Source organism: Primulina tabacum, chromosome 5, assembly GCF_025594145.1.
Source record: "Primulina tabacum isolate GXHZ01 chromosome 5, ASM2559414v2, whole genome shotgun sequence".
Lineage (NCBI taxonomy): Eukaryota > Viridiplantae > Streptophyta > Magnoliopsida > Lamiales > Gesneriaceae > Primulina > Primulina tabacum.
In genome coordinates, this window is record NC_134554.1 from 41,603,944 (window position 1) to 41,729,821 (window position 125,878).

The 125,878-nt window shown below is 34.2% G+C and overlaps 3 protein-coding genes, 1 long non-coding RNA gene and 1 pseudogene across 24 annotated transcripts; 1 reads left to right on the plus strand and 4 right to left on the minus strand.

Moving 5' to 3' along the window:
• Positions 1–14,091: 14,091 nt before the first annotated feature.
• Positions 14,092–14,606, plus strand: LOC142547740 (uncharacterized). Its single transcript, XR_012820726.1, has 2 exons — positions 14,092–14,477; positions 14,512–14,606. It is a non-coding gene; the product is annotated as an uncharacterized LOC142547740 (long non-coding RNA).
• Positions 14,607–16,920: 2,314 nt separating this feature from the next.
• Positions 16,921–43,288, minus strand: LOC142544487 (serine/threonine-protein kinase ATM-like; annotated as a pseudogene).
• A 19,547-nt stretch (positions 43,289–62,835) lies between these two features.
• On the minus strand, positions 62,836–77,956 carry LOC142547731 (serine/threonine-protein kinase ATM-like). 10 transcript variants are annotated; one of them, XR_012820724.1, is made up of 17 exons: positions 77,355–77,956; positions 76,242–76,835; positions 76,078–76,142; positions 75,807–75,971; positions 75,252–75,377; positions 74,986–75,113; positions 74,445–74,601; positions 74,198–74,244; positions 74,051–74,114; positions 73,893–73,967; positions 73,697–73,816; positions 67,700–67,841; positions 67,455–67,553; positions 67,295–67,341; positions 66,459–66,670; positions 63,884–63,954; positions 62,836–62,905 (listed from the first exon to the last, which is right to left on the minus strand). XR_012820724.1 is itself a non-coding variant. In XM_075656151.1 (13 exons), the coding sequence occupies exons 2-13, from the start codon at positions 76,771–76,773 to the stop codon at positions 67,794–67,796; spliced, it is 1,611 nt and encodes a 536-aa protein (XP_075512266.1). In that variant the 5' UTR covers positions 76,774–76,835; positions 77,355–77,956; the 3' UTR covers positions 67,713–67,793. The 10 variants fall into 10 exon arrangements, 9 of the variants coding, with proteins under 9 accessions (XP_075512266.1, XP_075512264.1, XP_075512263.1 ...); XM_075656151.1 differs by lacking the exons at positions 62,836–62,905; positions 63,884–63,954; positions 66,459–66,670; positions 67,295–67,341; positions 67,455–67,553 and adding an exon at positions 73,166–73,351 and having other exon boundaries at positions 67,713–67,841; positions 75,807–75,869; XM_075656149.1 differs by lacking the exons at positions 62,836–62,905; positions 63,884–63,954; positions 66,459–66,670; positions 67,295–67,341; positions 67,455–67,553 and adding an exon at positions 73,166–73,351 and having other exon boundaries at positions 67,713–67,841; positions 74,451–74,601.
• Positions 77,957–78,079: 123 nt separating this feature from the next.
• On the minus strand, positions 78,080–85,879 carry LOC142547736 (serine/threonine-protein kinase ATM-like). 3 transcript variants are annotated; one of them, XM_075656165.1, is made up of 8 exons: positions 85,589–85,879; positions 84,773–84,929; positions 84,581–84,694; positions 84,391–84,463; positions 83,273–83,376; positions 81,324–81,388; positions 78,425–78,473; positions 78,080–78,167 (listed from the first exon to the last, which is right to left on the minus strand). In XM_075656165.1, exons 3-8 carry the CDS (start codon positions 84,628–84,630, stop codon positions 78,095–78,097), a joined length of 414 nt encoding a protein of 137 aa, XP_075512280.1. In that variant the 5' UTR covers positions 84,631–84,694; positions 84,773–84,929; positions 85,589–85,879; the 3' UTR covers positions 78,080–78,094. The 3 variants fall into 3 exon arrangements, with proteins under 3 accessions (XP_075512280.1, XP_075512282.1, XP_075512281.1); XM_075656167.1 differs by lacking the exons at positions 78,080–78,167; positions 78,425–78,473 and adding exons at positions 81,949–82,033; positions 82,913–83,010 and having other exon boundaries at positions 81,055–81,388; positions 84,581–84,691; XM_075656166.1 differs by lacking the exons at positions 78,080–78,167; positions 78,425–78,473; positions 81,324–81,388 and adding exons at positions 81,487–82,033; positions 82,913–83,010 and having other exon boundaries at positions 84,581–84,691.
• A 16,928-nt stretch (positions 85,880–102,807) lies between these two features.
• LOC142547741 (serine/threonine-protein kinase ATM-like) lies at positions 102,808–121,496 on the minus strand. Of its 10 annotated transcripts, XM_075656178.1 has the most exons (23): positions 121,229–121,496; positions 120,674–120,745; positions 120,203–120,342; positions 119,769–119,955; positions 118,500–118,564; positions 118,229–118,291; positions 118,053–118,084; positions 117,676–117,801; positions 117,410–117,537; positions 116,616–116,658; positions 116,470–116,532; positions 116,312–116,386; positions 116,116–116,235; positions 115,588–115,770; positions 109,805–109,903; positions 109,646–109,692; positions 109,121–109,172; positions 108,812–109,021; positions 106,238–106,308; positions 105,194–105,263; positions 104,467–104,581; positions 104,233–104,355; positions 102,808–103,207 (listed from the first exon to the last, which is right to left on the minus strand). In XM_075656178.1, the coding sequence occupies exons 4-18, from the start codon at positions 119,810–119,812 to the stop codon at positions 108,851–108,853; spliced, it is 1,311 nt and encodes a 436-aa protein (XP_075512293.1). In that variant the 5' UTR covers positions 119,813–119,955; positions 120,203–120,342; positions 120,674–120,745; positions 121,229–121,496; the 3' UTR covers positions 102,808–103,207; positions 104,233–104,355; positions 104,467–104,581; positions 105,194–105,263; positions 106,238–106,308; positions 108,812–108,850. The 10 variants fall into 10 exon arrangements, with proteins under 10 accessions (XP_075512293.1, XP_075512295.1, XP_075512288.1 ...); XM_075656175.1 differs by lacking the exons at positions 108,812–109,021; positions 109,121–109,172; positions 118,053–118,084 and adding exons at positions 107,591–107,645; positions 118,662–119,255 and having other exon boundaries at positions 102,816–103,207; positions 121,229–121,491; XM_075656173.1 differs by lacking the exons at positions 106,238–106,308; positions 108,812–109,021; positions 109,121–109,172; positions 118,053–118,084 and adding an exon at positions 118,662–119,255 and having other exon boundaries at positions 102,813–103,207; positions 104,492–104,581; positions 121,229–121,490.
• Between the last annotated feature and the right edge of the window lie 4,382 nt (positions 121,497–125,878).

Genomic DNA, 125,878 nt, shown 5'->3' on the forward strand with positions numbered 1-125,878 from the left:
ATGCTTAATTTGTCTCTTTTGGAGGAAGAGATTAGGCAAGGAGAGGTTATCATACATAAATTTCTTGATGAACTAATTGTTTCATTGGTTCAATTGAATCCAAATGTCCTTGAGGATCAATTGAAATTTATTCACGAATTGAGTGAAAAAAAATGTGAAATGGCCGAAAGAAAGAGTGAACAAAAGAGTGAGATGGCCATAGAAAATAAGAAAGAGAGAAAAGATGAAAAAGAAAAAGAGGCCAAAGATAAAGAAAAGAAAATTGAATTAAAGGCCTAAAAGAATGAAAAGAGTGAGGTTGAGCGTTATTTATTATTGCATAAACCATTTCATGTACCTTTGTACAAAGTGGTTTATTCTCATTGTGATGATATAGCCGGTTCAATCCCGAGCATTGTTACTTCATCTTTGCAGGAATCTGATGAAGTCATGATGAGGAGGCGAGACAGTGTTATTGCTGTGAGAATGCAATGGGATGATCCATATGATGTCAAGAGAAATCACCTTGAGGTAAGGGTAGTTACCACTGCAACGACTGGGAGGTATGATTTGCTTCCTTACCTTAATTTTGTGTCGTTTTGTTTTCAAGAATGTGTAGAGCGAGTTGCAAAGTTGGTGGTTAAGGGGTCGGATGTAAATTTATCCTTATTCCTTGATTGTTATGAATTTGAGACCATGGATGAATTGCATGTACCTACTCTGAATTTTGAACGTCTCACGATTTACAAAGTTGATGGGGTTTGTTTACTACAAGGGTTTATATACATTAGACTTAGATTTTGTGATAAGATAAGATATTGCATTGACAGTACATGTGACATGTCCTATTTCCATGATTTATATTTGATTGGTGATGGTTGTGAAGATTACATGGATAGTATATTTAGGGTGTTCTATTTGCATGATTTATGCTTGTTTGATGGTTTTGAGAGGTGCAAGGATGAACATGATTATTTCTTTATTCATGATGAATACCTATTTAAAGAAAATAAATTTCTCATCCTACATCCATTGCATGAGTTGTTGCTTGATATTGAGGCACATGACATGTGTTTAATTGGTAGCCATGAAGTAACTAGAGCCATAGATATGAGGCATGAATTTTTACTATGGTTGCATATGAGGAGGTATATTGAGTGGAATTGTGAAACATGCATTGCACGTAAGAATTTTTATGATCATAATGAATACAATTTTAAGGAGGATAAATTGTTAATTCTAAATTCATTGCATGAGTTACGTGCTGGTGATGCATATAGTGGTGTCTTTATCTTTGATAAAATGCATGATTATATGTGTTGGTTGCATATGAAGAGGTATGTTAAGAGGTGTAGTGAAGGGTGCATTGGATATGGGGAAAGGGCATCTAACCTAGATTCTTATATGTTGCATCAATTATTTCTTATTTCTAGTGAGCTATGGTCGTACACGTGTATGGATATTATTTTGGTGTTGACTAGGTCTAAGAAGGGGAGAAATCTGATCTTTGTAATAGTTAATGATATCTTATCATTTGGTGTCACTCGTCAATTGGTGTATGTTGAGGTTGTTACATTGACAGTGAAGGCAACCATGGAGTTAGGGCTCAAAGCATTGAAGGAGCACGTGGGCAATAGCACCTACAAACTTGAACCTGAAGGTAAGCATGTTGGTCATATAAATTTTGTTATTACTAACTTGCTTCGTTTTTGCGTAGGTAGACAAGATTTGAGGACAAATCTTTTTGAAGAAGGGGAGTATGATACGAATATGACCGGGTGTTACGTGCTAATGGTTGAAAGGAGATTTAAGATGCGTTGTTGCCTCGGACTTTCAAGCTTGATTGTGATTAAAGATGATGAATCAAGCATATTCAAGCAAGTGGTGGAGTTCAACAAAGAATATAACGAAGGACCTATAACGAGGGGACGTAGCAAGAAGTTTAAAGAAGCACTTCAAGGATTCATGGTGAGCTACCAAGGAAGTTCAACAAATGAGTGTCTAAATTAGAGGAGTTTGGGGAACATGGACACAATAATGGAAGTGTTTGGAATGTCATTCAAGTGATAAAAGACCATGAGAACAGCAGCACGCGGGCACTCGCGCCAGAAGCGGCGCACCCGCGCGCGCATGTGCGCATGAACCGGCGCGGCCGCGCGTCCCGCGCGTGCCACAGCGCGTGATTCGGCGTTGCCGCGTGCACCAGGCTGGGGAATGCAGTATATAGCACGCCACCGCGCGAGATCATGCGTAGCCGCGCGCCCTGCCGTGTAGAAATTGTTCACAACTTTCTTTATGACTTTTTACACTACTTTTTATGGTTTTTGTTGATTATTTAAGCCTTGTAATAGACCATGAACGAGATAATTCAGACATATATCAAATATCTTGAGGATTTCTCTCAAATTTGCAAGGCATTTTGCTTTGTTCTTCACAAAATCAAACTTATCAAAGATTGCATCTTTGTGGCGTTTGTCAATTGTTTTCGCACGGATTGTCAAAATAAGTTCTTTGAAGGTTCGTATGAAATTCGATTGTTATTATCGTTGATATTTGTTGCTAAGTGTTAATCGCTTAGAGGTGAATATCACAAATCGTTGCTTGTTTCAAAAGATCAGGACAACCTAATTGATCCTTGTTCGTTATTGAATTGAGGGCGCGATTCTAATTAATCGTGTTTGCTTCTCATTCGTACGAGGATTCGTATCAGAAACTGTTTTCCGATTGTGCATTAATAAAATACCCTTCGTGCAAACTTGAACAAAATAAAACTTATTATTATTGTAATATAAAGATAAAAATAATAGGACATATATAAATGACTCACCATTACTAATAATTAATTGACATTTAGAGCCTTATTGTAATGTATCTATATACCTATAAATCTATATCTATCTATATACCTATAAAAGTATGGATCATGAGCAAAGTTTTTGTATTGTGATTTTACTATTATACTTATAAAAGTATAAAAAAAATAACAAATTTTCTACTATCCGCCTAAATTGTGTGTTTTTAGATTAATTGCATGGAAATTTTCTACACATATTTTGGGAAATCTATGCATTAAAAATGAATAACTGTTTGATAATAAAAATATATTTTTTATCTATATACCTACAAAAGTGTAGATAACTGGTCATGTTTTTCAATTGTCAAAAGATAAAAATGACATTCTCATCAATACAAATCCAAAGATTCAATAAAGATGTATTTGTAAATTTCTAATTGTTGTAAGTGTAAAAATAAAATATCAAAATTTTTTATTTATTCCACCTAATATATAATTAATAGTCTGACAAATGCTAATGAATTATCACTATAATATACATTGATTGTAATAATTTATATCACTTCGAGAATAAAATGTAACTCCTATATTAATTTTCTCAAATATTCCATCTTTATACTAACTTTAAATATTAATTTATCCTTTTAATTTTCTTTCTACATGTTATTTTATGATTTTAATGCAATTTTGTAATTATGTTTTAGTGTAGTTTCTAATTAAGTAATAAACTATCGTTATAGTATCACAAGAAGATATAAGAACAAAATAATTATATATGCAATAGTATAATAACATGATAAGTATAAAATAATATAATAATATGAAATTTAATACTAATGTATTTTATGTTTTTTTAACTAAGAATTGAAAGTAAAAAATTTAATAAATTTTTTAGTAGAGTTTATATCACTAATTAAGAATGTTAATATACTAATAATATCATAAAATATGAATCAGATAGAAAAATTAAGAGAATTAGCTATAATAAAAAATTTCAATATTTTAGTAGCATTTTTTTAAAAAAAAATTATATATCAGACAAAGTCTTTAGTGAAATCATTCCCACAGAGGAAGAAAGGGTGAAGTATGAGTGTTTTTATCCGAACATCCATAAAATTCCCTTGTATTTACTTTTCACAAGTTTTACATTTCAAACTATATCTTGTTGTTTAGATTGCCAATAGGTTGAAAATATCATTAGAAATATTGAACCGTCGTCCACACTTTTCACGTGGTTCATATTTCTAACCGTTTGAGAAAATCTTTCAGCCGCCTAAGAATGATTGAAAACAAATTTTAGAAGCAAATATTTTTTAAAGAGTTTATCCACCTCATCTAAATTATTTCTTGATCCCAACAATATACAATCACTAAACACATACAAATACATAATATATATATATATATATATATATAAATTTGTAATCGATGGCTTAATGAAAAATATAAAGTATATACTTTTTTAAAAATTATTCATTAACTAATGTATATGAAAATTAATTTATCTATGATATATAAATCTAAAGCAAAATGTAAAAAAGTTATATAGGAGGTTAAATAATATTTAAATTGAATATTATATGTTATATTTTATTATCAATATTATTATTTCATTAGTTTTGATATATTTTGATAAGTTAGTCACAAATATTTTAAATTGATAATTATTTGTCCTTAGTGTGCTTCACTTATATAAATTATGATTTATGCATTTATAAAATCCTTAATTTGGTTGATTTTTAGGTTATTATACCTTATACGTGGTGCTTAGATATATATTTTTTCAAAATTTGTTTCAGTTCAATTTGTTCTATATATTATGCTCATTATAATTTATTATATAACATAAAATCAACGGTTTGAATTTTAATTTGAGAAACAATTTTGAATGTAAGGTATATAAGTTTTCAATTAATTTATTCGTCTAATATGACAAAATATTAAACCAATATAAATAAAAAAATGATTCAAATTATTTGTTAAAAAATCAAATTTTAATTTTTATTAAATAATTAATATTTACGTGCATCGCACGTGCTTCTTGCTAGTGATCTTAAAAGTATGAACTTAAACATAGCATGTCCAAGCATAACGTGTCCATAACATATCTCGTCATATCAACATATATGTGTTCATTTTATTTATTTGAATTCAGATCATTAGTTGTGACTTTCGTATCAGCTCTAGTCGATGGATCCATCTAGGTATAACCGCGGTATCCGGTGACGGGGACATCGAAGACAATATTACCCATCCACTGAGCATTGGCCTTGCATGTTCGTGTTCGTGTTAGTCACAACCAACTCACATCCTTCAAAAACATGTCATTGTATTCATCACTTATAAAATCATTCATATACGTAAAACACCTCAAAAACACATTTATAACCAATGCCTTAAGAAGTAATATTTTGTTTTGTGTAATATTTCTGTTAATGTTTGTTATTTATTTCAGATATTAACATCGTCCGTTCATTTTATTACAAATTCCGTATAACCATGTTTGAGAAGGTAATTTAAGTAATTTATTAATATTTATTGGTATTATTTATATTATGTTAATGTAATTATAATTTTATTCACTAGCATTATACGAATACGTATAATTTTGTTAAATAGTATATTTTTAATATTAATCATGATATAAATATAATAATAGAGAAATTAGAAAAATAATAAAAGTAACATGATTGACTTCGTGGTTACAATGACGAACTTTCGACTCGGATTTTGTTGCATAACATTTTGAATTTCACTGTAATACAAACAATGATTTGCATAATAGTCTAATTTTATCAATAGTTGTGATAATCAACTTAACATGCCTTCATAAATATATGGATAAGGTAGAATGAAAAGCATCAAATGTCCATCCTCGATTTTCCACCATCATTTAAAAATATGACAGTTGAAACGACTCGTGCTACTAAAATAGTGCTAGAATTTTATTTTTTTTGCAAGCTAATTTTGAAAATGCTCTTACACATACATGCGAATGAAAACAGTCTACTATGAGTATTAAAAATTTATTCAATCACTGAATAAAAATAACAGCAGTTAAATAAATCCTAAATATCATCAAATTCCTAGACTACTATTTGAAAAGAACTCAAACGCAACAATCAAAGCTTGTCGTATCATCAACATATAAAAAGATATAAAATGTAAAAAAAAAAAAACAGTGTTCATCCATGACCCATAAACATATAGTGCGGAAATATGCAAGGTCCTCGAGTCATCGTGCGCACTCCCAGCTTCGCTTACTCAGTGTTGGGCGCCTCCAGTCTCAAACTCATCGTACTCACCTGCATCATTCACACCTAGTGAGTCTAAGGACTCAACACACCTGAATCGTTATAGCAAGTATATATACATAACATACAACAATGAAAAGTACTGTAATTAAAATACATTTCATGATTTTAAAAGTATGAACTTAAACATACAATGTCCAAGCATAATGTTTCCATAACATATCTCATCATATCAACATATACGTGTTTATTTTCTTTATTTGAATTTAGATCATTAGTTGTGACTTTCGTATCAGCTCTAGTCGATGGATCCATCTACGTATAACCGCGGTACCCGATGGCGGGGACATCAGCGAGAATATTACCCATCCACTGAGCCTTGGCCTTACATGTTCGTTTTTGTGTTAGTCACAACCAACTCTCATCCTTCAAAAACATGTCATTGTATTCATCACTTATAAAATCATGCATATACGTAAATTTTTTTAAAATCAAGCATGCAACGTATATTTTGTATTTTAATAAAAATTTATGCTCGTAATAACATATACATTTTTAAACATGCAACTTTAGTGTTTAAGGTGCTGCCATGACTGCTAACTTGACCCGAGTAAAAAATGACAAGTTTGCCCCGGTAAACCCTAATTGACTGTTTTACTTTTCGACCCGAAGCCAACCAAACTTATTAAAACACCTCAAAACACATTTATAACCATTTCCTAGATGTAAGCTCGAGCGCATGCATCAATTTCTATAATTCGTTTTAAAACTTGGATCGAAAACCCGGTTTTAACCCGAACTCAATCAATCCTAAACCATAGTTCGAAGACTCCTAATCAAACTCTGTATGATCTAATTTAAATGTCAATAACCTCACTCATATCGACATATCAACACCCAAACGAGTCATAAGCGCTAAAACAACTACCCCATCTACAATGGGCTTGCGCCTAGGCGCTGACATTGTGGCGCTGCGGTGCTTGATTAGCGCCTAGGTGCCCGGCATCAGCGCTGCAGCAGTCCCAGCCACGAAGATCAGGTGTTGCGGCGCCGCGGCGTTGGCCCTATAGATCAAAAATCCTAAACAACATTTGAAGCCAACCTCTACCCCATGTTCAACTAGCCCGGACCAGGCTCGAACCAACCCTTCCTAGCCCACCTTAAGACCCTCTTGGATCGACCTAGCCGTGGTCCATAGCCCCATGCATGTTGCGCTCAGCCCTTCGCACAACCTAGCTGTCCCAAGCCCTAAATCAAGGTAACCTGATCGCACCATCACCAAACCGACTCACGGTCTGATCCTAACAGCTAAACACTATAATTCAGACGTGTTTGAGTCCCCTACCTCCACATCCAGTCAGCCTCTTCAACCAAGAAACAAAAACGTTAGAATCAATTCATACAAATCAGTTTCCTCTACGAACATGCATTCAAAACTCACATAAAACATTAGAACGATAATAAAACATGCACGTTCAATCAAAAACTTGTGTTATGGTGTGAAAGACGAGAAAATAGAGGTATCGGTCGTGCCTTTGCGATTAAACGCTCGAAAAATAATGAAAGCGAGGCGAGAGATGGACACTGGAGAGACGTGACAACGTTTCTTAAGTAAATTCTTGAGGAATACGATCACTCCTACTGCTGGAACTCATGGAGGCTGCTGGGAAAATGGGGAGGGGTGGCCGAGAGAGGTGAGGGTGGGAATATGGTTTTTGGGGTAGGTTTAATTAAAATATTGAGTGCTAATGCACCCTTAATTAAAATAATTAGGAGGAGTAGAAGTTTATGCCCAAAATATTTTAAAATAGACCCATTTACACACTCGTAAAATATTTCGTTTAGGTACGTTTTTGAAAATGTAGTATGAACTCTCAAAAGTCCTCCAACTAGCCAAAATTTTGCGTGTCGGATTACAATATGACCCGGAGAGTAAAAATATCCCACCAAGCCCCATTTTCGAAAATCTCACTTAATTACACCATATACAAAATAATTAAAAAAATTTATTTAAAAAATATTTTTCCTCAATTATCCCCGGTCTCCGTTTCTCGTTCGAGCGTGAAATACTACTAAAAGCCCTAATACATGAAGCCTTAATAAACCATGAAATAAAACACATATACATGCAATAATCATGCATTTAAAACTTTAAAATAATTAAACACATATTTTAGTAAAACCATATATTGCATGCAGTCAGGTATGTAGTTCGAATTTTCTAGACCTTACAACGGTATTTCTTCAATTACTTCCATTTGCCATTTTTTTGTAAACTTACCATTGCATCATTATGAAATGTGTGAGAAAATGGTATAATATTTGTCTTCTTAAAAAAAATATTTATGTAATACAAGGTTAAATTTAAAAAAATAATAATATAGTAGTTAAAAATATTTATATAATTATTAATATTATATATAATGATCAATCAAACCTGATACTCCATGTAGCCGACCCGATCCAGATCTGACCCGAGCACTCATATCGCACATCATTTACTTAAATGATATAAATAATGGGCGTATTATTGATACAATTAGGGCCTGGGCTCGGGCCAGAATTTTGCGTGAACTCCAAACTGTCATCTACTTGGTCAGCTTATAAATGATCAGGGCAGACCAGTCGAGCAACATGATAAATTTTATCGAGTAAAGTCCCAAATAATTATGGTGGTGAATACATAGTACTGATCTAAATATCAGATAATTTGTAACAAAAATACTTCGGACGCCCTTTACTTTATGTTAGTTTGTGCAAATCCGAAGCTGACCGTCATCTGACTCGTGCTGAACCAGTTTGAAGTACCGGGTTTACCAGACCTATCCCGATATGCTATATATTTCATGACAATTTAGTATTATGTTTGAAGAAATCGTTCTTTGTATATAAATAACATGCTCGAGTTAAATATAATATAATATATCTAATATAATACGTGAAGTGTGACAATATACAAATATAAGTGAATGTGCTTAATTCGATCTCAAACCAACTGCAAATAATAGCTCCAAATTGTTAATGTAACATGAAATCCCACTTTATCTATCATATTATCATATGATAATTCGTTTTTTATTATAATTACAATGGTGTGATTTGTTTTTATTTAACTTAGTATCAAATTTACGCTTATATCTTATTAAGAGATGTGTATGTCAGTTGTCACTATACTGCTAGTATAACATCTACTGCTTAAAATAAATGCTTAAATATTTTTTTAAAAAACTTTTTTTCGGAAATACACGAACACATGCATGCAAAAAAACAGTCAATCGGGCATTTTAAAAAGTCTCCCAAACACTAAATAAAAATAACAGCAGCTAATTAAATTTTAAAATGAAATCAATCTTCTAGTCTACTGTTTTAAAAGAACTCAACGTCTGTCAAAATCATCCACGTAAAAAGATGTCTCGTTTAATTTGAGTAAGCTTGCCTCCTGGTTTTAAAGTTTTTATTACTATTTTATTTAAAAAACTCGATCTTATTTCCTTCATTTTTTAATAATATATTCTTGCAGTTCTGACAGTCGATTGATTTTTTATTTGACTTGTGTTTAGTCTTGAGTTTGAGATTTGGGGCTTTTTTTAAAATTAATATTAATTAAAAACTATTTAATAAAATATTGAATGAGATGTTTGTAAAAATAGTGCAATCCGTTGAAATTTATAGCAGATTCTAAATTTTAAAAAAAATTAAAGAAAAAGCGGTTGTCACGAATTCTTTATTTGACTTGTGTTTAGTCTTGAGTTTGAGGTTTGGGGCTTTTTTATAGAATAATATTAATTTAAAAATTTTATTTATTAAAATATTGTAAAAATGAGATATTTGTAAAAATAGTGCAATTCGTAGAAATTTATAGCGGATTCTAAATTTTTTTAAAAAAAATTGAAGAAAAAGAGCCTGTCAGGGATTCTAGGGAATCCGTCACTCTTCCTCTTTAAATTGCGCGCATTTTCTTCGTTTCATCAGCCCAAAATGCTTCCTTTCTCCGATTCATTCTTGCAAAATGTTTCTTTCCTTCGATTCATTTGCGTAAAATCCTTCTTTTCTCCTTCGGCCTTGTATTAATATTATTTGTTGATTTTGTCATCCATTCCATTCGAAGAGGTGTTAAGAGGTAATGTTTAATTTCATTGATAATATTATAATTATATATTAAGAAGTAATATTTTGTTTTGTGTAAATTTCCGTTAATGTTTGTCATTTATTTTAGATATTAACATTGTCCGTTGATTTTATTATAAATTCCGTATAACCACGTTTGAGAAGGTAATTTAAGCGATTTATTATTATTATTTTATTTGTATTATTTATATTGTATTAATGTATTTATAATTTTGTTCACTAGCATTATACGAATAAGTATGATTTTGTTAAATAGTATATTTTTTATATTAATCACGATATAAATATAATAATGTGGATATTAAAAAAATAATAAATATAATTTTGTGATTTTTGAAAATATTTCAAGGTTATTATTTTTGCGTAGTCGGAACACAACCGGAAACAAGAATTTCTTAACAGCCTTCAAGTATTTTGCGCAAAGAAGTCGAGGAAATGCAAAGAAGTCGGAGGAATTGCACAAAGAAGTCGGAGGAACTGCACACAATTTAAATGATGGTAGTCATGGATTCCTAGAACCCGTGACTGCATGTCACGGATTTAGAATCCATGACAATCTGGCACGGATTCTACGCCTCTGTTTCCTTTATTTTTTAAAAAAATATTAAGAATCCTATAAAATTTTCTATGGATTGCATTATTTTTACAAGACTCGCACTTTTGCAATATTTTGCTAAATAGTTTTTAAATTAATATTATTTTTTAAAAAAAGCCCTTGAGATTTTAGGGTACGAGGATGGATCATGTGCTTTTTACTTTTTTTCTTTAAAATAACTTTTTGTTGTTTATTTTGACAATATATATTAATTCACAAAAACTTACGTGAAATGGTTTTATAGGTCAATTGTGTGAGCTTGATCTACAACTCGATCCATTTCATTTTAAAAAAATTAATTTTTATAATACAAGTATTGTATTCCACATTAATTAGTATGAACCAGGTTAATACGTCTCATGGAAATATATGTAATATCTTCTCAAGTGATACATAATGTTAATTTTTATCCTTAACTCGTAAATCACATGCAATGGAGGATAGCTTGGCTCGTTGTTTAATTGTCTCGAGACTGGGAAAGCCTAAGTAAATTTCATAAAAGTTGGGTTTTTAAAAAATGGTAGAAAATGGATGGTGGTTGATATGTGTGATTTTTACGTGCTTTATTACATTAGTTTGTGTGTGTTTGCATTGTGCATGCGTACATTTCGTTTACATTTTGTTCATTTTAGAGTAAACATTTGCATGTGATCGGGTCTCACTTGGATGTGACGAATTTGCAGGAAAAATGGCCAGAAAAACGGAACTCGGAGCCAAGTGCTAAGCCAACAAGATTGTGTACAGAAAGGTTGGCGCCCGAGCGGTAATTTTCTACCGCTCGGGCGCGAGAAATCGGATACTCCAGGCATTCTACAGAGAGTGTGGCGCTCGAGCGGTACTTTTCTACCGCCCGAGCGCCACCTAATTTTGGCAAGATTTCTTGTCCGATCTTTTACCTTATTTTGGAGAAGGGAAGATATGGAAAGGAGGGAGGCACGAATTAGGGATTATTCAGACATAATTTTAGCAGCCACCACAAGTGGAAGAGAGCACTTTGCGCTTGGATTGAAGATTTGAAGTTTTCCGGGCGCCGTTCTTCGCGTTTTTCGTCAATTCTCGTATTTCTAATTTGGTTTTCATCTTTTAAACTTTGTTTTGTTCATTTTCAATCATGAATTTTAGTAGCTAAACCTTAATATTTGTTGGGATTTAAGGGGAGCCTACCCCAAACTTTGATTTGAATTAATTTTTATTCGATTGTTGCGTAATTCTTGATTATACTATTGTTTTTCTTCGTGTTGTTAGAGCGTAGCTAACTTTAACAACGTTTTTATATTGCGAGTGAGTTCGAGAGAATAACTTGTGATAGGAACGAGTAGTATAATCCGTGGATCTACAATTTACATAGACATATGAAATTGGATACGCGCCGATAGTCATAGTCCTTAGGGTCGAAAACTAGGGGATTTCATAAATCGACATGCGATTCACTCTTGATAAATAATTAAAGACATTTAATTACTTCATTGAGTCGAATTAGTTTGGCATAGCTCGAGAGAGTGTGTTCAATTGTAAAGAAAATCCTGTCGGAAGCATATAATCACTATCGAACGAATTAATTAATTAACGAGGGGAAGGTGAACCGAAATTCCCAACAAATTCATTTCTCACTGAATTTTACTCAACATTTTAGATATTAATTCTCATTCATTACTTATTAAAGCATTTTATTTACATCTTTCTTTGAGCATAGTAGTATTAATTACTCAATCAAATTTTCGTTGCTAAAGATCTCATAACTGAAAAGAATAATTGTTAAATACAGTCCTCAGTGGAACGATACTCGTACTCACTTACATTATATTATTACTTGACATCGTGCACTTGCGATTAATTTTCGAGCTTACAAAACCATATTTTTATTGGGGATTTTACTGTGCAAGTTTTGCTCGATCAAGTTTTTGGCGCCGTTGCTGGGGATTGAAATTGACAAATTTTTCTTTTTGTTATTTTCTTTAGTTAATTTAAATTTTTTTTATTATTTATTTTATTTTATTCCTGCGTGATCTACCATTTTCTATTTTCTTTTTGCAGGAAATTTTCTTGTGCGATACTTTGAGATGTTTCATCGAAAAGTATTCACAAGATTTGCCCAACAACGCGGAGAGCCTTTTTACGCAGCATGGGAGAGATTCGAATATTTAGCAAACAATGTCCTGTATCATGATTTTTCTAACTATTCTCTTCTTAAATTTTTCCTTAATGGTTTGGATGCAGTAACACGAAGATGGGTGATCGACGAAGCACTAACAACAGGCAGTCCACTATTTTGCCGAGATGATGAGGAAATGATACTTTTGTTGGGTGATATGGCGGACTTTGACTACCATAGGTATTGGGGTCTTTTGCCACAGTGTTGGAGTCATCAATACACACAAGATCATTACCCAGAGTTTATAGACCAGCCATTCGAGTTTCAAAATGATGAGAAAGATAGCCATGAACTGATCACGACTCAACTAGAAGATACCATGAATAGGTATGTGGCACTGACTGAGGCAGCTATGGAAAATCAAATTAATTCTCTGCGCAACCTTGAGGAGCAAATAGAAAATATCAAGAAATCCATCTTTCAGAGTCGCCGAGAACAAGAAGTGAAGCGAGATACTCAACCGGTGATCGATCCGGTTTGGTTTGATGATGATGACTCAAACAACCAAGATAGTGAGAATGATGTGGATAAGACTGAAAATCTAGAGTTGTTTGAGCCTTCGCTGGTATGTGAGCCTCAGTCGGAAGATATTTTTGAAGAATTTTCTGATAAAGGAGTGCCGACACTGTTTTTCTCATCTCATGCCGATTATTCAGAGTTGTGTGTTGTTGAGGTGATGAGCTTAATGTGTCTATATCTAGCCAGACTTGAGGACATATGGAATCCAGACCCAGATGTGGTATCATATGACACTTACTTTGGGCATCAGCCGCTCTTTGATAAGGGCTTCTGAGGGTCAAGCCGACGACTAGAAATCAGGCGCTACTTGGGAGGCAACCCAAGCGTTTTGTATTTTAGTTATTTATTTTAATTTTAGTTGTTGCATTGAGTCTTGTTTCTTTGTGATTTGATTTTGCTCAATTTCTTTTGTGCAGGGTGAGCATATTGGAGACGTGGAAGATTGATGGCCTCAAGGGCTCATACAGTAGGAAAAGATTAATATCCAACTGCAACTACTACATTATAATCAACCAGTGGAGTTTTTATTTTTATTTTTTATTTTTTATTTTTTTATTTTTTTTGTATGCATGCATTTAGTTGTGGGTGTTTGGTCGATTTTTTTCTCTTTTCTTATGTGTCGTTTAATGAATTGGGGACAATGCATGACTTTAGTATGAGGGGGTTTAGTTATTTGGTATTATAAAAAAAATTAAAAAATAAAAAAATTAGATGATGACATTTGGCCAATGATGAATGCGAACTGATGATAGTCATACTCATTGATCTTGATTTTTCCGTAGTTTTAGACACCCCTGTTGTCGAAACATGAAATTTTTGCATGAATGTTGAATATTTTTAAACACATGTAACTAGTGAATTGTGTGAATAGTAGTGAAATTTTGAATTTTTGTGGGGAATTTGAGAAACATGATGTGTCGGTTGAACTTGAGTGCATGTCTGTGAAATAAATTACTAACCAGTGGCAAAATAATGAATTAGGCAATTTTTTTTGTTATGGATTTGAATATGGAGTACATAGTGAAAATTGTGCACTTAAAAAAAAAACAAAAAAAGGTTTCTTGTAAAAAGGAACTATTTAAAAAAGGAGATGTAAGGTGAGGGGGAGCCAAATAAAGGAATGAAATCCTATTCCTGGGCTAAAAAGTTGGAGATGTAAGGAGACGAGGAATGTCAGATGAAAAATCTGACAAGTGCATAATGAAAATGAACTGTGTACTCCCAAGCTATTTAATCAATTGACATTACTCTAGAAATAATCTCCTTAATCCGAATGTGCAAATATGAAATCCTAATAAGTTGCGCTTACTGGTTGGTAATAAGTGGAAACTGATGCATGAGAGTGAACTTGCACTAATATGTAGATCGAGTTATCTTGCAAATTTTGAGAATGAATCTACTGGAAATACATGAGACTGGAAACAACATTGCTAAGCCAACAAGATTGTGTACAGAAAGGTTGGCGCCCGAGCGGTAATTTTCTACCGCTCGGGCGCGAGAAGTCGGATACTCCAGGCATTCTACAGAGAGTGTGGCGCTCGAGCGGTACCTTTGTACCGCCCGAGCGCCACCTAATTTTGGCAAGATTTCTTGTCCGATCTTTTACCTTATTTTGGAGAAGGGAAGATATGGAAAGGAGGGAGGCACGAATTAGGGATTATTCAGACATAATTTTAGCAGCCACCACAAGTGGAAGAGAGCACTTTGCGCTTGGATTGAAGATTTGAAGTTTTCCGGGCGTCGTTCTTCGCGTTTTTCGTCAATTCTCGTATTTCTAATTTGGTTTTCATCTTTTAAACTTTGTTTTGTTCATTTTCAATCATGAATTTTAGTAGCTAAACCTTAATATTTGTTGGGATTTAAGGGGAGCCTACCCCAAACTTTGATTTGAATTAATTTTTATTCGATTGTTGCGTAATTCTTGATTATACTATTGTTTTTCTTCGTGTTGTTAGAGCGTAGCTAACTTTAACAACGTTTTTATATTGCGAGTGAGTTCGAGAGAATAACTTGTGATAGGAACGAGTAGTATAATCCGTGGATCTACAATTTACATAGACATATGAAATTGGATACGCGCCGATAGTCATAGTCCTTAGGGTCGAAAACTAGGAGATTTCATAAATCGACATGCGATTCACTCTTGATAAATAATTAAAGACATTTAATTACTTCATTGAGTCGAATTAGTTTGGCATAGCTCGAGAGAGTGTGTTCAAGTGTAAAGAAAATCCTATCGGAAGCATATAATCACTATCGAACGAATTAATTAATTAACGAGGGGTAGGTGAACCGAAATTCCCAACAAATTCATTTCTCACTGAATTTTACTCAACATTTTAGATATTAATTCTCATTCATTACTTATTAAAGCATTTTATTTACATCTTTCTTTGAGCATAGTAGTATTAATTACTCAATCAAATTTTCGTTGCTAAAGATCTCATAACTGAAAAGAATAATTGTTAAATACAGTCCTCAGTGGAACGATACTCGTACTCACTTACATTATACTATTACTTGACATCGTGCACTTGCGATTAATTTTCGAGCTTACAAAACCATATTTTTATTGGGGATTTTACTGTGCAAGTTTTGCTCGATCAGTTGTTATCCAAGTAAGTGCTTAATTATCTAAAATAAATTGATGTACATTATGTTATATATGTTACTTGTGGAATTTTATTATGAATACCCGTTACAATTCCATCCAAAGAAAAAAGTTTATTCAAATTGAAGATAATATAAGAATGTCTCCAATCAACTATGTCACATGAAAGATTGAACGGATTTGGTATGTTATCGATTGAGAAAAAATATTTGAACATGTAGAGTATGAAAATTTTATCAATATTTGTGCGGCCAAAACTGCAGTACATGTAATATTTAAGTGATTATTTAAACAAAATTGTAAAATTTATTTCATTATATTACACAAGTTTTTAATGTGTTCTATATTATTTGATTGTTTGATCTTTTAATTATATTCTCTTTGACACATGTATTGTTTTACAAAAAAACGCATTAATAAAAAAATCACATTTTATCGTCTTATGAGCCCATTTTTTCAATTTGTATCAAACCTATAAAATATCATATATGTCCTTGCTCAAGGGTGGCAAGATGTCAGCAACATGATTGGCTTCATGGTTACAATGACGAACTTTTGACTCGTAGTTTGTTTCATAACATTTTGAATTTCAGTGTAATATAAACAGTGATTTGCAGAATAGTCTAATTTTATAAATAATTATGATAATCAACATAACATGCCTTCATAAATATGGATAAGGTTGAATGAAAAGCATCAAATGACCATCCCCGACTTGCCACCATCGTTTAAAAATATGACGGTTGAAACGACTCGTGCTACTAAAATACTGCTAGGAAAAAAAATTTCAAGCTAATTTTGAAAATGCTCACACACATGCATGCGAATGAAAACAGTCCACCATGCGTATTAAAAAGTTATTCAATTACTGAATAAAAATAACTGCAATTAAATAAATATTAAATATCATCAATATCATTATCACTATTCAAGAATTATACATTATCACACCTTTGAGGAGGGATATTTAATCACACAAATAACATAAATAATGAGGGCTTTCAATTATAATCAAGGGCCTCCATTCTAAATTAAAAATGAACCAAACATGAGATAATAAATGATTATTTAATAATCATTCCCTTATCATGACTACCAAACATAGCCCAAGCGTATTGTCCCAAAGTTGGGGTCACAAGTATTTGATCAGAAGGTGGCAATTTATTTTTAAATTCAAATTTGAATAGGGTCCTGAACCCATATGCCCCAATTTAGCAAGCAGACAAATCTTTATTTTTTTTGATGTTTCAGAATATCTTTAGAATGTAATGCTTATATTTTTATCACATTAATCCAATCATAAATCAATATTCAAAGCACAAATGCAGGTTGTCTAGCACCTCTACCTTCGAGCTTTCCTGTTTTTGAGGAACAACAGAAGACTTTCTTTCCGTTACATGACACAGTCGAAGCTCATTTAGAGCATGCAAGAATATCTGAATTGATTTGATCGAGGCATTGGACTCGATAAATATATTTTCATGCACCTGTATAAAATGAGAGAATAACTTACAAATCAACAAAGATCAAGATTTGTTTTTTGGTTATATGCAATTATTCCTCTAATAGATCTTAATAAAATTATGAATAACCTTTAAACTGAACAAATTTATCTTCTTACGCAAATTATTGAACAAAAATTTGTCATGATATGCCGATATAATTTCCAATTACAAGAATAAGCAAGCAATCTCAATTCAAATTTCAAAACAAACAACAATGCACAACTAGCAAAGCAAGCAACTAGGTCAATGCATATCAGTCAGTAATGCAGGAAGTGCCTTACCCTCAGAGGTCATATTGATCAATCAGTCAATTCTTTGATACACTGGTCATATATTTAAAATGCTCATGCAATTGCTACTACTCTAAATCTGGAAACCAAAACACGCAACCCAAAATATTTCACCTGGAGGAGTTGATTTCAAATACATCCATTTCCATTCCAAAAGCACCAACAATTCTGAACTTCGTTTTAACATACCAAGACATTCTTGAGCGTATAAAGGAAATTAAGACAACTCTTCTGGAAATCAAATTACATAAAATATGCTCCCCGTTTATGTTTGCAATGCCAAGGCTAATCATTTTTTACATTCAGTATCAAGCTCCTAGAGACTCAAACTTACCTTTATGGGGTTTGATACTTATTAGCCTCTCACGTGATCCGCTCTTTTCAATTATTTTAGTTGAAATGACAAGTAAAAAAGACACATCATAAAAAATACCAGAGAACTTGGGAAAGAAAGGTACGCATGGCAACTAAAATAAAAAACGTAAGTGGGAAAATGAGGCGTTTAAGAAACCCTTATGCTACAAGGAACAATCATGCCTTTGGTGGACACCTTCCCACAATAAAGCAAGCAGGAAAGAAATCTAGTGAATGTATTTTTCTCAAACACTGTTTGTATTAAGTTGTTGAGAACAAATGATACCATGATGTAAAGACCGGTGTGCATAAAACAGAGTAAGTAACCTTCAAAGAGATTAGTTTGCAAGATCCACATCTAAATCCATTCTCCCAGCAACATTGACAATGACATATGGGAACAGAAATTCTGCAACTTCTGATTTAACCAGCACAATGTCTTGACATAATCTGAAGCAACCAGTAAAATAGATCAGCCGCATGATTGATTTACGGAAAATTCCAATGGAAAAAAATAGTAAAGCAGGAATTGAGCAACTATCTCAAATACTAGTATAAAACCTTAAAATGAGATCGTTGCAATAACCTATAACTGCATATACAAGTGGACAGATCCACGCTTCAAATGTTTTATCCAAAGTTGTCCACATTTGAATCCTCGATAGAAATTGATTCAGCTGAAAAATTAGGAAATAAAATCAGGATGTAAGTAAGAGAATATCTGTGTTGTCTGTCTAAGTGTATGCATGCCTTCACTAAATTTCTTCGAGGTCATTCGAATTTCAGTTCATACATGAAAGGTTCAACCCATGCTTCAGCTAGAAAAAATTGTTGAGACTACTTTTTATTAGTCGAATTGGTGGTCACATTTACTCTATTGCTAGTTGTTACTACTCACCAGTGTCATCATGAGATGTACACAGAAAAGGCATTGCCTTCCCAGCAGGCATAAATACAGACCTAGACAATCGGGGATCCATGTCACTTCCATATCCATTGCTATTGCTAAGGTTTCCTCTCTTTATCAGTTTATGTTCTATGAAATTTATATGGACCCAGGAAACTCCTAAATTTCCACCAGAAGTTTGTTACAAAGTTTCTGTAATGAATTTATTTAAAAAAAAAAAACGAGTACAGCTGGTTAAAAGTATCACCCAGCAGCAAGATTTGCTTAATGTGCTAGCATAGAGATGAAGGAAAAACACATGGCACTTTGCCACTAGTGATATTTTTGAAGGAGAAATCTCACGGAGAAAATATGAGCTAACGATCTTTCTCGGTAACAACTTACCTGTAAACTTTCTTTGTAGATTAGAAATAAGTCTCTGCATAAGCTCCAAATTAACACCTTTTGAGTGGACCTAGAATGATTATATATTGGAAAACATAATTAAATCTATTTATCACAAAAAATGCACAAACAGCGAAATTGTTAAGTTTAGACGTATTGCGGTGGCAGCACGTGTCTACAACATTTGGAATGCACGCAATCGATATATTTTTTAAGAAGAAATGCCGTGTCCCAAGGATATCATTAGGAAAATCAAGATCCTTATCCTTTGATGTTTGCCAATATGGATACAGACTCTCGATTATATTAATTATTTTTTCCTATGATGTGTGTGGATATGATCATCTTTGCTTGTAGGTATGCCCCGTGTAGTTGGTAATGGTATCGTTGGTTCTATTGGTTCAATATTTGCCATCTCCTCGGGATGCATAGTGTATATGAACAAAACAATTTTTTTAACTTATTTTAATGGATGTTATTCATTAAAAAAAAAAGAAGAAGAGAAACTCGAAGCATTAAAAAACACACTTTTGGAGAAAATATTTATTAAAAATGAGATATCACCACAATTTCAGTCACTCAGGTATATTAGGCCGCTTGAACATTTGTCGATGACCGTCTCAGAAAAATATGAAGTATTCTTTATGTTAAATCAAAAGTCAAGCCCACTTTAGCAGCTACAAAATATTTAGCATGACATAAAGGTACATATTTAAAGCAACAAGATGAAATATCTAAACAATTGCTTTTGCACTTCATAACTTTGTGATTGATATAATTAATAAAAACAATATATTATATGAAAGAAAGTCTTTCATTTAATTATACTGACAAAATATCATTTGCTCAAAAGACGTAATGCAATCATTCAGTCGTGACCACCATAAAGATGCCAAACTTTTTTTTAGTTCAAATAAATCGACCTTTCCAAGACAATGAGACATTATTCCTAATCGATCAGCAAAAGACAAGGTCATAGGAAAAAGAGCACATAAATCATAAATATAAAGCATAAAATATAATGGAAAGTCTGAAATACATTCTAACCTCTCAAAGGAATGCAGTTGCATCAAAGCCCGTTGACCATTTTCAGTTGAAAGAAACCCTGAGCAAATAACACTAAAATTGAAGTTCTGGACAAGTCCCTTAACAACTAGAAATCAAACAAACACAAAGCCTCAATGAACACAATCATATTGAGTTTATGAAAAAAGATTAATTTTTTAATAAGACACGATATTTTATTAAATACAAAGGCTTTTAATTAACATAAGCAGACTAGTGATCCACTCACGACAAAAAACTAAACAAGACTCTGATCATCTCAACAATACACAAAAGTCCAATCTCTCAATAAATCTCTTCACTGGCCTCTTCAATGTTGTCAATAAGTCTTATATTCCCCTCAAAGCACACAGACCAACATATGTCATGTACCACACCACTCTCCAAATAATTTTGCCCTCTTGCCAAGAAGATGTCCAAGATCCGTAGTAAATAAATCTTGTGTTGATCTCGGCACCACCCAAACCAATCTCAATTCTTCCAAAGCTCTAGCCCACAAACCACTTGATGAGGAGTTTATGAAAAAAGATAAGTTCTGGAGCATAAACTTTTGATACATTCTGGAGAATAACTTTTGTTTAATTGGATTCATCCGATTGTGGATCGATCGATTCTCATATGCTTCGATCATGTTAGGACCTTGATCAGTTTAGATAAAACATTATTAAAAAACACATTATGACCTCGATCAATTCTCAGGAGAGAATCTGTAGACTATTCACTAATATCTCCAGCCAAATTAATTTACAGCTTCCTTGTCTAAGTCCTGTAAAAAATGCTTATGCACTGCTATGTGGCCCCCCAAGGCTTCTTCTTCTTTCCCCAAAAGTACGACTTATCATCTTCAAAGAACCCAAGGACTCTCCTCTGTCACTCAGTCATTACTCTGAACCCAAATCAAATCAACTGTTAGAACCTATCAAATGATCCCTCATCTCCTTCAATTATTCAGACTGAGCCCATTGATTCATTGACAAGCTACCAAGTCATGTACAAAACATCCTTTATTAAAATTTGTTTCTTACGAAAAGATTTCTTTTTTTATTGTTTTCACTTCAAAAGTGTCCAATGCAGAAAATCTAAAAAACGTATGTGAAGCTCTTAAAATTCCAAAGTTGAAAGATGCATTGCTTGAGGAGACAGCACTTGGAATACAGTGACACTACCAAGTGAAAACAACCTTTAATTGTACATGGATTTTCATGATAAGACACGACAATGGCCGTTCATTGGAGAGATATGAGGAGTGACTTGTAGTCAAAGGTTTCACACAAACTCATGGTGTAGATCACTTTGAGACCTTTGCACCAATTGTAAAACTTACCACGATGTTGCTCCTTTTGCTAATGGCAGCCAACTTGGATTGGCCTCTTCAACAACTTCATGTAAAGAATGTATCTCTTAATGGCGATCAAGAATAAAAAGTAAACTAAAGCGTTCAAACTAGAAAAAACTCTATATAGGCTTATATAGTATCCGAGAGCTTCGTCTGAAAAATTCACTCGGTTTGTAGAGTAGCACGGATATCAGCAAGGACGGACTTATTGTACATAATGGCAAAATTCCAGTGTTAATTACATACATATTTGTTCATCTCTCGTCCCACTTGACCCAATATTTTTATGCAATGCTTCCAGACTGCAAGAATATTTGATAAACAAGATTTTGTAACTATCTCTAGATAGAAGTAGTTAATTTCTCTCCTAAACATCCTCTAATGAAGCAAAAGAACGATGCTACCAATTTAGAAAATCTTAAAACATGTAATTAAGGAAAAAAACCAACCGCACTCACTGTGACTAAGAAGTTGTGTCAATTATACTCTTCACTAAATTGTTTAAGCCAAAGAAATATTACATTTACAGAACAAAATAAAAAGAGAAATAAGATGTTGTGTTTATACCATATTTCACCATATTGTTTCAGCAGTAGAAATATTATGAAACAAAAAAATGTGAACTGGGAGAGTAAAGGACATACCTGCAGAGAAGTAATCTTGGAGGGACATAGTGAGGTATCTTTACAAACTGTAGAGATTAAAAACACTCTTATAACAAAGTAAGATATGAATGAAGAACACAAACGGCTTGAACATTATGGTCCAGTGGCAATAAACATGAGGCAGGTAGCACTTGCTTACATTCAGTAAGTGAACCCTCGGTGAGTAGGTTTGACGTATTTTCTGGTGGAGGTCTTGTATTTCATTAAATATATCGAAATCAGGGAATGCCACTAGTTCCTGATTGAAGATATTGACCAACAATAATGATCAATTGCCATTAAAAGCTGTGAAAGTGATTGTGGTAAAGAAATAGTTTACAGCATTAAAATTTTACGTGTATATTCTGAAATCTATCATTGCAATCAAGGATACATAGATCATACTTTTATGTATTCAACCATAGATGAATCAGCACCAATGGTAAGTTTTTGGAGAAGTAATACAGCTCGGGATGATGTAGTTACGGATAGCTTCTTATTAGATCCACAAGGGATGCAACATGCGACCAACTCTGACACTAAAAAACTATCAAGTGAAACAACTAAGTCAGCATAAATCATAAAACATTATCAGCAAAAATATAATATAAAACATTAAATGAACAAAAGAGATTAAAATATGTTGTTGCCTGAAGTAGTTCACCAAGCACTCTGATAGTCTCCCCTGATGGGTAATCTCTTGATATATTGAGCAGCGTAGAAATTATACAACAACATTGATCAAGTAAACAGTCGCAACCAATGAATTGACCAATCAAATTCAGAAGGTAACTGTTCAGAAAAGTAACAGAAAATTAACACCAACCATCGCAAGATCACATGATATAAGAAGCCCCTTGAGAGTTCATGTAACTTGAAGATGTTGTCGAAAAAGATTTTGGCGACTGAAACTGCGGTGTAAGGATGGGCTAAGCCAATGAAGTGACCATATTTAGAAAAGCGATCGACAACCACGAAAATTACAGTCTTCCCTTGTGAGGTAGGCAACCCTTCAATGAAATCCATTGAGATGTCGGCCCAAATGTGGTAAGGGATGGGCAGAGGTTGTAGGAGTCCAGCTGGCTTCATTGCTTCCGTTTTGTTGTGTTGGCATGTGGAACAATTGGACACTACTGCTTGGACTTGACGTTTCATCCCTGGCCAATAAAAATCTCGCCCTATGCGGTGGATAGTGCGCTGGTAGCCTTCATGACAGCCTTCATGTACTATTGCAATAATAGGGGCAGTTAATGGTGATTGTGGAGGAAGGTAGATTTTGGATTTAAACAATAAAATGTCGTTTTTAACTTCCCATGGTCCGAAAGCCTCTCCATCGTGAACCTCTCGAATTTTGCGTTGTACTTCTGGTGTATTAGAGTGTGCTTCTCTGATGGCTGCAAGAAAATCCCACTGTGGTTTCGAAATGGCCATCAAACAGCCGTCCTCCTCGCCTAGGCGTGAAAGTGCGTCCGCCACGACATTTGATTTTCCTGCCCGATATTCTACCTTAAAGTCATAACCCATTAATTTGCTTATCCCTTGTTGTTGTGGAGAGGTTGAAATACGTTGTTCGAGCAAAAATTCGAGACTATAATGATCCGTACGAACGATGAAGGAGTTTCCCCAAAAGTAAGAGTGCCAGTGACGCACGGCTTTGATGAGTCCAATGAGTTCCTTTTCATAGGCGGGTAGTTTCCTATGGCGGAGGGCGACAATGGGGCGCCCTTGCTGTTGAAGTACAGCCCCTATTCCTGTTTCTGATGCATCACACTCCACGATGAAAGGTATGGAAAAATCGGAAAGAGCAAGGATGGGTGTAGAAGTGAGCACTTTCTTCAATGTTTCAAAGGCATGCAGGCTATCAGCTGTCCATGAAAAGCCTTGTTTTGCAGCATATTGGTTAAGGGGGCAGCAATAACTCCATAGTTTTGCAGAAATTTGCGGTAGTACCCTGTTAGTCCGAGGAAGCCCCGGAGTGCCTTTAGAGTCATGGGTTGTGGCCAGTGTTGAATGGTTGTTATTTTATTTTCATCCACACTCACCCCCTTCCGTGAAACCACATGTCCTAAGTAAGCAACCTGTTTTTGAGCAAAGTAACATTTGAATTTCTTAAGGAATAAGTGCTGTTGTTGCAGGATTGTGAAGACATTACGAAGATGGAAAATGTGATCTTCTCAGGTTGTGCTGTAAACGAGGATGTCATCAACGAAAACCAAAACAAATTTCCGTAAAATGCCGCCGAAAATTGAATTCATTAAAGCTTGAAAAGTAGAAGGCGCATTAGTGAGGCCAAAAGGCATCACCATAAACTCAAAGTGGCCGTGGTGGGTGCGAAAGACCGTCATGTAGATGCTACCGGGGTCCATCAAAATTTGATGGTAGCCGGATCGCAAGTCTAATTTTGAAAAATATTCAGCGCCGTGTAATTCCTCTAATAATTCGTCGACCACCGCAATGGGGAACTTGTCCTTTACTGTTTTTGCATTCAAGGCACGATAGTCGATACAAAAGCGCCAAGTGTCATCTGATTTTTTGACAAACAATACTGATGAGGAGAAAGGGGATGAGCTAGGTCTAATAATCCCTCTTTGTAGCATCTCATCACATTGCTTCTCAATTTCATCTTTCTGCATATGAGGGTATCGATAAGGTCTAACAAGAATGGGGTTGGTACCTTGTTCCAGTAGGATTTTATGGCTGAATCCTCTTGAGGGTGGGAGTCCTTGAGGTTCCTCGAACAGGCTGTTGTAGGTTTACAAAAGGTGTTGTAGCTGTGTAAGGGGTGCCTCCTCTAGTATAGTTGCCGAGAGGTTTCGGTGTGACGGAATGTAGGATGGGTCTCCGTGCCACGTAACCAGCATGCCTTCTCTTACAAATTGCATCTGCATTTTTTCAAAATCCCACGTGATACTTCATAAAGAGCGGAGCCAATTTACTCCCATGACAGCGCCAAATTCTCCTAGTGTGAGGACGTAAAAATCAACATGGAAGATATGATTTTCCAGTTGAATCTGAACAGCCGAACACATCCCTGAACATGGTAGACTCTTCCCATTTGCGACCTTCACAGATATGTCTCCTTGTTGCGATATTTCAAGGTTCAATTGTGAGATCAAATTGGAGTATAAGAAACAGTGCGTGCTGCCGGAATCAATAAGGACACGGAGAGGTATCGATTGGATGTACCCTATTATTTGCATAGTCTGGGCGTTACTGATTCCCGTGATGGCGTGAAGAGAGATGCCTGGATCGTCTGGATTAATCGTGTCAACTTCATCTTCTGGGTCGCTGTTCTGACCACTTCTAGACGAAACAACCGTTTGCAACGATGTCCTGGAACGAACAGTTCATCACAGTTAAAGCACAACCCTCTTGAGCGTCGTTCCTCCATCTCTGATCTGCTCAATTGCCTCGTGATCGATGGTCGTGTGTTTGTTGGGATGTTACGTCTTTTTGGATAATTGGGTTCTTGTCGTAGGCTTCCCGTGCGTCTTTCGTACAAATGGGCAAGGCCTATAGCAGTTGTTAAATCTTTTGGGTGGTGAATGTCTACCTCAATCGCGATGTGTTCTTGTAGGCCGCTAATGAAAATTTCCACTTCTTGCTCGCTTGTGAGGGAGGAAGCTCGTGCAAAAAGTTGTTCAAATTGACGTTGGTATTCTCCCACCGTGCCTATTTGTCGCAATTTCGATAGTTCTCCCAGTTTGTTGGTGCGAATCGGTGGTCCGAACCTCACGTGGCAGTACTGTGCGAAAAACTCCCATGTAAGATCGGGTCGATCTCGCTCAAGTTTTTTAAGAACCACAGTTGAGCGTCTCCTTCCAGATGAAAAGACGCAAGCCCCACACGCTGATCTTCGGGTGTGCGTTGATGGCGAAAAAAATGTTCACATCGGCTTATCCAACTAATGGGGTCGGTTGACCCATCATATGTCCGGAAATCCATCCTGGAATATTTGGGAATGAATTGATTCAGGTTCCCCAACTCATTGGCTTTGCGCTGATCTCTTGCCTGTGAATCAGATGCTCCGTTGCTATCCTCACTGTCCTTGCTTGTTTTTGACACTTGAGCAGCCAATTCTTCAAGCCTTTTGTGTAGATCTTGCTGGCTGCGTTCTTGTTCATCTTGTCTGCGTGCTTGGTCTTCTCTTTCGGATTTGAACAGGTTGAAGAGGGTCGTAAGTTGCTGTTGGATTGCTTGCAAATCGCCCATAACTACTGGCTCTGATACCAACTTGTAATGAGCACGGGTAAAGGATCGGGTTATGGGTCGGTGAAGAGGTTGATCGTTTAACTCTGAGATTTTGTTTGTGGCTTTTTCTACCTTGTCTACCTATTTTTTTGGATGTTCGAGGCTCGTTTGAGAGAACCTCGCGATCTCAATATTAGCTATATTTTTTTGAGAAAAGCCGAATGTTTATTTCTTTCATCAGCAACCCTTTAAATACTATAAGCATTAAACTGGCATCCAAGAAATATGCCCATTATTCCCCTATCTAAGCTCGAGCTTCTAGCACTTATTAAAGGAAAGTAAATAAAAATCCAATCAATCTCACTCCTTATTTTCTAAACTTTCCATGAGTAAACCTTTGATATAGCACATCCTTGATTTTTGCTGCTCGATTCTTGTTTGAGTTGGGCTGGGCCCCATGGATTGAGTCCCTGACAGTGTTAATATTAAATTAAATGATCATTCTAAAGCCTCTGCAATGGCTATCAATAAAAATAATACAGGGCCAACACTCGTCCTTGCACCAACTGCAATAGCCCTAAATACTCAATCGATATTTTCTGGGAGAAAGATGGCTATCCATATCAATACAAACAAGGAGAGAAAATGCACCTACTACTTGGATGCGATGAGAAAGTTACAATCTGAATTTGATCATGTTTTCCAAGTAACAACGAAGCTATTCGCACTAGTTTTTTTAAAAAAGAAACGATATTATATTATCAAAAGATATTAATTACAAAAAACAGACCAAAGGTCCATGCATAGTAAGGTAAGACTCGTACTACGAGTCAACGTAATACTATACTTCAATTCTTATACAAGTCTGAGACCGAGAACGATTTAACCTCCACATTCTTAGAGATCCAACTTGAAACCCTAAACTTAATCTTGTCCCAACATTCTTCTAAAGAATTCTAAATCTTCAAAAATCATCTTGTTCTTTTCTAGTTCAAGGTGTGAATTATCCACTTATGCTGAGAAACATCACACACAGTTCAAACTAGGTTTCAAAAAAACTCCAATTTTTGGCGGGTCAAGCATAAAAAATGAACTTTTTAATTGAATGCAAATTATACCATTGATTTACAAAACGCTTTCATAAATTAGAATTAAAATTGCTTTTTGAGACTTGATACATACGTGTAACAGACAAAGATTTTATTCAGATTAGTTCATTTTTACCACAATTTAGTATAAAAGAAAAATATTTCAAAGAAACACAATTACAACATTAACTTCATGCAAAAAGTATCAAATAGAATGCAGCTGATTTTCAACATGAGATGTTAAAAGTTAAAACTAAAGTTGTAGGCAGTAAGTGAAAGTACCACTTTCTTGTTAATGAGTTCATCCCTTTCATGTTCAGAGATATGAACGATAAGTAAAATAGAAGTTTCCAGCACTCTTGATCCCCTCTCCCACCCAGCTTTCTTACTGCAATGCATTGCCATACAGACAGAAAAGATATGCACAAAGTGACTCTTAACTAAAGCTGCACAAGGCTGGCAAGCAACCTGGGAAAAAGAACAATAATAAAAACCAGCATATATAGTTCAAGATATTCAATAGCAAAAATGTCATCTTATGATCCTGACATGGATATTATCAATTCGCAAAGATCAATCCACATCGAGTGAACACGACATACAACTACCCTATGCTAAAATCGTTTACTCGAGGTACTATCATTTTTAACATTAATTAGATCAAACACCTCACCACATTAAGAAAACATAGAAGACATCTAAACCAAAATAACTTGGACAAAGATTTAATACAAATCTAAAAATAATATTAATGTTCAAAAAGTTAAATGAAGCTACAACATTCTTAGAGGAAATGAATGCAAGGCTAGCTACCTTAGCAACCCATTTTAAGCTGTTAGCATCTTCCTGCAAGATCAAAGCCGGAAGCAGCCACGGACAACAATATTTTATGAAGTTCATAGGTTCCAAATTCGACGCAAAAATGCCTCTTGCCTGCAAATCCAATCAGATTAACTGTCTAGTTTTCTATTTACATGCTAAACACCTCGAATGCAAAATATGACATTACCTCAACAAGTGCAACTAAGCTTACACCACAAGCAACCCAATTAAAAAGAATTGGCCCCATAAGCTCCTCCAAGAACTTCAAAAATGTTGAAAGCACAAAATAATTTGTAAAGTTGGTATCATGTAATTAAATTAATCAATCAGAAATGTATTTATCACCTTTGTCCTGTTTGTATAGCATGTTTCCTTAGATAAACTGCCAAGCACAGCACTGACTAGTTCTCTGAACAAAGATGGATATTTGGAAAATTAAGCCGAGGTCAAATGCAACATAAAGGCGTGGCTACTTTACTTTTCCACTCTTACCTTTGGGAGGGATCGATAGAAGCAACAACATATATAATAAAAACTGCCTATATGTAAAATTCGAAAATCAAAACGCTAAAAGTAATTTATCGACAATTCATTGAATAAATTTTGAAGCGGCATCAATCATCATTTTAAGCTGGTTCGTGGGAATAGTTTGAAAATTTTGAGTTGGCAATACAAGATGCATGAGAGTTATGACAATTAGTGGGAATAGTGTTCGCGAGAACTAAATATTTTTGGTACCTCTAACTCTATTTTTCTCACCATGCAGTACAAGATGCATAAGAGTTACGACAATTGTTTCCATAATCGGACGAGGTTGAGGACCCAGCAGACAAAACTTCCTGTGCTCGAACTATTTTCTCCCCAGAGGAAGTAACCAATTTCCTTCCAAAATTTGAACTGCAGTGACATTTTCCAGAACGATGTTATTTTAGAAGCAAAAGGAAGAGTAGTCATATCAGAAACCACATTGTACACGAGCAAATCCTAAATGAATTGATACACTAATTAAACCACACAAGGCTACTTTAGACTTGTACAAAATGGAGAAAAGCCTAAAACATTAGCCCACGCATAAAATATAGTATGGAACGTCCAATCTTAAAATGTGCAACGGCATCAAGAAACTTATAAGTAGAGCAAGTATTAGAAAGTGTGGTTAAGCAAACAAGATTATAAATGGACCTCACCCATGTCAATGGCCGTTTAGAATAACACTTGAGCTGCAATAAATTTGATAAATTATCATAGCTACTGGAAATATGTCTATCTCAAGCCAATTACCAAACATCTTGGAAGAGTTCAAAGTGACCGTCCCATGTCTGGAAAAGGACGCCAATCCGACGAGCTAGGCAAAGCCTAACTCGATAATCAGGATCTCGGAGCAGCATAAATAGCTTGTCGATAACTAACTGTATAAGAATGAATAAAAGAATGACAACCTAAGTGAGGGACTAAAGATTAATTACTGAGAAAAAGAAAATCAAGATAAATAAACCAGCTGCACATTTTCTCAACTAAAAATCATGATGCGGATAAAGATTAATCACCTGAGCAAGTTGTGGTCTGAGCAATACAAAATTGCATAAACAGTTAACAAGCTTCGCACGATAATACTAGTCGAAGAGACTATTATCAAAGACTTTAGTCACCAAATCTCCGAGAGAAGTCAAGCACTGAAAGTCAATAGGCTAATTTAGAAAAAAGAAAACAATTTTTCTGACAAGTATTACCATGAGAAAGCTTTAAATATGACTATTTCTCAAGTAATTCCGCACACTAAATTTCTTCACATGGTTTGTCCTCGTTGATCTGAAACCTAATTTCTCGCGACCTAACTTCTAGTTAACTATGCTTCAATTGTATCTTTTTTACTTCAACTTTTATTTTAACACTGAATAATTTGTACAAATTAAACATTAACTTACAATTGCATTCGTCAAGACTGTTCTGACAAAAGCTAAAAATGACATGTATAAAGTCAGCAAAATCAAGTAAGAAACAAAAATATTGACACTAACAACTCGAACTCACATCCCACTTGCCATCAATAATTTACCAATAAAACATCCAAGCATGCTTAGAGACATATCACAACTATCACACCTCTTCGGACTCCCTTTTCGTAAAGGAAGATGCAACAATATTCTGAGTTCCAACCCCATTTGACAGCAACAGGCTTGCCACCAAACAACAGATGCCATCTAGTATGTAGGAACACGGGAATTTAAGATTTTCATATGAATTTACTGCATCAGTCATAGACGCAACCTGCAGAGGGGAAATCAAATAGAGACCGGGTAGTTTTAGAATAATCAAATGGTGTCACCAAATTGCTTGCATTGAAATGACAGAGACGACAAAAAGAGCACAATACCAAATCCTATATATGTCTGCAGGAAGACCAGTGAGGATGCCGACTGAGAATGCATAGAAAGTTTTCTAAAACCTACTCAAATACGAAACAGAAATAAATTACTTGTGTGCATGATAGCTATAAAGCAAATGCCAAGAAAAACATGGAACGTAAAGGTATGAGACTAAGATACTTGTGGTCGTTCTCTTTTTCCCTAAGATTGAACATGATTTCCCACGTCAACAATGATAAAATTGGGAAAAAACTTGAAATGATTGACAGGAAATTCAATTTCTGATTCACTAAAGAAACGGAAAACCCAGTTGTCTGACTACCGTCAATACCTAACCTTTCTACATCAATAGACCCACCGTTCATATCCATCTCCACATCCAAAATCAATTTTTCCCTGCTATTTAGCGGCAAAGGATCATGAATGGAGTGGGCGTCTGATAAGTCGGGGAAGTCTGGCTTTGCTTGAGAATTCCTTCTGCACTCTGAACATCCTTCATACAATTTTGCATTCAGAAGATTGAACAATTCCAAAATTAAATCAAGAACTTGCAATATTTTTCTCTTGGCAATTGCAAAGAAAAGGCGAGCTAGTGAAACTTTTAAAAGAAGTCGCAGTCGAGTCAATGTTATTAATGATGGAGTTCCACTCCAAACATCCAGACAAACCATCATTGTAATATTTCTCCACAATTGAAATGGCATGATTTAGATATCCTAACAACGATTCACCCAATTTAGAAAAGATATGAGGAATTTCTCAGATCCTGAGAGTGAAAGAAAAAACGTGAAACACTCTGAGAATACAACAGAATATTGAAAACCATATCCATACAAATTTATAGTCGTTTGAGAAAAATGAAGGAAATAATAAAATATGCAAACTAGTGCTAAAGAGAAACGTGTCAATAAATTTATCACAAAAACATTATATTTGACGAAACAAATGACTAAGATCAGATTGAAACAAAAAGCCTATAAATTGTTAGTGAAAGCCAAAAAAATATTTGAATGAATAAAATCGGCATCCCCAATCAAGTGATTGAGAAAATATCGACCTTCTAATCAAACCAGAACAAGAGTGTGATAGGTAACCATGCAGGCAATGAACAATGTCACACCGTCATGTGCAGGTTTGTCTCAAGCCCCAATTACTTGGAGCTTATTAAAAGTTTACAGAGGAGCATACAACACAGTTCAAAAGCTTTTAAGTGAAGTCATGGGACATATAAAAGGACTACTGCCGCAACGGAGAATGGGAAGGATCAATGAAAGTGAATATTGACCTTGTTGAATACGAGCAGAACATGAAATTAGCTAAGAGAGCGCATGTGTAGATAACTTCTGAGAGCAGCATTTTGTCAATTTCTACTTCCTTTATGCATTCAAGAACGTGATTTTCCATTTCATGAAGCAGCTGATCTCTTAGATTCAGTGGCAATCGTACATTTTGGCAGTAATTGGACAAATTCACCTACAAATTTATCATAACTGACAGTGAAAATCCATCAGTTATTAAAATTTCAAAAGTAGCAAAAAATAGAAGAATGTGACACCGGCTCCTTCCAATAAATTGAAAACACGTGAAAACACCCTTTTAAAATGTAATCCATTCAAATTGAATTCAAAAGCTAAAATAAAGAAAAGCTGTTAAGATGAAGGAAAATCTTTTTTGGATCCCAAGAATTTCATTCAAACTAACAAATTTGCAGGCTTAGATACATGAGGAAGAATAACTAACACAGTCATCCAGTATGACATATAGCAACGGGAAACAAGCACAAAATAACAAGCTTTGCATCTCAGGGAATGACGCAAAAATCAAATTCACCATTTTATTCGCAGTTTATGATAATGGGATGGCAACCCTTTCCTTTGCACATACTTTGTGAAATTATTAAAGCACCAATCAATTATTACCAAGTCTATAAACATGGCCATAAATATTAAGAGTAAGAAATTCCAACTTCCAAAACTACAAATTTGGAACCGCAACAAGATGCCTACCTGTATGCTTCTCATGGTCATCATACATTCATACTCTTGACTATATCAACAGTAGAGTGAGCACCATTAGATATTTTCCAACCACCATAACAGCTTTGAAATAACAAAAGAAATCAAAAGAAAAATACAACGTAAACTTTAATAGCCATGTTTCAACACAGTTGAGTTATTCTGTTTTGAGTTGTTGATGAGAAAAGACTCTCATATATGCTTCTACACAGCAGAGTTGTTATGTTTCGGGTTGGATATAAGAGAAGAAACTAAGAGAGAAATATCAAATACACACGTTTGAAAAGAACTCTTGCAGTTATTATAGGAATACAAAAATGAGAGGTATAATGGGTTCTTACCAGCGAGGTTCTCTTGGAGAAGTAGCATGAGATGAAGCACAAAGAAGACCTGAAGTATATTTCCCAACATCAAGACACTGGATAGAATCATCGGAAAAGAATTACGACAGCTAAAGGAAATTTATACTCTTGCATTCTGAACTCTGAATCAAAGATTAATTTTCATATTCTGAGAGAACATACAGCAAGTTACTTTGACATAATCACACACGGCACACCAATAAAATATGGTGGAAAACTAATCTCAAACACAAATCTTTTGTAGGGGATCCATACACAACAATTTCAAGCCAGTGAATTGAATACTGGTTGTGCAAGGGTTTTATTTTCACCAAAACTGCACTTAACTAGAATTTTCCCCTTAAAACAAAAGTTTGCATGATAACACGAATATCTGATCACATAAAAGCATTCTAAAACTTGACCCCGGAAGAAAGGAAGTATTCAACTAAATTGCATTCGTGCATCAGCCATCTCATGACAAGTCTAGAAAAATCTACTTCTTTACAACCCCACAGTTTGCATTCTTATTTTAAAAAAGGCAGTGAGAAACACTTCCTCTTAAACATAAGCGAAAATCAAATCGTTATTAGTTTATCGCTCAAACATACTATAAAGTAACTCCACATACCATGGTATTCTAATGGCGACAATGGAATCTAAACCTTACAAGTTTCGTAATTATAAAATAAAAATTGCTATTGTACATAAGGATGCAGTTGATGGTAACTCCATAATTTAAATCCTTATGACTGTATAGTAACTTAAATGTCAACAAACAAATACTACATTGCTGCCAGAAAGGAAAAAAAAAAGTAACATCCATATAAGACCAACAATTCCGTCCTAATGTTTACTATAAACTGCACTTCACTAATTATTGAATTTAAGTGCTTGATAATACATAAAAAAAAGAACTGATGTTTTAAACATTAAAGACTCAACTCTTTGAAACAGCACCACTGAGAACAATTGTTGTCTGGTAAGAACCAACAATTCTAACAATTCGATTAGATTAAGGTAAGCAACAATTGTCACCAACTAATTCTACCCAAGATATTAATGAAGAAAAAATAAATAAGGCAATAGTAAAAAATATGAGAAAATATGATCTTACAAATTCCATCGAAGATATCATGGAAATCAAATAACTATTTAAGGTGTTCAGAATTATTAGACCATCACGGAGGAGATAAAATGGATATATAAGGTGATTATTCCGTAAAATATTTACCTAACAATATTAAAAGCAAAATAAAATGAAAATTTAAAAAAGTAGCATATAGGAAGGACGATAGTAAGGCTTCTATAATCCCATGTCACACAAGCTATTAGGAGTTGCAATTTATTTTGAAAGGTGTATGCACTTAATACACTAGTCTGGCAAGTTGTCCTCACTTACTCCGCTTAAGAGACAACATATGATTAATATTTGGTTAGTGCTGATATAATATAACCAGTGTTCACATTTAAGATATATATTAAGGTGAATTAAATGCTGTCAAGAATTATGAAATATGCCTTTGGCTTGACATGATATATGCCATGTTAGAATAATTCATTTTTTATAAACTGGAGTGGCTCATGCATCTAATAGACAGACCTTTAGGGTTGTTTCTCATTGGACTCCACTCCTACATCCTTTTAATTTGTAGTTTCGTCCCAATGGCGAGAAATATCGACATCAGAATTCTAGATTGAACATGTTCTCTTTTTCACGTCGAATGATTGTCTGATAATTCCGGACAGAGATGAACTTCAAATCCTTGTGAGTTATTATTTCTCAACCAATTATACCTCTATTGTACACAAACTTTAAAAGGTATGCTAATGTATGCCAATTTTACACCAAGTACTATGCATTCAAATAATCTCCCGTTTCATATTTTCTCTTGGGCATCGGAGGATTTTTGCCGAAATATGGCTGGTGACCCTAAAGCATCATTTTGCATGACATATTTTAGTGGCAACCTAGGTCATATATTCTTCGTTGGACCCAAATAGCGAAAACTTTAGCATCTCAAGAGAAATTAATTGCATTAGAAATTACAAGTAGCTAGAGGTTTCCAAAAAAGCTGGACGAACCATCTCACAGTACCACGGGTCATATTCAAGAGAGTAAAAGAACAAAAATATATATAACATGTATCTCCCCGGAACAAAGAAAGAATATCAAACAACTATTCATTGGATTTTAGGGTAAAAATGAGATCGACAATGACATACAATGAAAGATTTATACTCTAAAGCAACACGAAAGACAAAAAGTTTACAAAGGTGAATCACTCACGTTGAAAGTGTGCGTTTAAATAGCCGAAGATCCCATATCTCGAGAGGAACAAGATATGAATCTTTTGTATCCTGGGTAAATGCCAAGCAAAGAAGTTATTATACTGAAATCATGGAGAAGCAAGCATTTTACTAGCAAAGAAACAATCAAATCAAAATAAGAGAAGCAAAATGTTATCTATAATCTTACGCTCAACATTATGCTACAAAGCAGCATAAAAGCAGCATCCACCTGCAAAGACGAGAGCACAACTAACCCTGTAATACTGAATTTAGAGCTTGAAAAGTTTCTTTCAGAATTGTATAAATACTTGAACACCCAATCATAATTACAAATAGAAGAACATTATACGATAATGGAAACAGGAATAAACTGGTGTTAAGACAGTGTTAAGCCATCCTAACTTAAGTGCATGAGATTGAGATTTCATGAGAGGGAATCTAACCGTACCTACTTTTTCCTACAATATGAAATGCAAAGTAGATGAATTGTACTTAACAATTCACCATAAGAGGAAAGGAAGCATTTCAAAGATCTATCTACACCATGCCTCGATGGGAATTTTACACAAATGGATGCTTACAATTGAGGTGAGATTGCAAAATGTTGGCAAACACCGCATAAGGCAGTTCCATATCACACGCCAACCTGCAGAATTTTTACAAAAATAAAACCAAAATATGCACAAGGATTAAAAGAAAAAAGAATATCAAGCAGGTTCCTGATTAGACATCCTACAAACGCGATACCTCATATAATGGTCCAGAAAGTTCATGGAGTTTATTTTCATTATCCTTAGTAAGCCCCAGACGCCAACCAAACACAAACAATTTAATCAGAGCCATTTTTCTTCAAAAAGGACGTTGATAGAAAGAGGCAGACAAAAATTATTAATAAGAGTAAGAGATAGGGAAAGGAAAGGGAGAGAAGTAGGAAGGTAAGATGTTCGCAATAACTGATGAGCAAGAATCGAGTCCATCTCACAATATATGATTGATATTGGCCATGATAAAGAAAAGCGAACAAAGAAACCTAGACTGCATCTTTCCCCACATATGATACAACCAAAGCTTGCATTAAAAACTATCCTTCTTAATTAGCATATGACTATAAATGACAAGTCCAAGGAACAAAATTATTTCAAGAAACCAGGAGGGCACACTGAATAAAACTATATCTTTTCCTCCATACATATAATATGATATACCTCATTCAAGGGAAAAGCTAGCTTCTGCGATGATTTCTCATTTGGAGCAGCAAAAAACATCGATAAAGAAAGTCTAAGCAGACTCCTTCAAATAAAATAAAAAACTGGTGAGAAGAATCTTAAGAAGACTCATTCAAATGAAATACAAAATTGGTCAGAAGTTAAAATGAATAACAAAGAGTGTTGAGACAAGATTAAACTTAGGGTTCCATGCTGGATTACAAATAATGTGGAGTTTAAAATGTTTTCGCTGTCAGATTTGTTTAGGGACTGGAATCTCATATTGTGTTAATATGATTCCAGTTCTTACTTTGTTATGCGATGACCTCTGGTCTCCTTTTTGTAGAAAAAAAGAAACTAGAAGGCATTTCTGCACATAAGAAATAAGTTATATCACATAAAAAGTAAGATATCATAGTGTTTGTTTAAGCATCAAATTATTACAGTTGCAAACCATATCACACTGATTTCTTAGGCTCAATTATACAGAGTGAAATGAAGTTTTTGCGTGTAAAGGAACAACTTACTGCAACGTCCAGAACAGATCGTCATAAGAATGCTCTAAAGTTGCGTTAATAATTCTGCAATCGAGAACAAGCGAATTCCGGAAATCAAAATTTGACTGCGGACTCCAGAAAGGGCAAATGTGATATCAGAAGTATGAAAAACAGAAACATTAGAAACAAGTCTGAATGGCGATATCACTTGAGTAAGCAAACTGATGAATTAACATATGTACTGAAAAGCAAAAGGAAAAAGAGAATCTACAAAGCACATGACCAAACCAACAAAGATAAGAGAATTGTGCCCCTGCAAGACCCTAACAAGAAAAAAAATAATTCCCTACTGGTACCAAAAGAATAAGTTCGAAATGAAGGCAAAAAGCAAAACAGACAACAGCTCTCCTCTCCCTCAACGAAGAGGTATAGATATTAACCAGATTAAAATATCAAGAAAATGTGAATGCATCTCCAGCACACAGGAAGGAGACAAATAGACTACAGGAGCACAAATTTTTTGTCCCCGGAGGATGAAATATAAACCAGTCAATAAAGCTACAGGTAACAGTCAAGATTTCACAATAAAATCAATGAATTTTACCTTTCAAAGTTTGCAGATATGCTGTCAAACAAAACAATAAGTGATCTTTACGGATGCGAGTAGAATAATTGCGGATGCGACAAACAAGTGCAGCATGCCTGCCACGAATATTAGCTCGTTTTAACTCAAGATGGTGGATAATAAGTAGCAACATGAATGCAAATGTGAACACTAGAAAAACAAATTTGGAAATTATTGAAAAATATTGTGTCGGATTTGCCATTGAATGTGTGATCCATGAACAAGGAAAAAACATGATATCACACCATCCACCAGCCCAAAGGATACTGTTAAGTATTGAGATATTTGATGTTTATATTTTTTTATTCACTCAAAAGAACAAGTTCTGTTGAAACCTACCATGGCCATTTGCCCTCCACGACTCTCTCTTTTATCAGGACAACCACATGCTCCCTCCGGGATCGTTTTTCAGTAACTGGGCTTTTATATGTATTAGCGCACAGCTGGAAAGTGAACATTGCCTTGTAACCTTTGACCATAAATATGGAAAACTGTTTTTCTCAAGATTGAAATAAAGAGGAATACTTCAAGTCATACCAAATACATGGAAGCAACTAAAAGGATCTCAAACTATTTCAAAAAGTAAAAGAATTAGAAATCGAATTTTGATTCAATAAAATCACACTTAATATTTACTTATGTTCTCTCAGTTTATTTACTTATGTTCTCTCAGTTGTCCTTCCCTCTCATTATGTTTTAAAATTTTTGCATCATATCACAGCTGAAAAGCCTTCAACAGTTTTATACCGTATTTATTTCTGCTCAATATGATATAATTGTAATTCTACATATTGATATCCAAAATTCTATTAAGCCCTTTTAGTTCATTTAAAAGCTTAAATTCATGTTAATTGTTGAATCAAAAATGGGGTCAGAACTCAATTTTTCATTTGATAGAATCTAACTTGGTATCGTCAATATTGAAATCAATTTGTAATTTGATTTAAGTGGTTTACTCCATCATTAATATCCCAAGATATCCTCTTACGAGCATGAAGTGGCGACAATTGTATAAATCAAGAAGAAAAAAATTAAGTTGTGGCACGTCGTTTATGGCGACAACACTTATGACCAGACTTTTCACTTTTTTTCTGTTGTTTTTCCCATCTTCCTATTATTCAAAATTTAACAGAGTAATCTGCTACAAGTTTAGCGACAACGGAACATAAAATAAGGTTGAAAATAACCACCAGAAGATAAAACAGAGCCCACAACCCAATGAAATACAACACAAATATGTAATGGAGTATCAACTTTAAAAGGCACAACAATTAAGTTGCTGCAATAAGTACCCGGCAAAACACAAGGGCAGCAAGCTCCGCCACCTTGAACTGCGAGCTTGTCATAATCCCACATTTTTCACCCCTAATTGAGTCACTCAAAATAATAATAATAATAAATAAATAAATAAAATACAAACAAGAACAGAGAAGTAGCATTTCATAAACCCACCAAAAATTAAGCACGTTGTAATTCTAACCAGGGTGAGTGCTGGAAGTACTCATTTGATCAAGCTCCTTGCTCATCACATCCACAAGTTCTAGTAAAATAGAACCGTCATCCACACCTCTAGTTAATCTTACTTGCAATTTTGCATAGCAAATAAGAGAATCCTACTAATGAAGGACAAATTAGAAGTACTACAGACATTTAACTTTAAATCAAAACCATCAATTTAGTACGGCTCAAGACACCTTTAGACTTCGATCATGTCATCATGAGTAGCAAACCAGTACCGAAACACGAAATGATTTACTGCTTGATGAATTTCCAGGGATTTGCCACCTATATTTGGTCCATCCTTTAACAAATATGTATTGATGCACTCCACAAGCTTGCGAGAAATTTTTCCCTCATCCCTAACATGCAAAAAGAACAAAATTATAAAGTTGACGATTATTGCAATAAAATAACTATAAGAAATCTGTGTAAGGTGGAACCGGAATACAAAAATATCGATGTGTTACCTTACATGAGAAAAAATTCCAACAAAACCCAAAATAATGTTATCTCGAAGATCATCAGGAATGTCTCCAGGAGGGTTCTCAATAAGTGAATGAAGTGTCAAGGTGAAGCGGAAAACCTCTTCTTTGGGGTTTATTTGACCAAAATTTTCTGTGCTAAGGCTTTTTTCCACCTTTTCCATGTACAGAAGTACAAGATCTGTCCATATTGAAAACCGATATGCAGATGAAATTCACACAGTCATATAGATAGTGTATTAGCCAAGTTACTGGAGGTACACTCACTGGAGTAAACTCGTTTCCGCATGTGAAACCGATAATATGTAACTTCCAAAAGATAGCGAAGGATACACCATATTCAGATTGGAAACTTGGAACATCTTTGAGGACATCCCACACATGATTGAAAAGTGATTTAGCCACATGTAGAAGAAGATTTTTTTTTGCCTGAAAAAAAGAAGAAATCAAATGAAACAGAAAAAACTACATCAATGATAAATCTTACATTGATGACCTATAACTACTTTTCTTTGATACAGAAACATGTGGATCCCCCCTCGCCAATCTGCAGGTCTTAATAATTCTCTCTTAAACAAGAATCTGGATACCATTTTTTATCTTTAAATTTTCGGATAGATGTTGATCTTTGGATGAATTTATTCAATCTCACCTAACAGATGCTTCTCTTGTTATTCATAAAAAACCTGATCTGATCTACAGGCCAATTAATGAATTTCATTCAATCTCAACCATCAGATTCTTATGTTGTTATCCATAAGAAATCTGATTTATCTTCTGGTCGTTGGATGATTTTCATTCCATCTCAAGCATTAGTTTTTAATTTTGTTATCTATATTCAATCTACAATATCATATCTTGTCATTTCACGATAACTCACACATGAGACAAATTACAATATAATCCTCTCTAGAGCATTTATATATTTTTTATTTTTATTTCATTATATGATATAACCCAACAGCATTTCTGTATACTGTTTTATCATTTTGTGTATCTTCTTATTTAATATCAACATTCAATCTATAAACAGCATTTCAGATCATTTAAAAAAAAACTCAACTATGGAGCAAATTTATAACACAATCCCCTCCCTGTTACTTCCTGTATTGTGCTTCTGCGGATATCTTATCCGCCTCCCCATTCTCAGATTTCCTATTTTAATATAATTATGTTATATATTAATAAATAAAATAACATACTCCCCTCCAGGCAGTTTTGTTCATGAGAGACATTCCGAGCATTTTAGTGTTTTCATTCATTATTTGCAAAATTAATCAATAGCTTTGAATTCACAAAATACATTTTATGAATTACAAAGAAGACAAAGACCTGCATCATTTCTATCTCAATCTCTAAAAATCATACTACACAATCTAAGGTATAAACCAATCTCAATATCAATTTTGGACAGATTATATTCCATGTAATTGGTAAATTCAGAAGATGCATCTGACAAATTAAAAATCTTGATAAGGTGGAGCATTGGAACAAGATATGTTGAGTATTTGTTAATCAAAAATTTAAAATATTTCATGTCCGTTATACAGTAAATTCAAGCAAAAGAATTATTAACACAATATAATACTCATAAGAAATTAATTAAGTTTAACCGTGTGCGGCCTCTTTTGAAAGATAAAGGAGAAATTTGAAGGCTGCGTCAACCCCTTTAGTGCAACATTTCAAAAAGATAATAATAACTAGATACAAAAGCAAAGGACTCCTTCACTTAAGTGTCATCTAGATTGTGTTCTTTTTCACTAAATTTAAGTGATGAAAATGTTGGTGGTAATTCAACACAAGACCTTTCGAAGTGAGGAGGATAATGTTTTTACACATGATTGACAAGATGAAATGAGAACAGACCTTTACGACAAGTTCAAGCCGGCCGACAAGCAACATCACTCTTGGAAGACTTTTCTACGATAAAGTCACAGATAGTTGAGTACATCAAAATTCATTCAAATTAAAAAGGTATCTAAGCTATTCACCACACGAAATTCTGCGAACAAACACAACATTATCAGATAGCTTTCATGTTCCATATGAAACAAAAACTTCAAACACTAACCTGAACACCCATCATCCTAGGCTCGTTGCACAATAATTCGAAGATTCTTCGCAAAAATTGACTTCGTAATCTCTTCTTGCTGGATGAGATCTCGGAAGATGCACGTTGCATTAAAATTTTGACAAGAAAAGGCCAAGTCTCAGCTGCACAAAAAAGTAGTAAGCAACTGCACACCATCAATTCATCCAAAACAATAAAAATAAAACGAAATCTTTCAGGTGGTTAAACATAGATGGTTATATATGCTTACAATGTGGAACTTCGTTAGGCTTAAGCACTGAAGTTTTATCAGACAAATATCTAGTAAATCCAATGGATCTATCGGTTTCTAACCATGTATTCAACAACTTAACCCCTTCCTGTATTCATAAACCAAAAGATAAAAAACATTAATACACTACATGAGCAAAATATTATCCACGAAAAAAATATCTCAGAATATTAATCACATTGAAGAGGCGGATATGAAATTCCCTAAACTTAATTACGGAAAAAGCCAATTATAAGTATTTCCAATAATTCTCGCAAAGATTCGAAGTTCACAACACATGTAGAGAATGAGACTCCCTGCTTGAATAATTCAAAATCAAATAAAAGAAAGTAAATTATCTTTATGTTTATCGACTGGCCCATTTCAGGGGGAAAATAAATTAATAAAACAAGGTAATGACCCGTCAAACTTTACAAAATAATACAAAGAAAAGGAAAAAAAGTTTCCTTCATTTTTAAATAGATACACAAAAGGAATGGCAATGAGCTCTACATATTGTTCAATGCCTATTAAACAATAGGACTCAATGCCATCCTAAGATAAGAAATATGAATCGGAAATGTTTCAGCAAAACAAACGAACTGTGTGAAACTATACAAGTATGAATTCTACTTATTGCTGGATCCTATTAAACAAAATCATTGAAAATTATGTAAAAAGATGATTTCATATACAAGAAACTCAAACTCGTTACCCTCCAAGAAACTGAACAGACACGCCAGTAAAAGTCTATCTTCTTGATTACTTCTCGAGCTTTGTCCTTGTCGGATGATAGCTTGGAGACGATCTCTTGAATGTCTCTGGAAGTGAGTTTCAAGGCCATTTTTAGCGTATCCAATAGGGTTTCTTTAGAGAGAAAAGGCGGGAGAATCAGGAGATGGATCGGGGAGGAAGAACTCTGTTACGGGGTATTTGATAACTCAACAATGGGAGCGGAGGGGAGCGGGGCCAATTCAGATATGGAAACCGACAAAACGCGTTTTTTTATTTTTCAGCCGTTAACATTGCAATCTCACATTTGGTAACTTTCAGACGCTCCTCTCGGGATATATTTAAAATATAAATTTTAGGTAATAATTTATAAACATAGTTTGCACCGTTTTTAATTTATTTTACAAAAATAATTTTGCACAATGTTTTATATTTGAAATAACTTGATAAACTTATTAATTACATATATAGACACATACAATGTAATATCTCAAAATGCAAAATTTTTATTTTTAAATTTTACATATTTTTAAAAGTGACAATTATATAAATTTATTAAATTAACAAAACAAGAAGAAGAAAAAAACATGTCTCATTTAATTTGAGTAGGCTTGCGTTTGTTTTAAAGTTTTTATTACTATTTTAATTAAAAAAACTCGATCTTCTTTCTTTCATTTTTTAATAATATATTCTTGCAGTTATGACAGTCGATTGATTTTCTATTTGACTTGTGTTTATTCTTGAGTTTGAGTTTTGGGGCTTTTTCAAAAAATTAATATTAATTAAAAACTATTTAATAAAATATTGTAAAAATGAGATGGTTGTAAAAATAGTGCCTTCCGTAGAAATTTATAGCGGATTCTAAATCCATGACAGCCTGTCACGGATTCCCAATTTGACTTGTGTTTAGTCTTGAGTTTGAGTTTTGAGGTTTTTTAAAAAGTAATATTAATTAAAAAAACTATTTAGTAAAATATTGTAAAAATTAGATATTTGCAAAAATATTGCAATCCATAGAAATTTATAGTGGATTTTAAATTTTTTTAAAAAATGAAGAAAAAGAGTCAGTCACGGATTCTAGGGAATCCGTCACTCTTCCTCTTTAAATTGCGCGCATTTTCTCCGTTTCATCTGCCCAAAATGCTTCCTTTCCCCGGTTCATTCTCGCAAAATGTTTCTTTCCTCCGATTCATTTGCGTAAAATCCTTCTTTTCTCCTTCGGCCTTGTATTAATATTATTTGTTGATTTTGTCATTCATTTCATTCGAAGAGGTGTGAAGAGGTAATGTTTAATTTCGTTGATAATATTATAATTATATATTAAGAAATAATATTTTGTTTTGTGTAAATTTCTATTAATGTTTTTCATTTATTTCAGATATTAATATCGTCCGTTGATTTTATTACAAATTCCATATAACCGTGTTTGAGAAGTTAATTTAATCGATTTATTAATATTTTATTTGTATTATTTATATTGTATTTATAATTTTATTCAATAGCATTATACGAATAAGTATAATTTTGTTAAATAGTATATTTTTAATATTAATCACATATAGATATAATAATGGGGATATAAAAAAATAATGAATATAATTATGTGCTTTTTGAAAATATTTCAAGGTTATTATTTTGCGTAGTCGGAACACAACCGGAAACAAGAATTTCTTAACAGCCTTCAAGTATTTTCAGCAAAGAAGTCGAGGAAATGCAAAGAAGTCGGAGGAATTGCATAAAGAAGTCGGAAGAATTGCTCACAATTTAAATGATGGTAGTCACGGATTCCTAGAACCCGTGAATGCGTGTCACGGATTCAGAATCAATGATAGTCTGTCACGGATTCTACGCCTTTGTTTCCTTTATTTTTTTTAAAAAAAATTAAGAATCCTGTAAATTTTCTACGGATTGCATTATTTTTACAAGACTCACACCTTCGCAATATTTTGCTAAATAGTTTTAAAATTAATATTATTTTTTTAAAAAAAAGCCCTTGAGTTTTGTAAGATACGAGGATGGATCATGTGCTTTTTACTTTTTTCTTTAAAATAACTTTTCGTTGTTTATTTCGACAATATATATTAATTCACAAAAACTTACGTGAAACGGTCTTATAGGTCAATTGTGTGAGCTTGATCTACAACTCGATCCATTTCATTTAAAAAATTTAATTTTTATAATGAAAGTATTGTATTCCACTTTAGTATGAATCGGGTTAATACGTCTCATGGAAAATTATATCGGGTTAATACGTCTCATGGAAAATTATATGTGATATCTTTTCAAGTGATACATACTGTTAATTTTTCTCCTTAACTCGTAAATCACGTGCAATGGAGGATAGCTTGGCTTGTTGTTTAATTGTCTTGAGAATGGGAAAGCCAAAGTAAATTTCATAAAAGTTGGGTTTTTAAAAAATGGTAGAAAATGGATGGTTGTTATCCAAGTAAGTGCTTAATTATCTAAAATAAATTGATGTACATTATGTTATATATGTTACTTGTGGAATTTTATTATGAATACCCGTTACAATTCCATCCAAAGAAAAAAGTGTATTCAAATTGAGGATATATAAGAATGTCTCCAATCAACTATGTCACGTGAAAGATTGAACGGATTTGCTATGTTATCGATTGAGAAAAAATATTTGAACATGTAGAGCATGAAAATTTTATCAATATTTGTGCGACCAAAAACTGTAGTTCATATAATATTTAAGTGATTATTTAAACAAAATTGTAAAATTTATTTCATTATATTACACAAGTTTTGAATGTGTTCTATATTATTTGATTGTTTGATCTTTTAATTATATTCTCTTTTACACATGTATTGTTTTACAAAAAAGCGTATTAATAAAAAAAATCACATTTTATCGTCTTATGAGTCCATTTTTTCAATTTGTATCAAACCTATAAAATATCATATATGACCAACTCAAAATTAGTTCCTTGCTCAAGGGTGGCCAGTCACAAGGAGATGTCAGCAACATGATTGGCTTCATGGTTACAATGACGAACTTTTGACTCGGAGTTTGTTACATAACATTTTGAATTTCAGTGTAATATAAACAATGATTTGCAGAATAGTCTAATTTTATAAATTGTTGTGATAATCAACATAACATGCTTTATAAACAATGATTTGCAGAATAGTCTAATTTTATAAATAGTTGTGATAATCAACATAACATGCCTACATAACTATGGATAAGGTAGAATGAAAAGCATCAAATGTCCATCCCCGACTTGCCACCATCGTTTAAAAATATGACGGTTGAAATGACTCGTGCTACTAAAATACTGCTAGGGAAAAAAATTCAAGTTAATTTTGAAAATGCTCATACACATGTATGCGAATGAAAACAGTCCACCTTGCGTAGTAAAAAATTATTCGATTATTGAATAAAAATAACTGCAGTTAAATAAATATTAAATATCATCATATTCCTATACTACTGTTTGAGAAGAACTCAAACGCAGCAATCAAAGCCTATCGTATCATCAACGTATAAAAAGATATAAAAGGCATAAAAAAAACAATGTTCATCCCATAAACATATAGTGCGGAAATATGCAAAGTCCTCGGGCCATCGTGCGCACTCCCAGCTCCGCCTACTCTGTGTTCAGCACCTCTAGTCTCAAACTCATCGTGCTCACCTGCATCATTCACACCTAGTGAGTCTAAAGACTCAACACACATGAATCGTTATAACAAGTACATATACATAACATGCAACAGTGAAAAGTACTGTAATTAAATACATTTTATCTATATATTTCTATATATACATATAAAAGTGTGAATAAATGACATTGTTTTCCAATTGTGCAATGACAAAATTAACCTTTTATACACACTTCAATAATAGAATGTAACTCTTATATTAATTTTTATCAAATAATACATCTTTATACTACATTTAAATATTTTATCTTTTTACCTTTTTGTCTACATTTTTTCCAATGATTTTATTATAATTTTGTAATCTATATCTATATCTATATATCTATAAAAGTGTGTATAATTGAAACTGATACGAATCTGACCGGGTGTTACGTGCTAATGGTTGAAAGGAGATTTAAGATGCGTTGTTGCCTCGGACTTTCAAGCTTGATTGTGATTAAAGATGATGAATCAAGCATATTCAAGCAAATGGTGGAGTTCAACAAAGAATATAACGAAGGACCTATAACGAGGGGACGTAGCAAGAAGTTTAAAGAAGCACTTCAAGGATTCATGGTGAGCTACCAAGGAAGTTCAACAAATGGGGTGTCTAAATTAGAGGAGCTTGGGGAACATGGACACAATAATGGAAGTGTTTAGAATGTCATTCAAGTTATAAAAGACCATGAGGACAGCAGCACGCGCGCACCCGCGCCAAAAGCGGCGCAGCCGCGCGCGCGCATGTGCGCATGAACCGGCGCGGCCGCGAGCCCCACGCGCGCCACCGTGCGTGATTCGGCGCTGCCGCGCGCACCAGGCTGGGGAATGCAGTATATAGCGCGCCACCGCGCGAGATCATGCGCAGCCGCGCGCCTTGCCGTGTAGAAATTGTTCACAACTTTCTTTATGACTTTTTACACTACTTTTTATGGTTTTTGTTGATTATTTAAGCCTTGTAATAGACCATGAACGAGATAATTCAGACATATATCAAATATCTTGAGGATTTCTCTCAAATTTGCAAGGCATTTTGCTTTGTTCTTCACAAAATCAAACTTATCAAAGATTGCATCTTTGTGGCGTTTGTCAATTGTTTTCGCACGGATTGTCAAAACGAGTTCTTTGAAGGTTCGTATGAAATTCGATTGTTATTATCGTTGATATTTGTTGCTAAGTGTTAATCGCTTAGAGGTGAATATCACAAATCGTTGCTTGTTTCAAAAGATCGGGACAACCTAATCGATCCTTGTTCGTTATTGAATTGAGGGCGCGATTCTAATTAATCGTGTTTGCTTCTTATTCGTACGAGGATTCATATCATTTGGTATCAGAGCTTTTGGTTCTCTTTGATTCAAGTAAGTTATCGTTGCTATTTTCAGATCTATTTAAAATTTCGTTCTGTTCTCAGATCTGTTATCCTTTCGTTGCTATTTTCAGATATGTCTAAAATTTTGTTTTGTTCTCAGATCTGTGTTATCCTTTCGATTTTATTTTCAGATCTTTCTAAAATTTTATTCTTTTTTCAGATCTGTGTTATACTTTTGGTTCTGTTTTCAAATCTGTGTTATCCTTTGTATTGTTGTAAGGTCTGCGTTATTCTAGCGTTCTTTGTTTTGCGCAGTCCAAGTGAGACAGTTGCGAGTGTCCACGAGTTGAATCTTGTTAGTTTGATATACAAGTACAAAGCTTGAGCACATTTTAGAGAGAACTATCAAATTCGAGTGAAAACACCTGAGTGCGAGCGTTATTTCTTTGGATTGACCGGTGAGTATTTTGTAGTGACGAAAAAAAAGAGAGAAAAAAAAGGGAGAGTCGAGTGAATTTTCATTGGAGTGACCAGCGAGGATTTGTGGTGAGAAAAATTATTCTTTATTATTTTCTACTAACCTTTTCTTGCAGGTATAATGGTTGACGATCGTCAATTTCAAACAATGTTGAGAGGGTTGGATAGAATATGGGAGAAGGAGTTTAAACCTCTACGAAAAAAATATAGGAGGTGTGAAGAAGATGAAATACATGATAGGCAATATGATGAGGATAGGCGACGTAGAAGATTTGGAGGGAATAGATCGTTGTATTTGCATCGTGATGATGATAGGGGATATGAGGAGAGTAGTGGGTATAGCAACCGGGGAGAGAAAATCATTGATAGTCCAATGGAGCAGTCGGGACGTGAAACTACAAAATATGAATATCAAGGTACAAGTAAAAATTCAATTTCTAGTACTTGTGATGTTATATGTTGTTGGTGTTTTGAGGTCGGGCATGATATCAGTCAATGTCCACGTGATGAGGAGACCATAATAAAATCGCCAGTTGATCTTAAATCTCAAATGGAGGTTGATGTTGTGGTTGAGCTTAAATCTCAAGTGGAGGTTGAGATTGTTGGTGAACTGGGATATGAAGTCGAGGTTGTAGAAGGATATGAATTTGAGGTTGTGGTTAATAGAGTTGATGATGGTTGTATTCCGCTAGTTGGTGAGTTGAATGTTGTTGAACGATATACAACTGAGAATGAATCATTAGGTGGAGAAGAAATGCTTAATTTGTCTCTTTTGGAGGAAGAGATTAGGCAAGGAGAGATTATCATACATAAATTTCTTGATGAACTATTGTTTCATTGGTTCAATTGAATCCAAATGTCCTTGAGGATCAATTGAAATTTATTCACGAATTGAGTGAAAAAAAAATGTGAAATGGCCGAAAGAAAGAGTGAACAAAAGAGTGAGATGGCCATAGAAAATAAGAAAGAGAGAAAAGATGAAAAAGAAAAAGAGGCCAAAGATAAAGAAAAGAAAATTGAATTAAAGGCCTAAAAGAATGAAAAGAGTGAGGTTGAGAGTTATTTATTATTGCTTAAACCGTTTCATGTACCTTTGTACAAAGTGGTTTATTCTCATTGTGATGAAATAGCCGGTTCAATCCCGAGCATTGTTACTTCATCTTTGCAGGAATCTGATGAAGTCATGATGAGGAGGCGAGACAGTGTTATTGCTGTGAATGCAGTGGGATGATCCATATGATGTCAAGAGAAATCACCGTGAGGTAAGGGTAGTTACCACTGCAACGACTGGGAGGTATGATTTGCTTCCTTACCTTAATTTTGTGTCGTTTTGTTTTCAAGAATGTGTAGAGCGAGTTGCAAAGTTGGTGGTTAAGGGGCCGGATATAAATTTATCCTTATTCCTTGATTGTTATGAATTTGAGACCATGGATGAATTGCATGTACCTACTCTGAATTTTGAACATCTCACGATTTACAAAGTTGATGGGGTTTGTTTACTACAAGGGTTTATATACATTAGACTTAGATTTTGTGATAAGATAAGATATTGCATTGATAGTACATGTGACATGTCCTATTTCCATTATTTATATTTGATTGGTGATGGTTGTGAAGATTACATGGATAGTATATTTAGGGTGTTCTATTTGCATGATTTATGCTTGTTTGATGGTTTTGAGATGTGCAAGGATGAACATGATTATTTCTTTATTCATGATGAATACCTATTTAAAGAAAATAAATTTTTCATCCTACATCCATTGCATGAGTTGTTGCTTGATATTGAGGCACATGACATGTGTTTAATTGGTAGCCATGAAGTAACTAGAGCCATAGATATGAGGCATGAATTTTTACTATGGTTGCATATGGGGAGGTATATTGAGTGGAATTGTGAAACATGCATTGCACGTAAGAATTTTTATGATCATAATGAATACAATTTTAAGGAGGATAAATTGTTTATTCTAAATTCATTGCATGAGGTGCATTGGATATGGGGAAAGGGCATCTAACCTAGATTCTTATATGTTGCATCAATTATTTCTTATTTCTAGTGAGCTATGGTCATACACGTGTATGGATATTATTTTGGTGTTGACTAGGTCTAAGAAGGGGAGAAATCTGATCTTTGTAATAGTTAATGATATCTTATCATTTGGTGTCACTCGTCAATTGGTGTATGTTGAGGTTGTTACATTGACAGTGAAGGCAACCATGGAGTTAGGGCTCAAAGCATTGAAGGAGCACGTGGGCAATAGCACCTACAAACTTGAACCTGAAGGTAAGCATGTTGGTCATATAAATTTTGTTATTACTAACTTGCTTCGTTTTTGCGTAGGTAGACAAGATTTAAGGACAAATCTTTTTGAAGAAGGGGAGTATGATACGAATCTGACCGGGTGTTACGTGCTAATGGTTGAAAGGAGATTTAAGATACGTTGTTGCCTCGGACTTTCAAGCTTAATTGTGATTAAAGATGATGAATCAAGCATATTCAAGCAAGTGGTGGAGTTCAACAAAGAATATAACGAAGGACCTATAACGAGGGGACGTAGAAAGAAGTTTAAAGAAGCACTTCAAGGATTCATGGTGAGCTACCAAGGAAGTTCAACAAATGGGTGTCTAAATTAGAGGAGCTTGGGGAACATGGACACAATAATGGAAGTGTTTGGAATGTCATTCAAGTGATAAAAGACTATGAGGACAGCAGCACGCGTGCACCCGCGCCAGAAGCGACGCATGCGCGCATGAACCGAAGCGACCGCGCGCCGCCGCGCGTGATTCGGCGCTGCCGCGCGCACCAGGCTGGGGAATGCAGTATATAGCGCGCCACCGCGCGAGATCATGCGCAGCCGCGCGCCCTCCCGTGTAGAAATTGTTCACAACTTTCTTTATGACTTTTTACACTACTTTTTATGGTTTTTGTTGATTATTTAAGCCTTCTAATAGACCATGAACGAGATAATTCAGACATATATCAAATATCTTGAGGATTTCTCTCAAATTTGCAAGGCATTTTGCTTTGTTCTTCACAAAATCAAACTTATCAAAGATTGCATCTTTGTGGCGTTTGTCAATTGTTTTCGCACGGATTGTCAAAACGAGTTCTTTGAAGGTTCGTATGAAATTCGATTGTTATTATCGTTGATATTTGTTGCTAAATGTTAATCGCTTAGAGGTGAATATCACAAATCGTTGCTTGTTTCAAAAGATCGGGACAACCTAATCGATCCTTGTTCGTTATTGAATTGAGGGCGCGATTCTAATTAATCGTGTTTGCTTCTCATTCGTACGAGGATTTATTTCAGAAACTGTTTTCCGATTGTGCATTAATAAAAATACCCTTCGTGCAAACTTGAATAAAATAAAACTTATTATTATTGTAATATAAAGATAAAAATAACAGGACATATATAAATGACTCATCATTACTAATAATTAATTGACATTTAGAGCCTTATTGTAATGTATCTATATACCTATAAATCTATATCTATCTATATACCTATAAAAGTATGGATCATGAGCAAAGTTTTTGCATTGTGATTTTACTATTATACTTATAAAAGTGTAAAAAGAATAACAAATTTTCTACTATCCGCCTAAATTGTGTGTTTTTAGATTAATTGCATGGAAATTTTCTACACATATTTTGGAAAATCTATGCATTAAAAATGAATAAATGTTTGATAATAAAAATATATTTTTTATCTATATACCTACAAAAGTGTAGATAACTGGTCATGTTTTTCAATTGTCAAAAGATAAAAATGACATCCTCATCAATACAAATCCAAAGATTCAATAAAGATGTATTTGTAAATTTCTAATTGTTGTAAGTGTAAAAATGAAATATCAAAATTTTTTATTTATTCCACCGAATATATAATTAATAGTCTGACAAATGCTAATGAATTATCACTATAATATACATTGATTGTAATAATTTATATCACTTCGAGAATAAAATGTAACTCCTATATTAATTTTCTCAAATAATCCATCTTTATACTAACTTTAAATATTAATTTATCCTTTTAATTTTCTTTCTACAAGTTATTTTATGATTTTAATGCAATTTTGTAATTATGTTTTAGTGTAGTTTCTAATTAAGTAATAAACTATCGTTATAGTATCACAAGAAGATATAAGAACAAAATAATTATATACGCAATAGTATAATAACATGATAAGTATATAATAATATAATAATATGAAATTTAATACTAATATATTTTTTGTTGTTTTAACTAAGAATTGAAAGTAAAGAATTTAATAAATTTTTTAGTAGAGTTTATATCACTAATTAAGAATGGTAATATACTAATAATATCATAAAATATGAATCAGATAGAAAAATTAAGAGAATTAGCTATAATAAAAAATTTCAATATTTTAGTAGCATTTTTTTTTAAAAAAATTATATATCAGACAAAGTCTTTAGTGAAATCATTCCTACAGAGGAAGAAAGAATGAAGTATGAGTGTTTTTATCCGAACATCCATAAAATTCCCTTGTATTTACTTTTCACAAGTTTTTACATTTCAAACTATATCTTGTTGTTTAGATTGCCAACAGGTTGAAAATATCATTAGAAATATTGAACCGTCTTCCACACTTTTCACGTGGTTCATATTTCTAACCGTTTGAGAAAATCTTTCAGCCGCCTAAGAATGATTGAAAACAAATTTTAGAAGCAAATATTTTTAAAGAGTTTATCCACCTCATCTAAATTATTTCTTGATCCCAACAATATACAATCACTAAACACATACAAATACATAATATATATATATATATAATTTGTAATCGATGGCTTAATGAAAAATATAAAGTATATACTTTTTTAAAAATATTCATTAACTAATGTATATGAAAATTAATTTATCTATGATATATAATTCTAAAGCAAAATGTAAAAAAGTTATGTAGGAGGTTAAATAATATTTAAATTGAATATTATATGTTATATTTTATTATCAATATTATTATTTCATTAGTTTTGATATATTTTGATAAGTTAGTTACAAATATTTTAAATCGATAATTATTTGTCCTTAGTGTGCTTCACTTATATAAATTATGATTTATGCATTTATAAAATCCTTAATTTGGTTGATTTTTAGGTTATTATACCTTATACGTGGTGCTTAGATATATATTTTTTCAAAATTTGTTTCAGTTCAATTTGTTCTATATATTATGCTCATTATAATTTATTATATAACATAAAATCAACGGTTTGAATTTTAATTTGAGAAACAATTTTGAATGTAAGGTATATAAGTTTTCAATTAATTTATTCGTCTAATATGACAAAATATTAAACCAATATAAATAAAAAAATGATTCAAATTATTTGTTAAAAAATCAAATTTTAAATTTTATTAAATAATTAATATTTACGTGCATCGCACGTGCTTCTTGCTAGTGATCTTAAAAGTATGAACTTAAACATAGCATGTCCAAGCATAACGTGTCCATAACATATCTCGTCATATCAACATATATGTGTTCATTTTATTTATTTGAATTCAGATCATTAGTTGTGACTTTCGTATCAGCTCTAGTCGATGGATCCATCTAGGTATAACCGCGGTATCCGGCGACGGGGACATCGAAGACAATATTACCCATCCACTGAGCCTTGGCCTTGCATGTTCGTGTTCGTGTTAGTCACAACCAACTCACACCTTCAAAAACATGTCATTGTATTCATCACTTAAAAAATCATTCATATACGTAAAACACCTCAAAAACACATTTATAACCATTGCCTTAAGAAGTAATATTTTGTTTTGTGTAATATTTCTGTTAATGTTTGTTACTTATTTCAGATATTAACATCGTCCGTTCATTTTATTACAAATTCCGTATAACCACGTTTGAGAAGGTAATTTAAGTAATTTATTAATATTTATTGGTATTATTTATATTATGTTAATGTAATTATAATTTTGTTCACTAGCATTATACAAATACGTATAATTTTGTTAAATAGTATATTTTTAATATTAATCATGATATAAATATAATAATAGAGAAATTAGAAAAATAATAAAAGTAACATGATTGGCTTCATGGTTACAATGACGAACTTTCGACTCGGATTTTGTTGCATAACATTTTGAATTTCATTGTAATACAAACAATGATTTGCATAATAGTCTAATTTTATCAATAGTTGTGATAATCAACTTAACATGCCTTCATAAAAGCATCAAATGTCCATCCCCGATTTTCCACCATCATTTAAAAATATGACAGTTGAAACGACTCGTGCTACTAAAATAGTGCTAGAATTTTTATTTTTTTTGCAAGCTAATTTTGAAAATGCTCTTACACATACATGCGAATGAAAACAGTCTACTATGCGTATTAAAAATTTATTCAATCACTGAATAAAAATAACAGCAGTTAAATAAATCCTAAATATCATCAAATTCCTAGACTACTATTTGAAAAGAACTCAAACGCAACAATCAAAGCTTGTCGTATCATCAACATATAAAAAGATATAAAATGTAAAAAAAAAAAACAGTGTTCATCCATGACCCATAAACATATAGTGCGGAAATATGCAAGGTCCTCGGGTCATCGTGCGCACTCCCAGCTTCGCTTACTCAGTGTTGGGCGCCTCCAGTCTCAAACTCATCGTGCTCACCTGCATCATTCACACCTAGTGAGTCTAAGGACTCAACACACCTGAATCGTTATGGCAAGTATATATACATAACATACAACAATGAAAAATACTGTAATTAAAATACATTTCATGATTTTAGAAGTATGAACTTAAACATACAATGTCCAAGCATAATGTTTCCATAACATATCTCATCATATCAACATATACGTGTTTATTTTCTTTATTTGAATTTAGATCATTAGTTGTGACTTTCGTATCTGCTCTAGTCGATGGATCCATCTACGTATAACCGCGGTACCCGATGGCGGGGACATCAGCGAGAGTATTACCCATCCACTGAGCCTTGGCCTTACATGTTCGTTTTTGTGTTAGTCACAACCAACTCTCATCATTCAAAAACATGTCATTGTATTCATCACTTATAAAATCATGCATATACGTAAATTTCTTTAAAATCAAGCATGCAACGTATATTTTGTATTTTAATAAAAATTCATGCTCGTAATAACATATACATTTTTAAACATGCAACTTTAGTGTTTAGGGTGCTGCCATGACTGCTAACTCGACCCGAGTAAAAAATGACAAGTTTGCCCTGGGAAACCCTAATTGACTGTTTTACTTTTCGACCTGAAGCCAACCAAACTTATTAAAACACCTCAAAACACATTTATAACCATTTCCTAGATGTAAGCTTGAGCGCATGCATCAATTTCTATAATTTGTTTTAAAACTTGGACTAATTCGTTTTAAAACTTGGACCGAAAACCCGGTTTTAACCCGAACTCAATCAAACCTAAACCATAGTTCGAAGACTCCTAATCAAACTCTGTATGATCTAATTTAACTGTCAATAACCTCACTCATATCGACATATCAACACCCAAACGAGTCATAAGCGCTAAAACAACTACCCCATCTACAATGGGCTTGCGCCTAGGCGCTGACATTGTGGCGCTGCGGTTCTTGATTAGCGCCTAGGCGCCCGGCATCAGCGCTGCAGCACTCCCAGCCACGAAGATCAGGTGTTGCGGCGCCGCGGCGTTGGCCCTACAGATCAAAAATCCTAAACAACATTTGAAGCCAACCTCTACCCCATGTTCAACTAGCCCGGACCATGCTCGAACCAACCCTTCCTAGCCCACCTTAAGACCCTCTTGGATCGACCTAGTCGTGGTCCCTATCCCCATGCATGTTGCCCTCAGCCCTTCGCACAACCTAGCTGTCCCAAGCCCTAAATCGAGGAAACCTGATCGCACCATCACCAAACCGACTCACGGTCTGATCCTAACAGCTAAACACTATAATTCAGACGCGTTTGAGTCCCCTACCTCCACATCCAGTCAGCCTCTTCAACCAAGAGACAAAAACGTTAGAATCAATTCATACAAATCAGTTTCCTCTACGAACATGCATTCAAAACTCACATAAAACATTAGAACGATAATAAAACATGCACGTTCAATCAAAAATTGTGTTATGGTGTGAAAGACGAGAAAATAGAGGTATCGGTCGTGCCTTTGCGATTAAACGCTCGAAAAATAATGAAAGCGAGGCGAGAGATGGACACCGGAGAGACGTGACAACGTTTCTTAAGTAAATTCTTGAGGAATCCGATCACTCCTACTGCTGGAACTCATGGAGGCTGCTGGGAAAATGGGGAGGGGTGGCCGAGAGAGGTGAGGGTGGGAATATGGTTTTTGGGGTAGGTTTAATTAAAATATTGAGTGCTAATGCGCCCTTAATTAAAATAATTAGGAGGAGTAGAAGTTTATGCCCAAAATATTTTAAAATAGACCCATTTACACACTCATAAAATTTTTCGCTTAGGTACGTTTTTGAAAATGTAGTATGAACTCTCAAAAGTCCTCCAACTAGCCAAAATTTTGCGTGTCGGATTACAATATGACCCGGCGAGTAAAAATATCCCACCAAGATCCATTTTCCGAAATCTCACTTAATTACACCATATACAAAATAATTAAAAAAATTTATTTAAAAAATATTTTTTCCAATTATCCTCGGTCTCCGTTTCTCGTTCGAGCCGCCCTAATACATGAAGCCTTAATAAACCATGAAATAAAACACATATACATGCAATAATCATGCATTTAAAACTTTAAAATAATTAAACACATATTTTAGTAAAACCATATATTGCATGCAGTCAGGTACGTAGTTCGAATTTTCTAGACCTTACAACGGTATTTCTTCAATTACTTCCATTTGCCATTTTTTGTAAACTTACCATTGCATCATTATGAAATGTGTGAGAAAATGGTATAATATTTGTCTTCTTAAAAAAAATATTTATGTAATACAAGGTTAAATTTAAAAAAATTATAATATAGTAGTTAAAAATATTTATATAATTATTAATATTATATATAATGATCAATCAAACCTGATACTCCATGTAGCCGACCCGATCCAGATCTGACCCGAGCACTGATATCGCACATCATTCACTTAAATGATATAAATAATGGGCGTATTATTGATACAATTAGGGCCTGGGCTCGGGCCAGAATTTTGCGTGAACTCCAAACTGTCATCTACTTGGTCAGCTTATAGATGATCAGGGCAGACCAGTCGAGCAACAAGATAAATTTTATCGAGTAAAGTCCCAAATAATTATGGTGGTGAATACATAGTACTGATCTGAATATCAGATAATTTGTAACGAAAATACTTAGGACGCCCTTTACTTTATGTTAGTTTGTGCGAATCCGAAGCTGACTGACATCTGACTCGTGCTGAACCAGTTTGAAGTACCGGGTTTACCAGACCTATCCCGATATGCTATATATATATATATATATCTATATATATATAAACATTTTGAATAATTTACATAGAAATTTTGAATCCCATCAATACAAATTGTATGTTAAAGAGAAAAAAATACAAATTTAATGTACACAAGAAAAATATATTTCATGACAATTTAGTATTATGTTTGAAGAAATCGTTCTTTGTATATAAATAACATGCTCAAGTTAAATATAATATAATATATCTAATATAATACGTGAAGTGTGACAATATACAAATATAAGTGAATGTGCTTAATTCGATCTCAAACCAACTGCAAATAATAGCTCCAAATTGTTAATGTAACATGAAATCCCACTTTATCTATCATATTATCATATGATAATTCGTTTTTTATTATAATTACAATGGTGTGATTTGTTTTTATTTAACTTAGTATCAAATTTACGCTTATATCTTATTAAGAGATGTGTATGTCAGTTGTCACTATACTGCTAGTATAACATCTACTGCTTAAAATAAATGCTTAAATATTTTTTTAAAAAACTCTTTTTCGGAAATACACAAACACATGCATGCAAAAAAAGCAGTCAATCAGGCATTTTAAAAAGTCTCCCAAACACTAAATAAAAATAACAGCAGCTAATTAAATTTTAAAATGAAATCAATCTTCTAGTCTACTGTTTTAAAAGAACTCAACGTCTGTCAAAATCATCCACATAAAAAGATGTCTCGTTTAATTTGAGTAAGCTTGCCTCCTGGTTTTAAAGTTTTTATTACTATTTTATTTAAAAAACTCGATCTTATTTCCTTCATTTTTTAATAATATATTCTTGCAGTTCTGACAGTCGATTGATTTTTTATTTGACTTGTGTTTAGTCTTGAGTTTGAGATTTGGGGCTTTTTTTAAAATTAATATTAATTAAAAATTATTTAATGAAATATTGAATGAGATGTTTGTAAAAATAGTGAAATCTGTAGAAATTTATAGCAGATTCTAAATTTTAAAAAAAATTAAAGAAAAAGCGGTTGTCACAGATTCCTTATTTGACTTGTGTTTAGTCTTGAGTTTGAGTTTGGGGCTTTTTTTAAAATTAATAATAATTAAAAAAAATATTAGTAAAATATTGTAAAAATAAGATGTTTGTAAAAATAGTGCAATCCATAGAAATTTATAGCGGATTCTAAATCTGTGATAGCCTGTCATGGATTCTCAATTTGACTTGTGTTTAGTCTTGAGTTTGAGGTTTGGGGCTTTTTTATAGAATAATATTAATTTAAAAATTTTATTTAGTAAAATATTGTAAAAATGAGATATTTGTAAAAATAGTGCAATTCGTAGAAATTTATAGCGGATTCTAAATTTTTTAAAAAAAAATTGAAGAAAAAGAGCCTGTCAGGGATTCTAGGGAATTTGTCGCTCTTCCTCTTTAAACTGCGCGCATTTTCTTCGTTTCATCTGCCCAAAATGCTTCCTTTCTCCGATTCATTCTTGCAAAATGTTTCTTTCCTCCGATTCATTTGCGTAAAATCCTTCTTTTCTCCTTCGGCCTTGTATTAATATTATTTGTTGATTTTGTAATCCATTCCATTCGAAGAGGTGTTAAGAGGTAATGTTTAATTTCGTTGATAATATTATAATTATATATTAAGAAGTAATATTTTGTTTTGTGTAAATTTCCGTTAATGTTTGTCATTTATTTCGGATATTATCATTGTCCGTTGATTTTATTATAAATTCCGTATAACCACGTTTGAGAAGGTAATTTAAGCAATTTATTATTATTTTATTTGTATTATTTATATTGTATTAATGTATTTATAATTTTGTTCACTAGCATTATACGAATAAGTATGATTTTGTTAAATAGTATATTTTTTATATTAATCACGATATAAATATAATAATGTGGATATTAAAAAAATAATAAATATAATTTTGTGCTTTTTGAAAATATTTCAAGGTTATTATTTTTGCGTAGTCGGAACACAACCGGAAACAAGAATTTCTTAACAGCCTTCAAGTATTTTGCACAAAGAAGTCGAGGAAATGCAAAGAAGTCGGAGGAATTGCACAAAGAAGTCGGAGGAACTGCACACAATTTAAATGATGGTAGTCATGGATTCCTAGAACCCGTGACTGCATGTCACGGATTCAGAATCCATGACAATCTGGCACGGATTCTACGCCTCTGTTTCCTTTATTTTTTTAAAAAAATATTAAGAATCCTGTAAAATTTTCTATGGATTGCATTATTTTTACAAGACTCGCACTTTTGCAATATTTTGCTAAATAGTTTCTAAATTAATATTATTTTTTAAAAAAAGCCCTTGAGTTTTTAGGGTACGAGGATGGATCATGTGCTTTTTACTTTTTTTCTTTAAAATAACTTTTTGTTGTTTATTTTGACAATATATATTAATTCACAAAAACTTACGTGAAATGGTTTTATAGGTCAATTGTGTGAGCTTGATCTACAACTCGATCCATTTCATTTTTAAAAAAATTAATTTTTATAATACAAGTATTGTATTCCACATTAATTAGTATGAATCAGGTTAATACGTCTCATGGAAATATATGTAATATCTTCTCAAGTGATACATAATGTTACTTTTTATCCTTAACTCGTAAATCACATGCAATGGAGGATAGCTTGGGTCATTGTTTAATTGTCTCGAGAATGGGAAAGCCAAAGTAAATTTAATAAAAGTTGGGTTTTTAAAAAATGGAAGAAAATGGATGGTTGTTATCCAAGTAAGTGCTTAATTATCTAAAATAAATTGATGTACATTATGTTATATATGTTACTTGTGGAATTTTATTATGAATACCCGTTACAATTCCATCCAAAGAAAAAAGTTTATTCAAATTGAAGATAATATAAGAATGTCTCCAATCAACTGTCACGCGAAAGATTGAACGGATTTGCTACGTTATCGATTGAGAAAAAATATTTGAACATGTAGAGTATGAAAATTTTATCAATATTTGTGCGGCCAAAACTGCAGTACATGTAATATTTAAGTGATTATTTAAACAAAATTGTAAAATTTATTTCATTATATTACACAAATTTTTAATGTGTTCTATATTATTTGATTGTTTGATCTTAGTAAAATTATGAATAACCTTTAAACTGAACAAATTTAACAAAAATTTGTCATGATATGCCGATATAATTTCCAATTACAAGAATAAGCAAGCAATCTCAATTCAAATTTCAAAACAAACAACAATGCACAACTAGCAAAGCAAGCAACTAGGTCAATGCATATCAGTCAGTAATGCAGGAAGTGCCTTACCCTCAGAGGTCATATTGATCAATCAGTCAATTCTTTGATACACTGGTCATATATTTAAAATGCTCATGCAATTGCTACTACTCTAAATCTGGAAACCAAAACACGCAACCCAAAATATTTCACCTGGAGGAGTTGATTTCAAATACATCCATTTCCATTCCAAAAGCACCAACAATTCTGAACTTCGTTTTAACATACCAAGACATTCTTGAGCGTATAAAGGAAATTAAGACAACTCTTCTGGAAATCAAATTACATAAAATATGCTCCCCGTTTATGTTTGCAATGCCAAGGCTAATCATTTTTTACATTCAGTATCAAGCTCCTAGAGACTCAAACTTACCTTTATGGGGTTTGATACTTATTAGCCTCTCACGTGATCCGCTCTTTTCAATTATTTTAGTTGAAATGACAAGTAAAAAAGACACATCATAAAAAATACCAGAGAACTTGGGAAAGAAAGGTACGCATGGCAACTAAAATAAAAAACGTAAGTGGGAAAATGAGGCGTTTAAGAAACCCTTATGCTACAAGGAACAATCATGCCTTTGGTGGACACCTTCCCACAATAAAGCAAGCAGGAAAGAAATCTAGTGAATGTATTTTTCTCAAACACTGTTTGTATTAAGTTGTTGAGAACAAATGATACCATGATGTAAAGACCGGTGTGCATAAAACAGAGTAAGTAACCTTCAAAGAGATTAGTTTGCAAGATCCACATCTAAATCCATTCTCCCAGCAACATTGACAATGACATATGGGAACAGAAATTCTGCAACTTCTGATTTAACCAGCACAATGTCTTGACATAATCTGAAGCAACCAGTAAAATAGATCAGCCGCATGATTGATTTACGGAAAATTCCAATGGAAAAAAATAGTAAAGCAGGAATTGAGCAACTATCTCAAATACTAGTATAAAACCTTAAAATGAGATCGTTGCAATAACCTATAACTGCATATACAAGTGGACAGATCCACGCTTCAAATGTTTTATCCAAAGTTGTCCACATTTGAATCCTCGATAGAAATTGATTCAGCTGAAAAATTAGGAAATAAAATCAGGATGTAAGTAAGAGAATATCTGTGTTGTCTGTCAAGTGTATGCATGCCTTCACTAAATTTCTTCGAGGTCATTCGAATTTCAGTTCATACATGAAAGGTTCAACCCATGCTTCAGCTAGAAAAAATTGTTGAGAACTACTTTTTATTAGTCGAATTGGTGGTCACATTTACTCTATTGCTAGTTTTTACTACTCACCAGTGTCATCATGAGATGTACACAGAAAAGGCATTGCCTTCCCAGCAGGCATAAATACAGACCTAGACAATCGGGGATCCATGTCACTTCCATATCCATTGCTATTGCTAAGGTTTCCTCTCTTTATCAGTTTATGTTCTATGAAATTTATATGGACCCAGGAACCTCCTAAATTTCCACCAGAAGTTTGTTACAAAGTTTCTGTAATGAATTTATTTAAAAAAAAAAAACGAGTACAGCTGGTTAAAAGTATATCACCCAGCAGCAAGATTTGCTTAATGTGCTAGCATATAGATGAAGGAAAAACACATGGCACTTTGCCACTAGTGATATTTTTGAAGGAGAAATCTCACGGAGAAAATATGAGCTAACGATCTTTCTCGGTAACAACTTACCTGTCAACTTTCTTTGTAGATTAGAAATAAGTCTCTGCATAAGCTCCAAATTAACACCTTTTGAGTGGACCTAGAATGATTATATAAATTGGAAAACATAATTAAATCTATTTATCACAAAAAATGCACAAACAGCGAAATTGTTAAGTTTAGACGTATTGCGGGGGCAGCACGTGTCTACAACATTTGGAATGCACGCAATCGATATTTTTTTTAAGAAGAAATGCCGTGTCCCAAGGATATCATTAGGAAAATCAAGATCCTTATCCTTTGATGTTTGCCAATATGGATACAGACTCTCGATTATATTAATTATTTTTTCCTATGATGTGTGTGGATATGATCATCTTTGCTTGTCGGTATGCCCCGTGTAGTTGGTAATGGTATCGTTGGTTCTATTGGTTCAATATTTGCCATCTCCTCGGGATGCATAGTGTATATGAACAAAACAATTTTTTTAACTTATTTTAATGGATGTTATTCATTAAAAAAAAAGAAGAAGAGAAACTCGAAGCATTAAAAAACACACTTTTAGAGAAAATATTTATTAAAAATGAGATATCACCACAATTTCAGTCACTCAGGTATATTAGGCCGCTTGAACATTTGTCGATGACCGTCTCAAAAAAATATGAAGTATTCTTTATGTTAAATCAAAAGTCAAGCCCACTTTAGCAGCTACAAAATATTTAGCATGACATAACGGTACATATTTAAAGCAACAAGATGAAATATCTAAACAATTGCTTTTGCACTTCATAACTTTGTGATTGATATAATTAATAAAAACAATATATTATATGAAAGAAAGTCTTTCATTTAATAATACTGACAAAATATCATTTGCTCAAAAGACATAATGCAATCATTCAGTCGTGACCACCATAAAGATGCCAAACTTTTTTTTAGTTCAAATAAATCGACCTTTCCAAGACAATGAGACATTATTCCTAATCGATCAGCAAAAGACAAGGTCATAGGAAAAAGAGCACATAAATCATAAATATAAAACATAAAATATAATGGAAAGTCTGAAATACATTCTAACCTCAATAAGAGACCTCTCAAAGGAATGCAGTTGCATCAAAGCCCGTTGACCATTTTGGGTTGAAAGAAACCCTGAGCAAATAACACTAAAATTGAAGTTCTGGACAAGTCCCTTAACAACTAGAAATCAAACAAACACAAAGCCTCAATGAACACAACCATATTGAGTTTATGAAAAAAGATTAATTTTTTAATAAGACACGATATTTTATTAAATACAACGGCTTTTAATTAACATAAGCAGACTAGTGATCCACTCACGACAAAAAACTAAACAAGACTCTGATCATCTCAACAATACACAAAAGTCCAATCTCTCAATAAATCTCTTCATTGGCCTCTTCAATGTTGTCAATAAGTCTTATATTCCCCTCAAAGCACACAGACCAACATATGTCATGTACCACACCACTCTCCAAATAATTTTGCCCTCTTGCCAAGAAGATGTCCAAGATCCGTAGTAAATAAATCTTGTGTTGATCTCGGCACCACCCAAACCAATCTCAATTCTTCCAAAGCTCTAGCCCACAAACCACTTGATGAGGAGTTTATGAAAAAAGATAAGTTCTGGAGGATAAACTTTTGATACATTCTGGAGAATAACTCTTGTTTAATTGGATTCATCCGATTGTGGATCGATCGATTCTCATATGCTTCGATCATGTTAGGACCTTGATCAGTTTAGATAAAACATTATTAAAAAACACATTATGACCTCGATCAATTCTCAGGAGAGAATCTGTAGACTATTCACTAATATCTCCAGCCAAATTAATTTACAGATTCCTTGTCTAAGTGCTGTAAAAAATGCTTATGCACTGCTATGTGCCCCCAAGGCTTCTTCTTCTTTCCCCAAAAGTACGACTTATCATCTTCAAAGAACCCAAGGACTCTCCTCTGTCACACAGTCATTACTCTGAACCCAAATCAAATCAACTGTTAGAACCTGTCAAATGATCCCTCATCTCCTTCAATTATTCAGACTGAGCCCAATGATTCATTGACAAGCTACCAAGTCATGTACAAAACATCCTTTATTGAAATTTGTTTCTTACGAAAAGATTTCTTTTTTTATTGTTTTCACTTCAAAAGTGTCCAATGCAGAAAAATCTAAAAAACGTATGTGAAGCTCTTAAAATTCCAAAGTTGAAAGATGCATTCTTGAGGAGACAGCACTTGGAATGCAGTGACACTACCAAGTGAAAACAACCTTTAATTGTAAATGGATTTTCATGATAAGACACGACTATGGCCGTTCATTGGAGAGATATGAGGAGTGACTTTTAGTCAAAGGTTTCACACAAACTCATGGAGTAGATCACTTTGAGACCTTTGCACCAATTGTAAAACTTACCACGGTGTTGCTCCTTTTGCCAATGGCAGCTAACTTGGATTGGCCTCTTCAACAACTTCATGTAAAGAATGTATCTCTTAATGGCGATCAAGAATAAAAAGTAAACTAAAGCATTCAAACTAGAAAAAACTCTATATAGGCTTATATAGTATCCGAGAGCTTCGTCTGAAAAATTAACTCGGTCTGTAGAGTAGCACGGATATCAGCAAGGACGGACTTATTGTACATAATGGCAACATTCCAGTGTTAATTATATAAGTTGATGACATTATTTTTACATGAGATGTAGATGTAAAACTAAAAAGAACTTCGCAAATCTATTTAAAATTAAGGAATTGGGGGCATTGAGATACTTTATGGGAATGGAAATTGCAAAACAAGAAATTGTTGTTTCTCAGTGTAAATACATATTAGATCTATAGAAGAGTTCTGGGATGGTGGTCACGGAGCGAAGCTTCTGAGGACATTGGCGAGTGTCCTTACCCAGTTTTGCTAGCAAATTGGACTAGATCTATCACTAACAGAAGATCTACCTCGGGATATGACACCTTTGTTTGGGTAATTCAGTGACATGGTGGAATTAGGAGAGTGATGTCATTAGATGTAGTGCAAAGGCTGAATTCAATGTTACGGCCCAAAGAGTCTTTGAAGTTCTTTGGTTAAAAAGAGTCCTCGAAAAGTTCCAAACAATAGAAAGCCTTTGAGATTATACTGCGCCAACAAAGCAGCAATAAGTATTGTCCATAACCCAATTCAACATGATAAGACAAAGCACAAAGATCGTCACTTTATAAAGGAGAAAAATGAAGTTTGAACTATATGCTTGTCATTCATGCCAACAACTCAACAAAGAACAGGTGTTTCGGCCAAAGAACTTACAAAGCCTACCTATAAACATTTGTGCATGATCAATGTCTATGCACCAACTTGAGGGGTATTATTGTAAATTTTATATAAAAAAATTTAGCAAAAGTCCAGAATCTGAGGGAGTAGAATAAATTAAGATATGCATAATTATTTGTAACCTATTTTAGTTACTGTTTTCTTCATACATATTTGTTCATCTCTCGTCCTACAAACTTCAATAGATATCTTTTCTATAATGAAACTTAAATCACAGGAAAAATGACATCATACATCAAACTTCAAAACAAAGAATGAAGATAAGCACAACGCATGATTACAGCACAGTCAAAATCTAACAGCAGTCATATAGACTCACTCTTAATGCTTGGGATGCCATGTCAATTATCTCAACAGAATCATCCATCAGATACTTCTTTAGAAGCCTCATAAGGACTAGAAGAGCTTCTTCCGAGATGCCCGTATCTGCATGGATGTTAGTCTCTGCATGCCAATAGCTATTCCAAACACAGGTACTGAATAATCACCAGGAAGATGGAATACAACACAATGAGGATCACCAATTCCAATCTGTAATCATAACTGAAGCAAATAAAAGGTACTCGAAAGCATATTTCATGAATTTGAGAAATGTTTCCTAAGAAGATCAAAATGCAAAGCTACGGTTACCTTGGATATGAAATCAGAAACCATTGCACTAAGATCATTTGTGTTATCTAAGCTGCACATTGGAACAAGCTTCCAAGCAGCATGAAAAATTTCATTTCCGAATGCCAATATGCATCTTTGAAATCATTTTGATCTCCAAGAAATATCCCACTTGACCCAATATTTTTATGCAATGCTTCCAGACTGCAAGAATATTTGATAAACAAGATTTTGTAACTATCTCTAGATAGAAGTAGTTAATTTCTCTCCTAAACATCCTCTAATGAAGCAAAAGAACGATGCTACCACTTTAGAAAATCTTAAAACATGTAATTAAGGAAAAAAACCAACCGCACTCACTGTGACTAAGAAGTTGTGTCAATTATACTCTTCACTAAATTGTTTAAGCCAAAGAAATATTACATTTACAGAACAAAATAAAAAGAGAAATAAGATGTGGTGTTTATACCATATTTCACCAAATTGTTTCAGCAGTAGAAATATTATGAAACAAAAAAATGTGAACTGGGAGAGTAAAGGACATACCTGCAGAGAAGTAATCTTGGAGGGACATAGTGAGGTCTCTTTACAAACTGTAAAGATTAAAAACACTCTTATAACAAAGTAAGATATGAATGAAGAACACAAACGGCTTGAACATTATGGTCCAGTGGCAATAAACATGAGGCAGGTAGCACTTGCTTACATTCAGTAAGTGAACCCTCGGTGAGTAGGTTTGACGTATTTTCTGGTGGAGGTCTTGTATTTCATTAAATATATCGAAATCAGGGAATGCCACTAGTTCCTGATTGAAGATATTGACCAACAATAATGACCAATTGCAATTAAAAGCTGTGAAAGTGATTGTGGTAAAGAAATAGTTTACAGCATTAAAATTTTACGTGTATATTCTGAAATCTATCATTGCAATCAAGGATACATAGATCATACTTTTATGTATTCAACCATAGATGAATCAGCACCAATGGTAAGTTTTTGGAGAAGTAATACAGCTCGGGATGATGTAGTTACGGATAGCTTCTTATTAGATCCACAAGGGATGCAACATGCGACCAACTCTGACACTAAAAAACTATCAAGTGAAACAACTAAGTCAGCATAAATCATAAAACATTATCAGCAAAAATATAATATAAAACATTAAATGAACAAAAGAGATTAAAATATGTTGTTGCCTGAAGTAGTTCACCAAGCACTCTGATAGTCTCCCCTGATGGGTAATCTCTTGATATATTGAGCAGCGTAGATATTATACAACAACATTGATCAAGTAAACAGTCGCAACCAATGAATTGACCAATCAAATTCAGAAGGTAACTGTTCAGAAAAGTAACAGAAAATTAACACCAACCATTGCAAGATCACATGATATAAGAAGCCCCTTGAGAGTTCATGTAACTTGAAGATGTTGTCGAAAAAGATTTTGGCGACTGAAACTGCGGTGTAAGGATGGGCTAAGCCAATGAAGTGACCATATTTAGAAAAGCGATCGACAAGCACGAAAATTACAGTCTTCCCTTGTGAGGTAGGCAACCCTTCAATGAAATCCATTGAGATGTCGGCCCAAATGTGGTAAGGGATGGGCAGAGGTTGTAGGAGTCCAGCTGGCTTCATTGCTTCCGTTTTGTTGTGTTGGCATGTGGAACAATTGGACACTAGTGCTTGGACTTGACGTTTCATCCCTGGCCAATAAAAATCTCGCCCTCTGCGGTGGATAGTGCGCTGGTAGCCTTCATGACAGCCTTCATGTACCATTGCAATAATAGGAGCAGTTAATGGTGATTGTGGAGGAAGGTAGATTTTGGATTTAAACAATAAAATGTCGTTTTTAACTTCCCATGGTCCGAAAGCCTCTCCATCGTGAACCTCTCGAATTTTGCGTTGTACTTCTGGTGTATTAGAGTGTGCTTCTGTGATGGCTGCAAGAAAATCCCACTGTGGTTTCGAAATGGCCATCAAACAGCCGTCCTCCTCGCCGAGGCATAACCCATTAATTTGCTTATCCCTTGTTGTTGTGGAGAGGTTGAAATACGTTGTTCGAGCAAAAATTCGAGACTATACTGATCCGTACGAACGATGAAGGAGTTTCCCCAAAAGTAAGAGTGCCAGTGACGCACGGCTTTGATGAGTCCAATGAGTTCCTTTTCATAGGCGGATAGTTTCCTATGGCGGAGGGCGACAATGGGGCGCCCTTGCTGTTGAAGTACAGCCCCTATTCCTGTTTCTGATGCATCACACTCCACGATGAAAGGTATGGAAAAATCGGAAAGAGCAAGGATGGGTGTAGAAGTGAGCACTTTCTTCAATGTTTCAAAGGCATGCAGGCTATCAGCTGTCCATGAAAAGCCTTGTTTTGCAGCATATTGGTTAAGGGGGCAGCAATAACTCCATAGTTTTGCACAAATTTGCGGTACTACCCTGTTAGTCCGAGGAAGCCCCGGAGTGCCTTTAGAGTCATGGGTTGTGGCCAGTGTTGAATGGCTGTTATTTTATTTTCATCCACACTCACCCCCTTCCGTGAAACCACATGTCCTAAGTAAGCAACCTGTCTTTGAGCAAAGTAACATTTGGATTTCTTAAGGAATAAGTGCTGTTGTTGCAGGATTGTGAAGACAGTACGAAGATGGAAAATGTGATCTTCCCAGGTTGTGCTGTAAACGAGGATGTCATCAACGAAAACCAAAACAAATTTCCGTAAAATGCCGCCGAAAATTGAATTCATTAAAGCTTGAAAAGTAGAAGGCGCATTAGTGAGGCCAAAAGGCATCACCATAAACTCAAAGTGGCCGTGGTGGGTGCGAAAGACCGTCATGTGGATGCTACCGGGGTCCATCAAAATTTGATGGTAGCCGGATCGCAAGTCTAATTTTGAAAAATATTCAGCGCCGTGTAATTCCTCTAATAATTCGTCGATCACCGCAATGGGGAACTTGTCCTTTACTGTTTTTGCATTCAAGGCACGATAGTCGATACAAAAGCGCCAAGTGTCATCTGATTTTTTGACAAACAATACTGATGAGGAGAAAGGGGATGAGCTAGGTCTAATAATCCCTCTTTGTAGCATCTCATCACATTGCTTCTCAATTTCATCTTTCTGCATATGAGGGTATCGATAAGGTCTAACAAGAATGGGGTTGGTACCTTGTTCCAGTAGGATTTTATATCTGAATCCTCTTGAGGGTGGGAGTCCTTGAGGTTCCTCGAACAGGCTGTTGTAGGTTTCCAAAAGGTGTTGTAGCTGTGTAAGGGGTGCCTCCTCTAGTATAGTTGCCGAGAGGTTTCGGTGTGACGGAATGTAGGATGGGTCTCCGTGCCACGTAACCAGCATGCCTTCTCTTACAAACTGCATCTGCATTTTTTCAAAATCCCACGTGATACTTCCTAAAGAGCGGAGCCAATTTACTCCCATGACAGCGCCAAATTTTCCTAGTGTGAGGACGTAAAAATCAACATGGAAGATATGATTTTCCAGTTGAATCTGAACAGCCGAACACATCCCCGAACATGGTAGACTCTTCCCATTTGCGACCTTCACAGATATGTCTCCTCGTTGCGATATTTCAAGGTTCAATTGTGAGATCAAATTGGAGTACAAGAAACAGTGCGTGCTGCCGGAATCAATAAGGACACGGAGAGGTATCGATTGGATGTACCCTATTATTTGCATAGTCTGGGCGTTACTGATTCCCGTGATGGCGTGAAGAGAGATGCCTGGATCGTCTGGATTAATCGTGTCAACTTCATCTTCTGGGTCGCTGTTCTGACCACTTCTAGACGAAACAACCGTTTGCAACGATGTCCTGGAACGAACAGTTCATCACAGTTAAAGCATAACCCTCTTGAGCGTCGTTCCTCCATCTCTGATCTGCTCAATTGCCTCGTGATCGATGGTCGTGTGTTTGTTGGGATGGTACGTCTTTTTGGATAATTGGGTTCTTGTCGTAGGCTTCCCGTGCGTCTTTCGTACAAATGGGCCAGGCCTATAGCAGTTGTTAATGTCTACCTCAATCGCGATGTGTTCTTGTAGGCCGCTAATGAAAATTTCCACTTCTTGCTCGCTTGTGAGGGAGGAAGCTCGTGCAAAAAGTTGTTCAAATTGACGTTGGTATTCTCCCACCATGCCTATTTGTCGCAATTTCGATAGTTCTCCCAGTTTGTTGGTGCGAATCGGTGGTCCGAACCTCACGTGGCAGTACTGTGCGAAAAACTCCCATGTAAGATCGGGTCGATCTCGCTCAAGTTTTTTAAGAACCACAGTTGAGCGTCTCCTTCCAGATGAAAAGACGCAAGCCCCACACGCTGATCTTCGGGTGTGCGTTGATGGCGAAAAAAATGTACACATCGGCTTATCCAACTAATGGGGTCGGTTGACTCATCATATGTCCGGAAATCCATCCTGGAATATTTGGGAATGAATTGATTCAGGTTCCCCAACTCATTGGCTTTGCGCTGATCTCTTGTCTGTGAATCAGATGCTCCGCTGCTATCCTCACTGTCCTTGCTGGTTTTTGACACTTGAGCAGCCAATTCTTCAAGCCTTTTGTGTAGATCTTGCTGGCTGCGTTCTTGTTCATCTTGTCTGCGTGCTTGGTCTTCTCTTTCGGATTTGAACAGGTTGAAGAGGGTCGTAAGTTGCTGTTGGATTGCTTGCAAATCGCCCATAACTACTGGCTCTGATACCAACTTGTAATGAGCACGGGTAAAGGATCGGGTTATGGGTCGGTGAAGAGGTTGATCGTTTAACTCTGAGATTTTGTTTGTGGCTTTTTCTACCTTGTCTACCTATTTTTTTGGATGTTCGAGGCTCGTTTGAGAGAACCTCGCGATCTCAATATTAGCTATATTTTTTTGAGAAAAGCTGAATGTTTATTTCTTTCATCAGCAACCCTTTAAATACTATAAGCATTAAACTGGCATCCAAGAAATATGCCCATTATTCCCCTATCTAAGCTCGAGATTCTAGCACTTATTAAAGGAAAGTAAATAAAAATCCAATCAATCTCACTCCTTATTTTCTAAACTTTCCATTAGTAAACCTTTGATATAGCACATCCTTGATTTTTGCTGCTCGATTCTTGTTTGAGTTGGGCTGGGCCCCATGGATTGAGTCCCTGACAGTGTTAATATTAGATTAAATGATCATTCTAAAGCCTCTGCAATGGCTATCAATAAAAATAATACACGGCCAACACTCGTCCTTGCACCAACTGCAATAGCCCTAAATACTCAATCGATATTTTCTGGGAGAAAGATGGCTATCCATATCAATACAAACCGAAACGAGCTGAAAAGGAAACAAGAAATAAACTCATATTTCTCTCAATGATTTATGTCTCAGGTTTTTGGTTATTTCCTCAAGAAGGTAATTTCGGTCTCCCGGTTATTTATTCAAGGAGACTAATCTTATAGCTAGCAGAACCACCATACTTAACACTCTATTGTCCCCAACTCTTCATAGGGCTTGGCTCCTATGTCCATCATCTCAAGAGGTGGAACATCATATTTACTCTTAGACTATCCATTTCATCCATCTTGCTTGCACCTTGTTTTTCTAATAGTCTTATTAGAGAGATTGCTAAACACCTTAAATGTTCAGATGCATTTCCACTCACTCTGCTTGAAGACAATCCTACAAAGATTGAGATTGATACTAACAAGGAGAGAAAATGCACCTACTACTTGGATGCGATGAGAAAGTTACAATCTGAATTTGATCATGTTTTCCAAGTAACAACGAAGCTATTCGCACTAGTTTTTTTAAAAAAGAAACGATATTATATTATCAAAAGATATTAATTACAAAAAACAGACCAAAGGTCCATGCATAGTAAGGTAAGACTCGTACTACGAGTCAACGTAATACTATACTTCAATTCTTATACAAGTCTGAGACCGAGAACGATTTAACCTCCACATTCTTAGAGATCCAACTTGAAACCCTAAACTTAATCTTGTCCCAACATTCTTCTAAAGAATTCTAAATCTTCAAAAATCATCTTGTTCTTTTCTAGTTCAAGGTGTGAATTATCCACTTATGCTGAGAAACATCACACACAGTTCAAACTAGGTTTCAAAAAAACTCCAATTTTTGGCGGGTCAAGCATAAAAAATGAACTTTTTAATTGAATGTAAATTATACCATTGATTTACAAAACGCTTTCATAAATTAGAATTAAATTGTTTTTCGAGACTTGAACTTGATACATACGTGTAACAGACAAAGATTTTATTCAGATTAGTTCATTTTTGCCACAATTTAGTATAAAAGAAAAATATTTCAAAGAAACACAATTACAACATTAACTTCATGCAAAAAGTATCAAATAGAATGCAGCTGATTTTCAACATGAGATGTTAAAAGTTAAAACTAAAGTTGTAGGCAGTAAGTGAAAGTACCACTTTCTTGTTAATGAGTTCATCCCTTTCATGTTCAGAGATATGAACGATAAGTAAAATAGAAGTTTCCAGAACTCTTGATCCCCTCTCCCACCCAGCTTTCTTACTGCAATGCATTGCCATACAGACAGAAAAGATATGCACAAAGTGACTCTTAACTAAAGCTGCACAAGGCTGGCAAGCAACCTGGGAAAAAGAACAATAATAAAAACCAGCATATATAGTTCAAGATATTCAATAGCAAAAATGTCATCTTATGATCCTGACATGGATATTATCAATTCGCAAAGATCAATCCACATCGAGTGAACACGACATACAACTACCCTATGCTAAAATCGTTGACTCGAGGTACTATCATTTTTAACATTAATTAGATCAAACACCTCACCACATTAAGAAAACATAGAAGACATCTAAACCAAAATAACTTGGACAAAGATTTAATACAAATCTAAAAATAATATTAATGTTCAAAAAGTTAAATGAAGCTACAACATTCTTAGAGGAAATGAATGCAAGGCTAGCTACCTTAGCAACCCATTTTAAGCTGTTAGCATCTTCCTGCAAGATCAAAGCCGGAAGCAGCCACGGACAACAATATTTTATGAAGTTCATAGGTTCCAAATTCGACGCAAAAATGCCTCTTGCCTGCAAATCCAATCAGATTAACTGTCTAGTTTTCTATTTACATGCTAAACACCTCGAATGCAAAATATGAAATTACCTCAACAAGTGCAACTAAGCTTACACCACAAGCAACCCAATTAAAAAGAATTGGCCCCATAAGCTCCTCCAAGAACTTCAAAAATGTTGAAAGCACAAAATAATTTGTAAAGTTGGTATCATGTAATTAAATTAATCAGTCAGAAATGTATTTATCACCTTTGTCCTGTTTGTATAGCATGTTTCCTTAGATAAACTGCCAAGCACAGCACTGACTAGTTCTCTGAACAAAGATGGATATTTGGAAAATTAAGCCGAGGTCAAATGCAACATAAAGGCGTGGCTACTTTACTTTTCCACTCTTACCTTTGGGAGGGATCGATAGAAGCAACAACATATATAATAAAAACTGCCTATATGTAAAATTCGAAAATCAAAACGCTAAAAGTAATTTATCGACAATTCATTGAATAAATTTTGAAGCGGCATCAATCATCATTTTAAGCTGGTTCGTGGGAATAGTTTGAAAATTTTGAGTTGGCAATACAAGATGCATGAGAGTTATGACAATTAGTGGGAATAGTGTTCGCGAGAACTAAATATTTTTGGTAACTCTAACTCTATTTTTCTCACCATGCAGTACAAGATGCATAAGAGTTACGACAATTGTTTCCATAATCGGACGAGGTTGAGGACCAGCAGACAAAACTTCATGTGCTCGAACTATTTTCTCCCCAGAGGAAGTAACCAATTTCCTTCCAAAATTTGAACTGCAGTGGCATTTTCCAGAACGATGTTATTTTAGAAGCAAAAGGAAGAGTAGTCATATCAGAAACCACATTGTACACGAGCAAATCCTAAATGAATTGATACACTAATTAAACCACACAAGGCTACTTTAGACTTGTACAAAATGGAGAAAAGCCTAAAACATTAGCCCACGGATAAAATATAGTATGGAACGTCCAATCTTAAAATGTGCAACGGCATCAAGAAACTTATAAGTAGAGCAAGTATTAGAAAGTGTGGTTAAGCAAACAAGATTATAAATGGACCTGACCCATGTCAATGGTCGTTTAGAATAACACTTAAGCTGCAATAAATTTGATAAATTATCATAGCTACTGGAAATATGTCTATCTCAAGCCAATTACCAAACATCTTGGAAGAGTTCGAAGTGACCGTCCCATGTCTGGAAAAGGACGCCAATCCGACGAGCTAGGCAAAGCCTAACTCGATAATCAGGATCGCGGAGCAGCATAAATAGCTTGTCGATCACTAACTGTATAAGAATGAATAAAAGAATGACAACCTAAGTGAGGGACTAAAGATTAATTACTGAGAAAAAGAAAGTCAAGATAAATAAACCAGCTGCACATTTTCTCAACTAAAAATCATGATGCGGATAAATATTAATCACCTGAGCAAGTTGTGGTCTGAGCAATACAAAATTGCATAAACAGTTAACAAGCTTCGCACGATAATACCAGTCGAAGAGACTATTATCAAAGACTTTAGTCACCAAATCTCCGAGAGAAGTCAAGCACTGAAAGTCAATAGGCTAATTTAGAAAAAAGAAAACAATTTTTCTGACAAGTATTACCATGAGAAAGCTTTAAATATGACTATTTCTCAAGTAATTCCGCACACTAAATTTCTTCACATGGTTTGTCCTCGTTGATCTGAAACCTAATTTCTCGCGACCTAACTTCTAGTTAACTATGCTTCAATTGTATCTTTTTTACTTCAACTTTTATTCAACACTGGATAATTTGTACAAATTAAACATTAACTTACAATTGCATTCGTCAAGACTGTTCTGACAAAAGCTAAAAATGACATGTATAAAGTCAGCAAAATCAAGTAAGAAACAAAAATATTGACACTAACAACTCGAACTCACATCCCACTTGCCATCAATAATTTACCAATAAAACATCCAAGCATGCTTAGAGACATATCACAACTATCACACCTCTTCGGACTCCCTTTTCGTAAAGGAAGATGCAACAGTATTCTGAGTTCCAACCCCATTTGACAGCAACAGGCTTGCCACCAAACAACAGATGCCATCTAGTATGTAGGAACACGGGAATTTAAGATTTTCATATGAATTTACTGCATCAGTCATAGACGCAACCTGCAGAGGGGAAATCAAATAGAGACCGGGTAGTTTTAGAATAATCAAATGGTGTCACCAAATTGCTTGCATTGAAATGACAGAGACGACAAAAAGAGCACAATACCAAATCCAATATATGTCTGCAGGAAGACCAGTGAGGATGCCGGCTGAGAATGCATAGAAAGTTTTCTAAAACCTACTCAAATACGAAACAGAAATAAATTACTTGTGTGCATGATAGCTATAAAGCAAATGCCAAGAAAAACATGGAACGTAAAGGTATGAGACTAAGATACTTGTGGTCGTTCTCTTTTTCCCTAAGATTGAACATGATTTCCCACGCCAACAATGATAAAATTGGGAAAAAACTTGAAATGATTGACAGGAAATTCAATTTCTGATTCACTAAAGAAACGGAAAACCCAGTTGTCTGACTACCGTCAATACCTAACCTATCTACATCAATAGACCCACCGTTCATATCCATCTCCACATCCAAAATCAATTTTTCCCTGCTATTTAGCGGCAAAGGATCATGAATGGAGTGGGCGTCTGATAAGTCGGGGAAGTCTGGCTTTGCTTGAGAATTCCTTCTGCACTCTAAACATCCTTCATACAATTTTGCATTCAGAAGATGGAACAATTCCAAAATAAAATCAAGAACTTGCAATATTTTTCTCTTGGCAATTGCAAAGAAAAGGCGAGCTAGTGAAACTTTTAAAAGAAGTCGCAGTCGAGTCAATGTTATTAATGATGGAGTTCCACTCCAAACATCCAGACAAACCATCATTGTAATATTTCTCCACAATTGAAATGGCATGATTTAGATATCCTAACAACGATTCACCCAATTTAGAAAAGATATGAGGAATTTCTCAGATCCTGAGAGTGAGAGAAAAAACGTGAAACACTCTGAGAATACAACAGAATATTGAAAACCATATCCATAAAAATTTATAGTCGTTTGAGAAAAATGAAGGAAATAATAAAATATGCAAACTAGTGCTAAAGAGAAACGTGTCAATAAATTTATCACAAAAACATTATATTTGACGAAACAAATGACTAAGATCAGATTGAAACAAAAAGCCTATAAATTGTTAGTGAAAGCCAAAAAAATATTTGAATGAATAAAATCGGCATCCCCAATCAAGTGATTGAGAAAATATCGACCTTCTAATCAAACCAGAACAAGAGTGTGATAGGTAACCATGCAGGCAATGAACAATGTCACACCGTCATGTGCAGGTTTGTCTCAAGCCCCAATTACTTGGAGCTTATTAAAAGTTTACAGAGGAGCATACAACACAGTTCAAAAGCTTTTAAGTGAAGTCATGGGACATATAAAAGGACTACTGCCGCAACGGAGAATGGGAAGGATCAATGAAAGTGAATATTGACCTTGTTGAATACGAGCAGAACATGAAATTAGCTAAAGAGCGCATGTGTAGATAACTTCTGAGAGCAGCATTTTGTCAATTTCTACTTCCTTTATGCATTCAAGAACGTGATTTTCCATTTCATGAAGCAGCTGATCTCTTAGATTCAGTGGCAATCGTACATTTTGGCAGTAATTGGACAAATTCACCTACAAATTTATCATAACTGACAGTGAAAATCCATCAGTTATTAAAATTTCAAAAGTAGCAAAAAATAGAAGAATGTGACACCGGCTCCTTCCAATAAATTGAAAACACGTGAAAACACCCTTTTAAAATGTAATCCATTCAAATTGAATTCAAAAGCTAAAATAAAGAAAAGCTGTTAAGATGAAGGAAAATCTTTTTGCGATCCCAAGAATTTCATTCAAACTAACAAATTTGCAGGCTTAGATACATGAGGAAGAATAACTAACACAGTCATCCAGTATGACATATAGCAACGGGAAACAAGCACAAAATAACAAGCTTTGCATCTCAGGGAATGACGCAAAAATCAAATTCACCATTTTATTCGCAGTTTATGATAATGGGATGGCAACCCTTTCCTTTCCACATACTTTGTGAAATTATTAAAGCACCAATCAATTATTACCAAGTCTATAAACATGGCCATAAATATTAAGAGTAAGAAATTCCAACTTCCAAAACTACAAATTTGGAACCGCAACAAGATGCCTACCTGTATGCTTCTCATGGTCATCATACATTCATACTCTTGACTATATCAACAGTAGAGTGAGCACCATTAGATATTTTCCAACCACCATAACAGCTTTGAAATAACAAAAAAAATCAAAAGAAAAATACAACGTGAACTTTAATAGCCATGTTTCAACACAGTTGAGTTATTCTGTTTTGAGTTGTTGATGAGAAAAGACTCTCATATATGCTTCTACACAGCAGAGTTGTTATGTTTCGGGTTGGATATAAGAGAAAAAACTAAGAGAGAAATATCAAATACACACGTCTGAAAATAACTCTTGCAGTTATTATAGGAATACAAAAATGAGAGGTATAATGGGTTCTTACCAGCGAGGTTCTCTTGGAGAAGTAGCATGAGATGAAGCACAAAGAAGACCTGAAGTATATTTCCCAACATCAAGACACTGGATAGAATCATCGGAAAAGAATTACGACAGCTAAAGGAAAATTATACTCTTGCATTCTGAACTCTGAATCAAAGATTAATTTTCATATTCTGAGAGAACATACAGCAAGTTACTTTGACATAATCACACACGGCACACCAATAAAATATGGTGGAAAACTAATCTCAAACACAAATCTTTTGTAGGGGATCCATACACAACAATTTCAAGCCAGTGAATTGAATACTGGTTGTGCAAGGGTTTTATTTTCACCAAAACTGCACTTAACTAGAATTTTCCCCTTAAAACAAAAGTTTGCATGATAACACGAATATCTGATCACATAAAAGCATTCTAAAACTTGACCCCGGAAGAAAGGAAGTATTCAACTAAATTGCATTCGTGCATCAGCCATCTCATGACAAGTCTAGAAAAATCTACTTCTTTACAACCCCACAGTTTGCATTCTTATTTTAAAAAAGGCAGTGAGAAACACTTCCTCTTAAACATAAGCGAAAATCAAATCGTTATTAGTTTATCGCTCAAACATACTATAAAGTAACTCCACATACCATGGTATTCTAATGGCGACAATGGAATCTAAACCTTACAAGTTTCGTAATTATAAAATAAAAATTGCTATTGTACATAAGGATGCAGTTGATGGTAACTGCATAATTTAAATCCTTATGACTGTATAGTAACTTAAATGTCAACAAACAAATACTACATTGCTGCCAGAAAGGAAAAAAAAAAGTAACATCCATATAAGAACAACAATTCCGTCCTAATGTTTACTATAAACTGCACTTCACTAATTATTGAATTTAAGTGCTTGATAATACATAAAAAAAAGAACTGATGTTTTAAACATTAAAGACTCAACTCTTTGAAACACCACCACTGAGAACAATTGTTGTCTGGTAAGAACCAACAATTCTAACAATTCGATTAGATTAAGGTAAGCAACAATTGTCACCAACTAATTCTACCCAAGATATTAATGAAGAAAAAATAAATAAGGCAATAGTAAAAAATATGAGAAAATATGATCATACAAATTCCATCGAAGATATCATGGAAATCAAATAACTATTTAAGGTGTTCAGAATTATTAGACCATCACGGAGGAGATAAAATGGATATATAAGGTGATTATTCCGTAAAATATTTACCTAGCAATATTAAAAGCAAAATAAAATGAAAATTTAAAAAAGTAGCATATAGGAAGGACGATAGTAAGGCTTCTATAATTCCATGTCACACAAGATATTAGGAGTTGCAATTTATTTTGAAAGGTGTATGCACTTAATACACTAGTCTGCCAAGTTGTCCTCTCTTACTCCGCTTAAGAGACAACATATGATTAATATTTGGTTAGTGCTGATATAATATAACCAGTGTTCACATTTAAGATATATATTAAGGTGAATTAAATGCTGTCAAGAATTATGAATATGCCTTTGGATTGACATGATATATGCCATGTTAGAATAATTCATTTTTTATAAACTGGAGTGGCTGACGCATCTAATAAACAGACCTTTAGGGTTGTTTCTCATTGGACTCCACTCCTACATTCTTTTAATTTGTAGTTTCGTCCCAATGGCGAGAAATATCGACATCAGAATTCTAGATTGAACATGTGTTCTTTTTCACGTCGAATGATTGTCCGATAATTCCGGACAGAGATGAACTTCAAATCCTTGTGAGTTATTATTTCTCAACCAATTATACCTCTATAGCTACAAATAGTGGGTAGTGTTACAAATAGTGGGTAGTGTACACAAACTTTAAAAGGTATGCTAATGTATGCCAATTTTACACCAAGTACTATGCATTCAAATAATCTCCCGTTTCATATTTTCTCTTGTGCATCGGAGGATTTTTGCCGAAATATGGCTGGTGACCCTAAAGCATCATTTTGCATGACATATTTTAGTGGCAACCTAGGTCATATATTCTTCGTTGGACCCAAATAGCGAAAACTTTAGCATCTCAAGAGAAATTAATTGCATTAGAAATTACAAGTAGCTAGAGGTTTCCAAAAAAGCTGGACGAACCATCTCACAGTACCACGGGTCATATTCAAGAGAGTAAAAGAACAAAAATATATATAACATGTATCTCCCCAGAACAAAGAAAGAATATCAAACAACTATTCATTGGATTTTAGGGTAAAGATGAGATCGACAATGACATACAATGAAAGATTTATACTCTAAAGCAACACGAAAGACAAAAAGTTTACAAAGGTGAATCACTCACGTTGAAAGTGTGCGTTTAAATAGCCGAAGATCCCATATCTCGAGAGGAACAAGATATGAATCTTTTGTATCCTGGGTAAATGCCAAGCAAAGAAGTTATTATACTGAAAGCATGGAGAAGCAAGCATTTTACTAGCAAAGAAACAATCAAATCAAAATAAGAGAAGCAAAATGTTATCTATAATCTTACGCTCAACATTATGCTACAAAGCAGCATCCACCTTCAAAGACGAGAGCACAACTAACCCTGTAATACTGAATTTAGAGCTTGAAAAGTTTCTTTCAGAATTGTATAAATACTTGAACACCCAATCATAATTACAAATAGAAGAACATTATACAATAATGGAAACAGGAATAAACTGGTGTTAAGACAGTGTTAAGCCATCCTAACTTAAGTGCATGAGATTGAGATTTCATGAGAGGGAATCTAACTGTACCTACTTTTTCCTACAATATGAAATGCAAAGTTGATGAATTGTACTTAACAATTCACCATAAGAGGAAAGGAAGCATTTCAAAGATCTATCTACACCATGCCTTGATGGGAATTTTACACAAATGGATGCTTACAATTGAGGTGAGATTGCAAAATGTTGGCAAACACCGCATAAGGCAGTTCCATATCACATGCCAACCTGCAGAATTTTTACAAAAATAAAACCAAAATATGCACAAGGATTAAAAGAAAAAAGAATATCAAGCAGGTCCCTGCATTAGACATCCTACAAACGCGATACCTCATATAATGATCCAGAAAGTTCATGGAGTTTATTTTCATTATCCTTAGTAAGCCCCAGACGCCAACCAAACACAAACAATTTAATCAGAGCCATTTTTCTTCAAAAAGGACGTTGATAGAAAGAGGCAGACAAAAATTATTAATAAGAGTAAGAGATAGGGAAAGGAAAGGGAGAGAAGTAGGAAGGTAAGATGTTCGCAATAACTGATGAGCAAGAATCGAGTCCATCTCACAATATATGATTGATATTGGCCATGATAAAGAAAAGCGAACAAAGAAACCTAGACTGCATCCTTCCCCACATATGATACAACCAAAGCTTGCATTAAAAACTATCCTTCTTAATTAGCATATGACTATAAATGACAAGTCCAAGGAACAAAATTATTTCAAGAAACCAGGAGGGCACACTGAATAAAACTATATCTTTTCCTCCATACATATAATATGATATACCTCATTCAAGGGAAAAGCTAGCTTCTGCGATGATTTCTCATTTGGAGCAGCAAAAAACATCGATAAAGAAAGTCTAAGCAGACTCCTTCAAATAAAATAAAAAACTGGTGAGAAGAATCTTAAGAAGACTCATTCAAATGAAATACAAAATTGGTCAGAAGTTAAAATGAATAACAAAGAGTGCTGAGACAAGATTAAACTTAGGGTTCCATGCTGGATTACAAATAATGTGGAGTTTAAAATGTTTTCGCTGTCAGATTTGTTTAGGGATTGGAATCTCATATTTTGTTAATATGATTCCAGTTCTTACTTTGTTATGCGATGACCTCTGGTCTCCTTTTTGTAGAAAAAAGGAAACTAGAAGGCATTTCTGCACATAAGAAATAAGTTATATCACATAAAAAGTAAGATATCATAGTGTTTGTTTAAGCATCAAATTATTACAGTTGCAAACCATATCACATTGATTTCTTAGGCTCAATTATACAGAGTGAAACAAAGGGCAAATGTGATATCAGAAGTATGAAAAACAGAAACATTAGAAACAAGTCTGAATGGCGGTATCACTTGAGTAAGCAAACTGATGAATTAACATATGTACTGAAAAGCAAAAGGAAAAAGAGAACCTACAAAGCACATGACCAAACCAACAAAGATAAGAGAATTGTGCCCCTGCAAGACCCTAACAAGAAAAAAAAATAATTCCCTACTGGTACCAAAAGAATAAGTTCGAAATGAAGGCAAAAAGCAAAACAGACAACAGCTCTCCTCTCCCTCAACGAAGAGGTATAGATATTAACCAGATTAAAATATCAAGAAAATGTGAATGCATCTCCAGCACACAGGAAGGAGACAAATAGACTACAGGAGCACAAATTTTTTGTCACCGGAGGATGAAATATAAACCAGTCAATAAAGCTACAGGTAACAGTCAAGATTTCACAATAAAATCAATGAATTTTACCTTTCAAAGTTTGCAGATATGCTGTCAAACAAAACAATAAGTGATCTTTACGGATGCGAGTAGAATAATTGCGGATGCGACAAACAAGTGCAGCATGCCTGCCACGAATATTAGCTCGTTTTAACTCAAGATGGTGGATAATAAGTAGCAACATGAATGCAAATGTGAACACTAGAAAAACAAATTTGGAAATTATTGAAAAATATTGTGTCGGATTTGCCATTGAATGTGTGATCCATGAACAAGGAAAAAACATGATATCACACCATCCACCAGCCCAAAGGATACTGTTAAGTATTGAGATATTTGATGTTTATATTTTTTTATCTACGCAAAAGAACAAGTTCTGTTGAAACCTACCATGGCCATTTGCCCTCCACGACTCTCTCTTTTATCAGGACAACCACATGCTCCCTCCGGGCACGTTTTTCAGTAACTGGGCTTTTATATGTATTAGCGCACACCTGGAAAGTGAACATTGCCTTGTAACCTTTGACCATAAATATGGAAAACTGTTTTTCTCAAAACTGAAATAAAGAGGATTACTTATAGTGTTGGGTTTAAGTAGACTTCTTGTAATGTGGTTGCGGATTACTTATCCGCGCAAATGGTGTAACATTATATTATCATAATAAATTTAGTTTTCTATCAAAAAAAAAAAAAGAAATAAAGAGGAATACTTCAAGTCATACCAAATACATGGAAGCAACTAAAAAGATCTCAAAATATTTCAAAAAGTAAAAGAATTAGAAATCAAATTTTGATTCATTAAAATCACACTTAATATTTACTTATGTTCTCTCAGTTTATTTACTTATGTTCTCTAAGTTGTCCTTCCCTCTCATTATGTTTTAAAAATTTTGCATCATATCACAGCTGAAAAGCCGTCAACAGTTTTATACCGTATTTATTTCTGCTCAATATGATATAAGTGGAATTCTACATATTGATGTCCAAAATTCTATTAAGCCCTTTTAGTTCATTTAAAAGCTTAAATTCATGTTAATTGTTGAATCAAAAGGGGTCAGAACTCAATTTTTCATTTGATAGAATCTCACTTGGTCTCGTCAATATTGAAATCAATTGGTAATTTGATTGAAGTGGTTTACTCCACCATTAATATCCCAAGATATCCTCTTACGAGCATGAAGTGGTGACAATTATATAAAATCAAGAAGAAAAAAAATTTTGTGGCACGTCGTTTATGGCGACTTAACACTTATGACCAGACTTTTCACTTTTTTTCTGTTGTTTTTCCCATCTTCCTATTATTCAAAATTTAACAGAGTAATCTGCTACAATTTTAGCGACAATGGAATATGAAATAAGGTTGAAAAGAACCACCAGAATATAAAACCGAGCCCATAACCCAATGAAATACAAAAGAGCCATATCGTGTCTGGTAAGCACACAACCACAAATATGTAATGGAGTATCAACTTTATAAGGCACAACAATTAAGTTGCTGCAATAAGTACCCGGCAAAACACAAGGGCAGCAAGCTCCGCCACCTTGAACTGTGAGCTTGTCATAATCACACATTTTTCACCCCTAATTGAGTCACTCAAAATCATAATAATAATAATAATAAATAAATAAAACACAAACAAGAACAGAGAAGTAGCATTTCATAAACCCACCAAAAATTAAGCACGTTATAATTCTAACCAGGGTGAATCGGTGCTGGAATTACTCATTTGATCAAGCTCCTTGCTCATCACATCCACAAGTTCTAGTAAAATAGAACCGTCATCCACACCTCTAGCAAATAAGAGAATCCTACTAATGAAGGACAAATTAGAAGTACTACAGACATTTAACTTTAAATTAAAACCATCAACTTAGTACCACTCAAGACACCTTTAGACTTCGATCATGAGTAGCAAACCAGTACCGAAACACGAAATGATTTACTGCTTGATGAATTTCCAGGGATTTGCCACCTAAATTTGGTCCATCCTTTAACAAATATGTATTGATGCACTCCACAAGCTTGCGAGGAATTTTTCCCTCATCCCTAACATGCAAAAAGAACAAAATTATAAAGTTGACGATTATTGCAATAGAATAACTATAAGAAATCTGTGTAAGGTGGAACCAAAATACAAAAATATCGATGCGTTACCTTACATGAGAAAAAATATCTCAGAATATTAATCACATTGAAGAGGCGGATATGAAATTCCCTAAACTTAATTAGGGAAAAAGCCAATTATAAGTATTTCCAATAATTCTCGCAAGATTCGAAGTTCACAACACATGTAGCGAATGAGACTCCCTGCTTGAATAATTCAAAATCAAATAAAAGAAAGTAAATTATCTTTATGTTTATCGACTGGCCCATTTCAGGGGGAAAATAAATTAATAAAACAAGGTAATGACCCGTCAAACTTTACAAAATAATACAAAGAAAAGGAAAAAAAGTTTCCTTCATTTTTAAATAGATACACAAAAGGAATGGCAATGAGCTCTACATATTGTTCAATGCCTATTAAACAATAGGACTCAATGCCATCCTAAGATAAGAAATATGAATCGGAAATGTTTCAGCAAAACAAACGAACTGTGTGAAACTATACAAGTATGAATTCTACTTATTGCTGGATCCTATTAAACAAAATCATTGAAAATTATGTAAAAAGATGATTTCATATACAAGAAACTCAAACTCGTTACCCTCCAAGAAACTGAACAGACACGCCAGTAAAAGTCTATCTTCTTGATTACTTCTCGAGCTTTGTCCTTGTCGGATGATAGCTTGGAGACGATCTCTTGAATGTCTCTGGAAGTGAGTTTCAAGGCCATTTTTAGCGTATCCAATAGGGTTTCTTTAGAGAGAAAAGGCGGGAGAATCAGGAGATGGATCGGGGAGGAAGAACTCTGTTACGGGGTATTTGATAACTCAACAATGGGAGCGGAGGGGAGCGGGGCCAATTCAGATATGGAAACCGACAAAACGCGTTTTTTTTATTTTTCAGCCGTTAACATTGCAATCTCACATTTGGTAACTTTCAGACGCTCCTCTCGGGATATATTTAAAATATAAATTTTAGGTAATAATTTATAAACATAGTTTGCACCGTTTTTAATTTATTTTACTAAAATAATTTTGCACAATGTTTTATATTTGAAATAACTTGATAAACTTATTAATTACATATATAGACACATACAATGTAATATCTCAAAATGCAAAATTTTTATTTTTAAATTTTACATATTTTTAAAAGTGACAATTATATAAATTTATTAAATTAACAAAACAAGAAGAAGAAAAAAACATGTCTCATTTAATTTGAGTAGGCTTGCGTTTGTTTTAAAGTTTTTATTACTATTTTAATTAAAAAAACTCGATCTTCTTTCTTTCATTTTTTAATAATATATTCTTGCAGTTATGACAGTCGATTGATTTTCTATTTGACTTGTGTTTATTCTTGAGTTTGAGTTTTGGGGCTTTTTCAAAAAATTAATATTAATTAAAAACTATTTAATAAAATATTGTAAAAATGAGATGGTTGTAAAAATAGTGCCTTCCGTAGAAATTTATAGCGGATTCTAAATCCATGACAGCCTGTCACGGATTCCCAATTTGACTTGTGTTTAGTCTTGAGTTTGAGTTTTGAGGTTTTTTAAAAAGTAATATTAATTAAAAAAACTATTTAGTAAAATATTGTAAAAATTAGATATTTGCAAAAATATTGCAATCCATAGAAATTTATAGTGGATTTTAAATTTTTTTAAAAAATGAAGAAAAAGAGTCAGTCACGGATTCTAGGGAATCCGTCACTCTTCCTCTTTAAATTGCGCGCATTTTCTCCGTTTCATCTGCCCAAAATGCTTCCTTTCCCCGGTTCATTCTCGCAAAATGTTTCTTTCCTCCGATTTAATTTTTATAATGAAAGTATTGTATTCCACTTTAGTATGAATCGGGTTAATACGTCTCATGGAAAATTATATGTGATATCTTCTCAAGTGATACATACTGTTAATTTTTCTCCTTAACTCGTAAATCACGTGCAATGGAGGATAGCTTGGCTTGTTGTTTAATTGTCTTGAGAATGGGAAAGCCAAAGTAAATTTCATAAAAGTTGGGTTTTTAAAAAATGGTAGAAAATGGATGGTTGTTATCCAAGTAAGTGCTTAATTATCTAAAATAAATTGATGTACATTATGTTATATATGTTACTTGTGGAATTTTATTATGAATACCCGTTACAATTCCATCCAAAGAAAAAAGTGTATTCAAATTGAGGATAATATAAGAATGCCTCCAATCAACTATGTCACGTGAAAGATTGAACGGATTTGCTATGTTATCGATTGAGAAAAAATATTTGAACATGTAGAGCATGAAAATTTTATCAATATTTGTGCGGCCAAAAACTGTAGTTCATATAATATTTAAGTGATTATTTAAACAAAATTGTAAAATTTATTTCATTATATTACACAAGTTTTGAATGTGTTCTATATTATTTGATTGTTTGATCTTTTAATTATATTCTCTTTTACACATGTATTGTTTTACAAAAAAGCGTATTAATAAAAAAAATCACATTTTATCGTCTTATGAGTCCATTTTTTCAATTTGTATCAAACCTATAAAATATCATATATGACCAACTCAAAATTAGTTCCTTGCTCAAGGGTGGCCAGTCACCAGGAGATGTCAGCAACATGATTGGCTTCATGGTTACAATGACGAACTTTTGACTCGGAGTTTGTTACATAACATTTTGAATTTCAGTGTAATATAAACAATGATTTGCAGAATAGTCTAATTTTATAAATTGTTGTGATAATCAACATAACATGCTTTATAAACAATGATTTGCAGAATAGTCTAATTTTATAAATAGTTGTGATAATCAACATAACATGCCTACATAACTATGGATAAGGTAGAATGAAAAGCATCAAATGTCCATCCCCGACTTGCCACCATCGTTTAAAAATATGACGGTTGAAATGACTCGTGCTACTAAAATACTGCTAGGGAAAAAAATTCAAGTTAATTTTGAAAATGCTCATACACATGTATGCGAATGAAAACAGTCCACCTTGCTTATTAAAAAATTATTCGATTATTGAATAAAAATAACTGCAGTTAAATAAATATTAAATATCATCATATTCCTATACTACTGTTTGAGAAGAACTCAAACGCAGCAATCAAAGCCTATCGTATCATTAACGTATAAAAAGATATAAAAAGCATAAAAAAAACAATGTTCATCCCATAAACATATAGTGCGGAAATATGCAAAGTCCTCGGGCCATCGTGCGCACTCCCAGCTCCGCCTACTCTGTGTTCAGCACCTCTAGTCTCAAACTCATCGTGCTCACCTGCATCATTCACACCTAGTGATTCTAAAGACTCAACACACATGAATCGTTATAACAAGTACATATACATAACATGCAACAGTGAAAAGTACTGTAATTAAATACATTTTATCTATATATTTCTATATATACATATAAAAGTGTGGATAAATGACATTGTTTTCCAATTGTGCAATGACAAAATTAACCTTTTATACACACTTCAATAATAGAATGTAACTCTTATATTAATTTTTATCAAATAACACATCTTTATACTACATTTAAATATTTTATCTTTTTACTTTTCTCTCTACATTTTTTCCAATGATTTTATTATAATTTTGTAATCTATATCTATATCTATATATCTATAAAAGTGTGTATAATTGAAACTGATACGAATCTGACCGGGTGTTACGTGCTAATGGTTGAAAGGAGATTTAAGATGCGTTGTTGCCTCGGACTTTCAAGCTTGATTGTGATTAAAGATGATGAATCAAGCATATTCAAGCAAATGATGGAGTTCAACAAAGAATATAACGAAGGACCTATAACGAGGGGACGTAGCAAGAAGTTTAAAGAAGCACTTCAAGGATTCATGGTGAGCTACCAAGGAAGTTCAACAAATGGGGTGTCTAAATTAGAGGAGCTTGGGAACATGGACACAATAATGGAAGTGTTTGGAATGTCATTCAAGTTATAAAAGACCATGAGGACAGCAGCACGCGCGCACTCGCGCCAGAATCGGCGCAGCCGCGCGCGCGCATGTGCGCATGAACCGGCGCGGCCGCGAGCCCCACGCGCGCCACCGTGCGTGATTCGGCGCTGCCGCGCGCACCAGGCTGGGGAATGCAGTATATAGAGCGCCACCGCGCGAGATCATGCGCAGCCGCTCGCCTTGCCGTGTAGAAATTGTTCACAACTTTCTTTATGACTTTTTACACTACTTTTTATGGTTTTTGTTGATTATTTAAGCCTTGTAATAGACCATGAACGAGATAATTCAGACATATATCAAATATCTTGAGGATTTCTCTCAAATTTGCAAGGCATTTTGCTTTGTTCTTCACAAAATCAAACTTATCAAAGATTGCATCTTTGTGGCGTTTGTCAATTGTTTTCGCACGGATTGTCAAAACGAGTTCTTTGAAGGTTCGTATGAAATTCGATTGTTATTATCGTTGATATTTGTTGCTAAGTGTTAATCGGTTAGAGGTGAATATCACAAATCGTTGCTTGTTTCAAAAGATCGGGACAACCTAATCGATCCTTGTTCGTTATTGAATTGAGGGCGCGATTCTAATTAATCGTGTTTGCTTCTTATTCGTACGAGGATTCATATCATTTGGTATCAGAGCTTTTGGTTCTCTTTGATTCAAGTAAGTTATCGTTGCTATTTTCAGATCTATTTAAAATTTCGTTCTGTTCTCAGATCTGTTATCCTTTCGTTGCTATTTTCAGATATGTCTAAAATTTTGTTTTGTTCTCAGATCTGTGTTATCCTTTCGATTTTATTTTCAGATCTTTCTAAAATTTTATTCTTTTTTCAGATATGTGTTATACTTTCGTTTCTGTTTTCAAATCTGTGTTATCCTTTGTATTGTTGTAAGGTCTGCGTTATTCTAGTGTTCTTTGTTTTGCGCAGTCCAAGTGAGACAGTTGCGAGTGTCCACGAGTTGAATCTTGTTAGTTTGATATACAAGTACAAAGCTTGAGCACATTTTAGAGAGAACTATCAAATTCGAGTGAAAACACCTGAGTGCGAGCGTTATTTCTTTGGATTGACCGGTGAGTATTTTGTAGTGACGAAAAAAAGAGAGAAAAAAAAGGGAGAGTCGAGTGAATTTTCATTGGAGTGACCAGCGAGGATTCGTGGTGAGAAAAATTATTCTTTATTATTTTCTACTAACCTTTTCTTGCAGGTATAATGGTTGACGATCGTCAATTTCAAACAATGTTGAGAGGGTTGGATAGAATATGGGAGAAGGAGTTTAAACCTCTACGAAAAAAATATAGGAGGTGTGAAGAAGATGAAATACATGATAGGCAATATGATGAGGATAGGCGACGTAGAAGATTTGGAGGGAATAGATCGTTGTATTTGCATCGTGATGATGATAGGGGATGTGAGGAGAGTAGTGGGTATAGCAACCGGGGAGAGAAAATCATTGATAGTCCAATGTAGCAGTCGGGACGTGAAACTACAAAATATGAATATCAAGGTACAAGTAAAAATTCAATTTCTAGTACTTGTGATGTTATATGTTGTTGGTGTTTTGAGGTCGGGCATGATATCAGTCAATGTCCACGTGATGAGGAGACCATAATAAAATCGCCAGTTGATCTTAAATCTCAAATGGAGGTTGATGTTGTGGTTGAGCTTAAATCTCAAGTGGAGGTTGAGATTGTTGGTGAACTGGGATATGAAGTCGAGGTTGTAGAAGGATCTGAATTTGAGGTTGTGGTTAATAGAGTTGATGATGGTTGTATTCCGCTAGTTGGTGAGTTGAATGTTGTTGAACGATATACAACTGAGAATGAATCATTAGGTGGAGAAGAAATGCTTAATTTGTCTCTTTTGGAGGAAGAGATTAGGCAAGGAGAGATTATCATACATAAATTTCTTGATGTACTAATTGTTTCATTGGTTCAATTGAATCCAAATGTCCTTGAGGATCAATTGAAATTTATTCACGAATTGAGTGAAAAAAAAATGTGAAATGGCCGAAAGAAAGAGTGAACAAAAGAGTGAGATGGCCATAGAAAATAAGAAAGAGAGAAAAGATGAAAAAGAAAAAGAGGCCAAAGATAAAGAAAAGAAAATTGAATTAAAGGCCTAAAAGAATGAAAAGAGTGAGGTTGAGAGTTATTTATTATTGCATAAACCATTTCATGTACCTTTGTACAAAGTGGTTTATTCTCATTGTGATGAAATAGCCGGTTCAATCCCGAGCATTGTTACTTCATCTTTGCAGGAATCTGATGAAGTCATGATGAGGAGGCGAGACAGTGTTATTGCTGTGAGAATGCAATGGGATGATCCATATGATGTCAAGAGAAATCACCGTGAGGTAAGGGTAGTTACCACTGCAACGACTGGGAGGTATGATTTGCTTCCTTACCTTAATTTTGTGTCGTTTTGTTTTCAAGAATGTGTAGAGCGAGTTGCAAAGTTGGTGGTTAAGAGGCCGGATATAAATTTATCCTTATTCCTTGATTGTTATGAATTTGAGACCATGGGTGAATTGCATGTACCTACTCTGAATTTTGAACGTCTCACGATTTACAAAGTTGATGGGGTTTGTTTACTACAAGGGTTTATATACATTAGACTTAGATTTTGTGATAAGATAAGATATTGCATTGATAGTACATGTGACATGTCCTATTTCCATTATTTATATTTGATTGGTGATGGTTGTGAAGATTACATGGATAGTATATTTAGGGTGTTCTATTTGCATGATTTATGCTTGTTTGATGGTTTTGAGATGTGCAAGGATGAACATGATTATTTCTTTATTCATGATGAATACCTATTTAAAGAAAATAAATTTTTCATCCTACATCCATTGCATGAGTTGTTGCTTGATATTGAGGCACATGACATGTGTTTAATTGGTAGCCATGAAGTAACTAGAGCCATAGATATGAGGCATGAATTTTTACTATGGTTGCATATGAGGAGGTATATTGAGTGGAATTGTGAAACATGCATTGCACGTAAGAATTTTTATGATCATAATGAATACAATTTTAAGGAGGATAAATTGTTTATTCTAAATTCATTGCATGAGTTACGTGGTGGTGATGCATATAGTGGTGTCTTTATCTTTGATAAAATGCATGATTATATGTGTTGGTTGCATATGAAGAGGTATGTTAAGAGGTGTAGTGAAGGGTGCATTGGATATGGGGAAAGGGCATCTAACCTAGATTCTTATATGTTGCATCAATTATTTCTTATTTCTAGTGAGCTATGGTCATACACGTGTATGGATATTATTTTGGTGTTGACTAGGTCTAAGAAGGGGAGAAATCTGATCTTTGTAATAGTTAATGATATCTTATCATTTGGTGTCACTCGTCAATTGGTGTATGTTGAGGTTGTTACATTGACAGTGAAGGCAACCATGGAGTTAGGGCTCAAAGCATTGAAGGAGCACGTGGGCAATAGCACCTACAAACTTGAACCTGAAGGTAAGCATGTTGGTCATATAAATTTTGTTATTACTAACTTGCTTCGTTTTTGCGTAGGTAGACAAGATTTGAGGACAAATCTTTTTGAAGAAGGGGAGTATGATACGTATCTGACCGGGTGTTACGTGCTAATGGTTGAAAGGAGATTTAAGATACGTTGTTGCCTCGGACTTTCAAGCTTAATTGTGATTAAAGATGATGAATCAAGCATATTCAAGCAAGTGGTGGAGTTCAACAAAGAATATAACGAAGGACCTATAACGAGGGGACGTAGAAAGAAGTTTAAAGAAGCACTTCAAGGATTCATGGTGAGCTACCAAGGAAGTTCAACAAATTGGTGTCTAAATTAGAGGAGCTTGGGGAACATGGACACAATAATGGAAGTGTTTGGAATGTCATTCAAGTGATAAAAGACTATGAGGACAGCAGCACGCGCGCAACCGCGCCAGAAGCGACGCATGCGCGCATGAACCGAAGCGACCGCGCGCCGCCGCGCGTGATTCGGCGCTGCCGCGTGCACCAGGCTGGGGAATGCAGTATATAGCGCGCCACCGCGCGAGATCATGCGCAGCCGCGCGCCCTGCCGTGTAGAAATTGTTCACAACTTTCTTTATGACTTTTTACACTACTTTTTATGGTTTTTGTTGATTATTTAAGCCTTGTAGTAGACCATGAACGAGATAATTCAGACATATATCAAATATCTTGAGGATTTCTCTCAAATTTGCAAGGCATTTTGCTTTGTTCTTCACAAAATCAAACTTATCAAAGATTGCATCTTTGTGGCGTTTGTCAATTGTTTTCGCACGGATTGTCAAAACGAGTTCTTTGAATGTTCGTATGAAATTCGATTGTTATTATCGTTGATATTTGTTGCTAAATGTTAATCGCTTAGAGGTAAATATCACAAATCGTTGCTTGTTTCAAAAGATCGGGACAACCTAATCGATCCTTGTTCGTTATTGAATTGAGGGCGCGATTCTAATTAATCGTGTTTGCTTCTCATTCGTACGAGGATTTATATCAGAAACTGTTTTCCGATTGTGCATTAATAAAAATACCCTTCGTGCAAACTTGAACAAAATAAAACTTATTATTATTGTAATATAAAGATAAAAATAATAGGACATATATAAATGACTCACCATTACTAATAATTAATTGACATTTAGAGCCTTATTGTAATGTATCTATATACCTATAAATCTATATCTATCTATATACCTATAAAAGTATGGATCATGAGCAAAGTTTTTGCATTGTGATTTTACTATTATACTTATAAAAGTGTAAAAAGAATAACAAATTTTCTACTATCCGCCTAAATTGTGTGTTTTTAGATTAATTGCATGGAAATTTTCTACACATATTTTGGAAAATCTATGCATTAAAAATGAATAAATGTTTGATAATAAAAATATATTTTTTATCTATATACCTACAAAAGTGTAGATAACTGGTCATGTTTTTCAATTGTCAAAAGATAAAAATGACATCCTCATCAATACAAATCCAAAGATTCAATAAAGATGTATTTGTAAATTTCTAATTGTTGTAAGTGTAAAAATGAAATATCAAAATTTTTATTTATTCCACCGAATATATAATTAATAGTCTGACAAATGCTAATGAATTATCACTATAATATACATTGATTGTAATAATTTATATCACTTCGAGAATAAAATGTAACTCCTATATTAATTTTCTCAAATAATCCATCTTTATACTAACTTTAAATATTAATTTATCCTTTTAATTTTCTTTCTACAAGTTATTTTATGATTTTAATGCAATTTTGTAATTATGTTTTAGTGTAGTTTCTAATTAAGTAATAAACTATCGTTATAGTATCACAAGAAGATATAAGAACAAAATAATTATATACGCAATAGTATAATAACATGATAAGTATAATAATATAATAATATGAAATTTAATACAAATATATTTTATGTTGTTTTAACTAAGAATTGAAAGTAAAGAATTTAATAAATTTTTTAGTAGAGTTTATATCACTAATTAAGAATGTTAATATACTAATAATATCATAAAATATGAATCAGATAGAAAAATTAAGAGAATTAACTGTAATAAAAAATTTCAATATTTTAGTAGCATTTTTTTAAAAAAAAATTATATATCAGACAAAGTCTTTAGTGAAATCATTCCTACAGAGGAAGAAAGAATGAAGTATGAGTGTTTTTATCCGAATATCCATAAAATTCCCTTGTATTTACTTTTCACAAGTTTTTACATTTCAAACTATATCTTGTTGTTTAGATTGCCAACAGGTTGAAAATATCATTAGAAATATTGAACCGTCTTCCACACTTTTCACGTGGTTCATATTTCTAACCGTTTGAGAAAATCTTTCAGCCGCCTAAGAATGATTGAAAACAAATTTTAGAAGCAAATATTTTTTAAAGAGTTTATCCACCTCATCTAAATTATTTCTTGATCCCAACAATATACAATCACTAAACACATACAAATACATAATATATATATATATAATTTGTAATCGATGGCTTAATGAAAAATATAAAGTATATACTTTTTTAAAAATATTCATTAACTAATGTATATGAAAATTAATTTATCTATGATATATAATTCTAAAGCAAAATGTAAAAAAGTTATGTAGGAGGTTAAATAATATTTAAATTGAATATTATATGTTATATTTTATTATCAATATTATTATTTCATTAGTTTTGATATATTTTGATAAGTTAGTCACAAATATTTTAAATCGATAATTATTTGTCCTTAGTGTGCTTCACTTATATAAATTATGATTTATGCATTTATAAAATCCTTAATTTGGTTGATTTTTAGGTTATTATACCTTATACGTGGTGCTTAGATATATATTTTTTCAAAATTTGTTTCAGTTCAATTTGTTCTATATATTATGCTCATTATAATTTATTATATAACATAAAATCAACGGTTTGAATTTTAATTTGAGAAACAATTTTGAATGTAAGGTATATAAGTTTTCAATTAATTTATTCGTCTAATATGACAAAATATTAAACCAATATAAATAAAAAAATGATTCAAATTATTTGTTAAAAAATCAAATTTTAATTTTTATTAAATAATTAATATTTACGTGCATCGCACGTGCTTCTTGCTAGTGATCTTAAAAGTATGAACTTAAACATAGCATGTCCAAGCATAACGTGTCCATAACATATCTCGTCATATCAACATATATGTGTTCATTTTATTTATTTGAATTCAGATCATTAGTTGTGACTTTCGTATCAGCTCTAGTCAATGGATCCATCTAGGTATAACCGCGGTATCCGGCGACGGGGACATCGAAGACAATATTACCCATCCACTGAGCCTTGGCCTTGCATGTTCGTGTTCGTGTTAGTCACAACCAACTCACATCCTTCAAAAACATGTCATTGTATTCATCACTTATAAAATCATTCATATACGTAAAACACCTCAAAAACACATTTATAACCATTGCCTTAAGAAGTAATATTTTGTTTTGTGTAATATTTCTGTTAATGTTTGTTATTTATTTCAGATATTAACATCGTCCGTTCATTTTATTACAAATTCCGTATAACCACGTTTGAGAAGGTAATTTAAGTAATTTATTAATATTTATTGGTATTATTTATATTATGTTAATGTAATTATAATTTTGTTCACTAGCATTATACGAATACGTATAATTTTGTTAAATAATATATTTTTAATATTAATCATGATATAAATATAATAATAGAGAAATTAGAAAAATAATAAAAGTAACATGATTGGCTTCATGGTTACAATGACGAACTTTCGACTCGGATTTTGTTGCATAACATTTTGAATTTCACTGTAATACAAACAATGATTTGCATAATAGTCTAATTTTATCAATAGTTGTGATAATCAACTTAACATGCCTTCATAAATATATGGATAAGGTAGAATGAAAAGCATCAAATGTCCATCCCCGATTTTCCACCATCATTTAAAAATATGACAGTTGAAACGACTCGTGCTACTAAAATAGTGCTAGAATTTTTATTTTTTTTGCAAGCTAATTTTGAAAATGTTCTTACACATACATGCGAATGAAAACAGTCTACTATGCTTATTAAAAATTTATTCAATCACTGAATAAAAATAACAGCAGTTAAATAAATCCTAAATATAATTAAATTCATAGACTACTATTTGAAAAGAACTCAAACGCAACAATCAAAGCTTGTCGTGTCATCAACATATAAAAAGATATAAAATGTAAAAAAAAAACAGTGTTCATCCATGACCCATAAACATATAGTGCGGAAATATGCAAGGTCCTCGGGTCATCGTGCGCACTCCCAGCTTCGCCTACTCAGTGTTGGGCGCCTCCAGTCTCAAACTCATCGTGCTCACCTGCATCATTCACACCTAGTGAGTCTAAGGACTCAACACACCTGAATCGTTATAGCAAGTATATATACATAACATACAACAATGAAAAGTACTGTAATTAAAATACATTTCATGATTTTAAAAGTATGAACTTAAACATACAATGTCCAAGCATAATGTTTCCATAACATATCTCATCATATCAACATATACGTGTTTATTTTCTTTATTTGAATTTAGATCATTAGTTGTGACTTTCGTATCTGCTCTAGTCGATGGATCCATCTACGTATAACCGCGGTACCCGATGGCGGGGACATCAGCGAGAGTATTACCCATCCACTGAGCCTTGGCCTTACATGTTCGTTTTTGTGTTAGTCACAACCAACTCTCATCCTTCAAAAACATGTCATTGTATTCATCACTTATAAAATCATGCATATACGTAATTTCTTTAAAATCAAGCATGCAACGTATATTTTGTATTTTAATAAAAATTCATGCTTGTAATAACATATACATTTTTAAACATGCAACTTTAGTGTTTAGGGTGCTGCCATGACTGCTAACTTGACCCGAGTAAAAAATGACAAGTTTGCCCCGGGAAACCCTAATTGACCGTTTACTTTTCGACCTGAAGCCAACCAAACTTATTAAAACACCTCAAAACACATTTATAACCATTTCCTAGATGTAAGCTCGAGCGCATGCATCAATTTCTATAATTCTTTTTAAAACTTGGACCGAAAACCCGGTTTAACCCGAACTCAATCAAACCTAAACCATAGTTCGAAGACTCCTAATCAAACTCTGTATGATCTAATTTAACTGTCAATAACCTCACTCATATCGACATATCAACACCCAAACGAGTCATAAGCGCTAAAACAACTACCCCATCTACAATGGGCTTGCGCCTAGGCGCTGACACTGTGGCGCTGCGGTTCTTGATTAGCACCTAAGCGCCCGGCATCAGCGCTGCAGCACTCCCAGCCACGAAGATCAGGTGTTGCGGCGCCGCGGCGTTGGCCCTACAGATCAAAAATCCTAAACAACATTTGAAGCCAACCTCTACCCCATGTTCAACTAGCCCGGACCATGCTCGAACCCACCCTTCCTAGCCCACCTTAAGACCCTCTTGGATCGACCTAGTCGTGGTCCCTATCCCCATGCATGTTGCCCTCAGCCCTTCGCACAACCTAGCTGTCCCAAGCCCTAAATCGAGGACACCTGATCGTACCATCACCAAACCGACTCACGGTCTGATCCTAACAACTAAACACTATAATTCAGACGTGTTTGAGTCCCCTACCTCCACATCGAGTCAGCCTCTTCAACCAAGAGACAAAAACGTTAGAATCAATTCATACAAATCATTTCCTCTACGAACATGCATTCAAAACTCACATAAAACATTAGAACGATAATAAAACATGCACGTTCAATCAAAAATTGTGTTATGGTGTGAAAGATGAGAAAATAGAGGTATCGGTCGTGCCTTTGCGATTAAACGCTCGAAAAATAATGAAAGCGAGGCGAGAGATGGACACCGGAGAGACGTGACAACGTTTCTTAAGTAAATTCTTGAGGAATTCGATCACTCCTACTGCTGGAACTCATGGAGGCTGCTGGGAAAATGGGGAGGGGTGGCCGAGAGAGGTGAGGGTGGGAATATGGTTTTTGGGGTAGGTTTAATTAAAATATTGAGTGCTAATGCGCCCTTAATTAAAATAATTAGGAGGAGTAGAAGTTTATGCCCAAAATATTTTAAAATAGACCCATTTTACATACTCATAAAATATTTCGTTTAGGTAAGTTTTTGAAAATGTAGTATGAACTCTCAAAAGTCCTCCAACTAGCCAAAATTTTGCGTGTCGGATTACAATATGACCCGGCGAGTAAAAATATCCCACCAAGATCCATTTTCGAAAATCTCACTTAATTACACCATATACAAAATAATTAAAAAAATTTATTTAAAAAATATTTTTCCTCAATTATCCCCGGTCTCTGTTTCTCGTTCGAGCGTGAAATACTACTAAAAGCCCTAATACATGAAGCCTTAATAAACCATGAAATAAAACACATATACATGCAATAATCATGCATTTAAAACTTTAAAATAATTAAACACATATTTTAGTAAAACCATATATTGCATGCAGTCAGGTACGTAGTTCGAATTTTCTAGACCTTACAACGGTATTTCTTCAATTACTTCCATTTGCCATTTTTTTGTAAACTTACCATTGCATCATTATGAAATGTGTGAGAAAATGGTATAATATTTGTCTTCTTAAAAAAAATATTTATGTAATACAAGGTTAAATTTTAAAAAATAATAATATAGTAGTTAAAAATATTTATATAATTATTAATATTATATATAATGATAAATCAAACCTGATACTCCATGTAGCCGACCCGATCCAGATCTGACCCGAGCACTCATATCGCACATCATTCACTTAAATGATATAAATAATGGGCGTATTATTGATACAATTAGGGCCTGGGCTCGGGCCAGAATTTTGCGTGAACTCCAAACTGTCATCTACTTGGTCAGCTTATAGATGATCAGGGCAGACCAGTCGAGCAACATGATAAATTTTATCGAGTAAAGTCCCAAATAATTATGGTGGTGAATACATAGTACTGATCTGAATATCAGATAATTTGTAACGAAAATACTTAGGACGCCCTTTACTTTATGTTAGTTTGTGCGAATCCGAAGCTGACCGTCATCTGACTCGTGCTGAACCAGTTTGAAGTACCGGGTTTACCAGACCTATCCCGATATGCTATATATATATATATATATATATATATATATATAAACATTTTGAATAATTTACATAGAAATTTTGAATCCCATCAATACAAATTGTATGTTAAAGAGAAAAAAATACAAATTTAATGTACACAAGAAAAATATATTTCATGACAATTTAGTATTATGTTTGAAGAAATCGTTCTTTGTATATAAATAACATGCTCAAGTTAAATATAATATAATATATCTAATATAATACGTGAAGTGTGACAATATACAAATATAAGTGAATGTGCTTAATTCGATCTCAAACCAACTGCAAATAATAGCTCCAAATTGTTAATGTAACATGAAATCCCACTTTATCTATCATATTATCATATGATAATTCGTTTTTTATTATAATTACAATGGTGTGATTTGTTTTTATTTAACTTAGTATCAAATTTACGCTTATATCTTATTAAGATATGTGTATGTCAGTTGTCACTATACTGCTAGTATAACATCTACTGCTTAAAATAAATGCTTAAATATTTTTTTTAAAAACTCTTTTTCGGAAATACACAAACACATGCATGCAAAAAAAGCAGTCAATCAGGCATTTTAAAAAGTCTCCCAAACACTAAATAAAAATAACAGCAGCTAATTAAATTTTAAAATGAAATCAATCTTCTAGTCTACTGTTTAAAAGAACTCAACGTCTGTCAAAATCATCCACATAAAAAGATGTCTCGTTTAATTTGAGTAAGCTTGCCTCCTGGTTTTAAAGTTTTTATTACTATTTTATTTAAAAAACTTGATCTTATTTCCTTCATTTTTTATAATATATTCTTGCAGTTCTGACAGTCGATTGATTTTTATTTGACTTGTGTTAGTCTTGAGTTTGAGATTTGGGGCTTTTTTTAAAATTAATATTAATTAAAAATTATTTAATGAAATATTGAATGAGATGTTTGTAAAAATAGTGAAATCTGTAGAAATTTATAGCAGATTCTAAATTTTAAAAAAAATTAAAGAAAAAGCGGTTATCACGGATTCCTTATTTGACTTGTGTTTAGTCTTGAGTTTGAGTTTGGGCTTTTTTTTAAAATTAATAATAATTAAAAAAAATATTAGTAAAATATTGTAAAAATAAGATGTTTGTAAAAATAGTGCAATCCATAGAAATTTATAGCGGATTCTAAATCTGTGATAGCCTGTCATGGATTCCCAATTTGACTTGTGTTTAGTCTTGAGTTTGAGGTTTGGGGCTTTTTTATAGAATAATATTAATTTAAAAATTTTATTTAGTAAAATATTGTAAAAAATGAGATATTTGTAAAAATAGTGCAATTCGTAGAAATTTATAGCGGATTCTAAATTTTTTAAAAAAAATTGAAGAAAAAGAGCCTGTCAGGGATTCTAGGGAATCCGTCGCTCTTCCTCTTTAAATTGCGCGCATTTTCTTCGTTTCATCTGCCCAAAATGCTTCCTTTCTCCGATTCATTCTTGCAAAATGTTTCTTTCCTCCGATTCATTTGCGTAAAATCCTTCTTTTCTCCTTCGGCCTTGTATTAATATTATTGTTGATTTTGTCATCCATTCCATTCGAAGAGGTGTTAAGAGGTAATGTTTAATTTCGTTGATAATATTATAATTATATTAAGAAGTAATATTTTGTTTTGTGTAAATTTCCGTTAATGTTTGTCATTTATTTCAGATATTATCATTGTCCGTTGATTTTATTATAAATTCCGTATAACCACGTTTGAGAAGGTAATTTAAGCAATTTATTATTATTTTATTTGTATTATTTATATTGTATTAATGTATTTATAATTTTGTTCATTAGCATTATACGAATAAGTATGATTTTGTTAAATAGTATTTTTTTTTTATTAATCACGATATAAATATAATAATGTGGATATTAAAAAAATAATAAATATAATTTTGTGCTTTTTGAAAATATTTCAAGGTTATTATTTTTGCGTAGTCGGAACACAACCGGAAACAAGAATTTCTTAACAGCCTTCAAGTATTTTGCGCAAAGAAGTCGAGGAAATGCAAAGAAGTCGGAGGAATTGCACAAAGAAGTCGGAGGAACTGCAGACAATTTAAATGATGGTAGTCATGGATTCCTAGAACCCGTGACTGCATGTCACGGATTCAGAATCCATGACAATTTGGCACGGATTCTACGCCTCTGTTTCCTTTTTTTTTTAAAAAAAATATTAAGAATCCTGTAAAATTTTCTATGGATTGCATTATTTTACAAGACTCGCACTTTTGCAATATTTTGTTAAATAGTTTTTAAATTAATATTATTTTTTAAAAAAAGCCCTTGAGTTTTTAGGGTACGATTGAGAAAAAACATTTCAACATGTAGAGTATGAAAATTTTATCAATATTTGTGCGGCCAAAACTGCAGTACATGTAATATTTAAGTGATTATTTAAACAAAATTGTAAAATTTATTTCATTATATTACACAAGTTTTTAATGTGTTCTATATTATTTGATTGTTCGATCTTTTAATTACGCATTAATAAAAAAATCACATTTTATCGTCTTATGAGTCCATTTTTTCAATTTGTATCAAACCTATAAAATATCATATATGACCAACTCAAAATTAGTTCCTTGCTCAAGGGTGGCAAGATGTCAGCAACATGATTGGCTTCATGGTTACAATGACGAACTTTTGACTCGTAGTTTGTTTCATAACATTTTGAATTTCAGTGTAATATAAACAATGATTTGCAAAATAGTCTAATTTTATAAATAATTATGATAATCAACATAACATGCCTTCATAAATATGGATAAGGTTGAATGAAAAGCATCAAATGACCATCCCCGACTTGCCACCATCGTTTAAAAATATGACGGTTGAAACGACTCGTGCTACTAAAATACTGCTAGGAAAAAAAATTTCAAGCTAATTTTGAAAATGCTCACACACATGCATGCGAATGAAAACAGTCCACCATGCGTATTAAAAAGTTATTCAATTACTGAATAAAATAACTGTAATTAAATAAATATTAAATATCATCAATATCATTATCACTATTCAAGAATTATACATTATCACACCTTTGAGAAGGGATATTTAATCACACAAATAACATAAATAATGAGGGCTTTCAATCATAATCAAGGACCTCCTTGCTAAATTAAAAATGAACCAAAATGAGATAATGGATGATTATTTAATAATCATTCCCTTATCATGGCTACCAAACATAGCCCAAGGGTATTGTCCCAAAGTTGGGGTCACAAGTATTTGATCAGAAGGTGGCAATTTATTTTTAAATTCAAATTTGAATAGGGTCCTGAACCCATATGCCCCCATTTAGCAAGCAGACAAATCTTTATTTTCTTGATGTTTCAGAATATCTTTAGAATGTAATGCTTATATTTTTATCACATTAATCCAATCATAAATCAATATTCAAAGCACAAATGCAGGTTGTCTAGCACCTCTACCTTCGAGCTTTCCTGTTTTGAGGAACAACAGAAGACTTTCTTCCCGTTACATGACACAGTCGAAGCTCATTTAGAGCATGCAAGAATAGCTGAATTGATTTGATCGAGGCATTGGACTCGATAAATATATTTTCATGCACCTGTATAAAATGAGAGAATAACTTACAAATCAACAAAGATCAAGATTTGTTTTTGGTTATATGCAATTATTCCTCTAATAGATCTTAGTAAAATTATGAATAACCTTTAAACTGAACAAATTTATCTTCTTACGCAAATTATTGAACAAAAATTTGTCATGATATGCCGATATAATTTCCAATTACAAGAATAAGCAAGCAATCTCAATTCAAATTTCAAAACAAACAACAATGCACAACTAGCAAAGCAAGCAACTAGGTCAATGCATATCAGTCAGTAATGCAGGAAGTGCCTTACCCTCAGAGGTCATATTGATCCACCAACCAGAGATGATGAAATAATAAGACGATCAATCAGTCAATTCTTTGATACACTGGTCATATATTTAAAATGCTCATGCAATTGCTACTACTCTAAATCTGGAAACCAAAACACGCAACCCAAAATATTTCCACACTGGAGGAGTTGATTTCAAATACATCCATTTCCATTCCAAAAGCACCAACAATTCTGAACTTCGTTTTAACATACCAAGACATTCTTGAGCGTATAAAGGAAATTAAGACAACTCTTCTGGAAATCAAATTACATAAAATATGCTCCCCGTTTATGTTTGCAATGCCAAGGCTAATCATTTTTTACATTCAGTATCAAGCTCCTAGAGACTCAAACTTACCTTTATGGGGTTTGATACTTATTAGCCTCTCACGTGATCCGCTCGCTCTTTTCAATTATTTAGTTGAAATGACAAGTAAAAAAGACACATCATAAAAAATACCAGAGAACTTGGGAAAGAAAGGTACGCATGGCAACTAAAATAAAAACGTAAGTGGGAAAATGAGGCGTTTAAGAAACCCTTATGCTACAAGGAACAATCATGCCTTTTGTGGACACCTTCCCACAATAAAGCAAGCAGGAAGAAATCTAGTGAATGTATTTTTCTCAAACACTGTTTGTATTAAGTTGTTGAGAACAAATGATACCATGATGTAAAGACCGGTGTGCATAAAACAGAGCAAGTAACCTTCAAAGAGATTAGTTTGCAAGATCCACATCTAAATCCATTCTCCCAGCAACATTGACAATGACATATGGGAACAGAAATTCTGCAACTTCTGATTTAACCAGCACAATGTCTTGACATAATCTGAAGCAACCAGTAATATAGATCAGCCGCATGATTGATTTACGGAAAATTCCAATGGAAAAAAATAGTAAAGCAGGAATTGAGCAACTATCTCAAATGCTAGTATAAAACCTTAAAATGAGATCGTTGCAATAACCTATAACTGCATATACAAGTGGACAGATCCACGCTTCAAATGTTTATCCAAAGTTGTCCACATTTGAATCCTCGATAGAAATTGATTCAGCTGAAAAATTAGGAAGTAAAATCAGGATGTAAGTAAGAGAATATCTGTGTTGTCTGTCTAAGTGTATGCATGCCTTCACTAAATTTCTTCGAGGTCATTCGAATTTCAGTTCATACATGAAAGGTTCAACCCATGCTTCAGCTAGAAAAAATTGTTGAGACTACTTTTTATTAGTCGAATTGGTGGTCACATTTACTCTATTGCTAGTTGTTACTACTCACCAGTGTCATCATGAGATGTACACAGAAAAGGCATTGCCTTCCCAGCAGGCATAAATACAGACCTAGACAATCGGGGATCCATGTCACTTCCATATCCATTGCTATTGCTAAGGTTTCCTCTCTTTATCAGTTTATGTTCTATGAAATTTATATGGACCCAGGAAACTCCTAAATTTCCACCAGAAGTTGTTACAAAGTTTCTGTAATGAATTTATTTAAAAAAAAAAAACGAGTACAGCTGGTTAAAAGTATCACCCAGCAGCAAGATTTGCTTAATGTGCTAGCATATAGATGAAGGAAAAACACATGGCACTTTGCCACTAGTGATATTTTGAAGGAGAAATCTCACGGAGAAAATATGAGCTAACGATCTTTCTCGGTAACAACTTACCTGTCAACTTTCTTTGTAGATTAGAAATAAGTCTCTGCATAAGCTCCAAATTAACACCTTTTGAGTGGACCTAGAATGATTATATAAATTGGAAAACATAATTAAATCTATTTATCACAAAAAATGCACAAACAGCGAAATTGTTAAGTTTAGACGTATTGCGGTGGCAGCACGTGTCTACAACATTTGGAATGCACGCAATCGATATTTTTTTTAAGAAGAAATGCCGTGTCCCAAGGATATCATTAGGAAAATCAAGATCCTTATCCTTTGATGTTTGCCAATATGGATACAGACTCTCGATTATATTAATTATTTTTTCCTATGATGTGTGTGGATATGATCATCTTTGCTTGTCGGTATGCCCCGTGTAGTTGGTAATGGTATCGTTGGTTCTATTGGTTCAATATTTGCCATCTCCTCGGGATGCATAGTGTATATGAACAAAACAATTTTTTTAACTTATTTTAATGGATGTTATTCATTAAAAAAAGAAGAAGAGAAACTCGAAGCATTAAAAAACACACTTTTGGAGAAAATATTTATTAAAAATGAGATATCACCACAATTTCAGTCACTCAGGTATATTAGGCCGCTTGAACATTTGTCGATGACCGTCTCAAAAAAATATGAAGTATTCTTTATGTTAAATCAAAAGTCAAGCCCACTTTAGCACTACAAAATATTTAGCATGACATAACGGTACATATTTAAAGCAACAAGATGAAATATCTAAACAATTGCTTTTGCACTTCATAACTTTGTGATTGATATAATTAATAAAAACAATATATTATATGAAAGAAAGTCTTTCATTTAATAATACTGACAAAATATCATTTGCTCAAAAGACATAATGCAATCATTCAGTCGTGACCACCATAAAGATGCCAAACTTTTTTTAGTTCAAATAAATCGACCTTTCCAAGACAATGAGACATTATTCCTAATCGATCAGCAAAAGACAAGGTCATAGGAAAAAGAGCACATAAATCATAAATATAAAACATAAAATATAATGGAAAGTCTGAAATACATTCTAACCTCAATAAGAGACCTCTCAAAGGAATGCAGTTGCATCAAAGCCCGTTGACCATTTTCGGTTGAAAGAAACCCTGAGCAAATAACACTAAAATTGAAGTTCTGGACAAGTCCCTTAACAACTAGAAATCAAACAAAACACAAGCCTCAATGAACACAATCATATTGAGTTTATGAAAAAAGATTAATTTTTTAATAAGACACGATATTTTATTAAATACAAAGGCTTTTAATTAACATAAGCAGACTAGTGATCCACTCACGACAAAAAACTAAACAAGACTCTGATCATCTCAACAATACACAAAAGTCCAATCCCTCAATAAATCTCTTCATTGGCCTCGTCAATGTTGTCAATAAGTCTTATATTCCCCTCAAAGCACACAGACCAACATATGTCATGTACCACACCACTCTCCAAATAATTTTGCCCTCTTGCCAAGAAGATGTCCAAGATCCGTAGTAAATAAATCTTGTGTTGATCTCGGCACCACCCAAACCAATCTCAATTCTTCCAAAGCTCTAGCCCACAAACCACTTGATGAGGAGTTTATGAAAAAGGATAAGTTCTGGAGGATAAACTTTTGATACATTCTGGAGAATAACTCTTGTTTAATTGGATTCATCCGATTGTGGATCGATCGATTCTCATATGCTTCGATCATGTTAGGACCTTGATCAGTTTAGATAAAACATTATTAAAAAACACATTATGACCTCGATCATTCTCAGGAGAGAATCTGTAGACTATTCACTAATATCTCCAGCCAAATTAATTTACAGATTCCTTGTCTAAGTGCTGTAAAAAATGCTTATGCACTGCTATGTGCCCCCAAGGCTTCTTCTTCTTTCCCCAAAAGTACGACTTATCATCTTCAAAGAACCCAAGGACTCTCCTCTGTCACACAGTCATTACTCTGAACCCAAATCAAATCAACTGTTAGAACCTGTCAAATGATCCCTCATCTCCTTCAATTATTCAGACTGAGCCCAATGATTCATTGACAAGCTACCAAGTCATGTACAAAACATCCTTTATTGAAATTTGTTTCTTACGAAAAGATTTCTTTTTTTATTGTTTTCACTTCAAAAGTGTCCAATGCAGAAAAATCTAAAAAACGTATGTGAAGCTCTTAAAATTCCAAAGTTGAAAGATGCATTGCTTGAGGAGACAGCACTTGGAATGCAGTGACACTACCAAGTGAAAACAACCTTTAATTGTAAATGGATTTTCATGATAAGACACGACTATGGCCGTTCATTGGAGAGATATGAGGAGTGACTTTTAGTCAAAGGTTTCACACAAACTCATGGAGTAGATCACTTTGAGACCTTTGCACCAATTGTAAAACTTACCACGGTGTTGCTCCTTTTGCCAATGGCAGCTAACTTGGATTGGCCTCTTCAACAACTTCATGTAAAGAATGTATCTCTTAATGGCGATCAAGAATAAAAGTAAACTAAAGCGTTCAAACTAGAAAAAACTCTATATAGGCTTATATAGTATCCGAGAGCTGCGTCTGAAAAAATTCCCTCGGTCTGTAGAGTACACGGATATCAGCAAGGACGGACTTATTGTACATAATGGCAAAATCCAGTGTTAATTATATAAGTTGATGACATTATTTTTACATGAGATGTAGATGTAAAACTAAAAAGAACTTCGCAAATCTATTTAAAATTAAGGAATTGGGGGCATTGAGATACTTTATGGGAATGGGAAATTGCAAAACAAGAAATTGGTTGTTTCTCAGTGTAAATACATATTAGATCTATAGAAGAGTCTGGGGATGGTGGTCACAGGGAGCGAAGCTTCTGAGGACATTGGCGAGTGTCCTTACCCAGTTTTGCTAGCAAATTGGACTAGATCTATCACTAACAGAAGATTCTACCTCGGGATATGACACCTTTGTTTGGGTAATTCAGTGACATGGTGGAATTAGGAGAGTGATGTCTTAGATGTAGTGCAAAGGCTGAATTCAATGTTACGCCCAAAGAGTCTTTGAAGTTCTTTGGTTAAAAAGAGTCCTCGAAAAGTTCCAAACAATAGAAAGCCTTTGAGATTATACTGCGCCAACAAAGCAGCAATAAGGATTGTCCATAACCAATTCACATGATAAGACAAAGCACAAAGATCGTCACTTTATAAAGGAGAAAAATGAAGTTTGAACTATATGCTTGTCATTCATGCTAACAACTCAACAAAGAACAGGTGTTTCGGCCAAAGAACTTACAAAGCCTACCTATAAACATTTGTGCATGATCAATGTCTATGCACCAACTTGAGGGGTATTATTGTAAATTTTATATAAAAAAATTTAGCAAAAGTCCAGAATCTGAGGGAGTAGAATAAATTAAGATATGCATAATTATGTGTAACCTATTTAGTTACTGTTTTCTTCATACATATTTGTTCATCTCGCGTCCTACAAACTTCAATAGATATCTTTTCTATAATGAAACTTAAATCACAGGAAAATGACATCATATACATCAAACTTCAAAACAAAGAATGAAGATAAGCACAACGCATGATTACAGCACAGTCAAAATCTAACAGCAGTCATATAGACTCACTCTTAATGCTTGGATGCCATGTCAATTATCTCAACAGAATCATCCATCAGATACTTCTTTAGAAGCCTCATAGGACTCGAAGAGCTTCTTCCGAGATGCCCGTATCTGCATGGATGTTAGTCTCTGCATGCCAATAGCTATTCCAAACACAGGTACTGAATAATCACCAGGAAGATGGAATACAACACAATGAGGATCACCAATTCCAATCTGTAATCATAACTGAAGCATAATAAAAGGTACTCGAAAGCATATTTCATGAATTTGAGAAATGTTTCCTAAGAAGATCAAAATGCAAGCTACGGTTACCTTGGATATGAAATCAGAAACCATTGCACTAAGATCATTTGTGTTATCTAAGCTGCACATTGGAACAAGCTTCCAAGCAGCATGAAAAATTTCATTTTCCGAATGCCAATATGCATCTTTGAAATCATTTTGATCTCCAAGAATATCCCACTTGACCCAATATTTTATGCAATGCTTCCAGACTGCAAGAATATTTGATAAACAAGATTTTGTAACTAGCTCTAGATAGAAGTAGTTAATTTCTCTCCTAAACATCCTCTAATGAAGCAAAAGAAACGATGCTACCACTTTAGAAAATCTTAAAACATGTAATTAAGGAAAAAAACCAACCGCACTCACTGTGACTAAGAAGTTGTGTCAATTATACTCTTCACTAAATTGTTTAAGCCAAAGAAATATTACATTTACAGAACAAAATAAAAAGAGAAATAAGATGTTGTGTTTATACCATATTTCACCATATTGTTTCAGCAGTAGAAATATTATGAAACAAAAAAATGTGAACTGGGAGAGTAAAGGACATACCTGCAGAGAAGTAATCTTGGAGGGACATAGTGAGGTCTCTTTACAAACTGTAAAGATTAAAAACACTCTTATAACAAAGTAAGATATGAATGAAGAACACAAACGGCTTGAACATTATGGTCCAGTGGCAATAACATGAGGCAGGTAGCACTTGCTTACATTCAGTAAGTGAACCCTCGGTGAGTAGGTTTGACGTATTTTCTGGTGGAGGTCTTGTATTTCATTAAATATATCGAAATCAGGGAATGCCACTAGTTCCTGATTGAAGATATTGACCAACAATAATGATCAATTGCAATTAAAAGCTGTGACAGTGATTGGTGGTAAAGAAATAGTTTTACAGCATTAAAATTGTTACGTTGTATATTCTGAAATCCTATCAGTGCAATCAAGGATACATAGATCATACTTTTATGTATCAACCATAGATGAATCAGCACCAATGGTAGTTGTTGGAGAAGTAAATACAGCTCGGGATGATGTAGTTACCGGATACGTTCTTATTAGATCCACAAGGATGCAACATGCGACCAACTCTGACACTAAAAAACTATCAAGTGAACAACTAAGTCAGCATATAAATCATAAAAACATTATCAGCAAAAATATAATATAAAACAATTAAATGCACAAAGAGATTTAAAATATGTTGTTGCTGAAGTAGTTCACCAAGCACTCGGATAGTCTCCCCTGCATGGGGTAATCTCTTGATATATTGAGCACGTAGAAATTATACAACAACATTGATCAAGGTAAACAGTCGCAACCAATGAATTGACCAATCAAATTCAGAAGGTAACTGTTCAGAAAAGTAACAGAAAATTAACACCAACCATTGCAAGATCACATGATATAAGAAGCCCCTTGAGAGTTCATGTAACTTGAAGATGTTGTCGAAAAAGATTTTGGCGACTGAAACTGCGGTGTAAGGATGGGCTAAGCCAATGAAGTGACCATATTTAGAAAAGCGATCGACAACCACGAAAATTACAGTCTTCCCCTGTGAGGTAGGCAACCCTTCAATGAAATCCATTGAGATGTCGGCCCAAATGTGGTAAGGGATGGGCAGAGGTTGTAGGAGTCCAGCTGGCTTCATTGCTTCCGTTTTGTTGTGTTGGCATGTGGAACAATTGGACACTACTGCTTGGACTTGACGTTTCATCCCTGGCCAATAAAAATCTCGTCCTATGCGGTGGATAGTGCGCTGGTAGCCTTCATGTACCATTGCAATAATAGGAGCATTTAATGGTGATTGTGGAGGAAGGTAGATTTTGGATTTAAACAATAAAATGTCGTTTTTAACTTCCCATGGTCCGAAAGCCTTTCCATCGTGAACCTCTCGAATTTTGTGTTGTACTTCTGGTGTATTAGAGTGTGCTTCTCTGATGGCTGCAAGAAAATCCCACTGTGGTTTCGAAATGGCCATCAAACAGCCGTCCTCCTTGCCTAGGCGTGAAAGTGCGTCCGCCACGACATTTGATTTTCCTGCCCGATATTCTACCTTAAAGTCATAACCCATTAATTTGCTTATCCCTCCCTTGTTGTTGTGGAGAGGTTGAAATACGTTGTTCGAGCAAAAATTCGAGACTATAATGATCCGTACGAACGATGAAGGAGTTTCCCCAAAAGTAAGAGTGCCAGTGACGCACGGCTTTGATGAGTCCAATGAGTTCCTTTTCATAGGCGGGTAGTTTCCTATGGCGGAGGGCGACATGGGGCGCCCTTGCTGTTGAAGTACAGCCCCTATTCCTGTTTCTGATGCATCACACTCCACGATGAAAGGTATGGAAAAATCGGAAAGAGCAAGGATGGGTGTAGAAGTGAGCACTTTCTTCAATGTTTCAAAGGCATGCAGGCTATCAGCTGTCCATGAAAAGCCTTGTTTTGCAGCATATTGGTTTAAGGGGGCAGCAATAACTCCATAGTTTTGCACAAATTTGCGGTAGTACCCTGTTAGTCCGAGGAAGCCCCGAGTGCCTTTAGAGTCATGGGTTGTGGCCAGTGTTGAATGGCTGTTATTTTATTTTCATCCACACTCACCCCTTCCGTGAACCACATGTCCTAAGTAAGCCAAACCTGTCTTTGAGCAAAGTAACATTTGGATTTCTTAAGGAATAAGTGCTGTTGTTGCAGGATTGGGAAGACAGTACGAAGATGGAAAATGTGATCTTCCCATGTTGTGCTGTAAACGAGGATGTCATCAACGAAAACCAAAACAAATTTCCGTAAAATGCCGCCGAAAATTGAATTCATTAAAGCTTGAAAAGTAGAAGGCGCATTAGTGAGGCCAAAAGGCATCACCATAAACTCAAAGTGGCCGTGGTGGGTGCGAAAGACCGTCATGTGGATGCTACCGGGGTCCATCAAAATTTGATGGTAGCCGGATCGCAAGTCTAATTTTGAAAAATATTCAGCGCCGTGTAATTCCTCTAATAATTCGTCGATCACCGCAATGGGGAACTTGTCCTTTACTGTTTTTGCATTCAAGGCACGATAGTCGATACAAAAGCGCCAAGTGTCATCTGATTTTTTGACAAACAATACTGATGAGGAGAAAGGGGATGAGCTAGGTCTAATAATCCCTCTTTGTAGCATCTCATCACATTGCTTCTCAATTTCATCTTTCTGCATATGAGGGTATCGATAAGGTCTAACAAGAATGGGGTTGGTGCCTTGTTCCAGTAGGATTTTATGGCTGAATCCTCTTGAGGGTGGGAGTCCTTGAGGTTCCTCGAACAGGCTGTTGTAGGTTTCCAAAAGGTGTTGTAGCTGTGTAAGGGGTGCCTCCTCTAGTATAGTTGCCGAGAGGTTTCGGTGTGACGGAATGTAGGATGGGTCTCCGTGCCACGTAACGAGCATGCCTTCTCTTACAAACTGCATCTGCATTTTTTCAAAATCCCACGTCATACTTCCTAAAGAGCGGAGCCAATTTACTCCCATGACAGCGTCAAATTCTCCTAGTGTGAGGACGTAAAAATCAACATGGAAGATATGATTTTCCAGTTGAATCTGAACAGCCGAACACATCCCCGAACATGGTAGACTCTTCCCATTTGCGACCTTCATTGATATGTCTCCTCGTTGCGATATTTCAAGGTTCAATTGTGAGATCAAATTGGAGTCTAAGAAACAGTGCGTGCTGCCGGAATCAATAAGGACACGGAGAGGTATCGATTGGATGTACCCTATTATTTGCGTAGTCTGGGCGTTACTGATTCCCGTGATGGCGTGAAGAGAGATGCCTGGATCGTCTGGATTAATCGTGTCAACTTCATCTTCTGGGTCGCTGTTCTGACCACTTCTAGACGAAACAACCGTTTGCAACGATGTCCTGGAACGAATAGTTCATCACAGTTAAAGCACAACCCTCTTGAGCGTCGTTCCTCCATCTCTGATCTGCTCAATTGCCTCGTGATCGATGGTCGTGTGTTTGTTGGGATGGTACGTCTTTTTGGATAATTGGGTTCTTGTCGTAGGCTTCCCGTGCGTCTTTCGTACAAATGGGCCAGGCCTATAGCAGTTGTTAAATCTTTTGGGTGGTGAATGTCTACCTCAATCGCGATGTGTTCTTGTATGCCGGCTAATGAAAATTTCCACTTCTTGCTCGCTTGTGAGGGAGGAAGCGCGTGCAAAAAGTTGTTCAAATTGACGTTGGTATTCTCCCACCGTGCCTATTTGTCGCAATTTCGATAGTTCTCCCAGTTTGTTGGTGCGAATCGGTGGTCCGAACCTCACGTGGCAGTACTGTGCGAAAAACTCCCATGTAAGATCGGGTCGATCTCGCTCAAGTTTTTTAAGAACCACAGTTGAGCGTCTCCTTCCAGATGAAAAGACGCAAGCCCCACACGCTGATCTTCGGGTGTGCGTTGATGGCGAAAAAAATGTACACATCGGCTTATCCAACTAATGGGGTCGGTTGACTCATCATATGTCCGGAAATCCATCCTGGAATATTTGGGAATGAATTGATTCAGGTTCCCCAACTCATTGGCTTTGCGCTGATCTCTTGTCTGTGAATCAGATGCTCCGCTGCTATCCTCACTGTCCTTGCTGGTTTTTGACACTTGAGCAGCCAATTCTTCAAGCCTTTTTTGTAGATCTTGCTGGCTGCGTTCTTGTTCATCTTGTCTGCGTGCTTGGTCTTCTCTTTCGGATTTGAACAGGTTGAAGAGGGTCGTAAGTTGCTGTTGGATTGCTTGCAAATCGCCCATAACTACTTGCTCTGATACCAACTTGTAATGAGCGCGGGTAAAGGATCGGGTTATGGGTCGGTGAAGAGGTTGATCGTTTAACTCTGAGATTTTGTTTGTGGCTTTTTCTACCTTGTCTACCTATTTTTTTGGATGTTCGAGGCTCGTTTGAGAGAACCTCGCGATCTCAATATTAGCTATATTTTTTTGAGAAAAGCTGAATGTTTATTTCTTTCATCAGCAACCCTTTAAATACTATAAGCATTAAACTGGCATCCAAGAAATATGCCCATTATTCCCCTATCTAAGCTCGAGATTCTAACACTTATTAAAGGAAAGTAAATAAAAATCCAATAATCTCACTCCTTATTTTCTAAACTTTCCATGAGTAAACCTTTGATATAGCACATCCTTGATTTTTGCTGCTCGATTCTTGTTTGAGTTGGGTTGGGCCCCATGGATTGAGTCCCTGACAGTGTTAATATTAGATTAAATGATCATTCTAAAGCCTCTGCAATGGCTATCAATAAAAATAATACAGGGCCAACACTCGTCCTTGCACCAACTGCAATAGCCCTAAATACTCAATCGATATTTTCTGGGAGAAAGATGGCTATCCATATCAATACAAACCGAAACGAGCTGAAAAGGAAACAAGAAATAAACTCATATTTCTCTCAATGATTTTGTCTCAGGTTTTTTTTTCTCCTCAAGAAGGTAATTTCGGTCTCCCGGTTATTTATTCAAGGAGACTAATCTTATAGCTAGCAGAACCACCATACTTAACACTCTATTGTCCCCAACTCTTCATAGGGCTTGGCTCCTATGTCCATCATCTCAAGAGGTGGAACATCATATTTACTCTTAGACTATCCATTTCATCCATCTTGCTTGCACCTTGTTTTTCTAATAGTCTTATTAGAGAGATTGCTAAACACCTTAAATGTTCAGAGGCATTTCCACTCACTCTGCTTGAAGACAATCCTACAAAGATTGAGATTGATACTAACAAGGAGAGAAAATGCACCTACTACTTGGATGCGATGAGAAAGTTACAATCTGAATTTGATCATGTTTTCCAAGTAACAACGAAGCTATTCGCACTAGTTTTTTTAAAAAAGAAACGATATTATATTATCAAAAGATATTAATTACAAAAAACAGACCAAAGGTCCATGCATAGTAAGGTAAGACTCGTACTACGAGTCAACGTAATACTATACTTCAATTCTTATACAAGTCTGAGACCGAGAACGATTTAACCTCCACATTCTTAGAGATCCAACTTGAAACCCTAAACTTAATCTTGTCCCAACATTCTTCTAAAGAATTCTAAATCTTCAAAAATCATCTTGTTCTTTTCTAGTTCAAGGTGTGAATTATCCACTTATGCTGAGAAACATCACACACAGTTCAAACTAGGTTTCAAAAAAACTCCAATTTTGGCGGGTCAAGCATAAAAAATGAACTTTTTAATTGAATGTAAATTATACCATTGATTTACAAAACGCTTTCATAAATTAGAATTAAAATTGTTTTTCGAGACTTGAACTTGATACATACGTGTAACAGACAAAGATTTTATTCAGATTAGTTCATTTTTACCACAATTTAGTATAAAAGAAAAATTTCAAAGAAACACAATTACAACATTAACTTCATGCAAAAAGTATCAAATAGAATGCAGCTGATTTTCAACATGAGATGTTAAAAGCTAAAACTAAAGTTGTAGGCAGTAAGTGAAAGTACCACTTTCTTGTTAATGAGTTCATCCCTTTCATGTTCAGAGATATGAACGATAAGTAAAATAGAAGTTTCCAGCACTCTTGATCCCCTCTCCCACCCAGCTTTCTTACTGCAATGCATTGCCATACAGACAGAAAAGATATGCACAAAATGACTCTTAACTAAAGCTGCACAAGGCTGGCAAGCAACCTGGGAAAAAGAACAATAATAAAAACCAGCATATGTAGTTCAAGATATTCAATAGCAAAAATGTCATCTTATGATCCTGACATGGATATTATCAATTCGCAAAGATCAATCCACATCGAGTGAACACGACATACAACTACCCTATGCTAAAATCGTTGACTCGAGTTACTATCATTTTTAACATTAATTAGATCAAACACCTCGCCACATTAAGAAAACATAGAAGACATCTAAACCAAAATAACTTGGACAAAGATTTAATACAAATCTAAAAATAATATTAATGTTCAAAAAGTTAAATGAAGCTACAACATTCTTAGAGGAAATGAATGCAAGGCTAGCTACCTTAGCAACCCATTTTAAGCTGTTAGCATCTTCCTGCAAGATCAAAGCCGGAAGCAGCCACGGACAACAATATTTTATGAAGTTCATAGGTTCCAAATTCGACGCAAAAATGCCTCTTGCCTGCAAATCCAATCAGATTAACTGTCTAGTTTTCTATTTACATGCTAAACACCTCGATTGCAAAATATGACATTACCTCAACAAGTGCAACTAAGCTTACACCACAAGCAACCCAATTAAAAAGAATTGGCCCCATAAGCTCCTCCAAGAACTTCAAAAATGTTGAAAGCACAAAATAATTTGTAAAGTTGGTATCATGTAATTAAATTAATCAATCAGAAATGTATTTATCACCTTTGTCCTGTTTGTATAGCATGTTTCCTTAGATAACTGCCAAGCACAGCACTGACTAGTTCTCTGAACAAAGATGGATATTTGGAAAATTAAGCCAAGGTCAAATGCAACATAAAGGCGTGGCTACTTTACTTTTCCACTCTTACCTTTGGGAGGGATCGATAGAAGCAACAACATATATAATAAAAACTGCCTATATGTAAAATTCGAAAATCAAAACGCTAAAAGTAATTTATCGACAATTCATTGAATAAATTTTGAAAATTTTGAAGCGGCATCAATCATCATTTTAAGCTGGTTCGTGGGAATAGTTTGAAAATTTTGAGTTGGCAATACAAGATGCATGAGAGTTATGACAATTAGTGGGAATAGTGTTCGCGAGAACTAAATATTTTTGGTACCTCTAACTCTATTTTTCTCACCATGCAGTACAAGATGCATAAGAGTTACGACAATTGTTTCCATAATCGGACGAGGTTGAGGACCAGCAGACAAAACTTCCCGTGCTCGAACTATTTTCTCCCAGAGGAAGTAACCAATTTCCTTCCAAAATTTGAACTGCAGTGGCATTTTCCAGAACGATGTTATTTTAGAAGCAAAAAGAAGAGTATCATATCAGAAACCACATTGTACACGAGCAAATCCTAAATGAATTGATACACTAATTAAACCACACAAGGCTACTTTAGACTTGTACAAAATGGAGAAAAGCCTAAAACATTAGCCCACGATAAAATATAGTATGGAACGTCCAATCTTAAAATGTGCAACGGCATCAAGAAACTTATAAGTAGAGCAAGTATTAGAAAGTGTGGTTAAGCAAACAAGATTATAAATGGACCTGACCCATGTCAATGGCCGTTTAGAATAACACTTAAGCTGCAATAAATTTGATAAATTATCATAGCTACTGGAAATATGTCTATCTCAAGCCAATTACCAAACATCTTGGAAGAGTTCAAAGTGACCGTCCCATGTCTGGAAAAGGACGCCAATCCGACGAGCTAGGCAAAGCCTAACTCGATAATCAGGATCTCGGAGCAGCATAAATAGCTTGTCGATCACTAACTGTATAAGAATGAATAAAAGAATGACAACCTAAGTGAGGGACTAAAGATTAATTACTGAGAAAAAGAAAATCAAGATAAATAAACCAGCTGCACATTTTCTCAACTAAAAATCATGATGCGGATAAAGATTAATCACCTGAGCAAGTTGTGGTCTGAGCAATACAAAATTGCATAAACAGTTAACAAGCTTCGCACGATAATACCAGTCGAAGAGACTGTTATCAAAGACTTTAGTCACCAAATCTCCGAGAGAAGTCAAGCACTGAAAGTCAATAGGCTAATTTAGAAAAAAGAAAACAATTTTTCTGACAAGTATTACCATGAGAAAGCTTTAAATATGACTATTTCTCAAGTAATTCCGCACACTAAATTTCTTCACATGGTTTGTCCTCGTTGATCTGAAACCTAATTTCTCGCGACCTAACTTCTAGTTAACTATGCTTCAATTGTATCTTTTTTACTTCAACTTTTATTTAACACTGGATAATTTGTACAAATTAAACATTAACTTACAATTGCATTCCTCAAGACTGTTCTGACAAAAGCTAAAAATGATGTATAAAGTCAGCAAAATCAAGTAAGAAACAAAAATATTGACACTAACAACTCGAACTCACATCCCACTTGCCATCAATAATTTACCAATAAAACATCCAAGCATGCTTAGAGACATATCACAACTATCAAACCTCTTCGGACTCCCTTTTCGTAAAGGAAGATGCAACAGTATTCTGAGTTCCAACCCCATTTGACAGCAACAGGCTTGCCACCAAACAACAGATGCCATCTAGTATGTAGGAACACGGGAATTTAAGATTTTCATATGAATTTACTGCATCAGTCATAGACGCAACCTGCAGAGGGGAAATCAAATAGAGACCGGGTAGTTTTAGAATAATCAAATGGTGTCACCAAATTGCTTGCATTGAAATGACAGAGACGACAAAAAGAGCACAATATCAAATCCAATATATGTCTGCAGGAAGACCAGTGAGGATGCCGGCTGAGAATGCATAGAAAGTTTTCTAAAACCTACTCAAATACGAAACAGAAATAAATTACTTGTGTGCATGAGCTATAAAGCAAATGCCAAGAAAAACATGGAACGTAAAGGTATGAGACTAAGATACTTGTGGTCGTTCTCTTTTTCCCTAAGATTGAACATGATTTCCCACGTCAACAATGATAAAATTGGGAAAAAACTTGAAATGATTGACAGGAAATTCAATTTCTGATTCACTAAAGAAACGGAAGACCCAGTTGTCTGACTACCGTCAATACCTAACCTATCTACATCAATAGACCCACCGTTCATATCCATCTCCACATCCAAAATCAATTTTTCCCTGCTATTTAGCGGCAAAGGATCATGAATGGAGTGGGCGTCTGATAAATTGGGGAAGTCTGGCTTTGCTTGAGAATTCCTTCTGCACTCTGAACATCCTTCATACAATTTTGCATTCAGAAGATTGAACAATTCCAAAATAAAATGAAGAACTTGCAATATTTTTCTCTTGGCAATTGCAAAGAAAAGGCGAGCTAGTGAAACTTTTAAAAGAAGTCGCAGTCGAGTCAATGTTATTAATGATGGAGTTCCACTCCAAACATCCAGACAAACCATCATTGTAATATTTCTCCACAATTGAAATGGCATGATTTAGATATCCTAACAACGATTCACCCAATTTAGAAAAGATATGAGGAATTTCTCAGATCCTGAGAGTGAAAGAAAAAACCTGAAACACTCTGAGAATACAACAGAATATTGAAAACCATATCCATAAAAATTTATAGTCGTTTGAGAAAAATGAAGGAAAAATAAATATGCAAACTAGTGCTAAAGAGAAACGTGTCAATAAATTTATCACAAAAACATTATATTTGACGAAACAAATGACTAAGATCAGATTGAAACAAAAGCCTATAATTGTTAGTGAAAGCCAAAAAATATTTGAATGAATAAAATCGGCATCCCCAATCAAGTGATTGAGAAAATATCGACCTTCTAATCAAACCAGAACAAGAGTGTGATAGGTAACCATGCAGGAATGAACAATGTCACACCGTCATGTGCAGGTTTGTCTCAAGCCCCAATTACTTGGAGCTTATTAAAAGTTTACAGAGGAGCATACAACACAGTTCAAAAGCTTTTAAGTGAAGTCATGGGACATATAAAAGGACTACTGCCGCAACGGAGAATGGGAAGGATCAATGAAAGTGAATATTGACCTTGTTGAATACGAGCAGAACATGAAATTAGCTAAAGAGCGCATGTGTAGATAACTTCTGAGAGCAGCATTTTGTCAATTTCTACTTCCTTTATGCATTCAAGAACGTGATTTTCCATTTCATGAAGCAGCTGATCTCTTAGATTCAGTGGCAATCGTACATTTTGGCAGTAATTGGACAAATTCACCTACAAATTTATCATAAATGACAGTGAAAATCCATCAGTTATTAAATTTCAAAAGTAGCAAAAAATAAGAATGTGACACCGGCTTTGGACCATAATCAATATCAATCTTCGCAAAAACTTCAACTGAGCATTCCAAAAAATCACTTGGACTTTCCTCTATCTACCACACATCGGATACAACTTTTTAAGATAAGCCATTATACGTGAGATCAAAAGGTTTATAAGGATGGATTTGCAAGAATAATACCTTGGCCAATTCCTCCACAGGCTCAGCATAGAGCAATGGCAGAAGTCCTGAAGCGTCATACAGAAGAGGGGTAGAACCAGAAAGGGCAATGCAGCTGCCGGAAGCAGCACAACGAACCGCTCATTCAGTGTTGTGAATTCCTATGTAATTAGGAGGTCAATCAAAATACTAAATAATGTCAACATCCTGCACCACCTATACATGTATAAAAGAAAAGCAAAGAAGTAAAGAGATACAAAAAAGGATGTAGTACTAGGGATTAGAAAATTGATGGACAGAATTGAATATGTTCATCATATATTGTCTCTCAATCTATACGTAGATGGGATTCATTTCTTTTGCAGATAGACTGGAATTTCAGAGAGAATCATTTGAAGATCGTAAAAAAATTCCTTGGTTATTAAAAGTTATGATCAATCTCATCAAATCACTTCAAAATATCAAAGCCACTGTACCTAGTTTGGAATGTACCTTCAAGTTAAGTATAGCTAAAACAGCTGGTAACACATTCTGCCGAAGATCCAAAAAATATTGCAGATCACCCTGCAGCAAGAAAACGAATACATTTAAGATACAATCTGGATCCTTCCAATAAATTGAAAACACGTGAAAACACCCTTTTAAAATGTAATCCATTCAAATGAATTCAAAAGCTAAAATAAAGAAAAGCTGTTAAGATGAAGGAAAATCTTTTTTGGATCCCAAGAATTTCATTCAACTAACAAATTTGCAGGCTTAGATACATGAGGAAGAATAACTAACACAGTCATCCAGTATGACATATAGCAACGGGAAACAAGCACAAAATAACAAGCTTTGCATCTCAGGGAATGACGCAAAAATCAAATTCACCATTTATTCGCAGTTTATGATAATGGGATGGCAACCCTTTCCTTTCCACATACTTTGTGAAATTATTAAAGCACCAATCAATTATTACCAAGTCTATAAACATGGCCATAAATATTAGAGTAAGAAATTCCAACTTCCAAAACTACAAATTTGGAACCGCAACAAGATGCCTACCTGTATGCTTCTCATGGTCATCATACATTCATACTCTTGACTATATCAACAGTAGAGTGAGCACCATTAGATATTTTCCAACCACCATAACAGCTTTGAAATAACAAAAGAAATCAAAAGAAAATACAACGTGAACTTTAATAGCCATGTTTCAACACAGTTGAGTTATTCTGTTTTGAGTTGTTGATGAGAAAAGACTCTCATATATGCTTCTACACAGCAGAGTTGTTATGTTTCGGGTTGGATATAAGAGAAAACTAAGAGAGAAATATCAAATACACACGTCTGAAAATAACTCTTGCAGTTATTATAGGAATACAAAAATGAGAGGTATAATGGGTTCTTACCAGCGAGGTTCTCTTGGAGAAGTAGCATGAGATGAAGCACAAAGACCTGAAGTATATTTCCCAACATCAAGACACTGGATAGAATCATCGGAAAAGAATTACGACAGCTAAAGGAAAATTATACTCTTGCATTCTGAACTCTGAATCAAGATTAATTTTCATATTCTGAGAGAACATACAGCAAGTTACTTTGACATAATCACACACGGCACACCAATAAAATATGGTGGAAAACTAATCTCAAACACAAATCTTTTGTAGGGGATCCATACACAACAATTTCAAGCCAGTGAATTGAATACTGCTGTGCAAGGGTTTTATTTTCACCAAAACTGCACTTAACTAGAATTTTCCCCTTAAAACAAAAGTTTGCATGATAACACGAATATCTGATCACATAAAAGCATTCTAAAACTTGACCCCGAAGAAAGGAAGTATTCAACTAAATGCATTCGTGCATCAGCCATCTCATGACAAGTAGAAAAATCTACTTCTTTACAACCCCACAGTTTGCATTCTTATTTTAAAAAAGGCAGTGAGAAACACTTCCTCTTAAACATAAGCGAAAATCAAATCGTTATTAGTTTATCGCTCAAACATACTATAAAGTAACTCCACATACCATGGTATTCTAATGGCGACAATGGAATCTAAACCTTACAAGTTTCGTAATTATAAAATAAAAATTGCTATTGTACATAAGGATGCAGTTGATGGTAACTGCATAATTTAAATCCTTATGACTGTATAGTAACTTAAATGTCAACAAACAAATACTACATTGCTGCCAGAAAGGAAAAAAAAAAAGAACATCCATATAAGACCAACAATTCCGTCCTAATGTTTACTATAAACTGCACTTCACTAATTATTGAATTTAAGTGCTTGATAATACATAAAAAAAGAACTGATGTTTTAAACATTAAAGACTCAACTCTTTGAAACAGCACCACTGAGAACAATTGTTGTCTGGTAAGAACCAACAATTCTAACAATTCGATTAGATTAAGGTAAACAACAATTGTCACCAACTAATTCTACCCAAGATATTAATGAAGAAAAAATAAATAAGGCAATAGTAAAAAATATGAGAAAATATGATCATACAAATTCCATCGAAGATATCATGGAAACAAATAACTATTTAAGGTGTTCAGAATTATTAGACCATCACGGAGGAGATAAAATGGATATAAGGTGATTATTCGTAAAATATTTACCTAGCAATATTAAAAGCAAAATAAAATGAAAATTTAAAAAGTAGCATATAGGAAGGACGATAGTAAGGCTTCTATAATTCCATGTCACACAAGATATTAGGAGTTGCAATTTATTTTGAAAGGTGTATGCACTTAATACATTAGTCTCCCAAGTTGTCCTCTCTTACTCCGCTTAAGAGACAACATATGATTAATATTTGGTTAGTGCTGGTATAATAAACCAGTGTTCACATTTAAGATATATATTAAGGTGAATTAAATGCTGTCAAGAATTATGAATATGCCTTTGGATTGACATGATATATGCCATGTTAGAATAATTCATTTTTTATAAACTGGAGTGGCTGACGCATCTAATAAACAGACCTTTAGGGTTGTTTCTCATTGGACTCCACTCCTACATCCTTTTAATTTGTAGTTTCGTCCCAATGGCGAGAAATATCGACATCAGAATTCTAGATTGAACATGTTCTCTTTTTCACGTCGAATGATTGTCCGATATTTCCGGACAGAGAAGAACTTCAAATCCTTGTGAGTTATTATTTCTCAACCAATTATACCTCTATAGCTACAAATAGTGGGTAGTGTTACAAATAGTGGGTAGTGTACACAAACTTTAAAAGGTATGCTAATGTATGCCAATTTTACACCAAGTACTATGCATTCAAATAATCTCCGTTTCATATTTTCTCTTGGGCATCGGAGGATTTTTGCCGAACTATGGCTGGTGACCCTAAAGCATCATTTTGCATGACATATTTTAGTGGCAACCTAGGTCATATATTCTTCGTTGGACCCAAATAGCGAAAACTTTAGCATCTCAAGAGAAATTAATTGCATTAGAAATTACAAGTAGCTAGAGGTTTCCAAAAAAGCTGGACGAACCATCTCACAGTACCACGGGTCATATTCAAGAGAGTAAAAGAACAAAAATATATATAACATGTATCTCCCGGAACAAAGAAAGAATATCAACAACTATTCATGGATTTTAGGGTAAAGATGAGATCGACAATGACATACAATGAAAGATTTATACTCTAAAGCAACACGAAAGACAAAAAGTTTACAAAGGTGAATCACTCACGTTGAAAGTGTGCGTTTAAATAGCCGAAGATCCCATATCTCGAAAGGAACAAGATATGAATCTTTTGTATCCTGGGTAAATGCCAAGCAAAGAAGTTATTATACTGAAATCATGGAGAAGCAAGCATTTTACTAGCAAAGAAACAATCAAATCAAAATAAGAGAAGCAAAATGTTATCTATATAATCTTACGCTCAACATTATGCTACAAAGCAGCATAAAGCAGCATCCACCTTCAAAGACGAGAGCACAACTAACCCTGTAATACTGAATTTAGAGCTTGAAAAGTTTCTTTCAGAATTGTATAAATACTTGAACACCCAATCATAATTACAAATAGAAGAACATTATACAATAATGGAAACAGGAATAAACTGGTGTTAAGACAGTGTTAAGCCATCCTAACTTAAGTGCATGAGATTGAGATTTCATGAGAGAGAATCTAACTGTACCTACTTTTTCCTACAATATGAAATGCAAAGTAGATGAATTGTACTTAACAATTCACCATAAGAGGAAAGGAAGCATTTCAAAGATCTATCTACACCATGCCTTGATGGGAATTTTACACAAATGGATGCTTACAATTGAGGTGAGATTGCAAAATGTTGGCAAACACCGCATAAGGCAGTTCCATATCACATGCCAACCTGCAGAATTTTTACAAAAATAAAACCAAAATATGCACAAGGATTAAAAGAAAAAAGAATATCAAGCAGGTCCCTGCATTAGACATCCTACAAACGCGATACCTCATATAATGGTCCAGAAAGTTCATGGAGTTTATTTTCATTATCCTTAGTAAGCCCCAGACGCCAACCAAACACAAACAATTTAATCAGAGCCATTTTTCTTCAAAAAGGACGTTGATAGAAAGAGGCAGACAAAAATTATTAATAAGAGTAAGAGATAGGGAAAGGAAAGGGAGAGAAGTAGGAAGGTAAGATGTTCGCAATAACTGATGAGCAAGAATCGAGTCCATCTCACAATATATGATTGATATTGGCCATGATAAAGAAAAGCGAACAAAGAAACCTAGACTGCATCCTTCCCCACATATGATACAACCAAAGCTTGCATTAAAAACTATCCTTCTTAATTAGCATATGACTATAAATGACAAGTCCAAGGAACAAAATTATTTCAAGAAACCAGGAGGGCACACTGAATAAAACTATATCTTTTCCTCCATACATATAATATGATATACCTCATTCAAGGGAAAAGCTAGCTTCTGCGATGATTTCTCATTTGGAGCAGCAAAAAACATCGATAAAGAAAGTCTAAGCAGACTCCTTCAAATAAAATAAAAAACTGGTGAGAAGAATCTTAAGAAGACTCATTCAAATGAAATACAAAATTGGTCAGAAGTTAAAATGAATAACAAAGAGTGCTGAGACAAGATTAACTTAGGGTTCCATGCTGGATTACAAATAATGTGGAGTTTAAAATGTTTTCGCTGTCAGATTGTTTAGGGATTGGAATCTCATATTGTGTTAATATGATTCCAGTTCTTACTTTGTTATGCGATGACCTCTGGTCTCCTTTTTGTAGAAAAAAAGAAACTAGAAGGCATTTCTGCACATAAGAAATAAGTTATATCACATAAAAAGTAAGATATCATAGTGTTTGTTTAAGCATCAAATTATTACAGTTGCAAACCATATCACACTGATTTCTTAGGCTCAATTATACAGAGTGAAATGAAGTTTTTGCGTGTAAAGGAACAACTTATTGCAACGTCCAGAACAGATCGTCATAAGAATGCTCTAAAGTTGCGTTAATAATTCTGCAATCGAGAACAAGCGAATTCCGGAAATCAAAATTTGACTGCGGACTCCAGAAAGGGCAAATGTGATATCAGAAGTATGAAAAACAGAAACATTAGAAACAAGTCTGAATGGCGGTATCACTTGAGTAAGCAAACTGATGAATAACATATGTACTGAAAAGCAAAAGGAAAAGTGACAAAGATAAAGGAAAAAAGAAAGACGCTA

Excerpts from the sequence above, each read along its gene's own strand:
- LOC142547731 (XM_075656148.1), bottom strand. The coding sequence starts at position 76,773 with ATGCCATTTCAATTGTGGAGAAATATTACAATGATGGTTTGTCTGGAT. Across the intron at positions 75,378-75,806 it reads CGAAAAGGGAGTCCGAAGAG|TGCTTGACTTCTCTCGGAGA; the intron begins GTGTGATAGTTG and ends ATTGACTTTCAG. Across the intron at positions 74,115-74,197 it reads TCTATCGATCCCTCCCAAAG|AGAACTAGTCAGTGCTGTGC; the intron begins GTAAGAGTGGAA and ends ATCTTTGTTCAG.
- LOC142547736 (XM_075656165.1), bottom strand. The coding sequence starts at position 84,630 with ATGAGCAAGGAGCTTGATCAAATGAGTAATTCCAGCACCGATTCACCC. Across the intron at positions 81,389-83,272 it reads GTGGAGGGCAAATGGCCATG|GTTGGCATGTGATATGGAAC; the intron begins GTAGGTTTCAAC and ends AAAATTCTGCAG. Across the intron at positions 78,474-81,323 it reads TTTGCAATCTCACCTCAATT|GTCTTCTTTGTGCTTCATCT; the intron begins GTAAGCATCCAT and ends AATATACTTCAG.
- LOC142547741 (XM_075656170.1), bottom strand. The coding sequence starts at position 119,193 with ATGCCATTTCAATTGTGGAGAAATATTACAATGATGGTTTGTCTGGAT. Across the intron at positions 118,292-118,499 it reads GCAGACATATATTGGATTTG|TCAAATGGGGTTGGAACTCA; the intron begins ATATTGTGCTCT and ends AGCCTGTTGCTG. Across the intron at positions 115,771-116,115 it reads GCTTAAAATGGGTTGCTAAG|GTTGCTTGCCAGCCTTGTGC; the intron begins GTAGCTAGCCTT and ends TCTTTTTCCCAG.